Source organism: Nomascus leucogenys, chromosome 9, assembly GCF_006542625.1.
Source record: "Nomascus leucogenys isolate Asia chromosome 9, Asia_NLE_v1, whole genome shotgun sequence".
Lineage (NCBI taxonomy): Eukaryota > Metazoa > Chordata > Mammalia > Primates > Hylobatidae > Nomascus > Nomascus leucogenys.
This window is the reverse complement of record NC_044389.1, coordinates 12239394-12382355: the sequence shown is the minus strand read 5'-3', so window position 1 is coordinate 12382355 and position 142962 is coordinate 12239394. Positions and strand designations below refer to the sequence as shown.

General features: G+C 46.8%; 1 protein-coding gene, 1 non-coding gene and 1 pseudogene across 8 annotated transcripts; 2 read left to right on the top strand and 1 right to left on the bottom strand.

Annotated features, from left to right (window-relative positions):
- Positions 1-24991: 24991 nt before the first annotated feature.
- Positions 24992-140406, top strand: ATP2B4 (ATPase plasma membrane Ca2+ transporting 4). Of its 7 annotated transcripts, none has more exons than XM_030818615.1 (22): positions 24992-25417; positions 81121-81781; positions 96628-96825; positions 97923-98180; positions 98667-98792; positions 99259-99384; positions 100501-100536; positions 102095-102256; positions 105394-105608; positions 106248-106490; positions 107686-107927; positions 109265-109496; positions 110346-110525; positions 111546-111633; positions 112549-112655; positions 116868-117059; positions 117510-117723; positions 118714-118925; positions 120083-120190; positions 123403-123579; positions 129575-129682; positions 135868-140406. In XM_030818615.1, exons 2-22 carry the CDS (start codon positions 81589-81591, stop codon positions 136174-136176), a joined length of 3726 nt encoding a protein of 1241 aa, XP_030674475.1. In that variant the 5' UTR covers positions 24992-25417; positions 81121-81588; the 3' UTR covers positions 136177-140406. The 7 variants fall into 7 exon arrangements, with proteins under 7 accessions (XP_030674475.1, XP_030674472.1, XP_030674469.1 ...); XM_030818612.1 differs by having other exon boundaries at positions 129575-129752; XM_030818609.1 differs by lacking the exon at positions 129575-129682 and adding an exon at positions 78862-78986.
- LOC105738756 lies at positions 54704-55603 on the bottom strand (annotated as a pseudogene).
- Positions 125615-125739, top strand: LOC115836824. Its single transcript, XR_004031832.1, has one exon. It is a non-coding gene; the product is annotated as a small nucleolar RNA SNORA77 (small nucleolar RNA).
- Positions 140407-142962: the final 2556 nt, after the last annotated feature.

The window sequence follows — 142962 nt, the reverse complement described above, 5'->3', positions numbered from 1 at the left end:
AGTCAAGCCTAAGCTTGAATGCAGGTCTTGCACCTCTGACTGTTGTACTTTCTTCACCACACTGAATGAAACTGCCTGCCCTGGGTAGACCAAGAATTCACAGCTACAAGGCCAGGAGCCTCAGCAGCAGGTTCAGAGACCTGGCTGGAATCCTGGCTCTCCTACTTAAGTGTTATGTGGCCTTGGGCAGGTTACTTCACTACTGTGAGTCCCTCAGAGGATGATTATGAGGACATAATGACCTAAATGCTCAACATATAAGTGTTAATAAAGGGTAAATAATATCACTTTCATGTTAAGAGAGCCAGATCCCTGAAAGTGGGGGATGTGGGACAACCAAGTTCCATGGGATGGAATAGCAGGGATCTGGAGAGGTGTGGGCTGTGGCATGCGTGAGATGAGCAGCAGACCTGGCTAGCATGTGCAGGGGCATGGGGCACGGGGCAGCAAATGTCAACCACCACGTAGTCCCTAGAGTGGGCCCAGAACTTCATGGTACATAAACACCATTCACATCTATCTGTTCATTTACTCCCAAGGGCTGAGGATGGCTGTGAGTGGGAGACAGAGCCGGCATTATTATTCCCATTTTACAGACATGGAGACCAAGGTCCAGAAGAGGAAAGTAATCTGCCCAAGGTCACAGCTAATTATTTCATTCATTTGTTCACTCTCTCATTGAAGATATATATATATATAGTCTCCCTCTATATATATAGACTCCAGGCTGGAGTGCAGTGGCATGATCTTGGCTTACTGCAACCTCTGCCTCCCAGGTTCAAGTGATTCTCCTGCCTCAGCCTCCCAAGTAGCTGGGATTACAGGCGCCCACCACCATGCTTGGCTAATTTTTGTATTTTTAGTAGAGATGAGGTTTCACCATGTTGGCCAGGCTGGTCTCAAACTCCTGACCTCAGGTGATCCGCCATCCTCAGCCTCCCAAAGTGCTGGGATTACAGGCGTGAGCCAGTCACTGTGCCTTGCCTTCTCACTGAATATATAGTGAGCATCTACTACATGCAGATGCTGTGTTATACACTGGAAATACTCAGTGACAGAGTTAGAATCAGAACTCAGGCCCGGGACTCCTGTCCCATGAATTCTCCAGTATAAGGCTACCATGCAGCCTTAGGGCCAGAGTTACTGGTTCTACTGGTGACAAGTAGGAACTGACCATAGGTAGAAGACAAAGGTTCACCCTGTATGGATCATCTCTAACCCTTTGGCCTTACCCAATCCCCACCCCATACTAGGTTGGGAAAGCCACATTGCAATGTTTCCCTGAAAGGTGGGCAAAGAAGTTGCAGAGTAAAGAGACCTCGGGCCAGCATAGTTCTTGATCCCTTGGGTCCTTAGTCTTTCTAGAGCCCAACCACAAATGCCGTATCTACCACCCCATGACAAGATGGCTGTTCCCCTCCAGCAGGAGCAACTGGAGGGTCCCCCAGGTTCCGGAAATCCTGACTATTAGGTTAGAGCAGGGCTTCAGAGACTTCAAGTGAACTGGAGGACAGAGATACTCCATCCCATTCACCTTCTTGGGACAAAGGAAGTTACTTCCTGGCTTCTCTCTGAATGCTACACTAATTCTTCCTCCTGGGATAAGAACATCATTTATAGCATCAGATAATGTAGATGGGTTAAAGGGTGGAAGAAACAGGGGTAGAGTAACTTCAAGAGTTGTAAATAGGACCATGAGGTTGCCCAAGGAGATGTGCAATTTCCCTAAATCTCTCCCATCCATCCATGGCCCATCCACACACCCACTTGAATATCTTCCCACCCGCCCACCCATCCTCCATCCATCCACCCATCCATCCATCCATCCACCCACCCACCCACCCATCCATCCACCCACCCATCCATCCATCCACCCATCCATCCATCCATCCATCCATCCATCCATCCATCCATCCACCCATCCATCCATTCATCCATCTACCCAGCCATCCATTCATCCACCCATCCATCCATTCATCCACCCATCTATCCATTCATCCACCCATCCATCCATTCATCCATCCACCCAGCCATCAATTCATCCACCCATCCATCCATTCATCCACCCATCCATCCATTCATCCACCCATCCATCCATTCATCCATCCACCCAGCCATCCATTCATCCACCTACCCAGCCATCCATTCAACCATCCACTCAATATAGTTTGTTGGGCATCTGTAAGGCAAATGCTAACATTAGTGTTTTCCTCTCTCTCCTGCTTCTTTTTCTTCACAAGATCCAAGAGTAAGAAGGCAGGAAATATCCAAGGGTAAGAAGGCAGGAAATATTTTTTGTAGAGATTAACTCTTCAACCAATCAGCCTCTAAAAAAAACCAAGCTAATTCCCCAAACAGATCAACCAGCTTCCCCCAGCTGCTGGTACCTGTGATGAACAACCTCTCCTGCCCAGAAGCTTTTATTGTGTTTAACTTGAAGCCCTCCAGCACCATCTATGCTGCATTTGCTGCTCTCACCTGAACACTTCTTCTCCTCTTTGCTGTTCTATTTTTCATTTGCTCCCTTATTCTCATTCATGGCCTTCAGGAAAGAGCTTAGACCTGGAGTCAGAAAACTTCATGTTGAATTCTAGCTCTTTCACTCACAGTTGAATGACCATAGCCAGTTTCTCCATCTTCAAAATGAGTGTAATAATACCCAGTTGTTGTGAGGATCAAATGAGATAATGAATGGGAAGCAGTTTTGTAAACTGTAAATGGCCTTACTCATGTGAAGGTTTATCATTAATTCCCCCTTTTTCTCTGACACCAAAGAGAGACAAGCTGGGGAAGGCAACGGGACTCTAGGTCAGAGCTGGGAATGATGCATTTGAACCCTAACTCTGCCCTCTGGCTCTTCAGGAGACCGTGGGAAAGCCATGAAAGCTCTGAGCCTCGGTTTCCTCGCCAGGAAAGGAGTCATTAGATCCATGTGCTTCCACCAGCCAGGGAGAGGAGTTGCTCGTAAACAGTGATGGCTCATTCTCTATTTTAGAGATGCTTCTGAGCTCACCACCACCAATTACCACTTATTGAACACACAAGATGCCATATCCTGGGCTGGGTAACCGGAACTTCCAAAGGCCTGGGCCTTGACCAGGGATGGCAGACTACATACCCTAGCCCTGTCGAGGAGCTGAGCAAGGCACCCTCTCACCACACGTGTTTCCCTGCCTTCTCTGCTCCTGCATAACTCAAGTAGAAGTGACAGTTAGGCCTTATCCCTTGTATAGGCCACCAACATATGGCAGGACCCTAAATAATCAGAAAAAGGAGGGTTTCCTTGTCATGTCTGGGACTGCTCAGCTGCCAAGGGCTGCTAATCTCTGCTTCTCATTGTCTCTCACAGCTGCCCCTCCTTCCTGCTTCTGCCGTCCTCCTGGAGGAGTCTCAAGCTGACGTTGCTGTGTAACCTACTAGTGGGTCCACAGAGCTTCGGCATTGCTTCTCTCCCATTCCTTCCACCCACTGCTGTCATATTAATCTTCTCAAAACGCTGCTTTGGCCTCTCAGTTTCCTGTTGGACACCTTCAATGATGCTTAGTTATCTAGAAGACAAAACAACATTTTGAAATCAAGCTGACCTGGTCCCAATCCTGGCCCTGCCATTGATGGGCAGGTTACTTCAACCTCTCTGAGCATCCGTTTTCTCAACTGCAAAATGAGGCCAATAGTACTGCTATCATGTTACTGTGATTAAACCTTAAGATACAGTTGTATGTCACATAATGATGTTTTGGTCACCAACACACTGCATAAACGATGGTGGTCCCATAAAACTATAATACCAGTCAGGAGTTCAATACCGGCCTGGCCAACATGGCGAAACCCCACCTCTACTAAAAATACAAAAATTAGCTGGGCGTGCTGGCAGGCACCTGCAACCCCAGCTACTCGGGAGGCTGAGGCAGGAGAATCACTTGAACCTGGAAGGTGAAGGTTGCGGTGAGCCTAGATCATGCCACTGCACTCCAGCCTGGGTGACAACAGTGAGACTTCATCTCAAAAAATAAATAAATAAATAAATAAATAATTATAATACCATATTTTCATGGTACCTTGTCTATGTTTAGACATGTTTAGACACCAGTGTGTTATAATTGCCTATAGTACAATAACATGCTATACAGGTTTATAGCCTAGGAGCAATAGGCTATACCATCCAGCTTAGGTGTGTAGTAGGCTACACCATCTAGGTTTGTGTGGGTATACCTATGATGTTTGCAAAACAATGAAATCACCTAACAACGCATTTCTCAGACTACAGCTCTGTTTGTTAAGTGACTCAGGACTGTTTATGTAAGACACTGTACCTAGCTTGTAGAAATTACTCAGTATACATTAGCTCTTTCTCTTTCCCTCTCCTCTTTTCCTTGGTATTACTTCCCTCCATGGTCTGCACAAGCAAGGGGCACGGGGTGAGCCTAATTGTACATCTACCCTGGGAATTCTGGAATCCTGATGCTGACAACCAATACATCACATTTACAAGGGCCAGGAGGGCACTGAGAAAAAGGTAAAGGCCTTTGGGATTGAGCATCAGGCTGCTGAAATATCAGGCTTGAGGCTTCAAGCAAAAAGGGAAGATGAAGGCTGCCCCCTGTACTGTGAGTGCGGCGAGGCCCGGGAAGGCAGAAAACACACCCTGAGATAAGAACACTGGTTCTTGATCTATAAGAAAGACATTGTGGGCTGGGCGCGGTGGCTTATGCCTGTAATCCCAGCACTTTGGGAGGCAGAGGTGGGCGGATTATGAGGTCAGGAGATCAAGACCAGCCTGACCAACATGGAGAAACCCCGTCTCTACTGAAAATACAAAAATAAGCCTGGTGTGGTGGCATGTGCCTGTAATCCCAGCTACTCAGGAGGCTGAGGCAGGAGAATCGCTTGAACCAGGGAGTCGGAGGTTGCAGTGAGCCGAGATCGCACCACTGCACTCCAGCCTGGCGACAGAGTGAAACTCCATCTCAAAAAAAAGAAAGACATTGTTAGATAACTTAGCTGGGCATGGTGCCAGGCACCTGTAATCCCAGCTACTCGGGAGGCTGAAGCAGGAGAATCACTCGAACCTGGGAGGTGAAGGTTGCAGTGAGTTGAGATCGCACCATTGCACTCCAGCCTGGGCAACAAGAGCGAAACTCCATCTCAAAAAAAAAAATAAGAAAGACATTGTTAGATAGCATTGAGCATATCACTTAAATGGTCTTGGCTCACGCCCTGGGGAAATCATGTTCTTTCAAAGACACTATAAAACAAACAAACAAAAAAAGCAACAGTAGCTACAGAGTTCCTGCTCCAGCAATCAGGAGCCTTGAGGCAGCACAAGGACACCGGGGCGGGAGTGTGGCCCAAGAAGCAGAGACAGCAACAACAACAGGATGACTTCATTTACTGAGTTATCAAAAACCACAATGTCTGAAAACCACAATGTCTGCCAAGAAAGAGGATGAGTCACCAGGACTCACAGGAAAGAGGGGCTGGGGTGGGTTGGGGTGGGCAGCATGGCATGATGAGAAAAGCAAGTATTTTGACAGCACACAGATTCAAATCCTGACACATCTCTGAGGCCTTCAGCTCTCTTATCTTTAGTTTTTATTTATTTTTATCTCAAAAGAAATGAGATAGAGTCTTCTCTGTCTCCTAGGCTGGAGGGCAATGGTGCAATCTTGGCTCACTGCAACCTCTGTCTCCTGGGTTCAATTAATTCTCCTGGCTCAGCCTCCCAATTAGCTGAGATTACAGGCACATGCCACCACACCGGCTAATTTTTGTATTTTCAGTAGAGATGGATTTTACCATTTCGGCCGGGCTGGTCTCAAACTCCCGACCTCAAGTGATCCACCCATCTGGGTCTCCCAAAGTGCTGAGATTACAGGTGTGAGCGACCATGCCCGGCCCTCAACTTCCTTATCTTTAAAAATGGGGAAGAGCCGAGCAAAGTGGCTCACATCTGTAACCTCAGCACTTTGGGAGGCCAAGGCAGGTGGATCACATGAGGTCAGGAGTTCAAGACCAGCCTACATGGTGAAACCCCATCTCTACTAAAACTACAAAAATTAGATGGGCGTGGTGCCATGTGTCTGTAGTCCCAACTACTCGGGCAGCTGAGGCAGGAGAATCACTTGAACTTGGGAGGCGGAGGTTGCAGTGAGCCAAGATTGCCACACTGCATTCCAGCCTGGGTGACAGAGGGAGACTCCATCCAAAAAAAAAAAAAGCGGGGGATGGGGGAGGTAGTACTAATAGTGCTTATTTCATGGGGTTGTTTTGTTTGATTTGTTTTGTTTTGTTTTGTTTTGTTTTTTTGAGATGGAGTCTTGCTCTGTCACCCAGGCTGGAGTGCAGTGGCACAATCTCTGCTCACTGCAAGCTCCGCCTCCCAGGTTCATGCCATTCTCCTGCCTCAGCCTCCTGAGTAGCTGGGACTACAGGCGCCCGCCACCATGCCCGGCTAATTTTTTTGTATTTTTAGTAGAGACGGGGTTTCACTGTGTTAGCCAAGATGGTCTCAATCTCCTGACCTCGTGATCTGCCCACCTCGGCCTCCCAAAGTGCTGGGATTACAGGCGTGAGCCACCACGCCTGGCCAGGGATTGTTTTAAGGATTACTGAGTCCTTTATCTGTGTAAAGCACTTCAGCAACAAATGGTATTCACTATTTTGATAGCCAAGTTCTTGATTTTCCCCAAAGTTGTTAAGAGTCACACTGTCATCTTCCACTGACCCCCAGCAGAAACCCTTGGCTTCAATTTTGATATTCCTTGAGGGATGATTCCTCTAAAGCTCAGGCCTCCCTGCCTTGGTTCTAGCCGTTCCCTGGGAGGCCAGGCCTGGCTGGTCTAGATCCTGAAACCTTCAAGATCCACATCAACTCCTGATGGACTTTCTCTGACAATCCCAGTGTCTGCTCATCTCACCACTCTGAGCATACAGCATTTCTCTTCTGATCCACTCAACAACACATCACAGACGATTCTGGGACACTCCAGGCTAGAGTGCAATGGTGCGATCTCGGCTCACCACAACCTCCACCTCCAGGGTTCAAGCGATTCTTCTGCCTCAGCCTCTCAAGTAGCATGTGCCACCACACCCGGCTAATTTTGCATTTTTAGTAGGGACGGGGTTTCTCCATGTTGGTCAGGCCGGTCTCGAATTCCCGACCTCAGGTGATCCGCCCGCCTTGGCCTCCCAAAGTGCTGGGATTACAGGCCTGAGCCACTGCACCTGGCCCATGCCTTGCTTTAGTATGTCACTGGTTCATTCTTCATGGGTGTAAGTGTTTACATCCAACTATACCACAGCCTTTTCGTAACTCTTCCTGCAGCTGGTACAAAGCCAGTCACATACTTGAAAGTAAAGCTATTTGTGTTCTGATAAATGAATGGACTTAGCTTGGTTAGCACATTAGCCTAATGGGATTGGGGCTTAGGGTCCAGGATATAGATGGCTCTCAGAGTCCAAGCCACCCATACTGCTCCGTGCCACTGGCCAACCAGGCACGAGATGAGTGAGCGTGAGTGAGCCTCCCATCACCATAGCCAGAATTAAGGCACAAGCCCTGCAGAGGGACCCCGAGGGCTTTTCTTCCTCTACCTTCCTGCTTTCCATGATACTGAATTAGTTCAAGGTGGCTGGGGCCTTTAGGAAGGAAAATAACCAGGCAGACCCAAACTGAGACATCAATGCAGACATAGCTACAGAGGCTGAGGCTGGGGCAAACCTCAGGCAAGCTAGGAACAGCATCCAAGGGAACACAAGTGTCTCCACGCTAATGTGAAATTAGGTGGTGCTGCGTATCTCATCAGCCTAATAGGGCATAGTGCAGGCAGTCCATGGGGCAGCCAATTGTCTGGGTTCCACAAGGGGGTGGTGGTCACTGAAGGAACAGTTTGAATCCAGAAGGGCCCCAGCATCCAGCCTCGGGGAGGCATCTGTGGACGCCTTCCCAGATGCACACAGCCAAGTTAAGAACTGAAAGGCACTGGTCCCCTGTCTGATTGGTAAGGGCTCTCAGAGGAGACAAAGGAGCCTGTCAGGCAGGGCTGCTGCACTCTTCCTGGATTGGGATATTCTTTCCATCTTTCAGGTGTTTGCTGGATAGGATGCCCTTCTTATCAAGGTTCAGAATCTCCAGATGAAGACGCAGAGGCCAGAGGGAAAGAATGCCATGGAGATAATTCATACGAGTACTGTTTCTCTCAATGGTAATTCAAAAATGACCTGGCCAGGAGCCAAGATAGATGCAGAAACTAGGAAGACAGAGGAAGGGAACAAGCAGAAGGAGTGGCTGACAGATCGGTCTGCAGTGCACCATAAGAAGACAGCTCTGCCAGTCTAATGCATTCGAGCAATATCTTGTTGGTACAGAAATACCCTAATGATATGACCTATCTAAAGTGTGACATTTAGCTGGGCGTGATAGCCTGTAATCCCAGTGGTTTGGGCTTTGGGAGGTCAAGGCCAGAAGACCACTTGAGGTGAGGAGTTCAAGACCAGCCTGGGCAACGTAGCAAGACCCCATCTCTATAATAAAAAATAAATAAATAAAAACTATCGCAGCCATAAAAAATGATGAGTTCATGTCCTTTGTAGGGACATGGATGAAACTGGAAACTATCATTCTCAGCAAACTATCGCAAGGACAAAAAACCAGACACCGCATGTTCTCACTCATAGGTGGGAATTGTACGATGAGAACACATGGACACAGGAAGGGGAACATCACACTCCGGGGACTGTTGTGGGGTGGGGGAAGGGGGGAGGAATAGCATTAGGAGATATACCTAATGCTAAATGACGAGTTAATGGGTGCAGCACACCAACATGGCACATGTATACATATGTAATAAACCTGCACGTTGTGCACATGTACCCTAAAACTTAAAGTATAATAATAATAAAATTTAAAAAAAAAAAAAGAAAACCAGCTCAGAAAAGTTGCCTTCCTGTCCTTAAAAAAAAAAAAAAACTATCTAGGCATGGTAGTGTGCACCTGTAGTTCTAGCTACTAGAGAGACTGAAGTGAGAGGATTGCTTGAGCCCAGGAGCTCAAGGGTGCAGTGAGCTATGATCATGCCACTGCACTCCAGCCCTGGTGACCGAGTGAAACCTTGTAAAAATAAATTAATTACATTTAATTGAATTTAAAAGTGTGATCTTTATCTTATTTGTTTATTTATTTATTTTGAGACAGAGTCTGGCTTTGTCACCCTGGCTGGAGTGCAGTGGTGCAGTCATGGCTCACTGCAGCCTCAATCTCTGATCCTCCTGCTTCAGCCTCCTAGGTAGGTGGGACTACAGGCATGCGCCACCATGCCCGGCTAATTTTTATTTTTTGTAGAGATGAGGTCTCGCTATGTTGCCCAGGCTGGTCTTAAACTCCTGGCCTCAAGCAGTCCTCCCGCCTCAGCCTCCCAAAGTGCTGGACCTACAGGCATGAGCCAGCACACCTGGCAAAAGTGTGATCTTTGGATTTAATATCAATACCGACTGAATTCCAGACCCCTTTGCTTTTGTGGGTAAAATCACCCCCTGCTGCTTCTCTTAATGGTGGGGGTCCTTGGATAGAAAAAGATAGGAGCAAGGCCCCCAGGTATCTCAGAGTTTGGGGACAAAAAGGATACTTCAGGCTCAAGAATCAGAAAGTACAGAGTTGGACAAAGTATTAGGGTTCTCTAGAGGGACAGAACTGATAGGATAGATACAAGGCCGGGCACAGTGGCTCACGCCTGTAATCCCAGCACTTTGGGAGGCCGAGGCAGGTGGATCACGAGGTCAGGAGATCAAGACCATCCTGGCTAACACGGTGAAATCCCGTCTCTACTAAAAATACAAAAAAATTAGCCAGGCATGGTGGTGGGCACCTGTAGTCCCGGCTACTCGGGAGGCTGAGGCAGGATAATGGCGTGAACCCAGGAGGCGGAGCTTGCAGTGAGCCGAGATTGAGCCACTGCACTCCAGCCTGGGCGACAGAGCTAGACTCTGTCTCAAAAAAAAAAAAAAAATGATAGATACATACAAAGGGGAATTTATTAAGTACTAACTCACATGATCACAAGGTCCCACAATAGGCCGTCTGCAAGCTGAGGAGCAAGGAGAGCCAGTCCGAGTCCCAAAATTGAAGAACTTGGAGTCCGATGTTTGAAGGCAAGAAGCATCCAGCACAGGAGAAAGATGTAGACTGGGAGGCTAGGCCAGTCTCTTTTTCACATTTTTCTGCCCGCTTGTTATATTCTAGCCATGCTGACAGCTGATCAGATGGTGCCCACCCAGATTAAGTGTGGGTCTGCCTCTCCCAGTCCCCTGACCAAATGTTAATCTCCTTTGGCAACACCTTCACAGACGCACCTAGGATCAATACTTTATATCTTTCAATCCAATCAAGTTGACACTCAGTATTAACCATCACATACAACTTCGAAGAAGGATGTATAACAGGCTGGATGCGGTGGCTTACGCCTGTAATCCCAGCACTTTGGGAGGCTGAGGTAGGCGGATCACTTGAGGCCAGGAGTTCAAGACCAGCCTGACCAACATGGTGAAACCCCATCTCTACTAAAAATACAAAAACTAGCCAGGCTTGGTGGCAGGCACCTGTAATCCCAGCTGCTCGGTAGGCTGAGGCAGGATTATCTCTTGAACCGGGGAGGCAGAGGTTTCCGTGAGCCGAGATCACACCATTGCACTCCAACTTGGGCGACAAGAGTGAAATGCTGTCTTAAAAAAAAAGAAAAGATGTATAGTTGTCCTTGAGATCAAGCCATTGACCAACGGCTACTCCCTCACCCAATCTTAGTAACCCGACACCCTTAGGGCTGTTCCTGGGATGAACTGCAGGCTAGGCCACCTCACACTGAGGGCTCCTAAGGCTCCTTTCTTCTGGAGCCCTCCATGGCCTCAGCTGCCCTGCACTACCAGGACAGCAATGTCTGGAGGCCTACCCTTCCTCCACCATCTACACACTCTAGCATGCTTATCCTGATGAAATCAGGATATACCAAACCCCTGCAACAGCCTTGAAGAGGAAGGGAAGTAAAAAAAAAGGCCAATATATAACAGGAGATATGGGAAGAAAGAGAAATTCACTGCTGTTCCCTAGGGCTAGTGGGAAGAGCCAACTTTTTTTTTTTTAATTAATATGGGCCCTGAGTTTAATACTACTGAGGATTTTTTCCATTGCAATTTAAAAAAATCCAGTTGTGATCGTCTTGAGCAAAATTGGTGTATATATCAGGCCCAGCTGCACACAGAGCTTACGGGATGTGGTCAGGACTAATTTCCCTCCAACTCATAGCTGGGCTTTCCTCTACATTAGCCCCACTCTCAGACAGGCATTGGCAAGATGGCTCCCAGAAACTCCAGGTGTGTGCCCAACTATATTCTTTCTTTCTTCCCTTTTTTTTTTTTTTTTTTTTTTTTGAGACAGAATCTTGCTCTGTCACCCAGGCTGGAGTGCAGTGGAACAATCTCAGCTCAATGCAACCTCTGCCTCCCAGGTTCAAGTGATTCTCCTGCCTCAGCCTGCCAAGTAGCTGGAATTACAGGCACGCACCACCAAACCCAGCTAATTTTTGTATTTTTTTTAGTAGAGATGGGGTTTTACCATGTTGGCCAGGCTGTCTCAAACTCCTGACCTCAAGTAATCTGCCCACCTCAGCCTCCCAAAGTGCTGTGATTACAGGCATGAGCCACCGTTCCTGGCTTACCCAACTATTTTCAATTCTACCGGTAGCAGTTTCAAGCAAAGTCCCAGAAGTGAGTCTCATTGACTGATTCTGGTTATGTGCCCATTCCTGGAGCTAGGAGTGAGGTGCCCCCAAACTGTAAGTTCTTGAAAGTGCGGTGATTTTTCTGAAAAATCAGAGTGCTGTTACCAGAAGCAGCCAAGACTGCACAGGACCGCTAAGGATTCGGTCTTGAATCATGGCATCCAGGCAACCACTAAAATATGCGTCAGGAGTCGGCAAAGTATTTAAATCGATGGGTAATATGAGGAACTTCTGACAAACCCTTGGGACTCAGTCGTATCCACCTTTGTCTCAGTCTTAATACAGTGCCTGGCATAAATTCTGTGCATTTGATTTAACTACCCACAAGGTAGTTAGGAAAACTATGTAAAAAATAAAATAAAGAATGTTTAGCGAAAAAAAAAAAAAAAAACAAATCTTTCCCAGGTGTCTCAAAGAGGTAGAAACTACTTGGAAGATTCTAGTTTTATAATTCAAGAGATCTGATGACCTGGGATTGAGATTGTTGTGATGAAAGCCGAGATAACTTTTGTGCTGGACAGAGAGGGTTTTGCTTCTGCTGTGACAGTGGAAAGTGAGAGAAATGTCCCTGGCCATGAGGTGAGATGGAAGGAATGGAAACTTAGGAGAGGGAACAAGAAATGTGGCTCTGGAAGCTGGTGCGCCAGGGAGCCTGTGCTGACAGGACCGGATGCCAGAGTCTGTACACCTCTCAACTCACTGGGATTGAGCTCATCCACCAAGAGACCAGACTCCATAATAAACTACCTTGTGAACTTGAAACAGCTGACTAAATGTTAAACACAAGAAAGGACAAGTGGGACGGGTGTGGTGGCTCACGCCTGTAATCCCAGCAATGTGGGAGGCCGAGGCAGGTGGATCACCTGAGGCCAGGAGTTTGAGACCAGCCTGGCCAACATGGTGAAACACTGTCTCTACTAAAAATGCAAAAATTAGATGGATGTGGTGGCACGTGCCTGTAATCCCAGGTACTCGGGAGGCTGAGGTAGGAGAATCGCTTGTAAACGGGAGGCAGAAGTTGTAGTGAGCTGAGATTGTGCTGCTGCACTCCAGCCTGGGCAACACAGCAAGACTCCGTCTCAAACAAAAAACAAAAAAAACAGAAAAGACAAGCGGGAGCAATGGGTAGGGATGGAAGAAAGTCAGAGGTCCCGGAGCCATGGACCCCAGAAGCAGAGTCTTTGGAAGAGAACATACGGGCTTCAGAGTGAAGAACAAGATCTGAAACCAAGAAGTGCTACAGAAGCCCTGAAGGACACCTAACCTGGGTGTGGGAGAGGAGATGCGGGAGGCTTCTCAAAGGAGGTGGGATAGAGCTGAGTCTTAGGAAACTGCTGAGCAGATGGATCTGAGCCACAGTTATTTTGTGACTGCTGTTCCTCAGCCTTTATCATGCAAGAAGCATAACAGGTTGGTTATTGTCAGGCTGATTATCACAGGGAGATGATATCACATTGACTGCACTGGGGTAACTACCAAGCAGAAATCATAGTTCCATGCCTGTGATTACAGCTTGGGCACTATGACCTCTTGTGGTGAGTGGTATCCTACGGTCCCAAAACAGGTGGTCCGGTCAGGATGGACCATCAGGGTGCTGCAGCTTCCATGGTCAACGGGAAGTGTGGGAATGGAGGCCTGGACCCCACAGGAAGATCAGGAGTGGTAGCTGACTTGGAAAAAGTGTGTTCACATAAGGCTAGGCTATGAGGCTATCTTCTCCAGAAATCTCTCTTGATTCAGAATCACCTACTGTTTGGGTAGTGGCAAGGGCATGCCTGCCTAGAATGTAGAGGGGAAGAACCAGTTGACCTCTGAAGATCCCATTTGTCATTGGAGCCCATAATTCCAGAATCTGCCTCTGTGTTTCTAACTTATCCCAAGGATCTTGGTTCAAGGTGCTGCCCTGGGCCTTTCCCTCAAATTAATTAGCAACGTTTCAGGTTTCACCCTACATAGGAAAGACAGCCCATTGTGTCCCCCACCTGTACGCCAATGCCACAGATGTGGGAAACCCACAGGGGCCTAGAGAGGTTGAACACTTTGCAAAGGCCACTCAGCAAACCATAAATAAGGCCAGGCATGGTAGCTCATGGAAGGTGGGCAGATCACTTGAGCCCAGGAGTTCATGACCAGCCTGGGCAACATGGCGTGAATCAACATGGTGTGAAAAAATAAAAATAAATAGCTGGGCATGGTGGCATGCACCTGTAGTCCCAGCTACCTGGGAGGCTGAGGTGGGAGAATTGTTTGAGCTCAGGAAGTTGAGGCTGCAGAGAGCCAATATCGAGCCACTGCACTCCAGCCTGGGTGACAGGGTGAGATTTTGTCTCTAAATTAATTAATTAATTTAAAAAATAAAAAAAAAAATAAAATGTTGTCTGTGGTTCCTAACAGAGAACCCATACTCCTCCATGTAACACAACAGGATTAGCTCTTCATGCCCACAAACTTTCTCCCTACCCCGACACCAAGTCCCAGAAGAAGCTAAGAAGGCAGATGAAGCTAGACTGGAGCAATGCCTCCCCCACTCCTCCTTGCCTCTGGCGAGCACCTCTCTATGTCATCCTCACTTTCACTTCCAGTAGACGAAAGGGCCTCTAAGGTAGAACTCCAAATCAGTTGGGAGAGGGATGCTGGGGAAGACTCAGCAAAAGTCTTAAAATGCCTCATATCTCAGTTGCTGCTCTCTTTTTGTTTCTGGTGGGTGCCCCATGAGAGTGTGCACTAAGGACTAAGAATAGACCTCCTGAAGAACTTGCTTGCATCTTGTAGCTAAAAGCAGGGGTGTGTAACCCAGGGAGGCTGCAAAGTCTTCTTCTCTGAGCATTCACTATCTTTTGAGCCATCTGCAGTTCAGCTTGGAGGCAAGGGTATGGGTGGAGAGACTTCCCAAGAGTCCAGGATGCCTCCTTCTCTAGAGGTCTGGGAAGACCCAAAGGAGCTGGGAACAGAATGAGGCAGACAGTTGTTGGGTAGTGAGCAGTTTCTTTAAAAACATTCACCCAGTTGGCTGGGCCTGAGGCCTCATGCCTGTAATCCCAGCACTTTGGAAGGCCGAGGCAGGTGGATCGCCTGAGGTCAGGAGTTTGAGACCATCCTGACCAATATGGTGAAACCCCATCTCTACTAAAAATACAAAAATTAGCTGGGCATGATAGTGCACACCTGTAATCTCAGCTACTCAGGAGGCTGAGGCAGGAGAATTGCTTAAACCTGGGAGGCAGAGGTTGCAGTGAGACAAGATCGTGCCATTGCACTCCAGCCTGGGCGAAAAGAGTGAAACTCCATCTCAAAACAAAACAAAAATTCACCCAGTCCAGCTCTCTGCCCCCGGTAGCCTGGTTTCCACCTCTACTCTGCACACTTCCCAGGTTAAATACAGAGAGTAGTTATCCTTTTCCCGCCTTTCTCTCCCATGGACCAAGGGCCTCGGTAGTGAGCACAAAACATTTTTGCCATTCTCAGCTCTAGTTACAGTGAGACGGACACACAGCCTAGACAGACATTTAAAATTTCTCTCTTCCGTGCTGCCCCAGACACTCAGGGTTGGGCCTGGATGCTGCTTTCTCTCTCTCTCTCTCTCTCTCTTGTTTTTTTTTTTTTTTTGGAGGTGGAGTCTCACTCTGTTGCCCAGGCTGGAATATAGTGGCGCCATCCCAGCTCACTGCAAACTCCACTTCCCGGGTTCAAGTGATTCTCCTGCTTCAGCTTCCCGAGCAGCTGGGATTACAGGTATCTGCCACCACACTGCTAATTTTTGTACTTTTAGTAAAGACAAGAGTTTCACCATGTTGGCCAGGCTGGTCTTGAACTCCTGACCTCAGGTGATCCACCTGCCTTGGCCTCCCAAAGTGCTGGGATTATAGGCATGAGCCACCATGCCCGGACAACACCTACTTCTTGGGACTCCAAAAGTAAAAGGCAATAATGCAGGTAAAGTGGCTTGCTTCTTTGTTTGGCACATAGTAGGCTCAAGAAGTGTTAGTTGGATGAATGACTGAAAGGTAAGCGCATAACATGAGCATTTGCCGGGGCCAGGCTGGGAAGCCGTGGCTTCACCAGCTGTATGTCTGGAAGGGTCATGAAGATGGGTGTCAGGAGCTGCTTAAGTCATGGAGAGACTGAAGAGAGCTGAGCACCTCTGACAAAGTAAATTGTACACTAGGTTTCTGGGAGGGCCTGCCTCCTGTGGTCTCCCCAAGATGAGAAGGTGAGTTTCAGAAATCCAGGCTCCAGTGTCATCTGGAGAAGCAGAAGAGCTGGGATTCAGTTCCTGGCATGGAGATAGGTTCCACTGCCACCCCTCCTTTTCCAGCATCCCCTCCCGGCCAGGGCTTCTCTCCCAAATTCTCCCCAAATCTGTGGATCCTGAAGCCTGCAGAATTGGTCTGGAATGTAGAGGGCAAGAAAGCCTGTCACACCAAGGCAAGGGAAAGAGCCTTGGGCCAGCAGTTAAAGGATTTCTGTTATATTTCTACCATGAACTGTGTGATCCCAAACAATGTAGTCAGCCTTTCTGAGCCTCAGTTTCCCCAACTGTAAGATGGGAATAATAGCTCATACCCTATTCTTCCTACCATATAGGGTTATTGCAAGGATCAAATTAAATATTTTATGTAGTTCCTTAGCTGGAGCTCAGTGGGTTTGTAAACTGCAATGTACTGTGCAAACACAGAACTATTAAAGGCTCTGGAACGGGGGGGTCTGGGGTGGGACAGGTTGTAAACTCTATCTAGCATGGGGTCAGCAAGGATCCTTCCAGTTGGACTTCCTTTTTGATCTTCATTTGAAACTTAATGAGCACTGAGGGCATTGCTGATTCTCTAATTAGGATTCAAAATTCAATTTAAAAATCATCACTTGTTCCCTTCACTCCACACTCACTTCCTCAGCTCTGTTGAGCCCAACCATTAACCAAAAACTATTTTTAAATGGCACTAATTTGTTATACCCTGAAATAAATGAGAGACAAATATTTTGTTAGAAAAACAAATCATGAACCAAACTTGCATTAAAAAAAAAATAATAACAGCCTAGTTAATGAGTTCAAAGTGAAATTAAAATCAAACAACTGCAGCTTCCAAAGCAATTGAACCAGAATGAAATTAGAACAGCAAAATATGCACCCAAGTAAATCAAACAAATTCTGTATCTCATCGAAAGTCCTGAATCAGAAAGATGCTTCTGGCCCTCACCTCCCGTTTCGGGTTTTCTCATGTCAAATTCTGCACTCCTTCATTTAACAGTATGCACAGATGCCGTTGATGTTCTAGTCACTGGGGATGCAAAGATGGAGAAGAGACAATCCTCTGCCTCCAGGAGCACACAGCCCAACACACAGGTTTTTCCCATGAACACAGGCTGTCTCTGCCCAGCTTAACCCACCTCTAACACAGTGGCCGCCTGAGATCACAGAGTAACATGGAACGCTTGGCATCCCTAGTAATCCTCATTATTGCCAGAATCAGAGCATGAAACCAGCAATACACAGAGAACAAAAACCCAACAAACAAAAGTTGAGCCACAAAGATCTCTGTGGTGACACTAACTAGGTGGTCCTCTGAGACCAGCTCCTCAGGCCCTCAGAGAAAGTGTCTTTTGATTAAATTCTGCATCCCACCCTTGCAGATTCAGACACCCTTTCTAATGATCTCTGTAAAGGCTACTCCATCCAGTCCTCTCACAGGAATTCCAGGAAGTGGGAAAAATGAAATCGTTGCTTGTCAAGTGTAGAAGACCACTCACACTCAGCAAGGGGGTGAGCTGGAAGCCAGCCCTCCCATGGAGGACCCAGCAAGGTTCTTGCAGTGGAGAAATAGCCCAGCCTGCTGCTGCTATTGCTGCTGAAACAGCTGCTGATATTTGCTTATCTCTCATATAAATATATCAAGAAGTATCCATCTTTATCTTTCTTGGACCCTCTTAGCTGAAGTCACTATTGTCTTCCCTGAGCAGACCCTCCCTGATTCCTGAAGCAATGCTCAATCTGAACTTCAGAATTAGTTGTTGTTTTTCGTTTTTGGTCTTGTTTTTGAGACTGAGTCTCGGTCTGTCACCCATGCTGGAGTGCAGTGGCGTGATCTCCGCCCACTGCAACCTCCGCCTCCTAGGTTCAAGCGATTCCCACTTGAATGGGAGGCTTGAAATCAGCCTCCTGAGTAGCTGTGACTACAGGCGTATGCAACAATGCCTAGCTAATTTTTTTGTATTTTTTTGTATTTTTAGTAGAGACGGGGTTTTGCTATGTTGGCTAGGCTGGTCTCGAACTTCTGACCTCGAGTGATCTGCCCGCTTTCATCTTCCAAAGTGCTGGGATTACAGGCGTGAGCCACCACACCTGGCCAGAGAATTAGTTGTTTTGATTGTACATGAGAATGTCTTGGAGGGTAAACCCTGGCTATCTGTGTCTCCATCTAGCAGCCTTCTCTGATCTCCTGCCATCTTGACCTAAGCCAAGTCCAAGGACTTCTGCCTTGGTATCGCTGCCTACCATTCATGCCCCCAGCCCCTTAGCTGGAGCTCAGTGGGTCTTCCTGGATCCAGTTTCTTCCCCATTAGAACCCTTGCCCTGGGTTTTGTATAATAAGGATAGACAAAAGACATGGGGGCAGAAGTTACTCGGATAAATACATCTGTCTACCCTGCAGCCATCACCAGGCCTGCTCTGCAAGGAGGTAGATAGAAAAGCATTAGAAATCATCAGAAAGTCCAACTGGAGTCTCACCAACTCTAAGAAGCCTTCTGCAAGCTTCCAGCCCATCTTCAGCTTTCCTTTGCTAAACTTTCACTGGGTTTTTCATCTGGAACAAAGTTTTAGACTTCAGCATATACTTTATTCTGTTGTTATCTGCTTTATATCTCTCCACCACCAGATTAGAGGCTTCTGGAAGGTAGGGACTATGTTACATATCACTGTGTTCCCTAACATTGCCTAGTAATGCATTGTGCCTGGATTATCCCTCCCACCATCTTTAGGCTTGCAGTCTACCCTACACACTACTGCCACAGCCAGCTTGCTAAACATAGACCCAGTGAGGCCACTCAGGGCCCTCCATTGACTGAACTCAAACCACCTCCCCAGTCTTTCTTCTCTATTCTTTTTTTCTTTCTTTCTTTCTTTCTTTTTTTTTTTTTTTTTTTTTTGAGACAGAGTCTCACTCTGTCACTCAGACTGGAGTGCAGTGGCTCCATCTCGGCTCACCGCAACCTCCGCCTCCTGGGTTCAAACTATTCTCATGCCTCAGCTTCCTGAGTAGCTGGGATTACAGGTGTGTGCCACTACACCCAGCTAATTTTTTTACTAGAGATGGGGTTTTGCCATGTTGCCCAGGCCAGGCTTGAACTCCTGGCCTCAGGCAACCCACCCACCTCATTCTCTCTTCTTTCTACCTCCAGACCTTTGCTCATGTCCCACCCTAACCCCGCCTCCATCCAAAACAGTTTAAAGCTTGCTTTTCAAGATTTTTCAGGTACTTGCAAATATTATCTCCTTCCTAGAGCCTTCTAATATTCCCATCTGAGGCAATCATTCCCTAGCATTTCCTAGCATTTTATATTTCATCTTTTAATATGTACTACCTAGCACATAGTAAGCATTCAGTAAATACATTTAAAAGATTATAGCATCTTTGATTGTAGCTACTTATGCTACGAAAGCATCTTTTCCTTCTACTAAACTATAAGCTTATCACCTCTGTATACCTTATCTGGGCCCAGTAGATGTTGAAACAGTAGACATTCAATAAATGTATGCTAAATTGAATAGTAGGTATTCAGAGATACTTACTGAATGAATAAAATGCACAGAAATGACTGAATCTAAATGGTGGCTACTAGCTCAAAGACTTTCTATATTACTTTCTACACTACATTTCTACATTACTTAGTACAAGTGACCAAAAAACCTAGTTTCATCTAGCGTAGGCATGCACAATGAGTCATGTAACTCATTTGTAGGAAAGGCAGGGGTACAGTGGGATACGAGGTACAACGAACTCCAATGCTGCTGGCACTCACTCCTTAGCTTTCTCCTCTGCCTCTCTTGCATGTGAGCTGTATTCTTTTTCATTGCAGGCTTCTTCCAGGGGGCAGGGAAGTTGACCCCTGATACTTCCAGAGTATCAGATACTTGACCCCTGATACTTCCAGAGTATCTCTTCACAGTATTCACAGCAGGGTCCAAGCCTTGTTTTCTGTTTGATCATAAGTGCAAAACTCTCAGGAAAGGATGTAATTGGCTCAGCTTGGGTCAGGTGGGGTTAGGACTGCTAATAAAATGTCAGTTTCCATCGTTGTTTTTTGTTTTGTTTTGTTTTGTTTGAGATGGAGTCTCGCTCTGTCACCCAAGCTGGAGTATAGTGGCACAATCTCAGCTCACTGCAACCTCAGCCTCTGGGGTTCAAGTGATTCTCGGGCCTCAGCCTCCTGAGTACCTGGGATTACAGGCATGCCCAGTGATTTTTTTTTGCATTTTTATTGATTTATTTATTTATTGATACAGAGTCTCACTCTGTCACCCAGGCTGGAGTACAGTGGTGCCATCTCAGCTCACTGCAACCTCCATCACCTGGTTTCAAGCGATTCTCCTGCCTCAGCCTCCCGAGTAGCTGGGACTACAGGCGCGCACCACCATGCCAGCTAAGTTTTGTATTTTTAGTAGAAACGGGGTTTCACCATGTTGCCCAGGCTGGTCTTGAACTCCTGACCTCAAGCGATCCAACCTCCTCGGCCTCCCAAAGTGCTGGGATTACAGGCATGAGCCACCATGCCTGGCCCAGTTTCCATCTTAACAATGAGAAGAAAGGACGTCCCAAAGAACTGGGTTCGGGCATGGGGAAAATGGCTGCTGTTCTAGCCAAGGCAAAATGGTAGATATTCACAACAGGGGGTCATGCAGTCTGCATTCAGGGAAGGTGCAGGAAATGGTGAGGAAGACTTGGAAAACTCAAGGTGGAGCCGTCAAGAGGCAGAGGAACACATTCTGTTAAACACCTAAGTGAGACAGTGCTGACTGCATTTTCCTCAAGTGAGAGATGGGGTAGGGACAGGGTCCACAGTGATGTAAGCCCTGTAGAGACTGACCTGCTATGGGGAGATCAGGAGGCTGAGGAGAGCTAGGCTAGATCTAAAGAACAGGAACCTGTAAAGTCAAGAGTACAGCAGGGAGAAGAGGGAAACAGGACTGCTCAGAGCTGAGCAGAATATGCAGACTATGAACTTCTGATGCCAGAGGCAGTGTCCTCCTTCTTGCCCCAGGGGGACCAACTCCATTTTCCCACATCTAGTGGTTATTTTTATGGATAGATTTATTTTTACCCATTCTAGACCTCAAACCTGCCGCTGCAAGAAGCGAAGCACTGAGGCTTCTAGCTTTCCAGAAAACACAGGCCTCAGTGGTCAGCTCAGTGACAGAGATCAGGCTACAGTCCCCTCGGCTCCTCTGGGGTCACATTGACCCACCCCCTGACATCCCTCCCCCCTGTCTGCAGCAGAGCTGGGGCGGGAATGGAGTGGGAGGGGGATTCCTTTTTTCTCATCTCACAACCCCACAGCCGGTCAAGGGGAGGATCTACAGCCACCCTGGAAGTCATAATCCTGGCCTGCCCCTGAATCCTAGCCAGCCAGATGTGGGACAGCCATCAGAGCCTCTTTTGACAGCACCTCCCTGGCAGAGCCTGTCTCCCTGGAATCCAGGGAGCTTGAGTGGAAGACCTTATCTTTCCAATAATAACCAGCTATGAAAGGGTATCTGTTAGGTAACATGGGTACCTTAAAATGGCGCTGTACCTTAAGATGGGGCCGGTTCCGGGTTCTTCTCCCCTCCATGACCGGGCACTGTCTGAACCCGCCAAAGGAGGGCCAATCAGAAAGAAGCATCTCCCACCTTCCCTTGGGCCCGCCCCTAGCCCAATCCACGTAGGCCCAAGGGATATAAAACCCAGCACACCAGCAGCCCTCTCTCTCTTTTCTTCCTTCTCCTTGCGTGGTGCCGCTCGATACCTCCAATAAAGATCTCTTGACCGCGACCAATGTAGTTTGGTCTCTGCCCGGCCCCTTTCAGTATTATTTCCCAGTCCCCACAAAACAGGCAGCCAAAGCAGACTTCTTTAATGGGACCATACATCTGGCCTAAATTGTTATTCCCCCAAGACAAGTTTACTGAACAGTTAGGCAATGCCTCCACACACAGCCACTGCAGACGAGCTTAAAATATACTTTAATACATTTAAAGAGTCATTTCAGAGACTGGCTTTCTTATGATAAAGATGCAACTGACACTCCTTGGTGCTAAAATGTCATGTTGTTGCCATCCAGCAGGGAGCCTGACAAGCCGTTAAATCTGCAGCTCTGTTAAGCTGATTCATTTCTTTTCCTTTCTTTCTCATGTCTTCCCCAACAATTGATTTGGGCTCCTGAAGCTGATATTTTGCTAGGGTCTACCAAAATCTAACAAGGGTGCTGTGCATTGTAGGGTGTGCCCGTAGTCCCAGTTTCTAGAAAGGCTGAGGCGAGAGGATCACTTGAGGTCAGGAGTTTAAAACCAACTTGGGCAACACAGGGAGACCCATAATGAAAAAAAGAAGGAAGGATGAAGGAAGGAAGGAAGGAAGGAAGGAAGGAAGGAAGGAAGGAAGGAAGGAAAGGGAGGAGGGAAGGGAGGGAGAAAGGAAGAGAGGAAGGAAGGAAGGAAAAAAGGAAGAGAGAAAGAGAGAAAGCAAGCAAGCAAGCAAGCAAACAAGCAGGCAGGCAGGTGGCAGGAAGGAAGGAAGGAAGGTAGAGGGAGGGAAGGAAGGAAGGAAGGGAGATGGAAGGAAGGAAGGGGAAAGAAAGGGAGAAAGGAAGGGAAAGGAAGGGAAGAGAAGGGGAGGGAAGGGAGGGAAGGGAAGGGGAGGGAAGAGGGAGGGAAGGGAAGAGGGAGGGAACGGACGAGGGAGGGAAGAGGGAGGGAGGAAGGAAGGAATCTAACAAGGTACTAACTCTGTTCTTGAAATGCCCTAGGAAGGTGGGAGTGACCAGAGGAGTTGCAAGAGGCTGAAATGAGAACAAAGGTCACCTTTAGTGTCCTGTAAGTGCCTTGAGGGTGAGACAGTCAATCACTAGACAAAAAAGACCAAACAATCCATAGTTCCCATAGAGGGTGGCCCTAAAATCTCCCCCTACTCCTGCAACTTTCTTCAGCTGCTGGCAGGGAAAGGCACAAGCACAGGCAGGGACTTATTTTTTTTCTCTTGTTTTTAATTTTTTTGTAGAGATGAGGTGGGTCTTGCTATGTTGCCCAGGCTGGTCTTGAAATCTGGCCTCAAGTGATCTTCCCGCCTCAGCCTCCCAAAGTACTGGAATTACACGGGTGAGCCACTGTGCCTAGCCAGGGCTTATTTTGGATTTTGTTTTCAGATGACAGCAGGCAATCTCCAGCCTCACATTGAGGAACTCTGAGTTCTGAGCCCAGCCCAACCAGTCTAAAAACATTACTGGCCGGGTGCGGTGGCTCACGCCTGTAATCCCAGCACTTTGGGAGGCCTAGGCGGGCAGGTCAGGAGATCGAGACCATTCTGGCTAACACGGTGAAACCCCGTCTCTACTAAAAATACAAAAACAAAATTAGCCAGGCGTGGTGGCAGGCGCCTGTAGTCCCAGCTACTCGGGAGGCTGAGGCAGGAGAATGGCGTGAACCCAGAAGGCGGAGCTTGCAGTGAGCAAAGATCACGCCACTGCACTCCAGCCTGAGTGACAGAGCAAGACTCTGTCTCAAAAAAAAAAAAAAGAAAAAGAAAGAAAGAAAAAAGAAATAGCAGGGTAAGAAAATGAAGAGGAAAAAGAGGACCCAAATGAGAGGACATTGGGAAGGGTGCTAGTTGGACACAGGGAAAACTGGACCCCTGGGTCTAATTCACAACTCTGTTTCTCCATGTGCCTGTGGCTCTGCTTCTTGGGGGCAGGGATGACAGCAAAGTAGGACAGGGGGTGGTGTGAGGTGTTGGGTTAGAATGATAGGATCAAAGAGGTCTTTTCCGAACCCTCTGTTTAAAAGGTTGGGAAGTAGTGGCCAGTCACCTTCTTCACAGCATAGCTGATAGCTATAATCTGTGAGATATATGTCAATATGCCTTCCATAAGCATATAAACATGAGTGTGTTTGCTGAGGTAGGTGTGGGAATCTGTCAGTCAATGAAGATATGTTGTTGTGTGAACCAGCTGATGGTGCATGTTTGTGCTTGAAAGCCATAAAGTTCTATGCAAAATCTATGGGTGGCACTGTTGCACAATGCTAGTGGGTGTGTGGGTATGGGGGTGTGATTAACTGTTTACAGGCTGTGTATAAGTGTGCATGGATGTCTGAGTGTGTGCAAATTAAAACGGAAATGTGTGCCGGAGTATGATACAAGTACAGGAAAGTACTTGGGCTTTGGAGTCCGTCTGACTTGGCCTTGAATCGTTGGCTCTGTCATTAACCAGATGTATAACCTTGGGCCAGACACTCAATCTTCAATTCCCTCAACTAGGAAATGAGGCTAATAATAAGTACCTTTCAAGATTGCCACGAGGACTAGAAATGATACCGTATAGACAAATCTTTTGGTGTCATAGCCCACGCATAGCAGGACTCTAAGCAGCTATTTTCATGCACTGTCAGTATACCTCTGATGGGTACAGGGGCAAGAGGGAACAAAATGTGACCTGTATATAAGGTGTGGGGGAGGACGGGTGTGTGTGTGTGTGTGTGTGTGTGTGTGTGTGTGTGTGTGTGTGTTTACAAAACAATTTATTCTCCTTCTCCAAGGAACCCCCTATTCAGACAGGAGCAGGAAGGTGGGAGGGGACATACAAGTGTCCACAGACACCGCGGGTTTCTGGGTCCTGAATCTAAGTGAGTAAGGGGTTGAGAGGCCCGTAGGAGCTGCAGGAAGCCAACCGCCTGCCGAAGCTTCCTTTTTTTCCCCCTCCGCCCAGCAACCGTTGAATACCGCCACCCACATCCACTCCCCACCTCCACCCTCACCCCTCCTCCACCCCTACTCAGCTTTCTATTCAACAAGTGAGAGCAAGGGCGGGGAAGAAAGCCGACAGGGGAGAGGATTCCTCCCCTTTCTTTCCCCATTCCCCCTTAAGACGAACCAGGAAGCAACCGCAGGAATCGGGCCACCTTAACAGTAGAGTAATGGTTTGGCCTCGCGCCAAGTCCCACCTCTGTTCCAGCTCCTGCTCCTCCCCTCTCTCTTCCCGCACTGCTTGGGGAGAGCTGGTGAGCAAGAGTCTGGCCCGAGTTAGCTAGAGCTGTTGCCATGACAAGCATTTTCTTAAGAAAGCTCTGCTGTTGAGATCGTCCAAAGCTGGGGGCTGGGAGGGGGGCACGAACTTCCTGGGGCACCATCCCTCCGAAGAGAGCAAGATCAGAGACACCCGCCCAGCTCTCCTGCACCCTTTTTCTTTCAGGAACCTGAGAGGTCCTTCCCATTGGAAGGGCAGGGGGAGGAGACCCAGCCCACTCCCCGGCCTTAGCCGGAAAGGCAAGAGAGCAAAGCCAGCGTCTCTAGCTTGGTTACCACACTGGGGAAACTGGTGGGTGGTCACCCCACCCTACCCCCATCCATGGAATCCCGGAGGGAGAGTCCCGCTTGGAGAAACCTGGATCTTTGCTAGAAAGAGAGGTAGGCTTGCAGAGAATGAATTGACTTGTGATTTGCAAACTTTGTTTCTTTCTTTTCTCTCAATGGCTTCTAGAACTCCCAGATTTTCCTCTTCCTAGCATATTTCATGCGACTGGGTTTGGAAGATTTTTTAAAATATGTGTGTGTGCACATATTTGTCAAATACTGTTTTACCTATTATCATTTCTGAGATACCATATAGTCGAACAAGTGATTTAGCTCTCTTTTCCTAGTTCTTGTCATTCCTAGGCTATGGGGTAGGGGAATAGAGGGATTCTCTTTTTGACACCAAAATTGAGCTCTTGGAAAAAATATTTATCTACCCTCCCTCAACGCATTCTGTTCCTGCCCTCCCCTTCCCCCTTGGCTTGGGAATGAGACGCAGGATGGAAAACTGTTGCAAAAATATTTTCCGTGTCTGTTCCCTTTCTCGAAAGCCCAAAAGAGAGATGAAAAAAAAAAAAGGAACCAAAGAAATCTTCAGCAGGAAAGAGAGGCTGCAGCAGGAACTAGGAGAGGAGCACTTTGGGGCCATGGGGTGGAGGTGGGCTGGGAGAAGTTGGCAGGAGTGGGGAAGGAGAGTGCACGAATTAAATTTCTTTAGCTTTGCAGAGAAACCTCAGCAGTTTCTCTGTGCTGCTTGCAAAACATCCTCAGACTTTCACATCTATAATTAGCTGTGGAAAAAGCTGGGAGTTCCCTCGTACCGCTGTTGTTTGAGTGTGTGTGAGCGTCCAGAACCAACTGTATGAGTGTCTCCGAGGGCACCGCCCCACACATCTCTGGTCCCAAAGGGGAGGAAGGAGAAGGGTGAATTGAAAAGTTTCCGATGTCGAGGCTGGAGACTGTGGGGCTGGTGAGTGTTTGGCAGATGGGGTGGGCCACAGGCATCTGTGGAAGGGTCCCTGAGCGTCTTGGGTCACTGCCTTGGCTTGCTGAAGAGCTAGGAATTAAGACTGGGATTGTCCTTCCTGCTCGCCCTTCTCTCTTTCTTTTACATACTTGGCTCGCTCTTGGTAGAGGGGGCTGCTGGCATCCTTCCCCGAGTCGAGTCTGGCCTCTTACACTCCTCCACCTCCCTGAGGGTACCCGCCGCTCTTCTCCAACTGGGTGTGGAGGGTGCAGGAGTGGCCAGCCGCATCTTGGGAGGGAAGTGGGCACTCTGCTGCCAGAGGCACCTCCCTCCTGGGCATTCCTGCCGGACTTAACAATAACTTGCAGACATGATGCCGGCGCCTGCTGGCCGGGCAGGGGGAACGTCAGATGAAGAAGTAGGCCGGCACTCAACTGAGGCCCCTGTGGAGAGGGGAAAGGAGTGGGGGAGGGAAGGGAAACAAAATCCCATTCTGCAGCGCCCCCCTCCTCTGTGTGAGGAGTCTGACAGGGAGTCTAGAGACCCTGGCCCTGCTCCTTAAGCCCCTCCCCAAGCTGCCCCTTCTCCACGCGCTTCCCATTGGAGGCCCTACTACGCCCCCTCCACTCTGAGCCCTCTACCTGGAGGAAGGAGACCAGGCTCATTCCAGGCTGGGCCAGGCCCAGGAAAGGAGCCTGGGGGTGACGAGGGGCTGGGCCAGGAGCGTTTAGGAAGAAGGGGAGTGGAAGAGGCCTCCTAGCCCACGAGCTGAGTTACCCTCCTTGGCTAAGGGTGGTGGCTTGGGGAGCAGACTCTGGAAGGGGCAGGAAGGATGGTGGCAGCTTGGTAAGGCATGTTCTGGAAGGTGGGCCCTAAACCCTGGAGCAGACAGATCTGTGGGAATCAGGCTGGGGGAGAGGAAACACCTGCCTTCAGCCCCAGGGCTTGGAGGAGTGGTAAAGGCTACAGCTGAGAAACTGGGGGAGAAGGAAGCAAAACACTTAGAGAGCTCATCTCGGGGCTGGGGAAGCAAACAGGAACCGGTTTGATTTTCACTTTGAGGTGTTGATTGATCTGACCGCATCCCTCGGCTAGACAGCTCTTCCCTACCTGTGTTCTGCTCGAGAAGGGAATGAGGCCTTCCCCAGTGGGCAGGAGCCCCAAAACAGAATGCCCGTGTTCCGGAGGGAGGGGATCCATTTCTTTGCTCCTCCTCGGGTGTCCCGTCCTCCCTGCCACCATCTTGCTGAGGTGCAACCCCGAAAATCACGCCACGGCCTCCCATCGTGGAGGCTCAGAGTGCCACTATTCCTGCAGCCGGCCTTCCTATTTTCAGTAATCTGATTAGGGGTCGATGTTGATGGGCTCGGGGACGGCTTCTCCGTGAGGTCGTTATTTAGCGCGCACCGGGTCGCCTGCTCCCGCGGCTTTGAGCCCGGGGTCGCGGCCAAAGGGGTAATCGGCTCCCGCAGTCTCAGCCCTTCCCCCGGGGCTCGGGGCGGGATTGACTGCGCAACCCCGCGGCCCCTCTGCTCTCTCCGGCCTCTGCGATCCCGCCCCGCCAGCCTTTCCGCCGCTGGGCTCCACCCTCCCGGGCTCTGCTGTAGTCTGAGAACTCCGTGGAGAATGCGAACTGAGCTGCGAATGGAGGCTTCCTGCCTCCCAGGTTGTGCCGAGCCTCAGACCCTTCTCCCTTCCATTTACCACCAAGTCTCTAGATTCAAGGTCAAGTCAAAGGAGCACAGCCCGTCTTACCCCTGGGACTCCCAGCGCCCAGCACAGAGCCTGGGATGTTAGAGCGCTGGGTCAAGGCATGCTGAGAGAAGTACGGGCAGTTTGGGGGCCTTGGAATCAGCCTGATGCCAGAGTTCCTAACCCGCCGTCTGGCCTCCAGTTTCCCCTCCGCACAATGGAAAGAAAGCCTGCTCTCCACGGTAGAGGTGACAGGGCGTGGCTACGGAGATTTGTCACACTGCTGTGGTCTTTGTCAGAAGAAAATCAAAATGAGAGGGCCCAGTTAGGGGCAGAAGGAGAGCAGTTAGAATTTGCCGAAGGTGTGGGGGCTGGAAGAGGTAAGGTGGCGTGTAGGGGCTGGACGTCCTGGGCCAGGATAACGGGAGGCTTTACTCTTCCCCACTCCCACTAACTGGAGGTCCCGAGAGGAACGGGGTCTGGGCTGCTCCCTGCCACCTGTCAGCAGGTCAAGCCTTCCACCGGAAACTGCCCCTTATTCAAGAATTTAGCTTCTCTCAAAAACTCCGAAACCCCTTCTCTCTCTCTCTCTCTCTTTTTTTTTTTTTTCAGTGCTCCTGGCCTTGGACCCAGCATCCAAAGACATGGATCAGCCCTATCCACTAGGACAGAGCATTGCAGACCCTCTAAGCCTTGGAGAGAGAAAAGGATCTTGTTCATTCTTAGTCCCCCGAATGACCAAGACAAACCCCGTTAGCCAAGCCCCTAAAAAACTGTTTGGCTTAGGTTAGATTAGCTCCAAGTGTTTGACCTTGAAGGGGAACAGTCCACCCAGAGTCTTAACTATCCTTCTCTGGAAGGATTCTTCAGGCAATCTGAATTCTTCCCCCAAAGGGCTCCTCTCAGACAAGGCTCCCTACCCAGCCCAGTTCCCTGCTTCTTAAATAAGCATTGATTCCTGTCATCCCAGTTGGTATTTGGTGGGTAGGGGTGAGAAGGAAAGAGGGATGAGAAAAGCAAGGCCTCTGCCTTGTCAGACTGGGATGACAACCTTTCTCCACTCATGTCCCCTTTTCTGCAGGTCATAGGATTAGAGCAGGCCCTGGAGCTGGAGTCCAAAATGCTTGTGTGGAATGTTTTGCCCTTGGCTTCCTCTGCCAGTATCTCTCTTTGTGTCCTCTTTCCTCTTTCCCTTGTGTGAGCCATTCTTGTTCCACTGACTTATTTCCTCTGTACATGTTAAAACAGAAATGACAGGGACTTTCTATTTCTGCCTGTACCTTAAGCCAGTCCTCTGTGTTCAGCCTACATGAACTTGGGTTGAGGAGGGAAACCAGGCAGGATCTAGTGAGGACCAGACCCAAGGGCTCCGGGTCAGGGAAGAGGCTTGAGAGGCAGTCTATGTGTGAAGGGATAGTGGAGAGGCCAAAGGAAGGGAAAGGATTGAGAACATAGGTGCCAAGGGGCAGAGCCCCCATTTCTACCTTTCCTCACCCCAGTTCCTCTCTGCCGAAGATCCTCAGCCTCATTACTCACCTCTGCTCTAGTTTCCCAAGTTTCAGGCACAAATCCCTGGGACAACTCAGGGAAGATGAACTGGGATGGGATTAATAAGACCCCTTCCTCTTGCCTTTCTGCCACTTCACTTGGGGTGTGGCAAAGGGAGTTTGGAGCAGTGCGTTTATTGGTGGGAAGGTCAAGGACTCTCAGCTAGGTTCAAGGAAAGTCTTAGCTTAGAACACCTCATAGCAAGGTCCACCTAGGTTGCAAAATCAATGCCAGGAGTACAAACAAGTAGTACACCCTCAATGGGGAGGAAGTTAGCAATATCTAACAAAGCTACGTACACATTTACCCAGCAATCCTACTTCTAGGAATTTATCCAGAACGTGCTCATTCACAAATATGGAAAGCTACGTACAAGGTGATTTTTGTTTGTTTGTTTGTTTTTGAGATAGAGTCTCGCTCTGTCGCCCAGGCTGGAGTGCAGCGGCGCGATCTCGGCTCACTGCAAGCTCTGCCTTCCGGGTTCAAGCAATTCTCCTGTCTCAGCCTCGTGAGTAGCTGGGATTACAAGTGCAAGCCACCACACCGGCTAATTTTTTGTATTTTAGTAGAGATGGGGTTTCACCGTGTTGAACCCAGGCTGGTCTCAAACTCCTGAGCTCAGGCAATCTACCTGCCTGAGCTGGGATTATAGGTGTGAGCCACCAAGCCCGGCCACAAGGTGGTTTTTAAAGGCATATTTACAATAGGAAATCATTGGAAACTACCCAAATGCCCATTCTTAAAAAAAATGGTTAAACAAACAATGGTATGTCCATACAATAGAATACTAGGCAGCCAAAAAGAAAATAAAAAGAATGACTAGGAGCCCTGTGAACTTATCTGACATGATCGTTAGGATATATTATTAAGTGAAAAAAGCAAGGCATAGTACAGTATATAGTATGCCACCTTTGGGATAAGAAAGCAGAAGTAAGAAATTTTTTTTTTTTTTTTTGAGACAGAGTCTCACTCTGTTGCCCAGGCTGGAGTGCGGTGGTGGGATCTCGGCTCACTGCAAGCTCCGCCTCCCGGGTTCACACCATTCTCCTGCCTCAGCTTCCCGAGTAGCTGGGACTACAGGCACCCGCCACCATGCCTGGCTAATTTTTTGTATTTTTGTAGAGACAGGGTTTCACCGTGTTAGCCAGGATGGTTTCGATCTCCCGACCTCATGATCCGCCTGCCTCGGCCTCCCAAAGTGCTGGGATTACAGGCGTGAGCCACCACACCGAGCCTAATTCAAGTACTTTTTAACCTTCATACCCTGATTCTATATTCATATTTTAAGTAAAAAAAAAAAAAACCACCTACAAAGGAACCTTGACCTTTACTTTGTAAACATGTTATTGGTTGTGGTATTTGTATCATAAATTGGAAACTGTTTTGTGTATTGTATGATAGATGAAATGAGTAACTATGGTGATATTTCTGGAAATCAGGGTCTCACTATGGAAAAAGAGATATAAGTATGGAACAGGGGAAGAGGAAAAAGAATCTTTTGGGGTTTTTTGTATATCTTGTGGATCTGTCCACTGAAAGTACTGTGGACAGGAACACACCTAGTACCTGGATTTTTATTTCTAAGTACAACTTCCAACGGGGGAGATTGTAAGGAACAGTGCTCCTTGAAAAAATGACTAATTCCAAGTCTGAGACTGGAAAAGTGTAAGTGAACTATGTTATGCCAGAAACTAGAGCATGCTCATGTCGTGACATGTTGGCACAGGAGCTGGCTTAAAGGGTCTCCTGCCAACCAGGTGTGAAACGCATTGAGCATTCCAAAGGATAATGGTAATAGATTGTAACACATTGAATATTAAAAATTCCTTGAGTCTATTTTGACAGTTGACATAGACAGGGAGGAGCAGGGAGGGAAAACTCTGAGCAGAAATGCCAACGAGGCCAGACACAAGGCCTCACTCTGTAATCCTACCACACTGGGAGGCCAGGGCAGGAGGATCGCTGGAGCCCAGGAGTTTGAGGCTCCCATGAGCTCTGATCATGACACTGCACTCTAGAATGGGTGATAAAGCAAGACTCGGTCTCAAAAAATTAAAAAGTAAGTGCCATTTGGGCACGGTGGCTCATGCCTGTAAACCCAGCACTTTGGGAAGCCCAGGCAGATGGATTACTTGAGGTCAGGAGTTTGAGACCAGCCTGGCCAACATGGTGAAACCCTGTCTCTACTAAAAATATAAAAATTAGCTGGAAATCGATTGAACTCAGGAGGCAGAGGTTGCCGTAAGCCAAGATCATGCCACTGCACTTCCAGCCTGGGAGACAAAGCGAGACTCCGTATCAAAAAAAGAATAAATAAATAAGTAAATGCCAACTCATAAAATCTAGTAGCAATGACAAAATTTTTCTTTAAATTTAATTTAATTTTGTGTGAGGCTGAGGTGGGTAGATCACCTGAGGTCGAGAGTTTTAGAATAGCCTGACCAACATGGAGAAACCCCGTCTCTACTAAAAATACAGAATTAGCCGGGCATGGTAGTCCATGCCTGTAATACCAGCTACTCGGGAAACTGAGGCAGGAGAATCCCTTGAACCCGGGAGGCAGAGGTTGCAGTGAGCCAAGATCACGCTATTGCACTCCAGCCTGGGCAAGAAGAGTGAAACTCCGTCTCAAAAAAAAAATTTTTAATTTAATTTTTAATTGACAAATACTAGTTTCGTATATGTATGGGGTGCAATGTGATGTTTTGATATATGCATACATTATGGAATGATTAAGTCAAACTATCAACATATCCATCAGCTCACACATTTATCATTGTTTTTGTAGTGTAAACATTTAAAATCTCTCTTAGCAATTCTGAAACATGCATTACATTAACTATAGTCACCATGTAGTGCAGTAAATCTCAGAAACATTCCTTCTGTCTACTGAAACTTTGCATCTTTTAGCCAACATTATCTTTATTTGCCTACGTATTTTTAGAGATAGGGTCTCACTCCGTCAGCCATGTTGGAGTGCAGTGGCCCATAGCCTTGAACTCCTAGGCTCAAGCGATCCTCTTGCCTCAGCCTCCCAAAGCACGAGGATAATGGGTGAGCCACTGTGCCAGGTTGGAACTTTAAATTGACCAGTTTGCAGCCTCTACTATAATAGCTGATTTAGTCTAGTGTTTAATGGATACTAAAACCAATGGGTGAAAGATTGGTCTTAGCGTATCTTAGTTTGGGCTGCTAAAACAACATCATAGACTGGGTGGCTTAGGCAACATAAATGCATCTCTTTGTTTGTTTGTTTGTTTGTTTTTGAGACCGGGTCTTGCTTTGTCATCCAGCTGGAGTGCAGTGGCACGATCACAACTCACAGCAGCCTTGATCTCCTGGGCTCAAGCTATCCTCCCACCTCAGCCTCCCAAGTAGCTAGGACTACAGGCGCATGCTATCTTGCCTGGCTAATTTTCATATTTTTTGTAGAGATGGGGTTTCACCATGTTGTCCAGATTGGTCTCGAACTCCTGGGCTCAAGCAATCCACCTGCTTCAGCTTCCCAAAGTGCGGGGATTACAGGCATGAACCACCGCACCTGGCCCCATTTATTTATTTAATTTTATTATTATTATTATTTTTTGAGATGGAGTTTTGCTCTTGTTGCCCAGGCTGGAGTGCAATGGTGCGAACTCAGCTCATCACAACCTCCGCCTCCTGGGTTCAAACGATTCTCCTGCCTCAGCCTCCTGAGCAGCTGGGATTACAGGCATGTACCACTACGCCCAGCTAATTTTGTATTTTTAATAGAGACGGGGTTTCTCCATGTTGGTCAGGCTGGTCTCGAATTCCCGACCTCAGGTGATCCACCCTCCTCAGCCTCCCAAAGTGCTGGGATTGCAGGTGTGAGCTACCACACTCAGCCCCCATTTATTTTTGAAACAGGGCCTTTTTCTGTCACCCAGGCTGGGGTGCAGTGGTGCAGTCATAGCTCACTGCAGCCTCAAACTCCCAGGTTAAAGCAATCCTCCCACCTCAGCCTCCCAAGTAACTGGAGCAGGTGCATGCCACCATGGCTGGCTAAATTTTTTGTTGTTGTTGTTGTTTTGTTTTTTTGTAGAGATGGATGACATAGGAAGACTCCACCTCTACAAAATAAAAAATTAGCTGGGCATGGAGGCTGTGCACCTGTCTGTAGTCCTAGCTACTCAGCAGGCTGAGGCAGGAGGATAATTCGAGGCTGCAGTGAGCCGTGATCATGACACTGTACTCCAGCCTCATTGACAGAGTGAGATGCTGTCTCAAAAAAAAAAATGGTGAAACTAAGTAAAGGGTCTGCAGTTGTTTATTGTGCTATTTTTTTCAACCTTTCAGGTTTGAAATTTTTCCAAATACTTAGCCAGAGAGAGAGAAGTCCATGCCAGAGGCACTGCTAGATTCCTGGTTTCTTCTCACCTTATCTGCAAAACTCCTGACCAATAGGAGTGTCTTTTCTAAGCTCTTGGGTGCTGAGAGTCCCCATGGAGCACACAGAGGGATCTTCTGAGAAAGGAAGGTCCCTTAAGAAGCCTGCCTTCCCACCCTCACTGCTCCCTACCCACAGCCTCTTCTGTCCAGACAGGAGCACCTGGGCCCTGATGGGTGGGCCACAAAGGGAGGCAGGATGACAGGCATTCTCCCACCATGCCATGGGGCCAGCTGAGGGAACCTGAGGACTGAGGGCTTCGAGAGTCACCCACCTAACTTTTGAGGAGGGGGTTCCCAGGCTGTAAGAGAAGAAATTCACCAAACAGCCCAGAGATTGTTGCTGACCAAACCTTTAGGGTCCCTTAGAAGTCTCTAATTAGGTGATTCTGAAAGAAACCAGCAAGCAGTGCCTGCCCGGAGCCTTCATGCCTGAGCTAAGCAAGGCCTTCTAGGTACTCCCTTGGCAAGGGCAGCACACCTGGCTCTCCTGTCATTCACCCAAATCATTGTGATACCCACCCCCGCCTCCCCATCCTGATCATCGCTCTGGAGAGAGATTGAGTTTCCAGGATGGCTTCTCTCTCTTTTTTTCTCCCTCTCTTCTCCTGGAAACCCTGGGGCTAGGCCCTACATGACTCAGGGCTCTTTTTACGTAGGCTCATGTAGGTGAGGGCTATTAATCCTTTAGTCAATTCCCCTTCTGTGTTGGTGAGGGAGCCTGAAAGAGCGGGAGGCAGGAAGTTGGAAGGGGGCAGACAGGGAGGAGTTTGTTCTAGTGGGCTGCCAGGCTTGCCAGAAGAGCACGGGACTGAGAGTCAGAAAACTGGTAATCTGGACTCTTGTCTGCTGTGTAACCTTGATTGAAGCAGGGGATATCTCTGGGCCTTCATCAACTGTACTGTTACATGAAACCAAGTTTGGACACACAGACATTCCTGATTCAAGACCCTCCTCTTCTATAGAAGACAAAGGAGTAAAACTCTCAATGCCCAAATCAAACTCTTTTATCACAGATAGGGTCTGGCACAATGTAACAACTTGCAGCCAAGTCCCATCCTTCTGCCCAGGATGACCAGGGGAAAAGAGGCCAAAAAGCTATATGCCTTTGAACTGCCACCATTGATGTTTGGGAGTAGAACAGGTTCTAAGATTTCCCACCTCCATCTGCCGGGAACTTCAATTAGGAAGTACCTTCCAAGGCTGTCATTCTGCTATGTCCTAGGCCAGAAACTAAGGAATATTAGCCAGAGGTAGAGAAATTCAAACTTTCACGAAGTTTCCTAGGGCACATAATCCCCCCAAAAGTTATTATATTGAACCATATGAAAATGCCAATGTACAACCACTTTTGACCTACAAAGGCAATTTCATGTAGCTCACCCAACAATATTATTCGACACTGGAATAATGTCAGTGGCATTGCAGTCAGTGTTGTGAGCTGGAGAGATTAGGTTTTCATCCGAGCTGTGGGTTGGATTAGAAATTCAGGCAAAGTTGCCAGCTGCTAGGCCAGCTTACCCTCCTTGCCAATCCAGGCTTTCAGCCCTAGAGGTAGACATGTTGGCAGAGCCCTTGTTTGGACTCTGGTTGAGATTCTAGCATTAGCCTTCCTGGCAACTGGCCAGGGAAGCTGCCCAAGGTAGAGAGGAATGTATCATCCATCTATAGTCTGCTCTTCTTGTGTCCCAAATGCCCTGCTTCCTATCTTGGGAGCTGAAGATAGAGGAAAATTTAAGAAAGGAGGAAATAGGAAATACTGGCCTTATTCGTCCTCTGTCTAGTGGGATACAAGAGCGGGAACACACACTTGAAATCTCATCTGGTGCAGGGACACATGACCTAGTGATGGCTGGTAGCTGCTAATAGGATGGCTGGGGGCTGAAGGGGTGTTAGTGGGAATGGGGAGACTAGAATTTGGCAGGGCTCAACTGGAAATTATTCATGGAGGAGGTGATTGCCAAACAGGATTTTAAAGAGAAAGGATAGATTTGATGGAGGAGGGGAGGGGAGATTGGGAGGAAGGGGTGTGCTGCTACCTCCCGACTGAGGACACTCAGAGCATCCTGGAGAATCGGATACTCTGGCAGGTGAGAGAGGCTGTCTGATCCCACTCGCTGGAAGGCCTCCAGCCTTTGTCTGAGCCAGTACCGGTACTGTGGGCAGGACGGCATCTGGCCTCAGCAGCGGCCTGCCGCCTGTCTGCTTTCCTGGCACTTATAGACCATTAGGATGATTTTTTGATGTTTTCTCCCTGCTGTCCATATTGCAGCCTTCTTTGTGGGGAGCACTCGTATGACATCTGTTAGGATGCAAGGACAGGCACAGCAAGCAGCAAGCATCCATTCCAGGAGCTTTCTGACCTTGTGCAGGGGAGGACAGTCACCAGGCTTTGGGCTTGTCACCAGACTCATTTTATTGAGACAGAGCATTTGAGATGGACAGAGAACTGGAACCTCGAGACTTGTTCAAAGACACTGGGTTAGTTTGAGGCAGAGCTGGGGGTACAGCCTGGTGCTCCCCACTCCAAGACTGGGACCTCGAACCCATCACTGCAACACTGTGTGACCAGATCAACACCAAACTTCCCTGGCACCCAATGTCTCTACCCACATGGCAGAGAGAACTATCCCTGTCCCTCCAAGGATGATGTGAGGTCATGTGCTAGGAGCAGTTTGGAAGACAGATTCTAGAAACCATAAAGGTGCCGGTGGCGTGATTGTTATTGTTGCTGTTATTATTAACAATTAAGGTCGTTAGCACTACAGAAAATGCAAAGAAGTATTTGGCACTGCCCGTATCACCGTGCAGCTCCTAACAGTCCTCTCCATGGCTCCTCCTCGCACACTGGGCCTTGAGCTGAGAGAGGCAGGGTAATTGAGAGGGGAAGCAGAAGTCGCGGGAAGAGGTGGGCAGAGATCTCCTCCTGCCAGGGTATTCTTGGCCCTACCCTTTCCTCAGGGTGTGGCTCCTCCAAAAGGTCAGAGGAAGTGCAGAGGGGAAGCACTATTAAATACATCCTTCCGTAGCAGCTAAGTTAGGTTAGCCGCTCAGCTCTGATTTGGGATCTAAGAGTCAAGAGGGCGGGGCCACCGTAATGTGACAGCAGAGGCTGATTTGATTGCCAGAGCCAATCTGTCATTCATTTGCTTGTTCACTTATCCATTTATTTATCCAACAAACATGAAGCGAGCACAGACCATATGCCAAGCACTATGTTAAGGGTTTGGGAAGAAGTGGTATCCGGGAGGCAAAGGAAGGGCTCAGCATCACTGACGTTAAGCTCAGGGATGATTGTCCCAAGCCTGGGGACTCACAGCAAGCCCTGCTTGTTGGTAGTGCTCCAGGGAATTTGCATCTGTTTCCCTGGAGAGCACATTTAACCCTTGACTTCAGGGAGGTAAGACCTAGACCCGACACATAACTGAGCTGGGAGGGGCTTTAGATATTGCAGGGCAGCCCCTGGTGTTAGCAGTGAGACCATGGTCTGAATGGTAAAGGGCTTGCGCTTGTCCTTTGCTGACGAAAGCCTTCTCCTGGACCAGGCACAGTGCCTAAGCTGGGTATGGGTCCCGCCTGGTTTATTCAGCTGCTTGGTTGGCCTCCCAGTGTTACCTGACTTTACCATCCCCTGCTTACATCTGGAGCCTCTGCCTCTGATGGGGTGGAGATGTTCTGTTGCTGGGATGCCCAGAGGGAATCCAAATGGTACGGAGAAATATAACAATACCTCTCCAGAGAAGCCCTCCAGTTCCTCCTCTGGTCTTTACCTCTCATTTCAGAGGCAGTGTGATATAAAGGAGTAGATTTAGCTTCAGTTGGTACATGCTGTACACATCTGCACCTAGCCTGAGTTTTGCCCTCTTTAAAGTTTGTATAATATCGCCTTTTGTTATTTACCCCATAGAGTGTTATGACAGACAAATAAGGTATTGTAGGTAAAAGCATCCCATAAACATTAAAGTGCTAGATATACATAAAGCGTATTATTCCAGTGACCCCCTCTTCCTATTACCCACTCTTCATCTCAGTTCCTTCTCTTGATGGCCCAACCCCTTGACCCCACTCCCGAGAACATCCTCCTGTTCTCTGTGTGCTCCCACTCCTGCTCTCACTGCATCCTCCCTCCTTGCCTAGATCAAGACCTAAAACACTTGTTGCATCTTTTTTCGAGACAGGGTTTCACTCCCATTGCCCAGGCTGGAGTACAGTGGCACAATCATGGCTCACTGCAACCTCGACTTCCTGGGATCAGGTGATTCTCCCACCTCAGCCTCCCTTGTAACTGGGACTACAAGTGCATGCCACCATGCCCAGCTAATTTTTTTTGTTTTTTGTATTTTTAGTAGAGATGGGGTTTCACCATGTTGCCCAGGCTGGTCTCAAACACCTGGTCTCAAGCAATCTGCCCACCTTGGCCCCCCAGAGTACTGGGATTAGAGGTGTGATCCACTGCGCCCTGCTCTTGTCACATCTTAAATAACAATGACAATGGTAGAAGTAATAATCTGAGCTAACATTTATTATTTATGTGATAAGTATTAAACTTGAATCATCTCATTTAATATTCTCAGCGAACAGTGAGGTCGATATTAGCATTGTCTTCATTTTCCACATGATAAAGATGTTCATAAACCATAAGGCTAAGGTGCACCCTTAGTTTAGCCCATTTGTAGATTTCCTCTTTCCATGGCTGAGTGACTGACTGGTTGACAAGAACATGGGAAGTTTCAACAGCATTTATTGAATGTCGACTAAATGCCAGATGCTTCCAAATTATGTCACAACAACCACCTTCTGAGACAGGTACAGGCTTTGTCTTGAAGATCATCTGGTTGTGAGAACAGAAGCCTACTCAGAGAAGCAAAAGTAAAAGGGAGCTTTATTAGACCATTACGGGGAAATAGCACAGAACCTAGGTGTGGGAAGTGTAGCCCCTCTGTGAGCCACACCTACATCCTGGGGCTGTAGCACTCTCTTCTTCACAGGTGGGCTCCTGCTCTTTCATCCACAAGCACAGGACCCATTGTGGGTGAACCAGGCAGTAGTTCCATCTCTCAGCCCATGTGGCCTTCCCGCTTAGCTCTCCAAAGTAAATTAACTCAGTCTCTCAGTCCAAACGCCAACAGATGCTGATTCCAGCTTCGATCTGATGTCCACTGCACTCCAGTCATCTGTGGCTTGTGGCAGGGGAGGGAGGCTAATCAGGCCTATCTTTTCCATCAGGTCTAGGGGTGGGAGCAGACATTTCTAGAGGGAAAATTCATTGGCTTTAGGTTGTTTCAAACCCAACTACATTCTTCACCACACCAGACTCTCTCTAGGATATCTTAAAGATAATGCTCTGGTTGAAGCCCCTAAATAAGAGGGCATTGCAAGTTGTCCCAGAATCTGTGGATTCAGCTGGGACTGGAAAAATAGTACTAACCATTTTTGAACCCTGCTTTGTGCCAGGCGATTAATATAGATTATCTGTAATCCTTACTACACTCCTACAACATGCTATGGTTCCCATTTTACAGATAAGAAAGCTAACACTCAGTGAGTTAAATAGCTTGCCCAGAGATCATCTGGCTCATTAGGGTTGGGGCTGATATGTGACCCAGGCCTGACACCAAAGCTCATGGCCTTTCTAATACACAAAAAAAGGTTATTTACTCTCCTGGAAGATAAGCTCCATGACAGCAAGGGCCTTCGTCTTGCTCATTGATATATCCCAAGCACCCAGAACAGTATTTGGCACATAGTAAGTACTCAATAAAAAATTACTGAGTGGATTTTGCTTTGGTAACTTTTGTACTCCTAGGCTTACCAATGTCAGAGGGAAAAATGACTCAGACAGTGGGCCACTGAAACCAGTGGGGTAACCCTCTGGGTGTGCTTCTGGTCCCTAACCCCCACAGCCTACTGTGTTTTGTTTGTTTTTGTTTTGTTTTTTGTTTTTAGAGACAGGATCTCACTTTGTCACCCAGGCTGGAGTGTAGTGGTGTCATCATGGCTCACTGTAGCCTCCAACTCCTGGGCTCAAGGGATCCTCCCAGCTCAACCTCCTGAGTAGCTGGGACTACAGGTGTGCACCACCACACCCAGCAAATTAAAAAAAAATTTTTTTTAGAAATGGGTCTTGCTATGTTGCTCAGGCTGGTCTCAAACTTCTGGGCTCAAGCAATCCACCTGCCTCTGCCTCCCAAAGTGCTGGGATTACAGGCGTGAATCACCGCACCTGGCCTCACAGTCTACTTTGATGGGGGACATTAGGAGCAATATAGAAAAGTCTGAAAGAAAGTATGACCCTGGATTTATCTGTGTTTTCTGTTTGTATATCTGACCTAAGCCATTTAGCCCTGTAAGAGGAGCAGATGAAAAGAGATTTCCTTAACACTGGAAAATCCATTTACTGGGACTAGGAAACAGGATGCTGAGGTCTTATATTGATAGAGCAAAGAATGCTAATTTCCACTGGGTTTTCAGCCCCGGGGGTCAGAGCTTACCAAATCCTGAATCCATTCCTGTGCCTTTCTGTATAATAATGCCCTGTGTCCTAAATCACCCAGTTGGCCTTCCAATCCCAGTAGGTGGTGTTACATAAAAGCGCAGATTTGAGGGAGTCTGATGGAACTGGGTTCAAGTCTGGCTGGCCAGCTGTGTGACCATGGACAAATTATTTAGGCTCTCAGACTCAATTTCCTCTGGAAAATATGAACACACACAAATGAAGAGTGATATACGTCCTGAGTGCCTGGCTCACTACTATGAGCCAGGGTAGTCACTGAATTTTAATTTTTCCTCTTTTGTCCCTCCATTTCTCCCTTCCTTTTCCATGGAGCCTGGCACCAGCCTACCCGCCTGCTCCCTGCTAACCTTTGGGCTCAGTACGTTTATAAAAGGGTCATAGCCCATTGTCTCCCAGTAACGAAAGGCCCAGAGGCCCCAGCCTCCTGCAACTCTCCATCAAAGGGCATGCAGGGGCTCCATCATTTCCATGAGACAGGTTACCCTCTTGGTGCCAGCTCTAGGACTTTGCTTGATATTTGAGCAAGAAAGAGTCCTGGTGAAATAAGGCAGAGTGGAGGGTAGAGAGCTGCAACCACCTCACCTTGTTTACTCGTGCCCTGCATTCTTCCCCTGGGAGTAGAGGCTGTAGAAGTCAATGCTGGGAAATCTCTTGTTGATGGAGGGAGTCAGACTGGGTGACAACACTACTTGTTTTTGTAGAAGCTATAGCCCAAGGGTGCTATCACTATTTGGTCACCCAGATCAACTGTCAGCTGCACTGGAATTGAGCTGCCCCTGGATAAACAAGCAAGAGAGTCTCAGGCTGGAATCTCCCCTGCTTTTCCCAGCACACACCCACACAGAGACTTTAGCTGGCAAGAAGTGGCAGCTTAGCCAAGATAATGCGTGAACCAGAACTTGCCTTTCCTGGCTGGAAGGGGCTTGGCATTAAGTGCAGTTCTTGCTCCTGCTTCCTATAGATCACTTAAGTGCTCCAGGCTCTCTTGAAACAGGGGGAATTCTCTGGTCCCCTCCCAGTTTCTCGGGATGGCATCCAATGATGGGAGATGGTTTCAGAGGCAGTGACTTAAAGACAAGAGTGTGAATATTAGCTGAGAGTTCATGTGAACAGGCTTATGGCAGCATGGTTTCTGAGATGCAGTGACTTGTTGGTTTTGGCTGCAGTGTTTTCACTGAGCCCACTCATTGGCCTGCAAGCTACTTGAAAGGAGAGTGATGCTTTAGTCATTCTCATGTAGTCAGTGTTTAGCACAGTCGTTGGCTCATAGAATGAGGATCAGTAAAGAACGGATAGATGGGCTGGATGTGGTGGCCCATGCTTGTAATCTCAGCACTTTGGGAGGCCGGGGAGGGTGGATCACCTAACGTCAGGGGTTCGAGACCAGCTTGGCCAACATGATGAAAACCCATCTCTACTAAAAGTATAAAAAGTACTAAAAGTACAAAAATCAGCCAGATGTTGTGGCAAGTGCCTATAGCCTCAGCTACTCAGGAGGCTGAGACAGGAGAATTGCTTGAACCCTGGAGGCAGAGGTTGCAGTAAGCCGAGATCGTGCCATGGCACTCCAGCCTGGGCAGCAGAGCAAGACTCCGTCTCGAAAAAAAAAAAAAAAAAAAGAATGGTTGGATGGATGGATGGATATAAACAAATAGAAAATTTTCTCTAAACAAATAGACCACGGTGAACTTTACCTTATTCCTTCCCAGGGCCACCCTCCCTGCTCAAAACCTCATCATCTCATGCCTGAATAATTGCAAGGGTTCCTAATGACAGGCATGGTGGTCTAGAGAAGTGAGTTCCAGACTGGAAGTTGGGAGACCTGGAACTTGAGCCACTTAAGTTGTTCTATCACTTTTGGGAAATCACTGAACCTTTCTGGGCTTCAGTTTGTTCAGATGTAAAATAAATAGTTAGGGCTAAATGTACTTCTAGGATGTTTCAACTCTAACATTCTCTGCTTCCTCCTACCCAAACAATGCTGCAGATTAATTATAGTTGGGTACCAACATTTAAAAGTAAGATCTCACTGCTGTCTTGCTCAGCTGGGCTTCAGTGACAGAGACTGGGGACATCTTCCTAGGAAGCTGGTGACTGGAGTTGAAAAGAAACAATGGCCAGTTCCCCAGGAGACTTGGCTTAGGAATTGGTCTCCTAGAATTATTGAGCCCTTATCTAAGGAAGCTCCACCTTTCGCTCTCCCTCTTCAAACTCATGCTGGGAGCTTGTGAGGCTCCCTGCAGCCCCGCTGTGTATGACTCCATGTGGCCACTATGCCAATGTGGAGAGGAGGTCTAGACTGCATTTGGAATCCTGGTAATGATGGTGGTTCTCTTTTTACTTCTTTCTAGTGTCCAACGTCCTCTAGTGTCACTGGCACAAAACAGGTCAGGCTATTGGAAGGCCACACTGCTTAAGAACAATGTCAGCAGATCCAAGCTCTCAGCTATATTCAGATTAGTGAAGTGTACATTCTCCTAACTTGCTCAGCTTATTTCCTGCACCTAGTGCTATAAACAGTTGTGTTTCAGAGCTCCCCAGGCTGGCCGAATCCATAGTTCCAATCCCCAAAGTCCCTTGTCTAAACTTCTGCCCAAGTTTAACCCAGGGCTGTTTCTGACTCAGCCCCTGTCATCCTGCCTGGGCCCTAGGCAACACAGCCTCTCTAATGCCCTAGCCAGACAGAGCATTCCTGTTTACCCAACTCACAGACTCTCCCTGCTTTCTGGGTTATATGTTTTTCTTCTGCTTGTTGCTTATAGCTCGGTCCATTATTCTGTGAGGGTTTTGTGAGGGTTTTTTTGTCTTGTTTTTCATTTAAAAAGCATCTATATTTTCTTTCATCGACTTTGCATTCATCACAGTCATCACTCCTCATTCAACACCCTTCCCACCTTATATTCTCTTTTCTTTCTTTCTTTTTTTTTTTTTTTTCTGGAGATGGAATCTTACTCTGTCACCCAGGCTGGAGTGCAGTGGCACAATCTCGGCTCACTGCAACTCCGCCTCCTGGGTTCAAGCGATTCTCCTGCCTCAGCCTCCCAAGTAGCTGGAATTACAAGTGCCTGCCACTGTGCCCGGCTAATTTTTGTATTTTTAGTAGACAGAGTTCCACCATCTTTGTCAGGATGGTCTTGAACACCTGACCTCTTGATCCATCCACCTCAGCCTCCCAAATTGCTGGGATTACAGGCGTGAGCCACCGTGCCCGGCCGTATATTCCCTTTTCATAGGAACGCTGACATAGTTAAACCCTACCTTATTGTATGATCATTCTTGTTTCAGTCACTTTTAGAGACACCACATTTCCAGGAGGGCTTTTGTTGTTTTCTCTGTGTACTTTAATCCAACTGGCAAATTTTTAGCCAAGTGGTTATTTTTTAAGAATATGTACTTTTTTTCCAGAATATAAAAGTAATGTAAAAAGGATCTCACATATACTGAGCACTTACTATATTTCAGGCACCAAGACACATGCTAAAACTACATGACCTCATTCCCTCCTCATGACAATCCTAATAAGGAAGGAGTCATTCCTATCTTCCCTTTCAAAAAAAGAAACTAAGGCTCAAAGAGATAAAATACTTTTATCCAAGTTCCCACAGCTACCAAGTGGTGGATGTGGAATTCAAACCATGGCTCTCAAACTTCAGAGTCCAAGGGTGTGGTGGCACGTGCCTGTAGTCCAGCACTTTGAGAGGTTGAGGCAGAAGAATTGCTTGAGTCCAGGAATTTGAATCCATCTTGGGTGATATAATGAGATCCCATCTCTAAAAAATAAAAAATATAAAAATAAAAAAAGAGTCGACCAGGCGCAGTGGCTCACGCCTGTAATCCCAGCACCTTGGGAGGCCAAGGCGGGTGGATCACCTGAGGTCAGGTGTTCAAGACCAGCCTGGTTAACATGATGAAACTGCATCTCTACTAAAAATACAAAAATTAGCCAGGCGTGGTGGCACATACCTGTAATCCCAGCTACTTGGGAGGCTGAGGCAGGAGAATCACTTGAACCTGGGAGGTGGAGGTTGCAGTGAGCCGAGATTGTGCCACTGCCCTTCAGCCTGGCGACAGAGCAAGACTCCGTCTCAAAAAATAAAAATAAAAATAAAAAAAGATTCTGACCTATGTACTGCCTCTACACAAGATCATCCTAGAAAGTGTGGAATATTCAGAAAAGCATGAAGAGAAAACTAAAACTTTCACAAGTCCAGACATAACTGCTAACATTTTGGTGTAGTCTCTTTTAGTCTTTTATATATGTGGGTGAGTATATACATTTTTTAAACAAAATTGGAAACACGTTGCATAATAAGATTTTGATTTAATCTTTTTTTCCTACCCAATACTAGATCATGAGCATTTTCCCACATCATAAAGAATTGGTCACAAGTCAGCCCCAAACATAGTCCAGTGGAATCCAATGATAGCAGGCAACCAGAGGCAAAGTGTCTGTGGTTTTAGAAGGGAAATAAAGAAGCTGATGGGCTGGGCACAGTGGCTCATACCTGTAATCCTAGCACTTTGGGAGGCTGAGGCTTGAGGCCAGGGTTTTAAGACCAGCCTGGGCAACTTAGTGAGACTCCATCACTTAAAAAAATAAAAAGTAAAAAAATTAGCCAGGTGTGGTGATGCACACCTGTAGTCCCAGCTACTCAGGAGACTGAGGCGGGAGGATCCCTTGAGTCCAGGGCTTTGAGTCTGTAGTGAGCTCTGATTGCACCACTGTGCTCCAGCCTGGGCAACAGAGCAAGAGCTTCTCTCTAAAAAAACAGAAAACAACAACAAAACAAACGGCTGGACACAGTGGCTCGTGTCTATAATCCCAACACTTTGGGAGGCAAAGTGGGAGAATTGCTTGATCCCAAGAATTCGAGACCAGCCTGGGCACCATAGTCAGACCCCATCTCTACAAAAAGTATGAAAATTAGCTGAGCGTGGTAGTGCGTGTCTGTGGTCTCAGTTACTCAGGAGGCTGAAGTGGGAGGCTTGCTTGAGTCCAGGAGGTTGAGGCTGCAGAGAACCAAGATCGTGCCACTGCACTCCAGCCTGGGCAACAGAGGGAGACTCTGTCTCAAAAAATTTAAATATGTGAATAAATGATTAGGGAAAAAAAAAAAGTGCTGATGGCCAAAGCCTTTGCTTTGGAAGCTGACCACCTGGAGCCAGCCTAGGTGGTGCACAGGGTCTGATCCTGGGATGAGAAACCAGAGAGGGGAGAAGGCTTGGAACTCTTGGGTAACCTTTGGGAGGTACCTTCCTCTGTGTGTCTGGATTTCACATGAAAGTGTGGGAAGATGGGCAGGCCGACTTGTGTTTGAAGTGGGAGTCAAAATGTAAAGTGGCTTTTACACAGGCTCAGCTAAAGGCCAGGCTTCTGGAATAAGATGTGGAACACCCTAAATAAAGCCCCCTATAAATCTGTGAGTGGGATTACTCATTCATGGCGGAGAGGCTGGCTCCTCTTGGTGGTGTGGGTTCTCATGCTGGCCTGTGATTGGAGAGAACCATAAAGATTTCCTGCCTTCATTCTCTTAAATGTATATGTGTGAAAGAGAAGCTAAGTATATTTTATCTGCAGCTATATTTTTAAAGAAAAGCATTTTTTTTTTTTTTTTTAATCCAAGAATAGCGCAAGAAGGGGCAGAGAGAAAGGAAGATCTGGAGGCTGTCACCAGCCAAAAGATAATTAGCAACCATGGGGCTGGGGACAAAGACAATGTCTAGTGTCTATGACGGGACACTAAATGGGAAAGTCCCTGTGCTTGTGGTGGGCCACTTGACACCGCTTGGCAGTTAGGCAGCTTTGGAATGACAGCCCGAGTTGCCAGCCTCTTGGAGGTTGTACCAACTGACTGCTACAAATTCAAGAGTGATAAAGAGTCCTGGTGGCCTCCATGATAGATACAGGCTGGTCCAAGGCACCTGTTCCGTGCAGGATCCAGGGCCAGGACATGGAGTCTTGGGTTCACCCATGAGCTGGTACCACCTTTTGCCATGACTCTGGGGAAGGCTTGGGGTACTCTGTGCTCGTAGTTTGTCCCCTGGCCCATACCAAGGTTTCACCCCTCCACCTTCCTCCTTTCTGGGCATCTTGAGGACAGAAATGAGAAAAATGGAGGGAGATGCTTTGGGTTTCCATTATGAATATGGAGAGTTTTTCGTCATTACATTGGTTATCTCAGAACCTCAGGGGTAACCAATGTAATGCAACACATGGGAAGGAAATGGGATATTATTGTTGAACATGCCACTTAACTGCTGTAGCCTTTTCACTCTCCTTAAAATATCAGATAATATCCTCTTGAATACCTTACAGGGTAAGGTAAGTGACAGGAATCACTTGAGATAATGGACACGAAAGTGCTTTGTATACCACGGAGTGCCTACAAATATACAGATTCGTATTTATGGAGATTTTTGCATGGGAAAGTCCCTCCTTACTCCCCTGAGGTTGGGGAGACCATTCATTTCTCCAGCTCCTATAAAATTTGAGTCGTCTTTCTTGAGTAGGGTGGCTGCTCTCCACGCTGTAGAATGGGAGAGTGAGTTCCAGCAAGTGCAAATGATGTGTTCAAAGTGGGTGAAAAATCTTGGAATCTTGGGGCATTAAAAAGAATTCCTTAATTTATTTCCACTCTTGACCAAGCTAGTAGCTAACAGTGTGACCTTGAGCAAGTCACTTAACCTCTGAGCCTCACTTTTCTCATTCGTCATTTGTTTGTATCCACAAACGATAGTTATGATAATCTAAGGAGAGAGTATGGAATCTAAATGGAAGTGCTTTGAAAAGTTGAAAGTGCTGCATTTTAGGATGGGCGTGGTGGTATCCCAGTTCTTTGGGAGGCTGAGGATAGCCTGAGCCCAGGAGCTCGAGACCAGCCTGAGTAACATGGGGAAACCCCATCTCTACCAAAACCAAATCAAAACAAAACAAAACAAATTAGCCAGGCATGGTGATGCATACCTGTAGTCCCAGCTACTCGGGAGGCTGAGGTGGGAGGATCACTGAGCCCAGGAAGGTGGAGATTGCAGTGAGCCTTGATCATGCCACTGCACTCCAGCCTGGGCAACAGAGACCTTGTCTAAAAAACAAACAAAAAACAAAAAACCAAGTGCTGTACTTTACAGACCAGAAAAATTGAAGTCAGGGAAACTCCACAGTCCCCACTCGTACCCGGCCAGGCATGTCACACTCTCCACTCTGGGGCCCAGGGTCCCCATATGCTGTTACCTCCCCTTCTTCCAGAGCTGCTGAGGACTAATGAGAACACTCACTTGTAGACGCTGTAATAGCCTGTTTTGAAGCATCTCAGATGTACCGCAGCCTTCCCTTCCATGGTGATGTAAACAGAGTGGCTTTCACGCACACATCCCAGAACCAGCCCAGTTTTTGCCCTTGTCCTCTGACATAATGCATGCATTGATCAATAGACATTTATCAAGCATGCCTGCCCCCTAAAGCTTGGAGCGAGGCCCTTGTTCCCCTGGGATTTTGCAGCTCAAGGACGGGAGCTCCCAGGGAAGCTGTGCTGAGAAGTCGGCTGAGCCACTGAAGCCACAGGGTTTGGTTTCAGGGAGGCCAGGTGAGGGGCGGGGTGAGAACTGGGAGGGTTCCCCAGGTGTGTTCCCCGGGGTGTGGTGTGGTGTGGTGTGATGTGGTGGGGGACAGGACGAGGGTCCCGAGGGAGGGAGAGAGGTGCTTGGCTGGCTGGGTCGAGTGAGTCATCGGCCCTCTCTGAGCAATCGCTGCTGCCCGGGTGGAGTCGGCCCGCCTTATTTGGGGCTTCTGTGCTGAGCCAGGCCTCCAGGGCTAAGGCGTTTGTTTCCCCAGCTGCTTCCCGGGCCGCGCTGGTAGCCAGCTGAGCCCGGCGCCTGCGGCTGAGTCGCACCACCGCTCAGAGGCGGGGCGGGGAGCTGCAGGTCCGAACTCGGCCGGCCCGGGGCGAGGGCGGGCGGGGAGTGGGGCAGGCTAGGGCGAGCGAGGCTGCCACACCCCCGGGACTCTGCGAGGCTCCGCGTGCCGGCTGCGGAGGGCCCGCACAGGGCAGCTCCCAGGCCTCCTGTCCCTAGAGTAGTAAATGCAGATCAGCACTTCTGCCCCTCACTGTACTCCCACTCTCATCTCCCTCCTCCCTCTACCACCACCAAAAAGCCAGAATTTTTAAGTTAATTGATATTTTTTATTAGGCTAAAAAAGTCAAATGCAGTATATTGACTATGTTTTTTGTTTTGCGTTGTGTTTTTGTAGAGATGGGGTCTCACTGTGTTGCCCAGGCTGCTCTCTTAATTCCTGGGCTCCAGTGATCCTCCTGCCTCGGCCTCCCAAGGTGCTGGGATTACAGGTATGAGCCACCGTGCCTGGCCTTGACTGTGTTGTTAAATGGCTATTTTAGACCATGAAATGGTTAACAAAAGTTCTTATTTAAGAGTCTTGATATTTTTAGATAGTTCCATGGCTGTCTTTGATCATACAAGTTAAAAAAATGTTGCTGGTAGAAATAGGAACCATTTTTTTTCTTCTCTCTCTCTGTCTCTGCCTTTCATTTCTAGTTCTATCTCTTTTGTTTATTTCTCAGATGCACAAAATTGGATGAATCAAAATCTGCAGTTCATTTTCTTGACTGGTTTATGCATGCCTCTCTTTTACTGCTTATTTATATATGCTATTAATGTTTTTTATTAACCTAAGGAACACACTTGAACCCATCACGCAAAAATGAGATCACTACCATTTATTTGCATCCACCTATGACCCCTTCCTATCCCATCCCCCCACCTCATCACCCATCCGAACCACTGTCTTGCACTGTAATGTTGTATTCACCATTCTCTTGATAAACATATGTATGCCTAAAGAAACATATTATTTGTACTTGCTTTATATGCTTTATCTAAAAAATATACTAGCTGGGCACAGTAGTACGTACCTGCAGTCCCAGCTACTCAGGAGGCTGAGGCAAGAAAATCACTGAGTCCAGGAGTTCGAGGCTGCAGTGAGCTTTGATTGCACCACTGCACTCCAGCCTGGGTGACAGAGTGAGCCTGTATCTAAATATATGAACACATGGCTAGGCACGGTGGCTCATGCCTGTAATCCCAGCACTTTGGAATGCCGAGGCAGGGGGATCACCTGAGGTCAGGAGTTCGAGACCAGCTTGGCCAACATGGGGAAACCCCGTCTCTACTAAAAAAAAAAAAAAAAATTAGCCAGGCATGGTGGCGGGACACCTGTAGTCCTAGCTACTCAGGAGGCTGAGGAGAATCGCTTGAATCTGGGAGGCGGAGGTTGCAGTGAGCCAAGATTGTGCCACTGCACTCCAGCCTGAGTGACAGAGTGAGACTCTGTCTCAAAAAAAAAAAAAAAAAGCAAAACAAAACCCTTTACAAACAAAAACAGAGGTTTCTACCAACAGACTACTCCACTAAAGCAACTTTTTTTTTTTTTTTTTTTGACACAGAGTCTCACTCTGTCCCCTAAGCTGGAGTGCAGTGGCAAAATCTCAGCTCACTGCAGCCTCCGTTTCCCAGGTGCAAGTGATTCTCCTGCCTCAGCCTCCCAAGTAGTTGAAATTCAGGGACGCGCCTCCATGCCCGGCTAATTTTTTTGTATGTTTAGTAGAGACGGGGTTTCACCATGTTGGCCAGGCTAGTCTTGAACTCCTGACCTCAAGTGATCCTCCCACCTCGGCCTCCCAAAGTGCTGGGATTACAGGCATGAGCCACTGTGCGAGGCCTACTAAAGCAACTTCTAAAAGAAATAATTTAAAAGAAGAAAAATTATAAGCATACCTTATTTTATTGTACTTCAGACACTGCCTTTTTTTTTTTATTATTATTAAACAAATTGAAGGTTTGTGGCAACCCTGTGTTGAGCAAGTCTATTGATGCCATTTTTCTGTGAGCATGTGCTCATTTCATGTCTCTGTGTCACATCTTGGTAATTCTCATGATGTTTCAAAGTTTTTCATTATTATTATATGTGTTATGATGATTTGTGATCAGTGAGTTTTTGGTGTTACTAATAGAATTGTTTTGGGGTGCTACAAATGGTGCCCATATAAGGCAGCAAACTTAATCAACAAATGTATATGTTCTGACTGCCTCACTGACCAGCTAGCTGTTCATCTCTTTCTTTTTCCGGGGGACTCCCTATTCCCTAAGACACAACAATATTGAAAGCAGGCCAATTAATAGCCCTACAATGGCCTCTAAGTGTTCATGTGACAGAAAGAGTCACAGGTCTCTCACTAGAAATCAAAAGCTAGAAATGATTAGGCCTACTGAGGAAGTCGTGTTGAGAGCTGAGATGGGCCCAAAGCTAGGCCTCTTGTGCCAGTTAGCCAAGTTGTGAATAAAGGAAAATGTTCTTGAAGGAAATTAAAAGTCCTACTCCAGTTAACACACAAATGATAAGAAAGCAAAACAGCTTTATTTGCTGACAGGAAGAAAGTTCAAGCGGTCTGATTAGAAGATCAAACCAGCCACAACATTCCCTTAAGTTGAAGCCTAATCCAAGGCAAGATCCTAAATCTCTTCAATGCTGTGAAGGTTGACAGAGGGAAGGAAGCTGCAGAAGAAAAGTCAGAAGCTAGCAGAGCTTGGTTCTTGATGTTTAACGAGAGAAGCTGTCTCCACAACGTAAAGGTGAAGCAGCAAGTGCTGACATAGAAACCACAGCAAGTTAGTCGGAAGATCTAGCTAAGATAATTGGTGAGAGTGGCTGTGCTAAACAACGGATTTTAATGTAGATAAAACAGCCTTCTCTTGGAAAAAGATGCCATCTAGGACTTTCATAGCTAGAGAGGAGAAGTCAATGCCTGGCTTCAAAGTTTCAAAGAACAGGCTGACTTTCTCATTAGGGCCAGTGCAGCTGGTGACTTCAAGTTAAAGTCAATGTTTACCATTCTGAAAATCCTAGGGTCTTTATTTATTTTCCACCCATCCAGGTTCAAGTGATTCTTCTGCCTTAGCCTCCCGAGTGGCTGGGATTACAGGCGCCCGCCACCATGCCCTGCTAATTTTTATATTTTTAGTAGAGATGGGATTTCACCATATTGGCCAGGCTGGTCTCAAACTCCTGACCTCAAGTGATCCGCCCTCCTTGGCCTCAAAAAGTGTTGGGATTACAGGCGTGAGTCACTGCGCCAAGCTTCTAGGGCCTTTAATAATTATGCTAAATCTATTCTGCCTGTGGTCTATTAAAAAAACAACAAAGCTTGGATGACAGCTCATCTATTTACAGCATGGTTTACCATATATATACATATATATAATTTTTTTTTTTTTTTTGAGATGGAGTTTCGGTCTTGTTGCCCAGGTTGGAGTGCAATTGTGTGATCTCAGCTCACTGCTATGTTTGCCTCCGTGTTCAAGCAATTCTCCTGTCTCAGCCTCCCAAGTAGCTGGGATTACAGGTGCATGCCACCACATCTGGCTAATTTTTGTGTTTTTAGTAAAGACAGGGTTACATCATATTGGTCAGGCTGGTCTCGAACTCCTGACCTCAGGTGATCCGCCCACCTTGGCCTTCCAAAGTGTTGGGATTACAGGCATGAGCCACCATGCCTGGCCAGTTTACCAAATATTTTAAGCCCACTGTTGAAACCTACTCCTTTCAAAATACTACTGCTCATTGACAATGCACTTGGTCACCCAAGGGCTCTGATGGAGACACACAAGGAAATGAATGTTGTTTTCATGCTTGCTAACACAAAATCCATTCTGCAGCTCATGGAACAAGGAACAAATTTGACTTTCAAGTCTTATCATTTAAGAAATGTATTTTGTAAAGCTATAGCTGCCATAGACAATGATTCCTCTGATGGATCTGGGCAAAGTGAATTGAAAACCTCTGGAAAGAATCCACCATTCTAGAGGCCATTAAGAACATTCAAGGGCTGGGAATGGTGGCTCAGGCTTGTAATCACAGCATTTTGGGAGGCTGAGGCAGGAGGATCACTTGAGCCTAGGAGTTTGAGAGCAGCCTGGCAACACAGGGAGACCCTGTCTCTACAAAAAGTGAAACAATTAGTCAGGCATGGTGGTGTGCTCTTGTGCTCTCAGCTACTCAGGAGGCTGAAGTGAGAGGATCGTTTGGGCCTGAGAGGTTGAGGGTGCAGTGAGCCGTGATTGTGCCACTGCACTCCAGCCTGGGTGACAGAGTGAGATCTTGTCTGAAAAAAAAAAAAAAAAAAGGAAAGAAAAAGAGTATTCATGATTCATGGAGGAAGTCAAAATATCAACATTAACAGGAGTTTGGAAGAAGTTGATGCCAACTCTCGTGGCTGACTTTGAGGGGTTCAGGATTTCAGTGGACGAAGTAACTGTAGATGTGGTGGAAATAGCAAGAGAACTGGAATTAGAAGTAGAACCTGAGGATATGACTGAATTGCTGCCATCTCATGATAAAACTTGAAGAGATGAGGAGTTGCTTTTTAGGAATGAGCAACGAAAGTGGTTTGTTGATGAAATCTACTCCTGGTGAAGATGCTGTAAATACTGTTGAAGTGACAACAAAGGACTTAGAATATTACATAAACATAGTTGATAAAGCAGCTGCAGGGTTTGAGAGGATTGACTTCAATTTCGAAAGAAGTTCTACTCTGGGTAAAATGCTATCAAATATCAGTCCTTCATGGGGATGTAAAAAAAAAAAGAGGCCAGGCACGGTGGCTCACGCCTGTAATCCCAGCACTTTGGGAGGCCAAGGCAGGCGGATCACCTGAGGTCAAGAGTTCGAGACCAGCCTGGCCAACATGGAGAAACCCTGTCTCTGCTAAAAATATAAAAATTAACCAGGTATGGTGGTGCATTCCTGTAATCCCAGCTACTTGGAAGGCTGAGGCAGGAGAATTGCTTGAACCTGGGAGGTGGAGTTTGCAGTGAGCTCAGATCGTGTCACTGCACTCCAGCCTGGGCAACATAGCAAGACTCCATCTCAAATAATAATAATAATAATAATAAATTAATTAAGAAAAGAAAGAAAAGGAAAAAAATGCTGTCAAATGGCATCATTTGCTATAGAGAAGTCTCACTAAAGAGTCAATCAATGCAGCAAACTTTATTGTTGTCTTATTTGAAGAAATTTTCACAGCTACCCCACCCATCAGCAAGCAGCCATCCACATTGAGACAAGACCTCTCCACCAGCAAAAAGATTACCACTTCCTGAAGGCTCAGATAATCATTAGCATTGTTTTTTTGTTTTGTTTTGTTTTGTTTTGGAGACGGAGTCTTGCTCTGTTGCCCAGGCTGGAGTGCAATGGTGCGATCTCAGCTCGGCTCAGCTCACTGCAACCTTCGCCTCCTGGGTTCAAGTGATTCTCTCACCTCAGCCTCCCGAGTAGCTGGGATTACATGTGCCACCACGCCCGGCTATTTTTTTTGGGGGGTGATTATAGATTAATGTAATATACAGCTATCCTTAAAGCCACAACATATCACAGATCACAAAAGTGCTTTCACCAAGTTACAACCCTAACACCTTACTTTTTTACGTCATCTAAGTAACTGCAAATAAATTTCTCCTCAGAGAATCAGTGCAGTCTCCTTTCTCCTTTTAAAACTTAGCTGGAGTTGCTTAAACTAATTCTTAATACCATTCTGAAACTAGAAATATACTGTTTAGAATACAGAAATGCTAAGAAAGTACAAAGACTTTAGTATTTTTTTTCATTTTCATGATTCAAGTAGAAAACAGTGCCAAGTAGGTATTATTCTACATGGTAAATGGATGAAAAAAATGTTTAGAATGTAAATTCACTAGACCTTTGCTGTATTCAGAAGTTAAGGATTTCACAGGTGAAAAGATTTCTCTAAGAGTTCTGAACTTTATGTCTTCTCACATACTTTCAGTGTAAACACTGTAAACTTAACATCTGTATCAATGCTACCTTTTTAGGATTAATGATTAATGAGGTAGAAGATACTTCAGTTAAATTCTCAGACACATAATTGTGTATTAAGCTTTTCAAAAGGCATTTTCAACGGACACTGGTGTTTTTTCAGGAAATTGCTGAATACCCACTCATAAATGCAGATATTGATGAAGTATGATATTTGTATATTTGCTTTTTTCAATCATTCAATTTTACGAACATGGGGTCTAAGCAGATTTCAGAACAAAGACCATTTATAAAACTGGACCATTTTAATGTTTACAATGTAATAAATCTCTTGATTGCAGACATGTATGGCTGTTCGGTAGAAACATTACTAAATGGCAGTTTTTTCAGTTGGTGTGTAGTCATCAATAATTATATATGAAATTGCTGTCAGACCAGTAAGACTGCATTTATGCATCCATCATTTTCAGGACTGTTGGTAACCTGAGCATATTTTCCCCAAATAACTTTGCCTCCTTGTGTCACAAGGCCCAATTCGCTCACATTTACCTCAATGACAGTACCTTTGGTAACAACACCCAAAGTTGTATACAGTGGGGATGAGGGATTCTTCTTTACACCAAGTATTGGTGGGCAAAAGGTGGCTTTCAGTTCAAGATGTGTTACATGGGCTTTCTGGAAATGCATATTGGCCTGATGAGTCTTTCATATTTAGGTGGTTTTCTTGTAAAGCCATCTCCAACAAAGCAGACTTTAGTAAATATCCTCTTCCATGCCTTCTTCTGTCTCTTTCCTGTTCGAACAACTTTTAATACGTCTGTTTCTCCCTGGGCACGTACTTTAGGCAGAGGGACTTCCCATTTTCCCACCTTCTCTTTTCATCTCTGTTTAATCATATTGGAAAGTACTTTGGCTCGAGATTGTCCCTCTCTGTCCAGCAGATAGGCAGGTACTGCTCCCTGTGGAGTCTTTTCATCCTTCTTTGGTTTGGTGTTTCTCTTTTCATGCATCTTGGTAGTCTTTTTCATTTGTATTTTCTCAGCATGATGCTGTTTATGGTACAGCTTAGCCTTCAGACCAATTATTTTCTTTGCCTTCTTTGAACGTTCATGAGCCTCTCATTCATGAGCCTCTCGACTTTCCTTCTTTCTCTTTTTCTCATAGTAATCCAAACGGTATCCATAGTGTTTATGGTGTAATTCAGTATATTCGTTCTGTGGCATGGTGACAGCCACAGAACCACCAGGAGCAGCCCCTGGGGTGTGAAAACGCTCTCAATTTTAAGGTCTCAGACACCCATGCAGGCCAGGACAGGAAAGGGTCACCCTTTTTTAAAAATAATTTTAGTGGAGACAGGGTTTCACCATGTTGGCCAGGCTGGTCTTGAACTCCTGACCTCAAGTGATCCGCCCCCCTCAACCTCCCAAAGTGCTAGGATTACAGGCATGAGCCACGGCTGATCATTAGCATTTTTAACACAAAATATATTTTAATTAAGGTAGTCACATTGTGTTTTTTAACCATAAAACACTTAATAGACTATAGTATTGTGTACACATAACTTTTATATGCACTGAGAAACCAAAAAAATAATAAATAACCAGGAACTTGCCTTATTGCAGTGGTCTGGAATCGTACCTGCAATGTCTCCGAGGTGTGCCTGTACTAAAAGGAAAGTCTAAGATTCAAGAAGGGATGATGGACTGAGCACTGTGGCTCATGCCTTATAGTCCTAGCACTCTGGGAAACCAAGATGAAAGGATCTTTTGAGCTCAGAGGTTCAAGAGCAGCCTGGGCAAAATAGAGAGACCTCATCTCTAATAAAAATAAAAAAAGGAAAAATAAAAAAAAAGCCTGGCATGATGATGCAGGCCTGTAGTCCTAGCTACTTGGGAGACTGAGGTGGGAGGATCACTTGAGCCCAGGAGATTCAGTCTGCAGTGAGCTATGATGGCGCCACTGCCCTCCACCCCGGCCGACAGAGGGAGACCCTGTCTCAAAGAAAAAAAAAAGGAAGAAATAAAATGAAGAAGGGATGATGAGCAAATAAAATGGTAAACGTGGAGTGAAATCTAAATATTGATATCAAAGACAAGAAATATAACAATGTCTAATTGATAGGAATAAAATGAAGGTATAATTAAAATCCTCAGTAACTATAGCATATAAATTGGAAGGTGAGGCCGGGCGCAGTGGCTCAGGCTTGTAATCCCAGCACTTTGGGAGGCTGAGGTGGGTGGATAACAAGGTCAGGAGATCGAGACCAGCCTGGCCAACATGGTAAAACCCCGTCTCTACTAAAAATACAAAAATTAGCTGGGCGTGGTGGCGCGTGCCTGTAATCCCAGCTACTCAGGAGGCTGAGGCAGGAGAATTGCTTGAACCCAGGAGGTGGAGGTTGCAGTGAGCCCAGATTGCGCCACTGCACTCCAGCCTGGGTGACAGAGCGAGACTGTGTCTGAAAAAAAAAAAAATTGGAAGGTGAATACAGTAATTGGAGTTTAAGTGTTCTAAGGTCCTTATATTTTCTAGGGAAAAAATTAAAGATACTGATTATTAGAAGTCTTTATGTTAAGATTTCTGGGCTAATACTAAAAAACTTGGTATAATGTAACTTCCAAACTAGCAGAGGGGAAGAAAAATGAAAAGGAAACACAAATGAAAATGATAGGAAATGTGTCAGTTAAAAAAAAAAATTTATGATTGTGATATAGAAGAAAATAATAAATAATACCATTTCTTGAGTAGCTCTTGTATTAATCACTTTGAATCATTAATCTTTATAACTTCATGTAATATATGTCAGAATGACAAGCCCAAAGCAGGCATTTAAAATTATAGTTTCTGGCCAGGTGCAGTGGCTCACACCCATAATCCCAGCACTTTGGGAGGCAGAGGTGGGAGGATCACTTGAGCCCAGGAGTTTGAGACCAGCCGGGACCACACAGCAAAACGTTGTCTCTACAAAAGCATTTGAAAATTAGCCAGGCATGGTGGCACACCCCTGTAGTCCACAAAGGAGTCTGAGGTGGGAGGATCACTTGAGCCCAGAGGCTGAGGCTTCAGTGAGTTCTGATCATGCCACTGCATTCCAGCCTGAGTAACAGGGCAAGACCCTGTCTCAAAAAATAAAAATAAAAATTAGCTAGGCATGGTGGTGCATGCCTGTAGTTCTAGCTACTGGGGAGGCTGAAGCGGGAAGATCGCTCCATCCAGCCTGGGTGGCAGGGTGAGACCCTGTTGCTAAAAAAAATATATAAAATATATAAATAACCGGATGTAGTGGCTCACGCCTGAATCCCAGCACTTTGGGAGGCCAAGGCAGGTGGATCACGAGGTCAGGAGTTCAAGACCAGCCTGGCCAAAATGGTGAAACCCTGTCTCTACTAAAAACACAAAAATTAGCCAGGCATGGTGGCAGGTGCCTGTAATCTCAGCTACTCGGGAGGCTGAGGCAGGAGAATCGCTTGAACCCGGGAGCTGGAGGTTGCAGTGAGCCAAGATTGTGCCACTGCATTCCAGCCTGGGCAGCAGAGCAAGACTCCATCTCAAAAAAAAAAAAAAAAAAAAAAAAAAGAAACATGTCCAAGGTCACAGAGCTTGGATTCCAATCCAAGTATTTGAAATTCAACCCAAGCTACTTTCCCCTTTACCATGTGGTAGATTTTTTCTCTCTAATGCCAAAACACCATGTAACAGCCAAGACCATGAGTTTTTTGGACCTGGGTTTATGGTCCAGTTTCACCACATGTTAACTGTAGAGCTTTAGGCCTCAGTTCCTTCAATTGTTGAAGGGGGATAAAAATAGCTATCGCAAAAGGTAGTAGGTTGGAAGATTGTGAGAATGCATGCCATTGGGGTGAGAATGTATCACTTGGGGTGGTGGAGATAAAAAATGAGGTCCAGTTCAATGTAACAGCCGATGAATAGGCTCCTAGGGAGCAGTAAGAAGAGAACGGAGGTGGGGGTTGGGGGAGGGCTGGGTGCAGTGGCTCACGCCTGCAATCCCAGCACTTTGGGAGACCAAGGTGGGCAGATCGTGAGGTCAAGAGATAGAGACCAGCCTGGCCAACATGGTGAAACCCCGTCTCTACTGAAAATACAAAAATTAGCTGGGCATGGTAGTGAGCACCTGTAGTCCCAGCTACTTGGGAGGCTGAGGCAGGAGAATCTCTTGAACCTGGGAGACAGAGGTTGCAGTGAGCCAAGATCGCACCACTGCACTCCAACCTAGCAAGAGTGAGACTCTGTCTCAAAAAAATAAATAAATAAGTAAGAAGAAGAGCATGGGGACTGGGCACGGTGGCTCACGCCTGTAATCCCAGCACTTTGGGAGGCTGAGGTGGGCGGATCACTTGAGGTTAGGAGTTCAAGACCAGCCTGGCAACATGGTGAAACCCTGTCTCTACTAAAAATACAAAAATTAGCCGGGCATGGTGGGGTGGCCCTCTAGTTCCAGCTATTTGGGAGGCCAAGGCAGGAGAATTGCTTGAACCCAGGAGGCAGAGGTTGCAGTGAGCTGAGATCGCGCCACTGCACTCCAGCCAGAGCAACAAGAGAGAAACTTCGTCTAAAAAAAAAAAAAAACTTTCCCAAGGTCAAATGGGTAGTGATGGTGGTGGTGGATCTGGGATTTGGGCCGTCTGTCCACAGAGCTTATGCTGTTAATCTCTGCACCATACTTTAAGAGGTGAATGATCACTGAGAAGGAGAGCTCTTATGTCTGGAAAGCACCTCAAAGGCAATATTATGAAAAAAGTATGGCTTCTGCCAAAGTCAGGTTTGGATTCTGGCTTGGCTTCTTACTGTGCGAGCCTAGACAAAGTATTTAGCCAGTTTTCTCCTCTGTAAAACGGGAGTGATATGACCCATTTCTCAAGGTTGTTGAGAGGATCAAATGAGATACTAATATAGAGTGATCAAAAAGCCTGGAGACTTAGTTCCCCATCTTGGGTCAGGAAAGCCTTAGCTGTACCTGCTCTAACCAGGTGCCTATGTTCTCTATGCTGATGATGGGGTGACTTTGGGAGAGGAGAAGATGAACACAGATGCCTTTCTCCTGCTCTTTGAAAAGGTGATTTGTCTACCCTATGCCCACCACCCTCAATGCACTCCCACCATTGTCTCCTACCACACACAAGCACACTGCATGGTATTCAGAAAGCCCAGTCTGTTTCTCCAGCCCTTTGCCTTGTCACTCAGCTTTGCCAGTTCCCTTGAGTTCTTTGATGTTGTGCCAGGCTCTGTGTGGGCTCCCAGCCCTGGGCATGTCTGTGGTGACTGACCTGTGCCCCACTGGCCTCCACCTCCATTACCACAATGGGTCTGAGCTCCCAGTGACAGCAGCTGCTGGTCCACATCTGGAACTTAGCTCTGCTCTTCATTTTTCCACCCTTCTCACCTGTCTATACCAGGATGACTCTTCCATCTGCTCTTCTTCCTTCTCCTATTTATTTATTTATTTATTTATTTATTTTACTGTGATAAAATATACTGCAACCTCCGCCTCCCAGGTTCAAGTGATTCTCCTGCCTCAGCCTCACGAGCAACTAGGACTACAGTCACACACCACCATGCCCAGCTAATTTTTTTTTTTTTTTTTTTGAGTTGGAGTCTCGCTCTGTCGCCCAGGCTGGAGTGCAGTGGCACGATCTCGGCTCACTGCAAGCTCTGCCTCCCGGGTTCATGCCATTCTCCTGCCTCAGCTTCCCGAGTAGCTGGGACTGCAGGCACCTGCCACCACGCCTGACTAATTTCTTTTTGTATTTTTAGTAGAGACGGGGTTTCACCGTGTTAGCCAGGATGGTCTCGATCTCCTGACCTCATGATCCACCCGCCTCAGCCTCCCAAAGTGTTGGGATTATAGGCATGAGCCACTGCACCCAGCTTATCTTAACCATTTTTAAGTAGACCGTTCAGTGGTTCTAACTACTTTCCCAATGTAGGGTTCCCATTGCCATCACCCATGTCTAGAACTTCTCCTTCATCCCCAACTGAAACTCTGTACCCATTAAACAATAATGCCCATTCTCTACTCCATCCAGCCTGTGGTAACCTCCACTCTACTTCCTGTCTCTATGAATTTCCCTATTCTACATACTTCATACGAATAGAATTATACCGTATTTGTTTGTGTGTGTGTGACTGGCTTATTTCACTTCGCATAATATTTTCAAGGTTCATCCGTGTGGCAGCATGTGGCAGAACGTCCTTCCTTGAATAATAATTCCGTTGTATGGATATGCCACACTTGTTTGTCCATTCATCTGCCCATGGAGGCCCTCCTTTTTTAATCACATTTTTTGGGTATATCATAATTTGCAGTAATATGAAGAGAATAGCCTACTCTTTCCTTGTAGCAGGAAACTGAGGAGGGTCACTCTCCCGGATGGTGGAAGGCAGGTAGAATTGAGTGTGCTGTTTATAAACTCTGTCCTGAGGTTTTAGTCTTCCAAAGGTCTCTTTTCTCAACAAATACTTAATGTGCATGACATCATCTGAACCCAGAAGTGCTAGCTAGAGAGAAGTGATTATCTGGGGCCGCAACCTTGCATTTGCTTGCCTTCCTAGGGAAAGACCCTATTGTTAACCCTGGAGATTCCCTACTTTCAATAACGAAGGCCTTTAAAGGGTCTAGAGACTCTAGAGCAACATTTTGTTTCCTGTTTATATTTTTTGGGTTTGTGTTTGCTTTTGTTTTTTGCATTTCTTCCGTTTGTCAGTCTTTGTCCTTCCTGGTCCCGATGCACTTCAATATTTCTGGATGTGCTGTACTATAATCATAGGCCTCCTTAATATGGCTGTGTCCTGTCTTCTTTATTTAGAATTCTGCGGACTGGGAATTCCCTAAGGGAAAGAGCCCTCTTCCTTTCTTTCTCTAATCTTCCTCCACCCTTTTTTGTTCTTCTCCCTTTTGTACCTCCACGACACATTAGGAGGTGTACCGCCTCCATCTAGACCACAAACTGTACTCTCAAGGTGCCCATGGCCAAGAAGAATGACACACACAGACATCACACATACATTCAGCATGTCTCACTGTTACCTCTGAGAGGAAGTAGGAGAACCTATATTAATCCTCTGAGCTCATCAGGACAGGAATCCCCAGCTCCAATGTCCTGGGTTGGGCCTAGAATTATCCCACTATTTTATACAGGCTGCTCTCTATCTCTCTTTTTTTTTTTTAAAGCAAGATCTTGCTCTGTCACCATGCTAGAGTGCAGTGGTGTGATCATAGCTTACCGCAGCTTCAAACTCCTGGGCTCAAGCAATCTTCCCTCCTCAGCCTCCTAAGTAGTGGGGACTACAGGCACATGCTACCACACCCAGCTAATTTTTTTACTTTTTGTAGAGACAGTTCTCACTGTATTGCCCAGGCTGGTCTCAAACTCCTGGCCTCAAGTGATCTTCCTGCGTCAGCCTCCTGAGTCTCCGGGATTACAGGCATGAGCCACCATGCCCAGCCTCTTCTCTCCAATTTCTTTTAGGACCTCGTAGTATGGAGTATGCCTTAGCTTCTTCTAGGCTCTTCCTGTGGTTGCATGGCCTTAACTGAGTGAGTCACTTCACCTTTAAGACCATATGTTATAAAATCTGTCAGAGAATATATTGTCAGTCCTGTCTATCTTAAAAGATTGTCACAAAGATCAAATGTCAGAGTGCTTTGAAAACTGTGAAGCATTATCCACATGTGAGTTATTAACACAGAGTTCTTTTACTCTCATGAACTTTTTCTGTCTTTTTACCAAGTCTTGCTGACACCACTTACAAAGGAACCTCAGACAGATAGATTCCCCAGACATAGCTGCAAAAATTAGAGATTCTGGAAAAGTCTGTGAATGGGGAGTACCAATGTCCTCCTGGTACACACAGCCAAGGGTCCAGACCCAGGACTGGAAAGTATAGGAACACGGTGGCCAGAGGCACAGGGAGGCTCTGACAGAGGGGCAGAGGCAGTTTGCCTCCACTGTTCAGTGGCTTCTTAAGATACTTAATCTTCATCCAAGGGCAAGGGCCTTTGCACGTGAAAAAAGTAATAATCCTTTCAACTTTGGTATGGGGTAGATGACTTTTTGATCCCCGTTTTTTTAGATGAGGAAACGAAGGCTCAGGGAGAATGGATTTGGAGGAGGTTTGGCTGAGAGGCACTGGTGCTACTTGGGAAGGACTGTCATGAGAGAGCCTGTGAGCTGTGAGGGGCAGGAGCCTGGCCCAGGTGCAGGGGCCCCACGGGGCTGGCCACTTTGACATCTTCAGCCCTGCCTCTGGTGCATCCCCAGGTCAAACTGGATTCACTACTGGTTTTCTTCCTTAGATATTTTTCAGGATTTGGTGACCCAAGGGAATGCCAGGTTGACAGTTAACTGCACCTGCTAGTCCTTAAAGTACTTTTATTTTTTATTTATTTATTTTTTGAGACGGAGTCTCTCTCTGTCACCCAGGCTGGAGTGCAGTGGTGCGATCTCGGCTCACTGCAAGCTCCGCCTCCCGGGTTCATGCCATTCTCCTGCCTCAGCCTCCCGAGTAGCTGGGACTACAGGCACCCGCCACCACGCCCAGCTAATTTTTTGTTTTTAGTAGAGATGGAGTTTCACCATGGTCTCAATCTCCTGACCTCGTGATCCACCCGCCTCAGCCTCCCAAAGTGCTGGGATTACAGGCGTGAGCCACCGTGCCCGGCCCTTAAGTTACTTTTAAAGATTTTAGAAAGGTGAATATAGCCCACAGGTGCAAGGCCCATCTGGCAAAACTTAGGGTGGATTTCATCTCCCAAACCACCTCCTTACCTGGTGCCCATGAACAGGGCACATGCTACCTGACTGTATGTAGCAGCTCTGAAAACAGAAGGTTCCCCTCTGCTCAGGCTGAGCCCTTAGTGGGAGGCCCACGCTGTGATGAGCTCTCTCCTGCAGCAGCTTGATGGCCACAAGCTGGCGGCAGGGGAAACCCTAGAGGTTTTGGGTAGGCGCAGGCGAGCAGGCGTGGGAGATGTTTCCGCCCTTCCTTTGGCACCCAATACAGATTTCTTTGCCTCAGGTGTCTCTGCCCCTTCCTGCTTTCCCGTCAAGATTGTGTAGACTTGGCCGGGCTCGGTGGCTCACGTCTGTAATCCCAACACTTTGGGAGGCCGCGGCGGGCGGATCACGAGGTCAGGAGTTCAAGACCAGCCTGGCCAATATGGTGAAACCCTGTCGCTACTAAAAATACAAAAATTAGCCAGGCATAGTGGTGCATGCCTGTAGTCCCAGGTACTCAGGAGGCTGAAGCAGGATAATCACTTGAACCCGGGAGGTGGATGTTGCAGTGAGCCGAGATCACAGCACTGCACTCCAGCCTGGTGATAGAGCTAGACTCCATCTCAAAAAAAAAAAAAAAAAAAAAAAAAAAAGATTGTGTAGCCTTTTTATCCAGTGCTTAGCACAATATTTTGCTAATACATGCTTAAATATAAAATGAGGGGATTTGTTCAGACTTTTCCATCTACGTGGCTATGATTATGGGATTCTTGTTTGATGTAGTTGGTGGGAAAAGCAGGGGACATGCTCCCTGAAAAGACCAGGAACTTACTGGCTAGTATTGTTACTGGTGATAAAATTGCGACAGCCCTGTCCTCGCTTGCAGTCAGCCTGCCTGCTTTGAGAAGGTGGTGGAGCATACATGGTAATTAACCTACAATGGTGCCACAGTTGCTGCCTCTGGGTAGAGCAGAGCGGTGAGCAACTCTGTCTCCTTTCCAAGCTGGCACCAGCTCAGGGGGAAGCATCCAAGGGGATTCTCATAAGCCACAGAGAACTGCCCATGAGTCTGAAAGGGAATTCCTGGGCCAGGTGGCCATACTCAGCTGACAGCTCCTGCTGGGAGGAATGGTAGCATTTTGGTTTCTTACAATGTTCTCCTCCATCTGGCTCCTTTGAAATGAGAGTTGAAAGGGTCCTGACCAGGGCACCTGCAGGGGTGGACAGCAAGGCAGGCCTCAATTCTGGAAACAGCACCTCCACACATCACTTCTGGGGATAATTATCTCATCTGCCCTCTTGCAGGCAAAACTCAGAGTCTTTGGAGGGCCTTCGCTTTCCCAAAGCAGCTTAATTTTGGCCTCCGTTCTTCGTGCCTCCTAGGTTTGGTTGGGTGGACATTTAACATAGTAGAAAGCTGACTCCTCTTCCTATTAACCTCTAGGTTTATCTCACCATCCGAATAAGGCGTTATGATCCTACAAATGAGGCCTCTCTTTCTATGCTCACCAGGAAAAATTGAACTCTCAAGACTGTCCATTTCCTTTGCCCTGTTATGGAAACTTCTCTTCCTTTTGCCATATCCCCCTCTTATCTTGGCTCTTGAAACTGTTCCCTTAGGAAGAAAAAGGCAGTTCCCTTCCTGCCCTTCTTTTGAGCAAAACTTCTGTTTGTGGTCTTGGAAACCATGACAACCTGGCCTAAGAAGCCACTTTGACCATCTTGGAAGTTAATATTTCAGTGCTGTGTACTCCCAATTGTGAGCTCTCTAGCACCTTTTTGTTTTTGTTTTGTTTTGTTTTAAGATAGGTTCTCACTTTGTCATCCAGGCTGGAGTGCAGTGGTGCCATCTCCACTCACTGCAACCTCTGCCTCCCAGGTTCAGGAGATCCTCCCACCTCAGCCTCCAGAGTAGCTGGGACTATAGGTGCGCACCACCATGCCTGGCTAATTTTTGTATATTTTGTAGAGATGGGGTTTCACCATGTTGCTCCAGCTGGTCTCGAACTCCTGGATTCAAGCGATCTGCCCACCTCAGCCTCCCACAATGCAGGGATTACAGGCGTGAGTCATCGTGCCCTGCCTCTAGCACTTTTTTCCAAAGGGGGACAGAAGCTCATGATCTGCTGAGAGGAGAAAGTTTCAAACAAAGCAACCCTAGATAATCCTTCTACAAGTACATTAGCAAAAGAGCAATGTTCCCTGTAGGTTCTAGGGAGTGGATATGGGCAGCATACGCTGGCAATCTGGAGTAATGTTCTGGAGTGTGGTCTATACTTATTTTTCCTGTGCTCTTTTCTTCTTTCCTCTTCTCACAATTGCTCAGTTACTCAGTAGACTAGTGTTGGAGGTAGTTATCTTTTCGCTTACACCAACATTTTTTTCTTTCTTCTCCTCGATATGTTTGTCCTTCTTGCTCGGGTGCTACCTTTTAAAGCCCAAAGTTGGGAATCCAGGGAGCTGTGATGATTAACTGCAGGAGCCCAGTGGAAGAATTCCACAGCCTTAGACGGCAAAGTTTCCATAGCCTCACTGCCGTGGGACTTCCCCCGCATGAAGGCGAGCTCTCTTTCTTGGGCTGGCCATTGGAGGAGGGAGGGAAGACAGCAGGCTGGCATGTCCTCAGCTTCCCTGAGGACTTGGCTGCTTACAGAGAGAGGGCCCAGTGACAAGAACCCTAAAGGGAGGAAAGTGACCCCCTCCCCGCACACTGAAAAAGATCCCTCTGTGGTGATGAAGATCTTGCTAATTTGGAACAGCTGGCCAGGGTGTGTTAGACTGGAGGAACTGGGGGAAAGCTTGCTCTGGCAATCTTCTGCAGAAGCAAATAGCATGAGATGCCTACGAAAGTTTCACTCTGCCTGAATAGGATGTGTGATGCTACTCCTCCTCTGCGAATCCTTGTGTAGCGGTGGGGAAAGAGAGAAGAAAGCAGCCTGTCAGCAGGGGTTGGATTTTAGCGTCCATATGTCTATTCCCCACCATGCTCTGTAGGCTCAGAGTGGAACGGAGGTGCAACAGTGGAGCCATCTTGCAGCTTGTAGTTGGGTAGGACTAGCTTATTGTGTTCAGTTCTTGAGTTGTCAGCTTCCTTGGGAACCCTGAAAGGAGCCAGGGTCAGATTGTAGCCCCGGGTGCCTTTTCAATCTGTCTAGTCTTCTGCCTCCATCAAGCCAGTCTCCTATTTATGCTAGATTGGGAGCTTGGCTGAGCATACTACATCCCGACTTTGGTGGTTTGTTTTGTTTTTTCATTTTTTAGAAGGCTGTAGTTACTATAACTGACTTTTGTATTTAATCGGTGGGAATATTCTCCTATCCCTCCCCTTCCCCCACCCAGAGTCCTCAGTGTTAACTGTTTATCTCTACCTCCAGTGTAGTTAGTTCCTGCATAAATATTTGACTTAGACAAGCAAGCTCCAGATGGACTGGGGAGAATGCAGATTGGCTCATGGAATCTGGTCTCACGTGCCTTTGACCCATCATCCGTGACCCCAGTGACACAGATGGGCCCTGGGTTGGTGCTGGCTGTGGCAGCCCCACAAGTGCCTGACTTGCTTCTCAGCACATTCCTGCTCCTTCCACTATGTGAGCCACTGTGGACTAGGACAGGACTGATTGGTTTCAGAAATTATCCAGGCAAGGATCAATCCAATTAGGCTGTCCCTGGAGATGTGGGAAAAGAGAATGAGAGAGATTGAGAGATTGAAATAGACAGATAGATTGGGGAGGAGGAGGTAGGGGAAGGGATACACATAAGTATGGGATAATAAAGTTAGAAGTTTGGGAATGAGGTATAGAGAAAAATGGGGAGGTGGAAATAGTTTGGTGCTAGGTATTCTTCTTATGATCTTGGTAGCTTAGGGCTTTAGAAATAAAATAATCCAGAAAATATCTTATTTTTTCACTTCCTACAAACCTCCGACCACCATCCCACCATTCTTCCAGGTTTTGCGTTGGAGGTCGAAGTGGTGTTTAAAGTGGCATATATAGGAGTTTAGAATCAACTGGGTTGTGTTCACCTTTGCCTCTCCCTAGACAGTAGATGGATTCCTTCAGTGATAGCTCATTCCCCTTCTATCTGCACCAAAACCTCTCTGACTGTGGCCTGGAGATCAAGGAAGATGTGCCCTCAACCATTCATTCAGTCCACCAATTTTAAGGTGCAAAGAATGTGGGGAGATGGAGCAAGTACTGAAGGAGTGGTGCCTGGGTCTTACTGATTGTCTCTGGAGACTGGATCCCTTTCCAGGACTTGTTGTTGTTGTTGTTGTTGTTTGTTTGTTTGTCTGTTTTTTGAGATGGCGTCTCGCTCTTGTTGCCCAGGCTGGAGCGCGATGGCGCGATCTCGGCTCACCACAACCTCTGCCTCTCGGGTTCAAGCGATTCACCTACCTCAGCCTCCCGAGTACCTGGGATTACAGGCACGTGCCACCACGCCCTGCTAATTTTTGTATATTTAGTAGAGACGGAGTTTCTCCATATTGGTCAGGCTGGTCTCAAACTCCTGACCTCAGGTGATCTGCCTGCCTCAGCCTCCCAAAGCGCTGGGATTACAGGCGTGAGCCACTGTTCCTGGCCCCTTTCTGGGACTTTCATACTTTTCCTTCCCTTGGAAACAGAAGCACACTGGATGGAACAGAGAAAGGTGGCTCATTCATTAATTGCACAGGTTAGGCCAGGCTCTGGAGCTGAGGTTGGGATAGAGAGGTGATGACACAACCTTTCTGCTCACTTGGAAGAAAAATACACAATACTCTCCACTTTCTCTCCCCTGAGAGACTTCCATCAACAATGACCAGCTGGGGCTGAGTCACCTCTTTGCCTGCTCTTTATCTCTTTCAACAATGAGCCCTGTGTCCATCACTGTGGATGCGAGCCCTTTGGAATAGATGTTCTTTCTAGTCCGTGAGTTTTGGAAGCTCACTGTACCTTGGGACACTGAAACACGTCTGCATCTCTCTTTGTCTTTTTATGTATTCCCAAGTAATGGCCACTCTGCTTGAGTTCATACTCTTTTTTATTTTATTTTATTTTTTTGAAATTGAGTCTCACTCTGTCACACAGGCTGGAGTGCAGTGGCATGATCTCAGCTCACTGCAACCTCCATCTCCCCAGTTCAAGTGATTCTCCTGCCTCGGCCTCCCAAGTAGCTGAGATTACAGGCATGTGCCACCACACGTGGCTAATTTTTGTATTTTTGGTAGAAACGGGGTTTCACCATATTGGCCAGGCTGGTCTCTAACTTCTGACCTCAGGTGATCCACCCGCCTTGGCCTCCCACAGTGTTGGGATTACAGGCATGAGCCACTGTGCCCAGCCGAGTTCATACTCTTAACCTAGGAAGAGAAGCACAGCTTATGTGGAACCTTAATTCATAGTTAGGGCTTTAACATCAGCCTACACCCAACAGTCCAGGACTATACCTTTTTTTATCTCTGGACCCTTTCCTCACCTCTCCCTTCTGCCTTCCTACCCTGTAGGAACTAGGATGCTGATGATAGTTGGTTTGACAGGTTTAGAAATGATATCTGCTCTGCTCTTTTGACCTCAAGGTTCTGCCAAGACTGATTTTTATCCCAAGTTCTGATTTCTCCAACAAGAGCTTATGAGCTAACCAGGGCTGTCAGTTAGGAATTTGACCTCTCCTGAGGCAGCAGAAGGGTGCTTCCCTGATGGGAGCATCAGTGTCTTCCCCCTTCTCCTGCCCTCTCTCATCCCCATGGGGAGTGTTCTCATCTACATCCTTTCTGAGCCATGGTGGCATCTGGGAGACATTCAGTTATCATATGAGATGGGAGGAAATGGAACAGTCTATGCAATTTGCTGTTTTTAACATTGCCCTAACTTTATTTTTATCTGATTAATATGTCTGTTGGCAGTAAGAGGTTTTTAATCCCCTAATAAGTGTATACCAATCCAAAAGAAGCTGGAATAAGGTGGGGAAAAAGGGTTGATAAATTCCTGCAGCATCTTTATATTCCAACTAGCTGTTTCTGAAAGGTGACTCTTTCTCTTACTCACATGCTGTTTAGTGATTGATGACCTATAGCATATTTATTAGTCAGTTCACGCTTTCAGCTCAGTTGTGTGTGTGTGGGTGTGTGCATGCCTGTGATTAATTACCACATGGACTTGTGACTCCCACTTTCTTGACCTTCATTTTTTTTCTTTATTTTGTTTAGATAAAAAAAATAAGTCTCGCTTTGTTGCCAAGGCTGATCTCAAACTCCTGAGTTCAAGCAATCCTCCCTCCTCAGCCTCCCAAAGAGCTACGATTATAGGCATGAGCCACCGCACCTGCCTCTCCTGCCCATCTTGAACCACCTATGGCTCCTATTTCTTTTCTTCTTTGCTATTTTATTTTTGGTTGAGGGGGTCAAGGCAGAGGGCCATAGTGCTTCCATCCAATAGATGCAGACTGACCTTTGATCACTCCCTAACCCCTCGGCCAAAAACCTTTCCCATGTCTCTGGTGCCCGAGACATATGTGTCTAGGGAGGAATCAGCTGCACTATTACTCATCCATCAGCATCTGAACCTTGCATGCTGACTCTGTGATGCTGACTAAGGGTCCTCACCACCTTGACTAAAATCTAGGGTCTTGCTGTGCAGAAGTAGCCCTTCACCCCAAAGCTAAGGAGAAAGGATTGGATTAAAGTTTTCTGTAGAAGTGGAGGAAACACGTGTCTCCTCAGAGCTACCTCTAGAGGTTGTTCTCTGCAACCCCCCAGCTAGAGTGAGCAGGCTCCTTGCCTGGGTGGCGCTGCTACCCACAGAGGGGATGGGGGCTTCGAAGCTCTCCTCCCACGACCCCTGGTGAATCCTCCATGTCTTCCTCCCTTGATACTGGCAGCTGGTGGGGGCTGGGGAGATGAAGGAGTGCTGCTGTTAGAGCAAGAAGACAAAGTGGCTTTGTCTCTTCTCCATAATATAAGTGCAGGGAGGTGAGAAGACCCTGGGGTTTGGCATTTCTCCTTGAGGAGCTGAGCCAGAGGCGGGGCTTTGGTTCCTAAGTGATTAGAGGCCTGCATGGCCAGAGGCCGCACATTCCCTTTTGGAAAGGAGCTCACCCACACTCCTTGCTTCCATCTTCCCCTTCCTAGCTCAAGTCATAGGCTCTATTTTCTGGCTATCCTCTTTTTGTTCCTGAGAAAGTTGCGGTGGCTCTTTTTTTTTTTTTTTTTTTAAAGCTGATTTAGGGGGTTGGGAAAGGAAAACTTTAAAAGTAAAATAATAAAAAACAGACCACTGTGTCATTACAGGCACATAAATAGCTTTACCGTCGCTGGGCTGCACACTCGCTTTGCCATAGCAACCTAAAGCGACTGTTTATAACAGCCTGTCAACTGGCCTGGAAACCAGCAGCTGCTGCTGGCCGCCCTGGCCTCGGAGCAGCGGGCAGGCGCTCCCTGAGAGGTGTTGTGGAGGCAGTGAGCGTGGTGCTTCTTCTGGAACCGTGGGGGATGGCAGGGGAAAGGCAGCCTGGGTTCCAGAGGCAACCAGGGGCAGTAATGTTTTGGGAGCCAAAGTGAGCAGCGGATGTCTTTTGTTTTTGTTTTCCCTCATCTGTGTATGGGCCCCAGCATTGCTCATCACCTGTGGAGATAGAAGACAGGGCTGGGAGGGGATTCGCTCCACCGGAACCTGAAAGGGGCCTGGGTGTCCCTCTGAACCTCACGAGGTGGCTTGTTTTAACTTTTCGAATAGACCTTGGCTTCTGTTATAGCCTGTTGAGTGACATCCTCTCAAGTCTGTTTTCTCAAAGACTAAAAAAATGTGGGCTTTTTCGGGGCTCTGTCTGGGAAAGGGGGCTGCCCAGAGATAAATGGAAGCAGAAATCAGCAACCTGGAAGGACTAGCGGAGGGAGAGGGAAGAGCGAAGGAGACACATGGCAAGATCTTCCTGTGCCTTCCCATGTCAGCCTGGAGCTGAAGGGGTTCATGGGAATGCTTTGGAACCTCGCAGCATTTTCAAAGTGTGGTCCCCAGACCAGAAGCATCAGCTCACCCTGTTAAGGAACTTGTTAGGAGTGCACCTTCCCGGCCCCATCTCCGTTCTTGTGCACCAGAAACTCAGGAACTGGCAGGGAGGGGGCCAGTAGGTTTGCCCCAGTTCTCCAGAGGATCCTAGTGCTCACTCTGGGTTTGAGAACCATGGCTCTAAAGCATTACTCCAGTGCAAGAAAACATGATCGGTTCGCTTTCCAAAGGCCTAGGCTGACTGAATGGATCCTGTCTGTGCAATATGTGAACAAGGAAGAATAAAACAGGCCCAGAGAGGTGGCAGGTTATTAGGGATCATTCCTGGCCCCCTTTTTTAATAAGCACTGTCTTTTCAGCATGGAGCCCTCACTGATTTGCCTGTGACTTCCAGGAAATAGGCCCAGAGAAGGCTGGAATAGGTAAAGTGGGGATGGGAGGTTCTCTGTACTCTGTGTAGGTGAGACTGTCAGAGTGGAGAAAGGGAATGGGAGCAGCCAGGCCTGATGACCAGTATGGGACATGCTGGCTAGTATCTGGGCCACACAGGAATGTTGTTTTGCTTCCTCTCCTGCTGAGCGCCTGGGGACAGAGCAGCTGCCCCTGGTGCTCCCTTTTGGTGGATGAGATGTGGCCACCTCAGTCCGTGGCCAGGCAACTTCTTCCCCTTATCCTGAGGGCTCCACCAGAACCTGAGGCCTGGGAACAACCAGGTCCTGACTCGGTAGCCCAGGAAGATGACCCCTCTCCATTAGCATGACATGATTCTGCTGAAATTCGTTTCCAGAAATAACCTAGGATCCGATCCAGCTGCTAAAAAGCCCCTTTGTTCCTTTGAAACCAAAATATGGAAAGCCACAGCAGCCCCAAGAAAGACAGTCTGCGTAGTCTAAGAGAGTACATACACGAAATACCTGAATGCTGCTGCCGGAGGGCTGCGTCCTGTCTGTGGCCTAGAAGCTTCCTGCCGCAGCTCTGAGGAGGGAGTAGCAGTTATCCTTGCTAACCTTTACCCTGAATGAACGGGGTCAGGAGAGGCTGCCAGTACCCCTTTTGTTAAACAGACCTTCCAGATGGCGTTGTCACTTCCACCTGAAGGTAGCTCTTGGCCTCCTTAAACAACTGAAGGAAATGGTGAGTGCTGCTGTTTCATCCTCTACATTTTTTTGAGCTCTAGCTTGCTGTGAACACCCCTACCTCCACCCCATATACCCTCTGAGTCACTGGAGGACACAGAGGTGACCCAGGCCAGTGTGACTCACACAATTTGAAAGAGGTTGGCTTTCCCAAGGCTCTGAGCCTGAGGGACTGCTCTTTCTCATCTTGATAATTTTTTTTTGAGATGGAGTTTCACTCTTACCCAGGCTGGAGTGCAGTGGTGCGATCTCAGCTCACTGCAACCTCTGCTTCCCAGGTTCAAGCGATTCTCCTGCCTCAGCCTTCTGTGCAGCTGGGATCACAGGCGTGCAACACCACACCTGGCTTTTTTTTTTTTTTTTTTTTTTTTTTGAGATGGGGTCTCGCTGTCTCCCAGGCTGGAGTGCAATGGCTCAGTCTTGGCTCACTGCAACCTCCATCTCCTGGGTTCAAGCAACTCTTCTGCCTCAGCCTCCTGAGTAGCTGGGACTACAGGCACGTGCCACAACACCTGGCTAATTTTTTGTATTTTTAGTAGAGATGGGGTTTCACCATGTTAGCCAGGATGGAATTTTTATATTTTTAGTAGAGACGGGGTTTCGCCATGTTGGCCAGGCTGGTCTCGAACTCCTGAGCTCAGGTGATCTGCCCACCTTGGCCTCCCAAAATGCTGGGATTACAGGCATGAGCCACTGCGCCTGGCCTCATCTTGATAATACTGATGCCATTTCAAGATGGAGCCAGTGGACAGGGGTCAGGGGGACATCAGTGCCCTTCCAGGCACATTCCTGCTTCCTCCCACCACACTGTTTCCCTACCCATGCCCTAGAGCTTTCTGTCTTCATCTTGGTGGTTCTTAAAGCCTGTGACATGGGTTAGATCTTAGCAGACCAGGTGATCAGGATCAGGCTGTCAACCTTCGGTCAATTCTTGGTATTGCTATTTGGAGAAAGCTTTTGCCATCTATGGGTCCTACCTTCTCCCTGCCTTCTGAAGGCATCTGGCCAGAACTGATAAGTTTTGCCACCATTATCACTGTACAGCATATCCTAGACAACACAGCCACTCCAAGACTGAGAGGTATTTTATTTTTATTTTTTGGATATCAGATCACCACAGATAATGCCCCAGTGAACATCCTTGCACATGCCCCTTCCAGGCCCTGGATGAGGATTTCTCTGGAAGATGTAGCCAGGACTAGGTGACTGGGTCCACAGCATGCATAGATGTAGTTTGACCAAAAAGCACCAAGTGATTCTGGGGAGGAGGGATGAATTCTGGATTCCTGAGACCCAGGGGCTAGGAGTGACACTTTTTCTCCGGATAGATGCTTTGACTCTAGCACTACCTTTTTTCGGTGGAATTGAAGAAGGTGCTGTCAGAGTAGCAGACTTGGAGAGGGGGAAGTAAGTGAGGGAGGGCCGTGGATACCACCTCCTAACCAGGAAATGGCGTTCTATCTTCAGAAAGAGAGAACTGAGCCTGTGAGTGACATCCTCTCAAGTCCGTTTTCTCAAAGACTAAAAGGATGTGGGCTTTCCTTGGGTCTCTGGGAAAGGGGGCTGTCCTGAGATGACTGGAAGCAGAGATCAGCAACCTGGAAGGACTAGAGGGGGTAGAGGGAAGAGCAAAGGAGACGTGAACCAGAACCCAGAACTTTAGGAAGGGAGTATCCCACCCCAGGAGGCTAAGTTCTAGGGGCTAGCTGAAAATTAGCATCAGATTCCCTGACCAGGCCATGGTATACTATCCCATGGTGAGGCCAGAGGCCTGGCTTGGTGCGCTCGCCCTCACCTGGCTTCCTGGCTTGGGTGTGGCTGTTGGATGATGACGACAAGTGGTGCCACCCACCACCTGAACTTTAGCCAACACCTGCTGCCTCTGACCTTGTTCCCATGCCTCCAAAGGGCCTCAGTAGGCTGAAGGAGGGCATATGCTCTAGTCTGCTTCTGCAAACCAGTTGGCATTTAAGGAGCAATTAGGGCAGGGCAGACATGCAGAGGGGAGGAAGAACCCGGGATTGTGATGAGGATGGCTGCCAGACCTGAGGGATGGGAAGTGGCCAGGTTGAACTAGAATCTGGGTCATGGAAATAAGGAGCCTGTGATAAGGAGGCGGGCAGAACAGCCTCTGCCTGAGATTCACACCTCCGGAGAGAAGGGCTAGCCAGGGATGTTTTAGGCTAGGCAGCCTACCATGGTCAGGTTCTTGCCAGCTTTCTTGATAGGGCACTGTCCTTTGGAAGCGTTAAGAGTGCCAGAGAGAAGGAATAGATCTTAACCCCCACCCCAGGTGGTACACAGGAAACAGCCCTGCTGGAAAAAAGAGAGAGAATACAGAGCAGGGTCTCCCTCTGTGCTTCTCCCAGATCACCAGGGGGAGCAAGGCCAAGAGCATGAGATGACTGAGTGGAGGAAGCCCTCATCCCCACCACTGGGCTCTCCAGGCGGGAATTGGATATGCTTGGACTCACAGCAATCTAGAGCCCTGTGCTTTCTGGCTTGGGGTGGGGGTGGGGTGAGGGGAGGGTAGGACAAAGGGGAGGGGAGGGTGTCTGCTCCCAAAAAGCTTTGGGTCTATCCCTATGCCTTCCCAGAAAGTTCACAAGAGGTAGATATTTCCCTGACCTATTTCAGAGCCTTTCAGGAGTCAGGAACAAGGGACAGATGGGTTTATGTGAGCCTTCTCATCAAGGTTTAGGAAGTAAGCTCATAGCTGTGTTTACATTTTTTTATATCATTGTTCTTGTACTTGAGGCAAGGTGGCTTTGGATTTAGATTAGGGCACAAATCTGGCTCTCTGAATCTATATTTCCCTGCTATAAGATGGAGAAGTCCTTCTTATAGGGCTGTTGGTGAGAATTCAGTGAAACAGTATATGTAAGAATGATAATAGCTACAGTGTGTGGACCAGCCACTACGCCAGGCACTACATAATACATAGGGGTATATACATAATTTCTAATTTTCGTATAAAGTACCTAGTATGGCCCCTAGCACATGGCAGGTGCTCAACAAATATTTTTTTCCCTCCCTTCCCACCTCTCCCAATCCCACATCCCTGTTCCTGAGTATAGGGAGAAGTAGAGCCTCGCTTGGAATGAGGGAGACTGACTCTAGGTCAGAAAAAAGACTACGGGTTTTCTGAGGGACCCCTAAAGCAGGTTTTGTTTGTTTGTTTCTGAAGCAGAGTCTCGCTGTCACCCAGGCTGGAGTGCAGTGGCACGATCTCGGCTCACTGTAACCTCCACCTCCCAGGTTCAAGTGATTCTCCTGTCTCAGCCTCCCAAGTAGTTGGGATTACAGGCATTCACCACCATGCCCAGCTAATGTTTTCTATTTTAGTAGAGACAGGGTTTCACCTTGTTGGCCAGGCTAGTCTCAAACTCATGACCTCAGGTGATCCGCCCGCCTCGGCCTCCCAAAGTGCTGGGATTACAAGCATGAGCCACCGCACCCAGCCCTGAAGCAGGTTTTATATTGTAGTTAGGTGCATTCTAAAGTGGGCCCAGGCTGCTTCCCCTCTCCGGAGGTCGTCCCTTCCTCACACATCAAGTCCTGCCTGGCTGTGATGCTGGCACCCCTGCCAGAGTGTCTCCAAGTGCTACCAGCTTGCTCCTGAGCAGAGGCTCTCAGCCCATCGGGGAAGGACAGAGTAGGGCAGGGCAGGGAAGTGTCTGCTCCTCTGAGCAGCCCCTGCCTGTAGCCCAGAGGCCAGAGTTGACCAGAGCCTCTTGTTATTCCAGGCAGGTCTGTCTGCCGTGCTGCAGCAGCCTGAAGCCCTAGCCCCTGGCCCCTCCTGTTTCCTTTCTCCCATTTTTATGCATCACATCACATTCAATAGGAGCACTTAGTAGCGGGGAGAGTCAGGGGGTGAGTTCCTTTCATATTTTCAAATATACCCTACTCTATAACCTATACAAGGTGTCACTCTTTTTCCTCATAGTTTGGGGATGTATTTCTTCTTTAGCAGCCTGGGAAAGCTGAGTGAAAGATTCCTTGCACAAAATTGGAGGAAAGTTTGTCTGACTAGTGTTTACAGTTTGGTGACTTAGGGCATAAGGTTCTTGTCTCTGGCAGCTCCTCATTTCTACAGGCTTTTTTTTTTTCTTTTGAAGTCAGGGTCCCACTCGGTTTGCCCAGGCTGAAATTAAGTGATGTGAATACAGCTCACTGCACACTGCAGCTTCCACCTCCCAGGCTCAAATGACCCTCCCACCTCAGCCTCCCAACTTGCTAAGACCACAGGTGTGCACCATCATGCCCAGCTAATTTTGGTATTTTTTGTAGAGACAGGGTTTCACCATGTTACCTAGGCTGGTATCGAACTTCTGAGTTCAAGTGATTCTCCCGCCTCAGCCTTCCAAAGTGCTGGGATTACAGGCAGGAGCCATGGCACCTGGCAGATGCCTGCCTTTTAGAGGGCGTCTTAGAAGTTTGCCAGAAAATGAGGACGTTTAGGCTCAAGAGAAGGAGTAAAGTGTAACAAAAAGAGCACCAGGCAGTCAAGACCGCTGACTTGCTAAAACCAAACCACTTTTTTATCTCCCTGGACCTTTGTATCTTCATCGGTAAGGCGGGGATCACAGCTGTCCTAGCTAGAATGGATGCGACCAATGCTTTCACATGTCATCTACAAATTATAGAACAGATATTATAGGAATTTAGGAGGAAAAAAGTAAAATGTCTTAATGATCATGTAAAGCATTATGATTTCATGCCCTAGGAGGAAGAGATGAGAGAGTTCACTCTTCTATCATCTCTTAGGCTTGCAAAATACTAGAAAAGAGGAGGCAGCACATACCTTACCCAGAACGCCCCAAGCCGAATGACTAACCCTTACCTGACAAGAGGTGTCTGAGCAGCGCATTTGATGCTAAGGTGGTGTGAGCACCTTCAGATTATTCTTTGGCAGTTGCCTAATCAGATTAGGGGCCAGGCAAGCTCAGCAGTTGCAGAGAGCTCATACTCCAGAAAGCTCAAAACTCAGAAGTGTGGACGTCATGATATGCTTCCTAGTATTATAGAGATCTCACCTTAAACCTCGGGCCCCAACTCTGCACTGCCCTTTTGACTATGTGCCAGCAGCTTAGTGCTTGACTTACTGTGTGTTTCTCTAGATCAGCCTGAGGCAAACAAACCTTTTCATTCTTTCCCACATGTGTTCTTCAGCCCCACGTGTTCTAATCTTATGTGACCTTTTCCATCAGTTGCCTATGGAAGTGGAAGAATCTCTCCTGTTTGATACTCTGAAACGAGGTTCAAAGTAAGGAAGGAATTCTGCCAGGCACGGTAGTTCATGTCTGTAATTCTAGCACTTTGGGAGTCTGAGGCAGGAAGATCGCTTGAGGTCAGGAATTCCAGACCAGCCTGGCAACATGGTGAATCCCCATCTGTACTAAAAATACAAAAAATTGGCTGGGTGCAGTGGTTCACGCCTGTAATCCCAGCACTTCGGGAGGCCGAGGCGGGTGGATCACAAGGTCAAGAGATCGAGACCATCCTGGCCAACATGGTGAAACCCCATCTCTACTAAAATACAAAAATTAGCTGGGTGTGGTGGCATGCGACTGTAGTCCCAGCTACTTGGAAGGCTGAGGCAGGAGAATCACTTGAACCCAGGAGGTGGAGGTTGCAATGAGCTGAGATCGCACCACTGCACTCCAGCCTGGCAACGGAGCGAGACTCCATCTCAAAAACAAACAAACAAACAAAAAAACACAAAAAATTAGCTGGGCATGGTGGCAGGTACCTATAATCCCAGTTACTCAGGAAGCTGAGGTGGGAGAATCACTTGAACCTGGGAGGCAGAGGTTGCAATGAGCTGAGATCACGCCACTGCACTCCAGCCTGGCAACAGAGTGAGACTCCATCTCAAAAACAAACAAACAAAAAAAACCACAAAAAATTAGCTGGGCATGGTGGCGGGTGCCTATAATCACAGTTACTCAGGAAGCTGAGGTGGGAGAATCACTTGAACCTGGAAGGCGGAGGTTGCAGTGAGCCAAGATCACGCCACTGCATTCCGGCCTGGGTGACAGAGTGAGACTCTTTCTCAAAAAAAAAAAAAGGAAGGAATTCTGACTCAGACTGTCTTTTCTAATTCTCAAGAGACCCAAGACCCTATATGCTGGTGGTTATTGCTAATGGTTATAACCTAGCTAATGGTTATTGTTAACGAAGCTGCCTTAGAATTTTCCATTCTTTTTGTGGGGTGGGGGTTCCCTGGCAAGGAAAGATGGAAGGGCACATGGAGCTTATTGTTCTTCCTCTACTTAAAGGGCTTGATAACAAAAGTTCATTAAGATCAAATTAGGCGGCTGGGCGCGGTGGCTCATGCCTGTAATCCCAGCACTTTGGGAGGCCAAGGCGGGCGGATCACGAGGTTAGGAGATCAAGACCATCCTGGCTAACACAGTGAAACCCCACCTCTACTAAAAATACAAAAAATTAGCCAGGTGTGGTGGCAGGTGCCTGTGGTCCCAGCCACTCAGGAGGCTGAGGCAAGAGAATGGCGTGAATCTGGGAGCCGGAGCTTGCAGTGAGCCAAGATCGCGCCACTGCACTCCAGCATGGGCGACAGAGCGAGACTCCGTCTCAAAAAAAAAAAAAAAAAAAAGACCAAATTAGGCTTTCTCCCATCACTTAAGTGTTCTATTCTGGACACTGGACACCTTTCATCTAAGATTTCCAAGCACTATTTCTATAATTCCATTCCTTTATCACTTTCTTAGGGTGGTGCGAAAAGACAGGGCCCATTCTCTACCCAACTAAAGGTGGAAGGAGCTGAGTCCTGAGAAGGCTAAGTAACATCTCTGTCTTCATGGAGGACACATTGTAGTGGGTGAAGACAGAAAAGGTAAAATCCTCTGATTCCTGGTTCAACACTCTATCAGCATTGTTCCCAACATCCTCTTGAAAGGTTAAGGAGTTCTACTTAAGGGTCAAGTTGGGTTTCTTGCTGCTATAGCCCTTCCCACTTCTTCCAGGCTTGGAGGAGAAGCTGAACTGGGTGAAAACTCCGTGGTCCTGCCTGTTCCTATACCAGTCTGAATGAAGGGAGTTTGACACATTGCCTCAGGTTCTTTGTGGATCTTCTTGTTTCCCAGATATGAAGGGAGTATGATATTTTAAAACAAATAGAGCCCTGCTTTCTTAACTCTTTGTAAGTCAGACTAGTGCTAAAAATCTATGGGAGGAGGAGAAGGCAAAGGGCAAATTGGGAGAGGGAGGAGTATAAATCAACCTGCATCCCTGTGGAAGCTTCTGGGAAGGGGATTGTCAGGAATCGGCAAAGACTTTGGCTACATGTGACTTTGGAGTAGATCACTGATAAAAGAATCAAGTCCCTTATCTGATGGTTCTTGTGCTTCTTTGTTCACCTTCTAGAAGTAAGAGTGGCATCTATTTATTACAAAGAGGTTGGCCAGAGCTCCTTGCTACTCCCTGGTAACTGAAGTCGTCAGGGGGAACTATGTAACTGGGGTTGGGGTCCCATGTTCTGGTGCTGTGCTAAGAGCCCCTTCACATTTAAAAGGCTGATGTGTGGCAGTGACACCTGTCAGTGGCATGACACATGGCGGCCCCACTCTGAAACTGAGAAGGGGCCTCAGGATAAGTTCTCTTCCCACCTTCAGCCCTCCGTATCCTCACCTACACATAGCTCCCCCACACCCCCTAGTTAGCATGCATGAGAGGTAATGCATCTTTCTGAGGGGAGAAATGCTGGCCTCTCTCTGGTGCCTTTATTGAGCTGATGTGAGACTCTGGTGCTCACTCACAGGCTAGCTTGTCTCCCCTGCTAACCTTGCTGTGGCCTTATCCTCTATCTGAATTGAGAGGTGTCTTATCGCTCCCACTCCAGAGAAACTTTAATGCTCAGGCTTCAAACTCCCTATCTTTCCTCCTCAGAGGTCCTTCTGTCCCCCTTATTAAAAAAAAAAAAGTTCACCCTGTATCACCAACTGCCTTTACTCTCCTCTTCTCCCCAAAACCCTCTTGGAGGAGGGTGGAGCTTAGCCTCAAGACCAAAACTTGGTGCCGGCCAGGTTGACACCTGCAACAGGCTGCAGAATTTCCATACACCTGGAGGCTGAGTACTCTAAGGGGCTTTGGAGGATTTTGACATCTTCTATCAAGTTGTCTTCCTTGTGTGTAAATGTGTGTATTGGGAGTGGGAAGAGTGTGGGGTGTGGGAGAGGAAGGCAGACTGACAGGCCACCCTTCAGATCACTTAGATCTGAACTCCTTTTTCTTTTTTTCTTTTTTTCTTTTCTTTTTTTTTTGAGACAGAGTCTGGCTCTGTCCCCCAGGCTGGAGTGCAGTGGCACCATCTCGGCTCACTGCAAGCTCCGCCTCCCGGGTTCACGCCATTCTCCTGTCTCAGCCTCCCGAGTAGCTGGGACTACAGGCGCCTGCCACCACGCCCTGCTAATTTTTTTGTATTTTTAGTAGAGACAGAGTTTCACTATGTTGGCCAGGATGGTCTCGAACTCCTGACCTCGTGATCCGCCCACCTCGGCCTCCCAAAGTGCTAGGATTACAGGCCTGAGCCACTGCGCCCGGCCTGAACTCCTTTTTCTGACCTCTTCTCATCTTTTATAGATAAGGTCAGACTAAAGGATCCTGTCACAGGTCCCTCAAATAGACAGTGAAAACATTAGAGCCATCAGAGTTCATAACCATTTATTTCCAAGTTTCTGAAGCTGTGGGTTTTATGTTGCTTGGTTGGGAGAGGTGAGACATGAAGACTAGGGTGTATTGAAATTACTCCTCTACATTGGAGTTTACAGGCTGCAGGGGCCTCCCAGGGAGGAACGGGCCTCTCCTGAGTCAGCTCTCTAAGCTTGGGCCTCAGCTATCAGTTCAGCTCAGATCTCAACTGTCACTTAAACCCTTGTGCTTAGACTGGGTACCTCTTGCCCTTGCAGATGCTAGATACTCATGGCTGCTCTAATGGTTTCTTTTTGTCTATCTTTGAACCTTTATTCCAGAGATCCAGTTGTCATCGGTATCCAGGAAGCTCTCCTCTTCCTCCTCCTGATGTCTCTCTAGCACTACAGTTGCTGGTTGTTGCTAAGGTTGCTGCCATGGTAACACGCACATCCTGTTTACACCTTCATCTAAGCAAGTTGGTCTAAGCTAGGAACCTACCTACCCTGGACAACCACTATCATCACCACCTGGGGACACCAATCATCGTGACACGGAGTCCACCTTCCACTCAGTTCCCCCATCCTCTTCCTCCTCTTGCTGCCAGACTTCATACAGAAGAAAGGATCTAGACTTCGGACGGCTACTCAGGAGCTTATTGCACAAGATATATTCAATCTATTCCCTCTCTGGGCCCCCAGAGAAGCAGGAAGTAGGAAGAAGTTGAGACAGGGAGGCTGGAGACACTGGTCAGTTGAAGGGAAACGCTATATCTTCTCTGGTTGAGGGGCTTGGTAACAGTAGGCAAAATGACGAACCCATCAGACCGTGTCTTGCCTGCCAACTCGATGGCCGAGAGCCGTGAAGGGGACTTTGGCTGCACAGTAATGGAACTGAGGAAGCTCATGGAGCTGCGTTCGAGGGATGCACTGACCCAGATTAATGTCCACTATGGAGGTGTACAGAATCTCTGCAGTAGACTGAAAACCTCCCCTGTGGAAGGTAAAGGCCATATCAGGGGTGGGGAGTTGGAGGAAGGTGGCTAGTGTTTCAAAATATTGTTTTCCCAGCTTCTAGAGAGGGCACATTTCTGGAGGTCCAACTGGTATATTTTTGTCTGGTGGGAAAGGTATGGCATCTGAAGCACTGAAAGGAGGGGAGGCCATGAAGAGCCATATCTTTCCCAGAGATGATGTTTAGAAACTGTGCTATTCTCTGAAGATTATTCTTTTCTCCTTTTTCTTTTCTTTCTCTTTCTTTCTTCTTCTTTTGTTTCTTTCCTTTTCTTTTCCTTTTTTTTTTTTTTTGTGAGACAGGGTCCTGCTCTTTTACCCAGGCTGGGAGTGCAGTGGCGTGATCATGGCTCACTGCAGCCTCAACCTCCTGGGCTGAAGCCATCTTCCTACCTCAGCCTGCTGGGTGGTTGGGACCACAGGCGTGTGCCACCACACCCAGCTAGCTTTTCTGAGTTTTTTGTAGAGAAGAGGTCTCAGTATCTTGCCTAGAATCATCTCAAACTCCTGGACTTAAGTGATCCTCCCACCTTGGCCTCCCAAAGTGTTGGGATTGCAGGCGCAGTGAGCTACTGCTCCTGACCCCTCTTTTTGCCTTTTTCTGTATCAGTGTCCAGAAAGGAGGATATTTATTTTTAAAATGTTTATGATATAAATGTTGTTGTCAGTAAATAATCAAGTCCCTTCTTCTATATGTCTGATTATAAAAGAATTTAATTCTTCCCTACACTGACCTTACAGTTTAATGAATGGAGGAAGGAAGGGTACAAAAAAGTGAAATAAGTCCAGCTGCCCAATTGAGCACTTCTCTATTGTATACCGTTAGAAATGGGATGATAGGCCAAGCAGGGTAGGTGGCTCACATCTCTAATCCCAACATTTTGGCAGGCTGAAGTGAGAGGATCACTTGAGCCCAGGGGTTCCAGACCAGCTTGGGCAACATAGTGACACCCCATCTCTATTTTTTTTTTTTTTTTTTTTTTTTGAGACAGGTTCTTGCTGTATCACCCAGGCTGGAGTGCAGTGGCATGATCTCAGCCAGCTGCAACCTCTGCCTCCCAGGTTCAAGCAATTCTCATGCCTCAGCCTCCCAGGCAGCTGGAACTACAGGTGTGTGCACCACCACGCCCGGCTAATTTTTTGCATTTTAGTAGAGATGGGATTTCACCATGTTGGTCAGACTGGTCTCGAACTCCTGACCTCAGGTGATCTGCCTGCCTTGGCCTCCCAAAGTGTTGGGATGAGGAGGCTTACAGGCGTAAGCCACCACGCCCAGCCTCTATTTATTTTAAATAAAAAGAAAAAAAAAAAGGAAATGGGATGCTAAATCACAAGGTATATTATTGTACCCATCATATCTTTGGATCACTCACTGTTTTGTGTCAGGGAATTATAAGTGATTTTTTTCAACTCTGCCGGATATACTTTTAATGTAGTTCTTCTTACTCTTTTTTGTTTGTTTTGTTTTTTGTTTTTTGTTTTTTTGTTTTGTTTTGTTTTGAGATGGAGTCTCACTCTTGTTGCTCAGGCAGGCTGGAGTGCAATGGTGCAATCTCGGCTCACTGCAACCTCCGCCTCCCAGATTCAAGCAATTATCCTGCCTCAGCCTCCCGAGTAGCTGGGATTACAGGCACGTGGCTAATTTTGTATTTTTAGTAGAGATGGAGTTTCACCATTTTGGCCAGACTGGTCTCGAACTCCTGACCTCAGGTGATCTGCTTGCCTTGGCCTCCCAAAGTGCTGGGATTACACATATGAGCCACTGCGCCCGGCCTTAATCTCTCCTTAAAAGATAAAAAAATCTTAAAAGATAATGAAAAATTCAGCTTCAGGCTTTCCTGGCCCAGCCCAGTTGCCCAGTGTGCCATGGTATTATGAAAGTTTGCCTCATCAAAATGTAGAAAGAACAAAAGGAAACTTGCTTTTTCACTTTAGCCTGGTTTTAGCATCTCTGTAGCAGATTCTTATTTGGCCCTATACGTCTGGCAGTTCATGGTTGAGTAGCATGAGATGGAGCAAAGATCTTGTCCATTAGGGGCTTTCAGCCTCATGTGGTCTCATATTTCTGAATCTTCCTCAGAGGCCACAGCATATTTCTCACCAGTTCTAAGAAGTTGTTACCCTTTGCCAGTGCTGTATTATAAGTTAATGACTTGGAGCCTAGACTCTTTAGGATGAAAAAAGAGAAAGATTTTTACATAGATATCTATACCTAGTTTATGTCTTATTTTCTTTACAACCTAAGGGAGCTACCCTACCTGTTTTCTTTACTTCTAGAATTTGGTTTCCTATCTCATAGGCTTTGAGTTCAAATAATAGCTCCACCATTTACTAACCAAGTTGCCCTCCACAGTTTACTCAGCCTCCCTGAGTCTGTTTCTTCTTTGAAAATAATGTTGATAACACCTGGCCCATAGAGTTACTGAGATTAAATAATATATATACAGTGCTCGTACTTATAATTAGGCGTTCAATAGATTAGTTTTCTCAGATTAAAACAGAGTCCATGTGTCTGTAGGTACTTGCCAGAACATGGGTGCCTATGGAGTGCAATGTTTTGTCGTATCTGGAGAGGTTACTGTCTGTGTAACTGCAACTACTGTCCATTTCATTTGCTCACTTCTTAATCACAAAAAAAAAAACCCTGGGTAAGGTGGCAATATCTAATTGCTTTCATGTGGCTCTGTCTTTGCCTTCTAATGGTAGCCCTTAATCATTGAGCCCTTTGGGCTCTGTCTACTTCTTGCCAGCTAGATTTCTTTATTTGGTCACTTTTAATAGCCGTATTGACTGCTGAGGGTCTGTTCTTAATTATATCTTCACTGAGATTATGCAGTACTTTACAAACACCCATCAGAATTTAAACAGGATCTTTCTTTTTCCCTTGCTATGCTGTTCTTGATCCCTCTGGTCAGCTGTCTCTCTCACAAACAGGAACTCGGGAGTCCAAAGAAGCTGGAACCTAGAGAGCTCCTGACAGCAGGATTCAGGCTTTCCTCTAATTTTCCAGATCCCTTCCCAGAGCTGCCACTGTTTACTTTCTGATTCCCAGAGAGCTTCCATTCCCAAAGGCCAACATATATTCTACTTTCTGTCAACATTGGATATCAAATGTTATAGATATAGCTAATGCTCTTGGATCCTTTCCCAGTCCTGGTTTCAGCCCCTTCCAATGGCAAGTGCTTCCCTCGTTACAGCCCATGGCCATGCCTGTAGCCTAGGACTCCTACCACTGGCACAGTTTTCTACTGCCATGCACTGCTTCCTTAGATCACAAATATGTGTCCTGGTGTTTTTCTTTCTTTCTTTCTTTCTTTTTTTTTTTTTTTTTTTTTTAGAAGGAGTTTTGCTCTTTTTGCCCAAGCTGGAGTGCAATAGCGCAATCTTGGCTCACTGCAACCTCCACCTCCCGGGTTCAAGCGATTCTCCTGCTTCAGACTCCCAACTGGCTGGGATTACAGGTGCACGCCACCACTCCCAGCTAGTTTTTTGTATTTTTAATAGAGACGGGGTTTCACCATGTTGGCCAGGCTGGTCTTGAACTCCTGACCTCAGGCAATCCGTCCACCTCGGCCTCCCAAAGTGCTGGGATTACAGGCGTGAGCCACCGCATCCGGCCTTTTTTTTTTCTTTATAAGAGATGGGGGTCTTGCTATGTTGCCCAGGCTGGTCTCAAACTCCTGGACTCAAGCAGTTCTTCTGCCTCACCAGTTTGTATTAATGTAAGAGTTACCATAGGGCTTGTTCTGGAACTGGGGAGACAGGGTGTTGGAAAACAACCTTTCCATTAGTAATTTTTAGTCCCCAGTACCAACAGTGACCTCCTAGTGTGTGAGGAATAAAGAGATAAGAAAAGGAGAAAAGAAAGAAAGGAAGGAAGGAAGGAAGGAGGGAGGGAGGGAAGGAGGGAAGGAGGGCGGGAAAAGAAAAGAAAAAAAGAAAAGAAAAGAAGATATAGAACAGCTAAGACATAGGAGTATCTACCCAGGCAAGGGTAATGCTCACCTGTTTAGTTAGGGTAGGCAGACAAAAGATCCCCATTACACTGATGCTATAGAAAGCCAGCCTGTTCATGGAAGGCCACACAGCCTGACAGCCTAGCATAATTTTGTCATTGTAGGAGGTCCCAGTGGACCAATAATAAGAATAAAGAAATTTACCTGGTGCTTGAATTCTGCTAGTTAGAAACCAAGGAGAAAGTGAAGATCAGAGAGATTGGTTCCTAGAATATAACCCTTTTCCTTTATTTTCTATGGACTGATAGCATCTTTAGTATAGACTGACAGAATTTTTTTAAAACTATAGCTATTAAGGGGACTTACAGAACTTGGGGTTTACTACATTTCTGACACTAACATGGTTTTATTATCATAGATTTACACAATTCTAAAGGCAGGTAGGACTTAATTATCTCTTTCGGCTGGCCGCAGTAGCTCATGCCTGTAGTCCCAGCACTATCTGTGCTTTAGCTATAGTCCCAGCACTATCTGTGCTTTAGCTAAGATTCTCTGTGAGACTGCTCTAGCATAAGAAGCATTTAGAGCATTAATGGAGTATAAGTCAGAAGGCATGAAATATTCCATCCCATTCTACCTGGTGGTAAGAACTTAGACAGGTCATTTAAACCCTTTAGCCTGGAGAGAGGGAGAGAGAAAGAGATGATGATGATGATGATGATGATGATTATTATTATTATTATTATTATGGGATGGATTCTCACTCTGTCACCCAGGCTAGAGTGCAGTGGCACAATCTCGGCTCACTGCAATCTCCGCCTCCTGTGCTCATCTGATCCTCCTGCCTCAGCCTCCCAAGCAGCTGGGACCACAGATGTGTGCCACCATGCCAGGTTAATTTTTGTATTTTTTGGTAGAGATGGGGTTTTGCCACCTCTAGCTGAGCCTCCCAAAGTGCTGGGATTACAGGCATGAGCCGCCACTGACCCAATGTTTTTTTGTTGTTGTTTTCAATTTTATTTTTATTTTTTGAAACAGGGCCTTGCTCTGTTACCGAGGCTGGAGTGTAGTAGTGAAATCATGGCTCACTGCAACCTCCACCTACCAGTCTCAAGCAGTCCTCCCACCTTAGCCTCCTGGTTAGCTGGTACTACAGGTGTGTGCACCACCACGCCCAGCTAATTTTTGTATTTTTTTTTGTAGAGACAGGGTCTCTCCATGTTGCCCAGGATGGTCTTGAACTCCTGGGTTCAAGCGATTTGCCCACCTTGGCCTCCTAAAGTGCTAGCATTACAGGCATGAGCCCTCGTGCCCAGCCTCAGCCCAGTGTTTTGACACTGGCTTGTGTTCCTTGAGTATACATTAGCTAGTTAGAGTAAGAGGAGTTGCCCCAGTGGCCAGGAGTTGGTTAGACTTAAGAAGGCTTGGAGATGTTTAGCTACATGGCCTTCAGCAACAACCAGAAATAAGGCTGACAGCATGAGCCAAAAAGAGAAGAAAATTTAGGGCAACAAGAAAGGGTGGGGGACACATAAAGGAGAATACATGTTTACATTGAAGTAACTAAAGATTTCAGTCTTTATGTCTGTATATAAACAAAAGCAAAGATGCAGGGGTGAGGCTGGAGCTCCTGGGCAAGCTGTGTTGCCTTGGGTTTATCAGGAGGGACAATCTGAGCATTTTGCACAATGGAATCCTTTTCGTTTGCTTGCTTCGTTCCCCATTCCAGTTTTTCTCCCCCTCCTTTTATTCTCTTCTTTCCCTGTCCCATTCCCACCTCAACCAATCTTTTCAATCCCCAAAGAACAGAGCAGTTTGGTTGGTATAGGCTAGAAGATAGGCTTTTACCTTCTATGTGGTTTCCTGTGGAATCTCATGGCCTCGTGAGTGGAAGAAGCTTTTTGTGAATCTGGGATGAAAATTACCTGTGGCTTAAGAGGAAGAAGGAAGAGGTTTTTTCCTTAGTCTCAATACCCTTTTCTGTGTAGGAAAAAGGGATGGGTCTAGGTGGTCTAGGTAGAGGTTATACGTATTCTTTTTTCCCTATAGAATTTTGCACATTGGTCTTTAGCTATGCTATCCTTTTTAGGAGGAAGAATGGTGTTTTCTGAGGAAGAGTTAGGCCAGCCCTTGGAGGCAAGGTCTGGGCCCAGACCAGAATGGGAGAGAAGGGGAGCCTTGAATAAACAGTAAATTTTTAACTGTAGGCCTTCTTTCAAAAGGCTGAAGACTATTTTGGTTGAATTCGGATCTAAAAGATTGTTGGTGGAACTTTCTGTTTTATGTTCCTTCTGTACCCCTCTACTTCTTTTCTCCTCTGCAGAGTTGAAGGTGTGACAGTGAGATATTAAGGGCCTACAATTCTTTTTCGACAACATTCAACTAATACTTAATAACTGCTAGGTGCTAGGGACACAAGAGTGAACATGACAGGTGCAGTTCCTCCTCCCATAGAGCTTATAGGCTAAAAGAAGATGCATATAAATGAAGGCAATTTCAGAAATCTTGCCATAGGGCTTTGATGAGGAAGAGCAGGGTCTATGGGAACACAGTATGGGGACCTAAGCTGCAGGCATTACAGGGGAGGGAAGGGGGGCTTAGAAGCTGGAGACAGCACACCTGTATCATTTAGGGATTACCCAGGGAAGCTCTAGCATGGCCACGCTCTATGATCATTGCTACCACCTACTGAATATTCCTGGCATAAGATGTAAGCATTTTTGCCTTCCTTAATTACTGGGTAGTTACTAGGTTTAGGGAGCTGAGATTCCTTGGGGAGTAAGTGGCAGGAGGGGAAAAAAAATGTGTTTTAAGATGGCCAGCCCAAATTACAATTTTGTTTCATTAGCTTGAGGATTTAGATGAACATCTATCACCTTAAGATCTCTGGGGCTTAATTGTGTTCCTGTCACTGTGCCTTTTGAGGGCAGTGGCATGTTTTACCCAGAATTGTCCATTTTGCTACAAGCTAAGATGTCCTGGGATTGGGCTCTTCCTCGGTGTGGCAGATTGAAATTTCTAGTAGTATTGTCAATCTGGAAAAAATTGAGTACATATCCCAAGTAAATGTTCACCTACAAGACATACTGCCTTACTATTAATACATCTAACACTTTTGTTTACATAATAAGATAGGCAAACATAGAAATGGATGAGGTGATACAAAATGGTCTAATATTTTCCTCACTCTAACAGATAGATGCATGCCCCCAGCTTAGAGACCACTGCTCTAAAGCACGGTGGCATTAGGGGGATGTGGAGGACTAGGCGAGTGAAGATGGGATGGAACAGATGTGAGAGGAAGATGGGCAACTGGCTTCTTTGAGATTTTCTTCCCTATCTTTGGAGCTTATAGTCTGTTCCGGAATATCAATTTTTAGGAGTTCCTCCACTTGAGGTTAGAAGCATAACCTCTATTTTCCTCTTTCTTTGCACCCTCTGCCCTGTAGCCATCATCTCTTGCCCCAACTCTACTAAGGATGGCAAATAAGTGACCCTAATAACAGTGATCTGGGCATGGCCTCAGAGATTAACATTCTGTGGTCCACTCTGCCTGCCAAACTTTGGGCAGATGGATTAGCACTAACTAGTTCAAGATGTGAGAAAGACTCAAGCCAAAAGTGTCTTCCCTCTGCCCCTCCCCATCCCCCACCGCAGGGAACTCCACTTTGCATCCTAGGAGTTCCCTGTCTGGTTTGAGTTTCATGCCTAGGGCTGAATTTGGCCTCTTGAAAGCTGTGGGTTCTCTCTTCCTAGCCCAGCCCAGGCTCTGCCAGTTCTTTTCTACTTAGCCCTCCTTGCCTAGAGCTGGGCTTCTGGGTTCACTGGCATAATGCTGTCCAGCTGGGGTCAGAGGCATCTTCAGGAGGAGAGGGGCTAAGGCTTCCCCAACCTGGAAGCAGGAGGCTTCCCCTTCCTGCTTTCTCTCCTGGAGCCCTTTATGCTCCATTCCTTTGACAACTCAGCAGCAACTGTTGCAGGTTTTTTGGGGGTCTGATTTGGTTTTTAACCTTCTCATTCTTGCCTTACATTGGACCATTAGCTGTTGGTGGGAAGAAAAATAGCATTCCCTCCTTGGGTGAAGCAGATACTGCATCTACCGAAAGTGGGGCTTTCATTCTTATTATTTAGCTCCAGAGTGGGAATATGACACCAGATGGAAGCACATTCATGAAGTACAGAAGGTGGCAGAGTGGCAAAGCAGAAAGCTAACTAGAGAGCTCTAGGGAGCCTTTTTTCCCTGGGCCACAGTTGCTGTTTTCAAAAAAAGGCCAAGAGCAGGGGGCGGGATAAAGGGAAGCATGCCCTGAGGAAGCAGCCCACCTTGGGAAGGGTTTTGCTGACCAGAATGAGGAAAGCAGCATTGTTCTCCAAGTTCATCATCCTCTGGCTGTGACCTTGGATCGACTGTTTTATCTCTACGAGCTGGAAGTCTAGCAGATAGGGAGCAAATGTCCAAGTCGTGGGTGTATTAAACTGGAGGTCCTGAAGCAGGGAAACTGCTGTATACTCGGAAGAGTAGCATTTGGTTATTAGCCAGAGATGGCTAGATCTTGCATGGCCCTATTTTGATTTTAAGCTACTCCTCCCCCTCAGTCCCCAAATCCAGGGTTGTTGGGGTTTTTTTAAAATTAATTTTAACTTTTTCTTTTTTTTTTTTTTTTTTTGAGATGGAGTCTCATTCTGTTGCCCAGGCTGGAGTGCAGTGGCGCAATCTCAGCTCACTGCAAGCTCTGCCTCCCAGGTTCACGCCATTCTCCTGCCTCAGCCTCCCAAGTAGCTGGGACTACAGGCACCTGCCACCACATCTGGCTAATTTTTTGTATTTTTAGTGGAGACGGGGTTTCACTGTGTTAGCCAGGATGGTCTCGATCTCCTGACCTCGTGATCCGCCTGCCTCAGCCTCCCAAAGTGCTGGGATTGCAGGCGTGAGCCACCGCGCCTGGCCTTTTTTTTCTTTTTTTTTGAGACAGGATCTTGCTCTGTTGCCCAGGCTGGAATGTAGTGGCAAAATGATGGCTTACTGTAGCCTCAACCTCCTGGGCTGAGGCCATCCTCCTGCCTCAACCTCCCAAATAGCTGGGACCACAGGCACACGCTATCATGTCCAGCTAATTTTTTTTATTATTTGTAGAGACAGAATCTTTCTGTATTGCCCAGGCTGGTCTTGAATTCCTGAGCTCAAGCTATCCTCCCGCCTTGGCCACCCAAAATTCTGGGATTACAGGCATGAGCCACCAAACCAAGCCCAAATCCAGGGTTTTTAAGGAAGGACTTAAAAGGTCTTCTGCTGTCTGTTCTTCTCAAGTTCCAAAAGAGGACCGCCTTCAAATCAACCCAGAGAAAATTCTCCCTGGTACTATATGAGTGGGAGAAGATTCTGCTGCCTCCTTTGGCAAGGTATCGTAACTCACACAGCTGGGAAGTCCCTCCTGATGTCTACCCTAGCCCCACCCTTTCTGGGGCTGAGCTGGTTCTGATAAGTGGTGCCTCTGCCGATGTCGTTGGCCCTTCCCTGCTGGAGCTAAGCCACTGAGGGCTGGGCTGCATTTCTCCTCCCAGGCCTTAGGTCCTGCACACTCATGGCAGACACAAATATTCCACTGCTGTTTATTCCATGTTCCCACCCAGCCTGGGCAGGGGTCATGCACCTCCCCAGCATGGGGTGGGACTTCATAGCTGAACATTCTCTTTGCCTCTCCCGGCTCATGTGTTCAGTCTGGTTCACAGGGCCAGAAGTACTCCCGCTCTGGGTAGGGCTTTCTCCCTCATGTTCTTGAGGACAAGATTTCCCCTCAGTTTCCTGAGGAATTTCTAGGGGAAACCCTTTTCCTGTGTTTCCAGCATTCTCTCTCTGCCAAGTTTTCCTTCCCCTCTCCAGGAGGTTGTGTGAGTATCTGAGAAACCACTGCAGAGATCAGGGCCTTTTAGAGCCTTTTCCCGGGCTGGACAAGTATTTGTGTGAAATTACAGCTGCTGAGATCAGGGCCCGAAAGGCTCTCTAGGGCAGAAAGAATTGGAATGGAAAGCCCAAAACTGGGGATTGGCCGAGCTCCCGGTCCCACATGGCTTTCCCATGCCTCGCCACATGTCAGAGAGGATTCCCAAGGCTACTATAGCTAAGAGCCTTGACCTGCCCCGCCTTGCAACAGGGCATACTGGGGACTGAGACAGCCACTTGACTTCTTAAGGTTGCTATTGTACGAGTTCAGGGTGACTTAAGGTGGAACACATAGATGAGTAGAAAATGGCAAAAAAAGAAGCAAGCAAGTGACTTTGAGGGCATTTAGGTAAGAGCAAGGCCTGACTTTTTATGTTTTCCATAGTGTGTGTCACTTCATTTGCTTGGGTCCAAAAAAGGCCATAAGAAATGTTTTATTGAGTACAAAACTCATAGGTTTGGACTCTGATGAACCTGATGGCAGTGTTACCATCCCTGAGGCCAGGAAGGAAAAAGACAGAACTAATCCACCCCAATTGTAGACAGTGGGAACAGCACTGGCTTGCTTAGAGGTACAGAGGAAAGCAGCATGCAACCCTGTCCTGTGGTGAAGGAAGTAGGGTGGCCAACCATCCCTGTTTGCCTGGGACTGAGAGGGGTTCCCAGGAGGCAGAAACTTCAGTGCTAAAACCTGGCAAGTCCTAGGCAAACCGAAACAAGTTAGTCACACTAGATTGAAGCCTCAGCTGAGTGCAGCTGTCTCCATGCCCCAGTGTCCTCTGTATCTAGGCTGGCATCCAGTGTCCCCCTGTGGGGTGGCATAGACTCTGCCACTTAATAAGCTCAAGTAGTCATACCCCTGCCAGGCCTTAGTTTGCTTCTATGTCAAATCGGGTTAATAGTAGCTACCATGTAGGGGTTTGTGATGCTTGAACGAGAAGGCATGAATGTGCCTGGTGAGGCATCTGGCACATAGTAATCACTTAAGTGTTGGCAATCTTAGTTATCACTCATTCATTCAGTTCATTCTACAAATTTGCATGTGTACGATGTGCCGGGCAATGCTGTAGGCCTGAGGAACAAAGATAAAAATCCTGCCCTTGAGGAGGTGGACAAACAATAAATGAATGTGTCCTATTATAAGCCAGTGAGAAGACCTGTGGAGAGAAATGATTGCGCAGGATGGGGGGATCAAGAGTGCCAGCTAAATACACTGGTCAGGGTAGGCCTCACCAAAAAGAAGACCTTTATACAAAGACCTGAGGGAGGTGAGGAAGTGAGCCCTCTCCAGCAAAGAGGAATCTGGGCAGAGGGAACAGCTTGTGCAGAGGCCCTGATGTAGATGCCTGTCTAGTGCGTTTAGAGAACAGCAGGCAGGCTGGTTGGGCCAGATCTCAGTGAACACAGAGAAACTAGTAGGAGATAAGGACTGGGGGGCTGGGGGAGTCATAAGGGGCCTGGAAGCCCATCCTTAAGTCCTTGGTGCCTAGTTTTACTCTAAGTAAAAGCCAGAGGGTTTTGAGCAGATGAATCTCATGTACTGCCTTGGATCTTAAAAAAGATCATTCTGGCTAATACATTGAGAAGAGACTAAGAACAGGAGAGGAAGGGTGGAGGCAAGGAGACCAGTTAGAAGACCATTGCTATAATCCAGATGAGAGAGGATGGTTTAGACCAGGATGATAACAGTGAAAATGGAAAGTGATTGGACTTTAGATATATTTTGAAGCTGATAGGATTTCTCAACTACATGATATAGATGGGGGCTGGGCATCAAAGATGATTACCGGGTATTAGCATGAGAGCAGAAAGGGACAGGTAGCCCTGTTCTCTGCCCCTCATTTGTCCCTCTTTTTGGGAGGGAGGATTTCATTAGGCTATTGGGGTGCACCTTATGATCTTTAATATCTGATGTCTTGGTTTGCCCTCATAATCATCTACTAAACCTTGGTAAGGAGGAAAGGGCATCTCCTCCCTTTACATTGTGAATCCTGCTTTTTTGAGAAGCATCCCAGGTAGATTAATAAATTACCAGCACTCCGGCCAGCAAGCCTGGCTCTCCAGCACAGCAGACCCCACTTGGCACACCCTTGCCATCTCTGATCCCTGGGGAGAAAGGACCAGCAAGGCCCTGCCCCCTGGCAAGTCTGCCTCTGCCTGTCTGGGGCTAAAGATGCCCTGCCCAGAACACTCCTTTCCCAGGCCCTGGCTTTCCCGCCTACTGGGAACCTGACTTCTCAGGCTGGTGGGGGCAGGGAGCCTCTGGGGAGCAACCCAATTTGCTTCTAGAGGTTTGGCCAAACCTCACAGCTCTGCGGGGCTCAGCTGTGCCCCTAAGCTGGAGGCCAGGGTGATGTGCTTCGGCACTGGGAGTCAGGAGACCCTGGATAAGACATCAGGCACCACTTCTCTAACCAGCTCCTGTGTCTCTCTCCTAAGCACTAGCAAGTGAATGTGGTCTCAAAAGAGGACCCTCCCACCCCTAACTGCACAGGTGTGGATGCCAGTTCATCTCCTGCCCCCCACTTTCATCTCCCACCCCCCACATCTAGTATCTTATGTATGTCTCCTGATGCTTTTTGTTTTATAGGATAGGGAAATGGAGGCCATCCCAAACTCTGCGAATAATGCTCCCTTGGGTACCTATTTTCCCATTTTCAAAATCTTTATCTGTCCAGATGTCTTCCTCAGGCCCTAACCCAAATCTCTTCTTTTGACACTTAAGTAACACTCCTGGGTTCTTTTTTGAGACAGAGTCTCTCTCTCTCGCCCAGGCTGGAGTGCAGTTGCGTGATCTCAGCTCACTGCAACCTCTGCCTCCCAGATTGCAATTCTCCTGCCTCAGCCTCCCTAGTAGCTGGGATTACAGGCATGCGTCACCACACCCGGCTAATTTTTTTGTATTTTTAGTAGAGATGAGGTTTCACCATGTTGGCCAGGCTGGTTTCAAACTCCTGACCTCAGGTGATACACCCACCTTGGCCTCCCAAAGTGCTGGGATTACAGGCATGAGCCACTACGCCCAGGCCACTCTTGGGTTCTATTCAGTGAAGATTTTCAGTGAAGAGTAGACATTTGCCCATATACCACATCTGCTTTCCCTCCTCAGCAACAGAATAGCCCTTCACATTGACTAAAGTGTAAAGAAAGCCTCTGGCATCCAAGTCCTTTGCCTCCGTTTTGTCCCTGCAGCCCCCGTCATCCACTTCTTGTTCTCTCTGTGAAGCTCAGTTGAAGTTCCCTTCCTCTGATTCTGACCCTCCTCAGCTGCTAACCTTTTTTCAACACAAAAGTCGCCCTACACTGCCTGTGGGAAACCCTTCAAACCGGCAGCCAACAGCTTCCAGTGCCAAAACCAGGACTAATTTGCCTCAGTGTGTAAACAACTTGATGAATACCAACTGGCATTAATCGCCATGGTAGGATTTCCCCTCTTCCCTTCAAGAGTAGCCCCACCTGGGGGCCTGTGAAAGGACCCAAATATAAGGAAAGCACTGAGAATAATTCTACCTATCTCTTGTCCCTCTGGGAAAGTGCCTACAGAGTAGGTGTGGTACGTATGTGGTGCATGGTCTGTGTGTGTGTGTGTGTGTGTGTGTCATATATTTGTGTGGTATGTATTGTGTATGTGGCTTGTGTTTGGTGTGTATGTGTCTGTATATTGTGTATATGGTGTGTGATGTGAGTGGTGTATGTGGTTTGTGGTGTGTGTGTGTCTGTATAGTGTGTGTGGTATGTGGTGTGTGTACACACAGGTATGTAAGCAAACGTGTGTTGGTAGGGAGGATGCTGCTAATCAGGTACTTGTGTGGTATCTGAAAACTTCGTGGCCTCACCTTTCTTGTTCTCTTTTTATTCAATCTGAGTAGTAGTACTTCCCTTAGTACCTACTTAGTCCTTAGTAGAATGGTAGTATCTCTCAGTGGTGTGTGTTTGTGCCTCTGTGTGTGTACATGCACAGGCCTAGGCACACAGGTGTGTATATGTGTGTGACAGAAGAGGGGCACATGTGCTTAAAGGGAATGCCCACAAGTTATAGTCTCAAAGACTCTGCTCTGATGCTCCCCTAAAGCTCCTGGATCTTAGAATCAGGACACATGTGTGGGCTCTGCCTCCATCTTGCATGACCTTGAGCAAGGAGCTTGTTCTTCCTGGCCTTTGTGTGTGAGCCAGTGGATGGCAGCTCACTCTGCATTTAAATCACCACAGCATTTACCTGTTAATATGACATAAAAGTTCTATGTGAATCCCAAGAACCACTTTAACATTTATGTTCTCAGAGCTGGAGCCTGGGGCATACTCAATGAGTAGCAGATAAGATTTTATGTCTGGTTAAGTATTTATCCAGCTTATACTTGTTACTAAGATAAGTGAGTGGCCCCATGGCTGACTAGTTTCATTTTGCCCATTTTTAGACTGAAAGTTCATGGTTGTCTCTAACTAGATCTCATACTTGAGCAAATCAGGAAGCAAAGGGTCTTTTTTATTTATTTTATTTTAGAGACAAGGTCTCACTTTGTTGCCCAGGCTGGAGTGCAATGACGTGATCACTTCTGCTCACTGCAGCCGAAAACTCCTGAGGTCAAAACAATCTTCCCATCTCGGCTTCCTGAGTAGCTGTGACTACAGGTGCACCACACCATGCCTGGCTAATTTTTGTCTTTTTTGTGGAGACAAGGTTTCACCATGTTGCCCAGGCTGGTCTCGAACTCCTAAACATAAGCAATTCACCCATCTTGGCCTCCCAAAGTGCTAGGATTGCAGGCGTGAGCCACCATGCCTGGCCTCCTCATTTTATTTATTTTTGAGACAGTGTCTCTTTCTGTTGCCCAGGCTAGAGAGTAATGACATGATCGTGGCTCACTGCCACTTCAAAACTGCCTTTTATCATTTTCCTTTTTTTCTACGTTCATTCATCCACTCCTATCTCCTTTTCAGGTCTGTCTGGGAACCCTGCAGATCTGGAGAAACGTAGGCAGGTGTTTGGACACAACGTGATCCCCCCCAAAAAGCCCAAGACTTTCTTAGAATTAGTGTGGGAAGCTCTTCAAGATGTCACGCTCATCATCCTGGAGATTGCAGCCATCATCTCCCTGGTCCTGTCCTTTTATCGCCCTGCTGGTGAAGAAAATGAATGTGAGTGTCCTAAACAGCTCAGCGTGACTCTTATCTGGGTTCTTTCCACCACCACCACCAAGCACTTAGTATTGGTGGCTGACAGGTTATAGCTTAAAACATTCCCCCCATTATCCAGAGTGGGCTTTCCGAAGGAAACCAAGCAGTAGCTACTAAGCTATTCTTCCAACTCATCCTTATTCCCAGGGTTCCTCCCCACCCCATCCCCACCCTCTGTCTTCTATTAAATCCTTTTTCAGAATGTCAGGAATCCTCTACCCTTTTAAGACATTTATTGACTGATTATTATTATTATTATTTTAATGGAGTCTTGCTCTGTCACCCAGGCTGGGTGCGGCAGCTTGATCTGGGCTCACTGCAACCTCCTGGGTTCAAGCAATTCTCGTGCCTCAGCCTCATGAGTAGCTGGGATTACAGGTGTGTACCATCACACCTGGCTAATTTTTGTATTTTCAGTAGAGACAGGGCCTTACCATTTTGGCCAGACTGGTATCAAACTCCTGGCCTCAGGTGATCCACCCGCCTTGGCCTCCTAAGGTGCTGGGATTACAGGCGTGACCCACTTCCCTGGTCTATTTAATAATTTTTATAACATAGAGACAAGGTCTCACTATGTTGCCCAGGTTGGTCACAAACTTCTGGGGTCAAGCGATCTGCCTGCCTTGGCCTCCCAGAGTGCTGGGATTGCAGGTGTGAACCAACACCCCTAGCCAGGAATTCTCTGCCCTTATCCAACCAACAAAACCCTACATCTCAAAGTGCCCCCCACCACCAATTGTCTGGCATGATGGGAAACAGTAGTGAAAGCCTGACCATGTTGGGAACCATAAGTGTGACCTTACATGTGACTTGCCTAAATTTGATAGTTGGTACTATTTAGTCATTTGCCTCTTTTGGATTAACATAAATAGTTACACTGGTGATAAGACAATACTCAATCCTGCTATCCTCTGATATCCTCTTCCAGCCAACAGTTGTATTTGCTGTTATTCACTTTTCCTGACTTTCTATCTTGGGGGGATTGTGGAAGCACTACTCCCATTTCTTAATGTCAACAAAAGCCCTTCAGTGACTATTTCTCTCCCTTCCTGGGATAGTGTGTGGTCAAGTCGCAACTACCCCAGAAGATGAAAATGAGGCACAAGCTGGCTGGATTGAGGGGGCAGCCATCCTTTTCTCAGTGATCATCGTGGTGTTAGTGACTGCCTTTAATGATTGGAGCAAAGAGAAGCAATTCCGGGGGCTGCAGAGCCGCATTGAACAGGAGCAAAAGTTCTCCATCATACGAAATGGTCAACTCATCCAGCTCCCTGTGGCTGAGATTGTGGTTGGTGACATTGCCCAAGTCAAATACGGTGAGAGCTCCGTGTTTCTTTTGCTTACCCCACCGCCACCCCCATTTAAGGGATAGGTCCTTTGGCATGAGGGGGCTGGGAATTGCTGAAAACTCAAAAAGATAAGATCCAAAATTGTATTCACTTCTAGGTTAGAGTTTAAAGAGGTTGTGGGAAGGAATTTCAGAAAGGAGTAGCTGAAACTGTCGCAAGATTGTCAGACTTGTACCCTGTGTGTCTTAGGGTTAAAAGTGTATAACATTCAGGCCATGGAAAGGTATTGGGGATGAATAAGAGTTTGAATTTATAATGCCTGGAAAGCAATCTTCTCCCAGGTTGTAAAGAGCTGAAGACTTATAAAGAGTCTCCATGTACTCTCGGCCATTGCTCTCTAGATAGGGCCCGTGGGAACAGCCGTGAGATAGGGTTGAAGGAGTTGGAGGTCCCTACCCTCGGCCAGTCTGTTACTATCTCCTTCACTGTCCCTCCTTCCCCTTTGTGCTCTAGGTGATCTGCTGCCTGCAGATGGGATCCTGATCCAAGGGAACGATCTGAAGATTGATGAGAGCTCTCTGACAGGGGAATCCGACCATGTCAAGAAGTCCCTGGACAAAGACCCCATGTTGCTCTCAGGTATAGGCCCTGGCTACCCAAGTTCCCATTTACCTCCCTGCAAACACCTAGGCCACAGGATCCAGACCCTGTTCTCTCTTCTGACTCTGTCCCATCTCCTTCCCTGGGGTTCAACTGGGGCAACAGCATTTTGGTGGGTGGAATTCAAGGATATCAGGCAGCCTAAATGAAGTTTTCCATGAAACAAGTGTTATAAGGGCCTTGAAGGGGCTTTGCTGGTTGCAGGGGTGGCGGGGGCAGGAGGGAGGGCTTACCCTAAAGTGGTTAGACACATTTTCCTCCTTACTTCCAATTTGTCTGGTCTGTTTTAAATGCGCCCAGCTCTTGACCTTTTCCTACTGTGCTAAGCACATCATTATCCATGGGGTAGGAAGGACTATTTTTTCTTCTAAGTTTGTGTTTCATACCAAATCATGTCTAAGTATTAAAAAACCCATTACTTCCCATCTTCTCCTTTCCCGTGTAGGGACCCATGTCATGGAAGGTTCTGGCCGGATGGTGGTGACAGCTGTTGGTGTCAACTCTCAGACTGGAATCATCCTTACTCTCTTGGGGGTCAATGAGGATGACGAAGGGGAGAAGAAGAAGAAAGGTAAGGGGCATCTGGAATGAGATTCTCTTTCCTCTCATCCCCATGGACAAACAAGGAAGTGAGGGAGCAGATCTGGATAGAAAGCATGGTTGGAAGAATCTGCTGCGATAAAGAAAGCAGATATCCAAACTCCTTGCTGAGATAAAGATGTAAATCCTTGGCTCCAGGGAGCTGTGATAAAAACCAGATCCTGGCTCTAGGCTCCCAAATCAGGTTGAATTTGAGCCTTGATTTTTGTGTCTAATGGTAGCTTGTAAAGGGATGAGTTACAAAGCCTGCCCTAAATAAACTGGCTAGGTGCTGGTAGCCCCAAATGCCTTCCGTGTACTCCTCCTCCTTCCCCAACTTTCTTCCTCAAAGATGGGGGGTTAAACAAACCATCAAGAGAGAAAATTGGCCAGAAAAATAAAATAGATTTCTGCCGAAACTGTGGGCTCTCAGTGGAAGAGACACACAGCTAGAAGAGTAGGAACAGTTAGTTCAGTCTTTGCCACTCAGTCATTCCTGAAGGAAAGAATAAGAGGAAGAAAGAGGAAAAGATACTAAAACCAAGTCTACACGTTTCCCTAAGCATTCCTTCTTCCCTTAGGGAAGAGAAGGTTTCTACCACTTGGCTGGAGAATCATCTTGAGCTGTTTAGTGGAGGACAGTTTATGAAAAGGAAACAAAACACATTCTCTCAGGAAGTAAACAATTCATTTCTGCAGCTGCCTGCAGATGAATAAGGAGGAAGCTTGCCTGGTGCTGTTGAAGTAACACGGAGACACCTTTCAAAGTCTTTGCCATCAGGCAGAAACAGTTCAAACCTCTCACTTCCTAATCCCCACCCCATTTTTCCAAGCAATGTGACTCAGGCCAGGAGCAAGAGAAAGCACCTCAGGTGTGAGTATGCACTCACCTTCATGAGCGTTTTGGTGGATATCCCGAGGATTCATGAGAGCCTCTAGCAAGAATGAATGAAAACAGAGATGTGAGCTTCCTTTACATTTATGTCCCTTCCCTGCAACCCAAACACTTTGCTGTTGTCCTTCTGGGCTCTGAGCAGGACCAACAAATTGGATCTCTTAATAGTCACTTTGGGTTTCGACCCCACTTTTTTCTTTCTTGTTCAAACAGGTAAAAAACAAGGAGTCCCTGAAAATCGCAACAAAGGTAACCTCTCCAACTACTCATTTACCATCTCTACCTGCCCACACTCAAACCAGACCTTTCCAGGCCATCTTCCTTCTCCCTTTTCCTCTCCATAAATCTGTTATCTGCTGCTGTGACTCAGACGCCTCATCCTGAGGAAGGTGCAGAGATTTTTTGGGGTGGTCTCAAGGGCCTGATCCCAATCTAAGATGGGACAACAGCACCCTCTGCTGTTGGCTCACAGAACGTCATGTCAAGGTTTCTCTTGGGGAGTGTGTAGGGTTGATCTGCTCTTCCTAGGGAGCTGAACTCTGCTTCATTGCCCTCAGCCTGATTTAAACACCAACAGTCATCAGTTTCTGGGTTGGAAGACTTCAGGGTCCTCATGGTGGAGGGAGGTGGGGTGGGCAGTCCCTGCACCCTCCTCTTGCTAGCTTCCTCATAAGTGTCCTCTTCTGGTCTGGATCCCTTCTCTGCTGGTCTTCTCAGGGGTGCTTGGAGAGAGCTCTTTCTCTGTACTTCTCTCCCCACCTCCCTTCTTTGTTCTCGCCACAGTCTGTTTTCTTCCTCCTGATCTGATGTGTGTTTCTCTTTTGGTGACTGTATTCACATTCTGTCTCTGTCTTCCTGTTTGTGAGTCTGACAGCAGGGACTACTCAGGAAGGGTATCCTAAGCAAGGGGCTGAGGCCTGCAGGGGTGAAAGTGGAGTGGTGCTGGGAGCCAGCAAGAACTACTGTCTTGTGACGCTCCTAGAGATTTGTTTTTACTCTGTAACCCACATCACAGCAGTCTTTAGAAATAAAGTCATCACATTGGAAAACCAGGGCTAAACAGAAATAATTCTTTAATTTTAGGTCTTTAACTCTTCTTTTAAAAGCAAAATGGATTTATATGTCTCTCTTTATCCCTGCTTTCTCTTATTCCAGGAGGTCCCTCACACCAGCTTCTTCCCTCTTCCCCAAAAGACTTAACCCCGGTTCCCACTCTGTATCTCTCTACCTTTGTCAGACAGGGAAGAAAGGGAATTTTCTTTTCCTATCCTTCAACTGCTGGAAGGGGCTGGAAAATACCCTGGGTCTGGGGGTATGTGTTTCTTCCCTGACAATCGAGGGAGAGAGAGACAGAGATAAACCATTTAACAGAGCAATCTTGTGCTCTAGAAACATCTGCCAACCCTCTCCTTCAGCCCCTTTCTGCAGTAAAGATTCACTATTTTAAGCACTGAGTTCCAGGAAGGATGGTTGTTTTAATAGTGCTTAGTGACATGATTAATCCCCTTGCTGGAATAAACCTGGCTTGGGACTCTGAGGTAGTGCCAGGAAGCTGCCACTGAAGAAGAAATCCATACCCTAAAAGAACCCCAGTTTCATCTAAAGTCATTAGAATATTATTCCAAAGGCCCTAATAGAGTTGAAGGCAAGTTCCATGTCTAGCATGGGTTGGGAGTGGTCGGAACTGATGTCAGGGTCCAAGGTATATTCTGGGAAAGAGACAGGAAGGTTTTCTGGTTTCCACCTGCCCGCCACTCAGTGCTACCACCTTGCCTGCTCACCTGTCCTATTTGTGTGTACACTCCAGCAAAGACCCAAGACGGAGTGGCCCTGGAAATCCAGCCACTCAACAGCCAGGAGGGAATCGACAATGAGGAAAAGGACAAGAAGGCAGTCAAGGTGCCTAAAAAGGAGAAGTCAGTGCTGCAGGGCAAGCTGACTCGCCTGGCTGTTCAGATTGGGAAAGCCGGTGAGTAGGGGAGAGCCTCGTTGTGGTTTATCAATGTTGTCTTGGATCCTCATCACTTTTATCCCCTTCTTTCTGCACCGACCGAGACTGGCAGAAAGAAGCTGAAACTTCAGGATGGCTGGTTGGGGCTAGACAGCTGTGTCCCTATCTCCACCACTGTTTGGTCGCTCCCTAGGCTTTCTCAGAGAGAAATGTTTTCCTGTGTATAAGGGTTAATGGCCCTGAGATCTCTTAATCCAAATGAATGAGAAGTAAAGAGCATATATTACAGCGGGGGAGATTTACATTAGCAAGAAGGAAGACTTTAATAACTGCTTACCTGTTGCTTGTTTTGGGTTGTAAATTCCTTAAAGATAGAGAAGGCTGCAGCTTGCTAGAGGCAATTCCCTAGCATAGGAGTAGGATCTGGCCAAGCACAGAGCAATAAATACCAAGTAAGGACTGGAGGAAGAAGGAAGGCTGTGGTTAGAGAGGCTCTCTCCAGAAGAGAGGTAACTAAATGCACTCTGCATATGAGGAAGTGGCTTCTCCATCACTTGCCTCTACATTTTTCTGTCTCACCACCTTCTTTCAATGGAGGGGGAGAAAGGGGAGTGGGAAGAGGAAATAGAAGACTGCTACTTTAGTGGGCATATCCCTCAAGGAACAGTCTTTTTTTTTTTTGAGATGGAGTCTTCCTCTGTTGCTCAGGCTGGAGTACAGTGGCACCATCTCAGCTCACTGCAGACTCCACCTCCTGGTTCAAGCGATTTTCCTGCCTCAGCCACCCAAGTAGCGGGGACTACAGGTGCACACCACCACGCCCATCTAATTCTTATATTTTTAGTAGAGATGGGGTTTCGCCATGTTGGCCAGGCTGGTCTCGAACTCCTGGCCTCAAGTGATCTGCCCACCTCGGCCTCTCAAAGTGCTAGGATACAGGCATGAGCCACCGCACCCTGCCAGAGAATAGTCTTTTACCACTGTTTATTCTCTGATTCCACCTTTCTGTTTACCACAATCATAATCAGCACATCTCTGCACTTTATACAGCTGTATACAACTTACCTGGGGTTCTTGTTAAAGTGTAGATTCAGTTCAGGGGGTCTGGTGTGGAGCCTGAGATTCTGCATTCCTAATAAGCCCCCACAGGATGCCAGCACCGCTGATTCAGTTTGCACACATTGGATGGCAGGGATCTATGCTGCCCACCATAGCAGCCACTCACCACATGTGGCTGCTGCAATTTAAATTAATTAAAAGTAAATAAAGTTAAAAATCCGGTTGCTGGGGTAAATTTTAGTTGGTCACGAGCCACATGTGCTAGTAGTGGCTGTCATATTGGATAGCACAAATAGAGAACTTCTTAAGCATCACAGAAAGATCTATTGGACCGAGTTGGTCTAACCTCTTCATGTCCATTCTGGTACCCAGCTAATTTTAACTACTGTGAAATCTCTTGCATATGAACTATACATGGATGAGATGAATTGCAGGTGCAGAATCAAACACACAGGTTTGAAACATTAAATATACCCCACTTGACCCTTGTACTATTCTCCTAATCCTTGCCTTATGGTTGTTGTTGTTTGTTTGTTTTTGAGACAAAGTCTCACTGTCACCCAAGCTGGAGTGCAGTGATGCAATCTTGGCTCACTGCAGCCTCCACCTCCAGGGTTCAAGTGAGTCTCCCGAGTAGCTGGGATTACAGACGTGCATCACCATGCCTGGCTAATTTTTAGTAAAGACAGATTTTCGCCATGTTGGGCAGGCTAGTCTCAAACTCCTATCCTCAAGTAATCTGCCAGCCTCAGCCTCCCAATGTGCTGGGATTACAAGCGTGAGCCACTGTACCTGTCCCCTGCCTTGTTCTTCTTAGAGAGTACAAGCTACCTGATGGCTTGCCACTAGTCTCCTTTGTTGCTTTATTTTATATATTAGGCCAGTCCAGGAATACAATGAGGCAAGTCAGATGCCTTCCACCACCTGGAGAGTGAGTTCCTTCTTAAATTTTCACCCTCAGTGGCTTGCTTCTCCACCTGAGTCCTGGCCCTAATCAAGCAAAGTACAGAAGAATTTGCTTTCATTGATATCATCATCTCTAGCCTTGCTTGGAGGCCCCCGAATCATCAGGCCCGTGGGAAAAGCAAAAACCAAAACCAGACAATGATTTAAAGCAGAGCTTTTCCCAAATATTGTGCCACAGTTAGGGATAGTTGTCCCCAGATATTGATTCCATCAGCCCTCAAAGCATCCTGGCAGCACCCATGGCAATCAGAACCCCTAGGCCAGTCGGTTTTGACCTTGAGCAGATTCTTTCACATACTGTAATGTGTAGGGTAACCAACCATCCCAGTTTGCTTGGGATTTTCTCAATTTTGGCAAAGCCCCACATCCCTGGAAACTGTTCAGTAGTCTCAGGATGGTTTGGTTACTCCACCAATGGGCTATACCAAAGACCTCTCAGTACTTTCATTTCCTCATCTTTAAAAAGGGGGTAATAATAGTAATCTATTTCACAGGGTTGTTGTGAAGTGCTCGCCTGGCCCACAGCAGGTGCCCACATAAATATTTACTATTATTGGCATCTTCTATGTGTGCCGTGACAAGAGAAAGGTTGGGAAGCACTGTTCTAAGAGTCAGTTATGCAGGTGATACACTAGCACCATAGAGGCATTGCTGTAAACAAGGTGTGAATTGCCCAACATTCAGAGGTTAGTAGGGGAGAAGTCAAAATTGATAAACTACTAGGAAATGGACAAGTACAGTCATGACATTATGAATCGTAGGGAGAGGGTGGGTGTGGAATAGGATCGTAGAATGCTGTTTCAGGAAACAGATCAACCCCCTGATTTATAAATGAGGAATTTGATCTAGGAAACAGGCCCAAAGAGGGTCAATGACTTGTCCAAAGCCACAAGTCAAGTTAGTACAGTGCTGAGAATAGAACCTGTGTCTTTGAAATACGAAACCAGTGTCTATTCCCTATGCTATAATGTACAAGCAACAGAGAATGGGCGGGGATTTTAGTAAGTCTTCCTGGCAATGGTGGTTTTAATAATTGGCAACAAAGGCTACAACTGATGCCAATCTATCTCTAGCTAGGGCCCTAGGACTGCCCTCAGGCCTGGGTTCATGTGACTTGTTTCTCTGGACAGGTCTGATCATGTCTGCCCTCACGGTTTTCATCCTGATTCTATACTTTGTGATTGACAACTTTGTGATAAATCGCAGACCATGGCTCCCTGAGTGTACTCCCATCTACATCCAGTACTTTGTCAAGTTCTTCATCATCGGCGTCACTGTACTGGTGGTGGCTGTGCCAGAGGGGCTGCCTCTGGCTGTCACCATCTCACTGGCCTACTCTGTGAAGGTGAGACTAGAACAATCCTATCTCTTCCTTTAGGATAGGGATGGGAGGGAAGGGTACCATGTAACCTTTAGTGAAAAGATAAGCCATTCTATCATCTATAAACTTTGGCTGCTGCCTCACAAGAGCAGAAGTCCCTGGTATTATGGAAGGACCATCTCTGTCAGATGCATCAATGTTGAAATGACCCAGTAGAATCTTAAGAGAATGACAAAAATGGTATCTTGGATTTTTTTTTTTTTTAAGACAGAGTCTCATTCTGTCACCCAGGCTGGAGTGCAGTGATGCAACCTCTGCCTCCCGTGTTCAAGTGATTCTCGTGCCTCAGCCTCCCAAGTAGCTGGGATTACAGGTGTGCACCACCACGCCCAGCTACTTTTTGTATCTTTTGTAGAGACGGGGTTTCACCATGTTGGCCAGGCTGGTCTTGAACTTCTGACCTCAGGTGATCTGCCCGTCTCAGCCTCTGGAAGTACTGAAATTATACAGGCATGAATCACTGCACCCAGCCAGTATCTTAGATTTTTGTGTGGGACTGGAAGATGAAATGTGGAGAGATGTTGGCTAGGAAATGGCCTTTGACCTATATTTAGGAAAGTCCAGTTAGTCCCCCTCTCAAGTCTTTTCTCTTCTCCTTTGTAGAAAATGATGAAAGACAATAACCTGGTGCGGCACTTGGATGCTTGTGAGACCATGGGCAATGCCACCGCCATCTGCTCTGATAAGACAGGCACGTTGACCATGAACCGCATGACTGTGGTACAAGCTTATATTGGGGGCATCCATTACCGTCAAATCCCAAGCCCTGATGTCTTCCTGCCCAAAGTCCTGGACCTCATTGTCAACGGCATTTCTATCAACAGCGCTTATACCTCCAAGATTCTGGTAAGCATTTCCTTTGTGTAGACACTTAGAGTGGGTGGTTGGAAGGCAACATCCATTTTCTCTGAAATGAACCCCCTTATTGTTTACACTGCCTAAATTGCCATCTCACATCCAATTTCTCACTCTGGAGTTAACATGTTTGGGTGAGGCTACAGAAAAATACCTGTGAGTCAATGGAGGGTTGGAGGTAAGGGCCTGTAAGAATCTATGGCCAGGAAATACCCTCCCAATTAGCATGTAAAAGCAATGTCTCTAAGGAGGGAAAGTAGAAAGTAACCCAAAGTAGAATTGGGCTTATCAGAAGTAAATTACTTACTTTCCAGAAACAAGCACAGTGTATTAGAATAAGACCCACACAAGGCGAGACACCAGCACTACCACTAGAGCAAACTACAAAATCCCTAAGCCCTGGATGGCACAAGGATCACAGCTACCACTGACCCCTCTCTGCCTACCCTTGAAAAAAAACAGGCTGGGCATAGTGGCTCACGTTGGTAATCCCAGCACTTTGGGAAGCCAAAGTGGGAAGATCGCTTGAGCCCAGGAGTTTGAGACCAGCCTGAGCAACATTGTGAGACCTCATCTCTACAAAAATAAACAAAATTAGCCAGGCATGGTTGCGCACCTGTTGTCCCAGCTACTCTGGAAGCTGAGGTGGGAGGATCACTTGAGCCTAAGAGGTCAAGGCTGCAGTGAGCTGAGATCACACCACTGCAGTCAAGCCTGGGTAACAGAGCAAGGTGCTATGTCAAAAAGAAACAGAAAAAAGATGCCAGGTGCGGTGGCTCACGCCTGTAATCCCAACACTTTGGGCGGTTGAGGTGGGCAGATCACCTGAGGTCAGGAGTTCGAGACCAGCCTGGCCAACATGGTGAAACCCTGTCTCTACTAAAAATACAAAAATTAGCTGGGCATGGTGGCAGGTACCTGTAGTCTCAGCTACTCAGGAGGCTGAGGCAGGAGAATCACTTGAACCTGGGAGGTGGAGGTTGCAGTGAGCCAAGATCATGCCACTGCACTCCAGGCTGGACAACAGAGCGAGACTCCATCTCCAAAAAAGAAAAAGAAAAAGTTATTTCCCCCATGAGCTCCGGGTATATAATGTGAAGGCTTTGTAAATGAGTTCTTTCTCCCTAAGTTCTCTGCCTTGTCAAGGCATCTTACTCAATAGTGCTGTGTATATTTCTTCTCCCAGCCTCCAGAGAAGGAGGGAGGCCTGCCTCGGCAGGTGGGCAACAAGACCGAGTGTGCTCTGCTAGGCTTTGTCACAGATCTGAAGCAGGATTATCAGGCTGTGCGTAATGAAGTGCCTGAGGAGAAGCTCTACAAGGTGTACACCTTCAACTCAGTACGCAAGTCAATGAGCACCGTCATCAGGAATCCCAACGGTGGCTTCCGTATGTACAGCAAGGGCGCCTCTGAGATCATCTTGCGCAAGTGAGCACCCCTGACCACTCTGCTTCCCTTCAAGATCCTCTCCTCAGGAAGGCATGGGTGCTCACCCCACACTGAACCCATGTGAATGAGGGAGCCCTCCAGCCAGGTGGTGACATAATAACTAATATCCAAGTATCTACTCAGGCCACGCATGTTTTTTAAGTGCTTAAGGTGGCTTGTTGTATTTAATCCTCACAACTCAGTAAGGTGGGTACTATGATTATCCCTGTTTTACAGATGAGAAAACAGAGATATAAGGAAGTTAAGTATCTCACTCAAGGTGATACAGCTAATAGTGGCACAGCCAGGATTCAGACCTGGATGATCCTAAGTTTCCATTTCCCTAATCTGAAAACAGAGATAGCCGTACTCAGCTCCTAAAAGTACTACCCCCTCACTGTAACTAAATGATTCAATGTATGTAAAATGCCTTATACGTAACAAGTACTAGAAACGTTTGTTCTGTGTTCTCTTTTCCTTCTCTTTCCTTCCCATTCCCATTTCTGATTACAGGGAATTTACATAACTTTAAAAGTGACCATTCGGCCAGGCGCAGTGGCTCACGCCTGTAATCCCAGCACTTTGGGAGGCCGAGGCAGGCGGATCACGAGGTCAGGAGTTCAAAACCAGCCCGACCAACATGGTGAAACCCTGTCTCTACTAAAAAAAAATACAAAAATTAGCCAGGCATGGTGGTGCGTGCCTGTAATCCCAGCTACTCAGGAGGCTGAGGCAGGAGAATTGCTTGAACCCAGAAGGCAGAGGTTGCTGTGAGCTGAGATCACACCACTGCACTCCAGCCTGGGTGACAGAATGAGACTCCATTAAAAAAAAAAAAAAAAAAAAGTGACTATTAGTAAATTACCCATAGATCATCAAAAGTTGGCCCTATACATAAGTAGGGCTGAATTAACCAGTGCCCCAACATGGCTTTAGCCACCTTCTTTTAATCAGCACATTCTTATATAGGAAACCTCCCCCAAACCACCACCACACAGTAAGCACTATTCTAAATACTCGGATTGAAAAAGTCTCTCTGCCTTCAAGAAGTTCAGAAGAGCAGGTGATTCACAAATGACTTGCATTGCATTCACATATGGGTAAGAAGAGATGACATGGGAGAATCCCACTCTCTACATATCTAGACCTTACTCCATCCACAGCCCACCTACCTTGGAAAGAGGAACTCAGCTGGGTGATGAATGAAGGAAATGTTTGGCCACACTTGGAGCAATGTCTTTAGGAATAATACAGAGTTGCCAAAATGCCTGTCAATGATTGTAGAAATGTATTGAGTGGGAAGGGAGACACCACGTTCTTACTGTGCACCTCCCCAGGTGTAATCGAATCCTGGACCGGAAAGGGGAAGCAGTGCCATTCAAGAATAAAGACAGAGATGATATGGTACGCACTGTCATTGAGCCCATGGCCTGTGATGGACTCCGGACTATCTGCATAGCTTACCGGGATTTCGATGATGCAGAGCCCTCTTGGGACAATGAGAATGAGATCCTCACTGAACTGACCTGTATCGCAGTGGTGGGCATTGAGGACCCTGTGCGCCCAGAGGTGAGAGGGTGGGAAGCCACCCAGGAGTCTCAGGAAGTGGGGTACTAGTTCCCTTTCTAGTTGTGACCCCAGGTAGGTAAGCTAACTACCTCTCACTTAGAGGGATAGATGTTTCTGTGCTTCCTGCTTCACAGGGCTGCTGTGGAGTGCCAGTTTGACCGAATGTGGCATTCCTAGGACTAATGTTGTCTGAGTGTTGAGAAGCAAAGGGCTTATTGGGATCATTATTTGGTACTTAAGTGTTGTCAGGAGGTCGATTTAACCAGGACACCAACTTTGTCTTTAGCTCCCTCCTTTCAATCAACACATTCTTTTTGAGTACCTGCCGTGTGCTGATAACTATTCTAGACACTAGGGGATTGAAAAGTTTCTGCTTCTAAGAAGTTTAAACAGATGGACTATTAATTGTCAAGACCCAGAGGCATGAGAGGGTGTCATGCATGTGGGAAATTACAAAGAGCTGATATGGTTGGAGCATGGGCCAGGTGGGTGGAGAGTGGCAAAAGCTTCTGCTAGAAAAGAAAGCAGTGGCCAAATCGCAAAATGCCATCCATGCCCTGCTGAGGAGTCTCAGTTGTAAGTGAAAGAGCAAGTTTTTACACCTGGCTCCCAAAGCAAATTTCCCCTTCAACTCGTGGTACGATAGGGCAAATTCAAATGTGACTGCTGTGGGTAGGACAGAAGTGAGGTGGCGCCTAACAATATCAAAATGACCAGACCTGGCCCATGCTGCATGGCACCACTTCTAGGGTGCCTCTCCTGTCTGCCACAAAGGGACAGACAAACAGGGACCGCTTACCAGGGTCACCACCCTCATCTGTGCCTTTCCCCTTTCTTCACTCTCCGTAGGTGCCAGATGCTATTGCCAAATGCAAACAAGCTGGCATTACTGTCAGAATGGTGACAGGTGACAACATCAACACAGCCCGGGCCATTGCCACCAAATGTGGCATTCTAACACCTGGGGATGACTTCCTGTGCTTAGAAGGCAAAGAATTCAACCGGCTCATCCGCAACGAGAAAGGCGAGGTGGGTCCCGGGTAGGGGGAACCAGGACCTCACCTGACAAGGAAAAGGCGGGTTCTAGCATAAGGCATCTGGGTCATGTGCGGGAAAGTGGGTGGTTTCTAAAGTGAAAGCTATTCATAGTGAAACATCTCCTTGTACCAAAGCTGCTCATATGGTAACATTGGGAGTTGCCGGCCGGGCGCAGTGGCTTACGCCTGTAATCCCAGCACTTTGGGAGGCCAAGGCGGGCGGATCACGAGGTCAAGAGATCGAGACCATCCTGGCCAACAATGGTGAAACCCCGTCTCTACTAAAAATACAAAAATTAGCTGGGCATGGTGGCGTGCACCTGTAGTCCCAGCTACTGGGGAGGCTGAGGCAGAAGAATCGCTTGAACCCGGGAGGCAGAGCTTGCAGTGAGCCGAGATCATGCCACTGCACTCCAGCCTGGGCAACAGAGCGAGACTCTGTCTCAAAAAAAAAAAAAAAAAAGGCAGTTGCTTGTGAATGAAGCTAGTGAGCTTCATTCACAAGCTATCTTTTGAGATAGTGTCACTAACTTTTCATGTCTTTCTGCTTTTTCATTTTTTTATACTGACTTCCCCCTTGTCCACCCCTCCTGTGTCCCTGCCCTTTGGCTAACAGTGGCTAAAGGAGAATGTGGTCTGGTGGTGGCACAGATCCAAGCTTTCCTCAGCTACATAGAAATCAAACCTAAGACCTCAGAAGCACCACTTTACCCACCTGAGCCAACAGCCAACCCTGGCCCACCTCCTGTTAAAGGCTAGGAAATGGGGGATTGGCTCCCAGGTAGGGACTTGGGAGGAAAAAGAAAAAAAACAGGCCCTGAATGGTCATCATCCATGAATCTACCTTTGGAGACTGGTTGGCTGTTTCATCTCTGCTGAATCCAGAATAACACTTTCATGTGGGACTGTGGCGTACCCAATCTCCCAGTGACTCCAAGTGTATGGAGAAGTCAGATTTTCCTGGATAGCTTTCCTGAGTTTGACTGATCCAGGTGTGGTCTGGTGTTGGCAGGTAGAGCAAGAAAAGCTGGACAAGATCTGGCCTAAGCTTCGGGTCCTGGCGCGATCTTCTCCCACTGACAAGCACACCCTGGTGAAAGGTGAGGTTGGCTTCCAAACAGGTGCCTGCAACAGCTGAAGGCAGGCCAGGGCGAGGACAGATAAGAACCACCAGCCAAAGCCACTCTCCTGTCCAAATAGGGAGGTCCTAGGAGAGCTCCCAGGCTAGTGGGGAGAACATACAGTTAGCAAACATCTGAGCCCTTGGTGAGTACGACACACAATAAAGTTGTTGGGTTTTTATTTTTTTTTATTTTTTGTTTTTATTTTTGGAGACAGAGTCTTGCTCTGTCACCCAGGTAGGAGTGGAGTGGTGCAATCTCGGCTCACTGCAACCTCCGCCTCCTGAGTTCAAGTGATTCTCCTGCCTCAGCCTCCCGAGTAGCTGGGACTACAGGTGCATGCCACCATGCCTGGCTAATTTTTGTATTCTTAGTAGAGACAAGGTTTCACCATGTTGGCCAGGCTGGTCTCAAACTCCTGACCCTAGGTGATCCGCCCACCTCGGCCTCCCAAAGTGTTGGGATTACAGCCGTGAGCCACCGTGCCTGGCAATTTGATGGGTTCTTAAAAACATGATCATGTCTTATTTACCAATAGTACTGTGAACTAGGCAGGGCAGGTATTCCCATTTTACAAATGAGGAAGTTGGAGGCTGAGAAGACAAGTAACTTACCCAAATTCCCCAGCTGGTAGGTGGAAATGGTGCAGTTTGACCCCTAGGTCTCTGCCTTGAAATCCATCCGATGTGTTCTTCATAGCTGCCTTAGGGTACTGGATGAGGACAAACTTAGTTCAGTGCTACCCATGAAACAACTTACTGCCCTTAGGTGGTTCCTGTAGAACTTCTAGGAAAGGGAAAAGGGAAGGAAAGAAGAAAGTAGGAGTGGCGGGTGGTAGGAACTGAGGGGTGGGGAGACCAGGAAAGCTCACTGTGGTGTGTCTGTTTCTCCCAGGCATCATTGACAGCACTGTTGGGGAACACCGGCAGGTTGTGGCTGTCACTGGTGATGGCACAAATGACGGGCCTGCTCTGAAGAAAGCGGATGTTGGTTTTGCCATGGTAAGCTCAGCACAGTGTCTCTCTGATTGCCAGCTGCCTTCTCCATCAGGAAGCCAGGTCCGGCTTCTGGTTGCCTGCTGCTTGCTACACCTGCATAGCCCATGGGGTGCTTTTTTGTCCAACTCCATCTCTCCTATCTACCGGGCCAATCATGACATATGTAACTGGGGACCCATCAAGTATGAAGAATAGATAAGAGGGAGGGAAGTCATGAAGAATCATATGCAGGAGAGCCAGACCAACATAAACTTGCCTATAAACATGTGATGTTGTCAACTAGGCAAACTCTAGAAGATTTGTGTTCCCTATGGCAGGCACGCTGTGTGGCTGGCACCATTGGGTATTCTGCTTTTCACTTCTGAGGCCAAGAGCATCAGAATCACTTGGAAAGTTCATTTAAAATCACATGTTCCAAGGCTACACAGTTAGACATCTTAATTCAGTAGGTCTGAGATGAATACCAGAATTTTTTTTTTAAACAGGCACACCAGTTAATTCTGATGTTCACAAAGGTTTAGAAGCCCCCCAGATTCTATGCTCACACTCAAGTAGTTTATGATTATAAGCCTCCCATACAGATTGAACTGTTGGTGATTTTTAGCAGTGGAAGGACATTTAAGAAGTCATCTATCTTTAGAGAACTCTTTTTTTTAAGGGTTTTATTCTAGGAAATTTCAAGAATATGCAAAAATAGGGAGAATTGACAGGTACCTGTCCCTCAGCTTCAACTATGATCAACACATGGCCAATCTTGTTTCAATGATCCCCCCATTTACATCCCCAATCTTCAGCTGAATTGTTTTTGAAGCAAATGCAAGGCATCATGTAATTTCATCCCTGAAAATTTCATGGCCAGGTGCAGTGGCTCACACCTGTAATCCCAGCTATTTGGGAGGCTGAGGCAGGAGAATCACCTGAACCCGGGAGGCAGAGGTTGCAGTGAGCCAAGATCATGCCACTGCACTCCAGCCTGGGTGACAAAGCTAGACTCTGTCTCAAAAGACAAAAGAGATTCCCCCTCATTGACTATTTGATTACTTTGAGGCAGGCGGATCGCCTGAGGTTAGTTCGAGACCAGTCTGGCCAGCATGGTGCAACCCCGGCTCTACTAAAATTACAAAAATTAGCTGGGCGTGATGGTAGGCACCTGTAATCCTAGCTACTCTGGAAGCTGAGGCAGGAGAATCGCTTGAACCTGGGAGGCGGAGGTTACGATGAGCCGAGTTAGCACCACTACACTCCAGCCTGGGTGACAGAGCAAGACTCCGTCTCAAAAAAATTTTTTTTTCATTATATGGGGGGAGGGTGTGGGGCAAAAAAAAATTTTCATTATATGCCTCTAAATAATAAGTATGTGTCAATAATCTATATATCTAAAAGAATCTTAATACCATTATCTCAGGACAAAATTGATGTTTCCTTACTGTCATGAAATTTCTAGTTTGTTCACATTTTCCTAACTGACTCAAATGTTTTTATAGTTTATTTGCCCAAATCAGGATTCAGATAAGATCCATACCTTGCAATTATTTGATACATCTGTTAAGTCTCTTAACCTATCTCTTGGAGTGCACCTCCTTCCAGCTGTACCAGTACCTGTACCAGCTGTATAGTAGGTTTCTATACAAACCTATAGAATGCAGATTCACCCACTCAGGCCCCACCCCAGATTTACTGAATTGGAAAGCCTGGAATTGGGGCCCAGAAATCTTAATTAATTATGTTAAATCTGTTAACGGTGTTTTGACAGGCTCTCTCAGTGATTCTGATGTACCCTAAACTTTAAGAATCACTGATCTTATAGGATCTCTATGTTGGGAGTCCCCAAAACCACCCCTATATTCATGGGGTTGCTAGGAGGGACTTGGCATATAGTTGTACTCATGACTAAGATTCATAACAGTGATGTAGTAAGAATACACTTGGATCATAAGAGAAAAAGACAATGGCAGAATCTGGATAAATCTATTTGCAGTCTTTCTTATGCTCTCCCTCCCATAAGGAATCAAACAGAGTCCATTCTTTCCCCACTAATGAAAACACAGAAATATATGTATGATGTTCTACCTAGGGAAGCCCATCACGGACTTAGTACCCAAGGTTTTTCTTGAGGCTGATCACATAGGCACCTTCTGCCTAGCACATACCAAAATTCCAGACTCCCAAAGGAAAGCAAATGTTCAATGTAAACCACATTGTTTGGATACAGTCTAGACACAGTGAGCCACCCTTATCAGCTAGTTGTTGAGGGCAAGCATTCTGAGAGCCCATTTCCTAGATGCCAGCCAAGGGCCCACCCTGCAAGCATTCCTTCCTAAGGATAGTCGTCTCAGGCCTGCTGTGTTAACTCTCTTCTGCACAATCCGCCTCCATCTTTTTTGCTAGCAACTTAGTTTTGAAGGAAGTGGGTTGTTTGTCTGCAGAGACTATCCCTCAATATAGATTTTGTTGATTATTTCACTGTGATTTCCTTTAACGTATTATTTTCTTCCTTATATTTCCTATAAGCAAGTAGTTGGTTCTAGAAGTTATCAGATTCTAGACCCTTTCTTTCATTGAGGGCTGCAAAATGACAATATTGTAATTCTTTATTTATTAACTTAAATACTTATATAAAAAGAGATTCCCGGCCGGGCGTAGTGGCTCGTGCTTGTAATCCCAGCACTTTGGGAGGCTGAGGCAGGCAGATCACGAGGTCAGGAGTTCAAGACCAGCCTGGGCAATACAGTGAGACTCCCATCTCTAAAAAAAATAAAAAACTAGCCAAGTGTGCTAGCACACACCTATAGTCCCAGCTACTTGGGAGGCTGAGGTGGGAGGATTGCTTGAGCCCAAGAATTCAAGGCTGCAGTGAGCCAGGTTCACACCTCTGCACTCCAGCCTGGACGACAGAGCAAGACCCTGTCTCAAAAAAAAAAAAAAAAAAAAGCGCGAGAGATAAAATACATGGTTCTAAACTCAAATGTACAAAACAAGGTATATTCATAGAAATCTGGCTTCCACCCTCATTGCGTTTGCCTTGCTGCTTCCCTCTTAATTCAATAGGTAATTTTTTTCTATCGTTTTTGGTTTATTCTTCTGTTTGCTCCTTTAAAGTATAATCAAATGCATTCCAGGCACGGTGGCACATGACTATAATCCCAGCACTTTGGGAGGCCAAGGCAAGTGGATCACCTGAAGTCAGGAGTTCAAGACCAGCCTGGCCAACATGATGAAACCCCTATCTCTACTAAAAATACAAAATTAGCCTGTCATTGTGGTGCGTCCCTGTAATCCCAGCCACTCGGGAGGCTGAGGCAGGAGAGGAGACTCGCTTGAACCCAGGAGTCGGAGGTAGCAGTGAACTGAGATCACATCACTGCTGTCCAGCCTGGGCAACAGAGGGAGACTCTGTCTCAAAAAATATAAATAAATAAATGTAATATATTCATGGCCTGCCCCCTTAGATAAGTGATACCATACCATAAACTATTTTTTCTACCTTTCTTTCTTCACTTACCAACATAACTTAGAGATTCTTTCATAATAGTAATTATAAAGCTGGGCGATATAGAGAGACCCCCATGTCTACAAAAAATTTAAAAATTAACCAAGCAGGGTGAGCAAATGCCTGTAGTACCGTTACTCAGGAGGCCAAGGTGGGAGGATCATTGGAGCCCCAGGTGCGGAGCTTGCATTGAGCTGAGATCCTGCCACTGCACTCCAGCCTGGACAATAAAGCAAGACCCTGTCTCAATTTTTTTTAATTTAATTTAAAAAGAAAATTTTGAACAATGATGAAACTTCAGAACTGTGCTGCCATACTACTACTCCTGGAACAAATGCAGAGTTTCTCAAAGGTGTCGGAATGACATGGGCTTAAATGAGATACTAGCAGTGGCAACAGAACTGTAAGAATTTGGAGGTAGAATAGACAGGATTTGCTCTCTACCTTTTAATTAGTTTCCAAGGTTGAGGGAGTAGGAGGGGAGGGTGAAAGGGATATCAAAGATGACTGTAATTCCCAGTCTGGGCTCAACAGTAAGGTTGGTAGCATCAGGCCCCAGCCCTCCTTTCTCTAGAGTGACAGTGACACATTTGCTCTTTGTTTTCTTTTGTGTGACTAGTGTGCCCTGTAGTATTTACACTGACTTCTGAAGCTTCCTGGAGGTCAGGAAATGGAGCCTGGGCTTTATCCACTCCTTCACTGTTTTCCCTCCCATCTCACCTCAGGGCATCGCAGGCACAGATGTAGCAAAGGAGGCTTCAGACATCATCCTAACAGATGACAACTTCACCAGCATTGTGAAGGCAGTGATGTGGGGACGAAATGTCTATGACAGCATCTCCAAGTTCCTGCAGTTCCAGCTCACTGTCAATGTGGTGGCCGTGATTGTAGCCTTCACTGGAGCCTGTATCACTCAGGTGAAGGGGGTGTGGGTGGGCTGAGACGGGAGGGATGAGTCAGGGGCTAAGGAACATGGAGTGGAGAGTACGGTGTGTTTACTGAAGAGTAAAGACAGGGTTTCCCCGTGACGTTGGGAAAGGAGTTAGCTCTTCTAAGTCTGCTGTTTTCGTCTGCTTGTGTAGATGGTAACTTACAGGCATTTGCTTAGCACTTATGTGTCAGCCACTGTAATAAGCATTTATATGCACTATCTGTATTCTTCAGAAATGACCTTGCAAAGTAGGTATTATTATCCCCATTTTATGGGTGAGGAACTTGAGGCTCGAGGAAGTTAAGTAACTTTCTCACAGTCACTCAGCTAGGAAGTGGCCAGATTCCAAGTCTAGGTGGGTCGTGGGAGCTGGGCCATTGAAAGGGTGGGCTGGTTTCTGAGAAAAGCTAAAAGGGCTGGTTCTTCTTCCCACCAGGATTCCCCACTGAAAGCTGTGCAGATGTTGTGGGTTAATCTGATCATGGACACTTTTGCTTCATTGGCCCTGGCCACAGAGCCCCCTACGGAATCTCTGTTGAAGCGGCGCCCCTATGGCCGAAATAAGCCTCTGATCTCACGCACTATGATGAAGAACATCTTGGGCCACGCGTTCTATCAGCTCATTGTCATCTTTATCCTTGTCTTTGCGGGTGAGCCACTTTGGGGCTGGGGTAGCAGCTGGGGTCCTGGTTGCAGGTGGGGGCAGAGAAAGAAGGTAGCGTGAGAGCAAGCGCACAGGTCAGGAATAAGCACAGGTCAGGAATAAGTACTGTGTGTACTGTATGTACTCAAGAATTTCACAAGGGAGGCTTTATTATTTCTTTTTTTTTTTTTTGGAGATGGAGTCTCGCTCTGTCACCCAGGCTGGAGTGCAGTGGGTCACTGCGACCTCTGCCTCCACTGCGACCTCTGCCTCCCAGGTTCAAGCGATTTTCCTGCGTCAGCCTCCCAAATAGCTGAGATTACAGGCGTACGCCACCACACCTGGCTAATTTTTGTATTTTTAGTAGAGACAAGGTTTCATCATGCTGGCCAGGATGGTCTTGATCTCCTGACCTTGTGATCCGCCCACCTCAGCCCCCCAGAGTGCTGGAATTACAGGCGTGAGACACCACGCCCCGCTTATTTCTTTTTTTATAGGTGCAAAAAATTAAGCTTAGGTCCCACAATGAGTACACAGTTGCACTGAAATTCAAACCTATGATTGCCTCACTCTGGCGCACATAGTCTTACTACCATGCTGCAGTACATGAGAGCAAGTATCAATGCAGCAAACTGAGAGAGAAGGTAAAATAAGTCCAGACCAGAACTAACATTTAAAATGTTTCATAACTAGTACAACAAAAAATTAGCCAGGCATGGTGGTGCACGCCTGTAATCCCAGCTATTTGGGAGGCTGAGGTGGAAGGATCACTTGAGCAGGAAGGTCCAGGCTGCAGTGAGCCATGATCATGCCACTGCACTCCAGCCTGGGTGACAGAGTGAGACCCTGTGTCAAAAAAGTAAATAACTAGTACAGCTCAGATATTGATCAATTAGAGTGGACACCAGCCATAAGCAAGCAGTATATCCGTACCAACACATTCTGGCTCTTAGTTCAGACCACACTTAACTTCCAATGCTTCTCCTCTCCCCACTAGGTGAGAAATTCTTTGATATTGATAGTGGGAGGAAGGCGCCTCTACATTCACCACCCAGCCAGCACTATACCATTGTTTTTAACACCTTCGTGCTGATGCAGCTCTTCAATGAAATCAACTCCCGAAAGATCCATGGAGAGAAGAATGTCTTTTCGGGCATCTACCGCAACATTATCTTCTGCTCTGTAGTCTTGGGCACATTCATCTGCCAGGTGAGATTCCATCTGCAGTTGGGGCAGGAGATCTGGAATGATAAAGGGCAGAAGCTGGGAGCCAGGGTTCCCTACATACCTAGGAAAAGGAATGAGGGCATTACGGGGACTGGAGCTGTAAGTTAAACACTTTGGGATTCCCAATCTGCTTTCTTTTGCATATTGCTCTAGAATTGGAGCCCATTGTGTCAAGAACTCCAGTGCAGGGCAGCATGTTGACTGGAAATAAAATAATCCTCCTAAAATCCTTTCATGATCTTTCGAAATACACAGAAATTTCACAGAATGACCAAAAGAAGTATTCTCTTCTAGTCCCTTTCTGTGGCTCCTGTCAGCCTATATGAAATGTGCATGCACATCTAGTATAGACTCTCCCTGTCCCTGCCCTTTGTTCTGAAGGGCTTATGATAAAAAGTGTTGTGCAACTCAAAGAAAGAGGAGTAATGGTATTGTACACATATATTACATAGTCAGCCCAGCTTGGACTCCTCCAATATGAGACTATGAGCTGACCATGTCCCATCCCTCAGCAAGGTACCTCCCTTTATTTGTCCCCATCCTCAATTCCTTTTTTTTTTTAATTTAATTTTAAAAATAGAGATGGGGTCTCACTCTGTTGCCCAGGCTGGTCTCAAACTCCTGGCCTCAAACAATCCTCCTGCCTCCCAAAGTGTTACTACGCCTGGCCTTTTCTTCTTTTTCTTTTTCTTTTTTTTTTTTTTTCGTTTGAGACAGATCTCTCTCTCTCTCTCTCTCTCTCTCTCTCTCTGTCACCCAGACTGGAGTGCAGCCTCAGTCTCCCAGGTTCAGGCAATCCTCCCACCTCATCCTCAGTTCCTTACTCCATCACTGTACCTTCTCCTTGTCACTAACTGGCTTTAGTCACAAGAAGCCTCCAGCTCCCCTAACTACTCCAGATCGTCCGTTAATCATAGTCACAGTAACTATGTCTGTCTCCCCATCAGAGTGCTCTTAAAGGCTGTTTTTGTCTGTCTCCCGTTTGAGATTTCTTCTTTTCCCTTCCCCTGCAAGCAAATCAGGACTTGTACCCAAGGATCCTGAGGAGTGGGATGATGTGGCTTTGGGAGCCTTGGCTAGAGGGCCAGCTGCCTGTTAGTCATTTCCTTGATGGTGGGCTGCCCCTTTCTCTGTTCTAGATTTTCATCGTGGAATTTGGGGGTAAACCCTTCAGTTGTACAAGCCTCAGCCTGTCCCAGTGGCTGTGGTGTCTCTTCATTGGGATTGGAGAACTTCTGTGGGGCCAGGTGAGTACCAGCACACCCTCCTGGTGCATTCTCACAGCCTGCAGACCTCCCCTCCTCTACATGAGATGGAATAAGCAACTGTGGAGACCCCCCCAGCTCCTCATCTTCGTCTTCTCCTCTTTCCTCCCCACCCCCACTCAAGTTTTCAAGTCCTTGCCATCTCATAGGATCTCAAAGTGAAATGATCACTTCAGAGGTATCAGAATTCTTCTCTAACTATGCCTGGAGGTAGAAAAATCCCTTAGCTTCTCTGAGACAGAAACTAAACTTTTCAATGGAATTTTGCTACAAAAAAAAATAAATATAATAAGGGTCTTAGTTAATGGGTGCAGCAAAACAACATGGCACATGGATACATATGTAACAAACCTGCACATTGTTCACATGTACCCTAAAACCTAAAGTATAATAAAAAAAAAAAAAAAGAAGTAGAAGAGTTTACAAGACACATGTCTTTATTCTCATGAGGCAGCAACCTGGCTGTGGGCTGCTGGGCTGACATAATTCAGGGTTTCCAGCCTCTTCTGTTTCTTGCCATTGCTTTATCTGGGTGGAATGCTTAACTCTTACCTGAGATAAATTCAGATTTACAAGATCTCTAGAGTAGCAGTGTGGCCTGTGGTTCAGAGCATGGACTGTGGGAATGACTGTCTGGGTTTGAATCCAGCTCTCCTTTTTTTTTTTTTTTTCTTTTTTTTTTCTGAGACAGAGTCTTGCTCTGTCACCCAGGCTGGAGTGCAATAGTGTGATCTCGGCTCACTGCAAACTCTGCCTCCTGGGTTCAAGCAATTCTCCTGCCTCAGCCTCCCAAGTAGCTGGGATTACAAGCAACCACCACCGCACCTGCCTAATTTTTGTTTTTTTACTAGAGACAGAGTTTCACCTTGTTGGCCAGGCTGGTCTCGAACTCCTGACCTCATGATCTGCCTGCCTTGGCCTCCCAAAGTGCTGGGATTACAGGTGTGGGCCACCACACCTGGCCCAGCTCTTGTTGCCCAGGCTGGAGTGCAATGGCGCAATCTCGGCTCACTGCAACCTCCACCTCCCGGGTTCAAGCAATTCTCCTGCCTCAGCCTCCCAAGTAGCTGGGATTACAGGCACCCGCCACCACGCCCAGCTAATTTTTTGTATTTTTAGTAGAGACAGAGTTTCACCATGTTGGCTAGGCTGGTCTCAAGCTCCCGATCTCAGGTGATCCACCCGCCATGGCCTCCCAAAGTGCTGGGATTACAGGCCTGAGCCACCATGCCCGGCCTCAGCTCTCCTTTTTATGAGCTGAATCATCTTGGGCAAGTTACATAACCAATCTGTGTCTTAGTGTCTTCAACTTAGGAAAACAAGGTCATTGTTAATTAGTGAATCAGTTACTATACAGAAAAGACTTAGAATAATGTCTGATTTCTTATAAATAATCAAATTTTAAACTATTACAATTATAATAGTATCATTAAGTCTAATAATTTCACTTCTTCCTTAATACCACTTTACAAACCTCCCTCATCCTCAGCTCTGGCCTGGGCTATACCTCTCTTTACAGACCCCAGGTCTCTGCAGATAATCCCTTAGTGCCCAGCCACCCAGGTAATGGACACTTTGCCCTAACTGGCCTCAAAGAGCCATTTCTGGAGCTGCAGGCCTTCTCCCCTAAACCTGCTAGTTATTTATTTTACACCTAGATGCCTCGCTGATTAATTTCTTTTTCTTTTCTTTTTTTTTTTTTTTTTTAAGAGATGGGGGTCACAGGCCAGGCACAGTAGCTCACACCTATAATCCCAACACTTTGGGAGGCCGAGTCAAGCAGATCACCTGAGGTCAGGAGTTCGAGACCAGCCTGTCCAACATGGTGAAACCCTGTCTCTACTAAAAATACAAAAAAAAAAAAAAAAAAAAATAGCCAGGCATGGTGACACATGCCTGTAATCCCAGCTACTTGGGAGGCTAAGGCAGAATTGCTTGAACCCGGGAGGCAGAGTGCAATCAGCCGAGATCACGACACTGCACTCCAGCCTGGACGACAAGAGTGAGACTCTATCTCAAAAAACAAAAAATAAAGAGATTGGGATCTCACTATGTTGCCCAGGCTGATCTCAAACTCCTGGGTTCAAGCAATCCTCCTGCCTTGGCCTCCCAAAGTGCTGGGATTACAGGCATGAACCACCGCACCCAGCCCTCCCTAATTAATGTCTGACCCAATTCCCTCCATCCTGTTCTGTTTGGTGAAGATTTTTTTTTTTTTTTTTTTTTTTTTTAACCAGTGGGTTCCTAAGGCAGTTTTATGCTTTGGTAAAGCTTGGTTGTTAAACCTGTTGTTTGAAACTCTGTTCCGGCTCTTGCCTCACATGTGGCCATGTGGTCTTGATGCCAGACAGCAGCCTGCCTTCTGTATCACAACAGCTCTTTCCACATTCAGAAGCAGAGCTCTGGCATTCTTCCCATTTCAAAACCCTTAACTCCATATCAGATTGCCCATACAGTCCCTCTTCCCCACATGAGCCCTGGCTACTCCTTATCTTGTCTGGAAAGAACTGACTGACAGGTGCTGAGCTCACCGGGAAATTTATTTCGAATTTCAAGCCCTATGTACTGCTCATTGTCTTCTGATAATACTCATGTGTCCCCTCTTCTATGGACTGTCCCATCCGCTTCCTCACCTCAAGCCCAATAAAACTTTTGGTACCCTTTCACAAGAGTTTATAACATAGAAACTACTTTGCATGTGGCAACTAAGAAAGGGGTCCTTCATTTCCAATACCCTTCTCAACCCCTTGCCCATACATATGCAATATCACCACCTTCTCCCCAAACTCTTTTTCCCCAGGTCCTGGTCTCTGTTCCTTCCTACTGCGTACCATGCAGTATAGTTCTGTTAACCTCAAAAGACAGATTGCAAAATGGAACAGAAGAAATTAGACAGAAAGAGGCAAATGAAGTATATGACCAGGCGACCAGGCAGATGGCTGGTCGATTACTAGACTAGAAGCTCTCTTTTGTGTGTGTCCATAAATACAGAAAACCTTCCTAAAAGCCTGACCGCTGGTGGGCGCTTGGAGAATGCTTGCCTGGATGGATTGGTGCTTCTGTCCACTACTTTTCCAGTGGGAAGGGTGGTAGGGCAAAGAGTAACCTGCCCAAGGGCCTGGCTCATGTAAGTTGACTGACGGCTCTTCTCACGCTGATTCTGACGTCTTCCTCTTCACTGCACTTGTTTTCAGTTCATCTCCGCAATACCTACCCGATCCCTGAAGTTCCTGAAGGAGGCTGGGCATGGCACCACCAAAGAGGAGATCACCAAGGATGCCGAGGGGCTGGATGAGATTGACCATGCTGAGATGGAGCTGCGCCGAGGCCAGATCCTCTGGTTCCGGGGCCTGAACCGTATCCAGACTCAGGTACTCTGATAGTGGTCTGTCCTTCCCTTGGGAGAAGAAGCTTCCCATCTTGGAAGGTGTTGGGAGGGCAGCAGTTCTTGTTGGCCAGCATCTCTTCCCTTCCAAAGGCTCACTACTGATGGGCAGCCCTAGATCCTCAGCTTCAGGACAGACAGGCAAAGGGATCTGTGTGAAGTCCTCTGAGAGGAGAGGAGTCAAATGACCTGGACCGTGGGACACTATTAGCATAGTCCTTTAGCTCTGGGTTGACCGTAAAGCCCACCCTGCCACCCTCTGTCAAATGGGCAAGCTTCAGTATAAGGTCTCTTGCAAGCACTAGACCTGACCCCAGGGTGGGAAATGTTCAGTTTTTCCCTCCCCTTCAGAAGGAAGGAGTTAGACAATATCAATATGCCAACATACCCAGCATTCACTTAATATTAGCTTCCTCAGACTGCTGTTGTAGGAATAGATGCTATCTGGAAGGGTCTTTGTAAAAGAAACTCACCTTTTATATCTCCCCCATTCAAAGTGTAAGGCCATGGTGGGGAATCTGATGGTTTCATGTGTAAAAATGACAATAGTCTCTTGATGTCTGAGCATCTTTTGCAGGATTCAAACTTGCTTCCTGACAAGGAGGAAGCAATAATTTCTTCAAGCCTCTTCCCTTCTTGCAATTTCTGAAATGGGATAGAAGCCACCCCTGCTGCTCTTATGTCCCCTACCTATAGCCCCAGAATAACTTTTGTTTTCCACTTTCCATGCATCGATTGTAACTACTTTCTCCTGGGTGAATGGGCTGGTGTAAGCATTGATAATTCTGTCTTCTCCTGCTCTCACCACCCATAGCTTTATTGTTTTAATCCTGAAATTTTCCATCTCAAAAACACTGTAAATTCCAAGATCTCAAGGTGGTCTCCAGAGAACAGGCGTATTCTCTCTGCTGATTGGCTAGAGATCTTCAAAATAAGTTTCACTGCCTAAAACTGGCCTTGCAAATGTTTTAGAAAGTTCCCCAGTCAGCCGGGCGTGGTGGCTTACGCCTGTAATCCCAGCACTTTGGGAGGCCAAGGTGGGTGGATCACCTGAGGCCGGGAGTTCGAGACCAGCCTGACCAACATGGAGAAACCGCATCTCTACTAAAAATACAAAATTAGCCGGGCGTAGTGACACATGCCTGTAATCCCAGCTACTCGGGAGACTGAGGCAGGAGAATTGCTTGAACCCGGGAGGCAGAAGTTGTAGTGAGCCGAGATTGCGCCATTGCACTCCAGCATGGCCAACGAGAGCTAAACTCTGTCTCACAAAAAAAAAAAAAGACCGAGTGCGGTGGCTCACACACCTGTAATCCAGCACTTTGGGAGACCAAGGCAGGTGGATCACCTGAGGTCAGGAGTTCAATACCAGCTCGGCCAACATGGTGAAACCCCGTCTCTACTAAAAATACAAGCCAGGCATGGTGGCACATGCCTGTAGTCCCAGCTACTTGGGAGGCTGAGGCAGGAAAATCGCTTGAACCCGGGAGGCGGAGGTTGCGGTGAGCTGAGACCACACCATTGCACTCCAGCCTGGGTGACAGAGTGAGACTCATCTCAAAAAAAAAAAAAAAAAGGAAGGAAGTTCCCCAGTCAATCCCACCTCCTTAGTGTATAGGAGAGATCGATGAAGTGAATATTCTAAACTACATACCTGGTAGGAACTTATCTCCTATAGGCAAGACAACAAATAGAAAAGTGGAAAAGAGGCCGGGTGCAGTGGCTCACACCTGTAATCCCAGCACTTTGGGGGGCCGAGGCAGGCAGATCATGAGGTCAGTAGTTCGAGACCAGCCTGGCCAACATAGTGAAACCTTGGCTCTACTAAAAATACAAAAATTAGCTGGGCGTGGTGGTGAGCGCCTGTAATCCCAGCTACTCGGGAGGCTGAGGCAGGAGAATCACTTGAACCCAGAAGGCTGAGGTTGCAGTGAGCCGAGATCGTGCCATTACACACCAGCCTGGGCAACAAGGCAAGACTCTGTCTCAAAAAAAAAGAAAAAGGAAAAGAAAAATGGATTGCAGACTCGCTCTGCACCTGACTGTACTTCCAGGCGGGTGCTTTTTCTGTCTGCCAGATAAACATTCCAGGGTGCTGTGGCTGCCTCACCTATCCAGGGCGATGCAGCTCCCTGGGGACACAGCTGCTCCCTGGGGAGCCCTGAGCACTTCTCCGTGTTGCTGGCCTCACATCCAATTGGGCAGGCATTGGAGTCCGGGCACTGCCTGGAGCTCACCAGAAGGTGCTTTACAGTGGTCCTTGGTTTGTCTGTCAGAGGGCTTGGTCACCTCTGCCGTGAGGCTGGACTGCAGCTGTGGTGGCAAGTGACCAGATGTCACTGAGCAGCCTGACCATGGTCTAGGCGGTGCTTGAATGCATCCACTTGGCTTCCTTTGGTCGTTGAGTTTCAAGAAGACAGACTCCAGGAGACGGCTTGGCCAGGATCAGGCAAAAACAATCATGCCGAAAAAGTGGCGGAAAAGCTAGAAGCTCTCTCAGTGGAGGAAGAGACCAAGGAGGATGCTGAGGAGAAGCAATAAATCGTCTTATTTTATTTCCTTTTCCTCTCTTTCCTTTCCTCTTTTTTAAAAAAATAATTTACCCTGCCCCTCTTTTTTGGTTTGTTTTTATTCTTTTGTTTTTACAAGGGATGTTGTATAAAGAGCTGAATTTAAAAAAAAAAAAAAGAAGAAGAAAAAGAAAAAGAAAAGTGGAAAAGGGCTAGGTAGGGAAACACTAGGGTTCCTTTCCCTCTCTCAAGTTCCTCCTCTCAGAAAGAAAATTTCCAGCGGGACCTACACAAAGTGCCTCATGGCATCCAGAGTCCCACTCCCTACCCCACCCCACCCTCCAGGCTGCTGACTCCAAGCACCCATAGAACCTGGCGCCTTTGGCTCCCATCTCTAAAGTCCCCAGTGCTTTCCTTTGGGTCTGCTCTTTCCAAAATAACCTGTCTTTGCTTTGCTTTTCTTCAGGATCAACTGCTTCTCCTACTACGTGATTTCTTTTCTCCTAGCCAACAGTCCCTCAGTCCAGTGCCTCCTTGCTCCTTTCCAGTCTTCTGTCCTGGGAGGCTGAGATTTATGGGCCTTCCTTCCCCTCCACTACCAATTTCTATTTCCTTGACTATGCACCTCTCTATAAGGTCTTTTTGGTTTCACTGCCTACATAGCTTTAGGTATCCTACCTTTCCCCATTGTTGGAGCACGAGGCAGTTGGGCCAAAATGGCATTAAAGCCTAAAGTGAGACATGTTCAAGATGCCACAGTGACCAAATCCACGCCATCCAGGATGCACCTGACTCTGGAAGCTGATGAGGCTAATGATGCTAACATGTATCCTGGATCCCTGAGGTCCGCTCCCAACATCAGCCCTTCAGCCTCAGCTGGGTTCTGACGAAACCCCCTGCCACCTCCACGTTGATCTTTATTGTCATTCTCATCGCAGTGCATTAGTATAGGAGGCGTTAGAAAACTTAGAGACTAGGCCAGGTGCGGTGGCTCACGCTTGTAATCCCAGCACTTTGGGAGGCCGAGGCGGGCGGATCACGAGGTCAGGAGATCGAGACCACGGTGAAACCCCGTCTCTACTAAAAATACAAAAAATTAGCCGGGCGTGGTGGCGGGCGCCTGTAGTCCCAGCTACTCGGAGAGGCTGAGGCAGGAGAATGGCATGAACCCGGGAGGCGGAGCTTGCAGTGAGCCAAGATTGCGCCACTGCACTCCAGCCTGGGCGACAGGGCGAGACTCCGTCTCAAAAAAAAAAAAAAAAGAAAACTTAGAGACTAGAACTATGGAGGTTGGGACCTTGTAACTCCAATAAGCACTGAAGAAGGTGTCTCTACAGTCCCTTCTTCCATGGAGCTGGAACCCCCGCACCCACCCCAAGTGTAAACCCTCTCCTCCTGCAGGCTCAAGCTCCTCAGTCCCAGGGAACTAAAACTGAATAATGTGAGGAAGCAGTAGCGTTTCTGCTCAATCTGTGATCTGGATCCAGAAACTAGCCCTAAACAGCTCATGGCTTCTCAGAAAGCTTTATGAAAGAACTATCTCACTCACATTCTGCCTACTTTCCCATCTTCCCTCCTGGGAAAATGAAGTCCAGTTAATGGAATCAGCACCTTTCCTACATTCCTGGTAGATTAACCCTTGGCATTAAGCAGATAGATATTTCTAAGATTATTCTACCAGATTCATGAAGGCTAAAGGGAATTCCTTTTGATTTCGTCCTTGTTACTTAGGGGTCAGGGATAAGGATGGTAGAGTTGATTGAGGCCCTAAATCAGGACCATTGTCAGAAAATGAATGGCATGGCCAGGCGCGGTGGCTCACACCTGTAATCCCAGCACTTTGGGAGGCCGAGGAGGGCAAATCACAAGGTCAGGAGTTCAAGACCAGCCCAGCCAGCATGATGAAACTCCGTCTCTACTAAAAATTAAAAAATTAGCTGGGCGTGGTGGTGCACACCTGTAGTCCCAGCTACTCAGGAGGCTGAGGCAGGAGAATGGCTTGAATCCAGCAGGCAGAGGTTGCAGTGAGCCAAGATCGTGCCATTGCACTCCAGCCTGGGTGACAGAGTAAGACTCTGTCTCAAAAAAAAAAGAGAAGGAAGGAAGGAGGGAAGGAGGGAGGGGGGAAGGAAGGAAGGAAGCTGGGCGCAGTGGCTGACGCCTGTAATCCCAGCACTTTGGGAGGCCGAGATGGGCGGATCACAAGGTCAGGAGATCGAGACCATCCCAGCTAACATGGTGAAACCCCGTCACTACTTAAAATACAAAAAAATAGCTGGCCTGGTGGCGGGCGCCTGTAGTCCCAGCTACTCGGGAGGCTGAGGCAGGAGAATGGTGTGAACCCAGGAGGCGGAGCTTGCAGTGAGCTCAGATCGCACCATTGCACTTCAGCCTGGGTGTCAAAAAAAAAAAAAAAAAGGAAGGAAGAAAATGAATGGCATTAATTGCCTCTGTCGCTGAGGAACAAGGCACTGAAAACCAGAGGCTACTTGTGTAAGCCTCGACCTATAGCTGTTTCAACCACCACCAACCAAAACCTCTTCCTCCCCCTCCCTCAGTCTAATTGCCGAGTTACTGTCAGCATTTCTGCCAGACATTTCAGATCTCTAATGCATTAATGCACTTAGTAGCATTCTCTATAGTGTGCTTGGCCACTGGGTTCTTGAGCTCCATTCTCAGGGACCCTGCCTACTTCAGCCCAGGGAAGGGATAGCTCAGACAAGATACCCAGAGGAGGATGAGCCCAGCAACTCATGGCCCAGGGGCCTTTCCATCATGGCCACTTGTATATTGGCTACTAAACGGCCCCTGTTTTTTATTTAAACACATGAGTTATTTTCCTGGAAAATCTGCAAAAATAGGTAGTCGGTTTCATTGATTTAGAGGTTCCTGAGCCTTGAAATTCAGTAATACATAATTTGCCTTCAGAATCTTCAATTGTTTGCCTTATTTTTAAGAGTACAGGTAAAAACGGGCCTGTAGGTGGAGGTTGCAGTGAATCAAGAGCGTGCCACTGCACTCCAGCCTGGGAGACAGATCGAGATTCCATCTCAAAAAAAAAAAAAAAAAAAAAAAAAAAGAGTACAGGTAAAAACAACGAACAATCTCTGTCTAACTGTTAGGAGTGATGGAGTAGGGAAAAGTCCCTTTAAATTTTAAATACTCTTGGCCCCCTCTACACCTCAAATGCCCACTGTGGATTCAAAGGGAAGAAAAAACTAGATTCTGGCTGGGCGTTGGGACTCCATGGCAAATTGTTCCCTAAATGAAGTATGATATGCAATTAACGTTTTTCTCCTCCTCACCATTGCTTTGTGTGGGAGGGAAGCTCTCTCTTGCTCTCTCCTGTCCCCTTTTCCCATCTACTTCCATCCCCGCTTCCCCAACCTTCCATGACCCTGCCTTCCTCTTTCTTCACCTCTCTCCGACTGACTGTGGAGCAAAGCTGTCTCACTCTCTGATTCTTTGCAGATCGACGTAATTAACACATTCCAGACGGGAGCCTCTTTTAAGGGAGTCCTAAGGCGACAGAACATGGGTCAACAACTTGATGTAAAACTTGTTCCTAGTTCATCCTATGTAGCAGTTGCACCAGTCAAATCTTCCCCCACCACTTCTGTTCCTGCTGTTTCATCTCCTCCTATGGGCAGTGAGTGATAGTCTATTATGATGCATGATTTGCTAAAATGACCACAAGAGAGCACGTGGCATCCACTTTAACCAACCATGGTTATCTTTTCCTTTTGGTGTTTCCCTTTGATATTTTGACTTAAGGGAAGAAAAGACAAAAATCCCACTCTAAAACCTCTGTGCCCTTGTATTTTATTTTTGTAATGTAGAAAAGCTATTAAACCTTAACTGTTTTAAAGACAATAATTCTGTTTTCTGATTGTTCCTCTGCATTGCTCGTTTCTTCCTTTTCTTGAGTTTTGTTTTGCTTTGCTTTGCCTTTTTTGTTTGTCTGTTTGTTGCTTTGCCGGGGTATGTTGTTGTTCCTCTCTTCTCTTCCTGCTCCTTTGAGTCTGAACTCTACCTCCTAAGCTTAGATGTGAGGTTAGGCCAGAGGAAAACCCAGGAGATTTCTTTACATGGGGGCAAGGTTTGGGATCTTTTGAGGAAAGGTAGGAAGGGAGCTAATGTGCCCATGGGTGTGTTTTGATTAGTGGACCTGTCATAACTGAGCCAATACTAAACTTGGTCAATAATAATAGTCCATTTGGCTACCACTGTATTGCCGACTGGCAATTTTAGCATAAAAGTTGTAGCTGGCCGGGCACGATGGCTCACGCCTATAATCCCAGCACTTTGGGAGACCGAAGCAGATCACGAGATCAGGAGATCAAGACCATCCTGGCTAACACGGTGAAACCCTGTCTCTACTAAAAATACAAAAAATTAGCTGGGCATGGTGGCAGGCGCCTGTAGTCCTGTAGCTACTCGGGAGGCTAAGACAGGAGAATCACTTGAACTCGGGAGGCGGAAGTTACAGTGAGCCAAGATTGTGCCACTGCACTCCAACCTGGGCGATAGAGCAAGACTCTGTCTCAAAAAGAAAAAAAAGTTGTAGCTATAGGTGAAGAAAAGAAGGTAGTTCAGTTCAAATGTATATGGTTGAACATCGCCGTTATTTTACTTTTCTGGGACTCCGGTTTAAAAATCAGTTAATCTTGGTTGGGTGCGGTGGCTAACGCCTGTAACCCCAACTTTAGGAGGCCGAGGTGGGCGGATCACCTGAGGTCAGGAGTTCAAGACCAGCCTGGCCAACATGGCGAAACCCTGTCTCTACAAAAATACAAAAATTAGCTGGGCAACGTGGTGTGTGCCTGTAATCCCAGCTACTCGGGAGGCTGAGGCGGGAGAATCACTTGAACCCGGGAGTCGGAGGTTGCAGTGAGCTGAGATAGCACCATTGCACTCCAACCTGGGCAACAGAGTGAGACTCCGTCTCAAAAAAAAAAAAAGAGGCTGGGCACAGTGGTTCACGCCTGTAATCCCAGCACTCTGTGAGGCTGAGGCAGGTGGATCACAAGGTCAGGAGTTCAAGACCAGCCTGGCCAATATGGTGAAACCCTGTCTCTACTAAAAAATACAAAAATTAGCCAGGCATGGTGGCACGCACCTATAGTCCCAGCTCCTCAGGAGGCTGAGGCAGGAGAATCGCTGGAACCCAGGAGGCGGAGGTTGCAGTGAGCCAAGATGTTCTACTGCACTCCAGCCTGGGTGACAGAGAGAGACTCCATCTCAAAAAAAAAAAAACAAAAAACAAAGAAAAAAAATCAATTAGTTCACATGAAGGTAGGAGAAATATACAAAAGAGTCAAAATAACACTTTTTCTTCATTTACTAAACTTTTAGGAGTTTCTGAAGAGGAGTGCCTTTTATTTTGCTTCTCCTTTTCTCTAGTTTGATTGTTTCACCAATAGCCAGCACTTACTTTGCACATAAAGTTTCAGGAAGCCCTTTCTCAGCCAGACTTTCAATTGGAATGTTATCAACTCACAACCTAAGATCTGGTGTTCCCATTGGTAGATTCTTGGATTCTTGCTAATACTTATGTCCTCCTATTTGTGGTCATTTTCCCTTCCCCAAATAGGACTCAGAGGGGAGAGAGAAGGTAGCCAGCTCTTTGCTGATAATGTGGGAAAGAGTTTATCTGTATTAAATATAATGTGGGTTTCAAATATCTCAGTGTTCAGTCTGTTCCTTCCTCCCCCATTCCCAACCTCACCGCCCCCCACCCGGACCTCTGGGAAGGGGCTAAAGAAAGGTTGCCTTGTCTGTGGTTCACATGATCACGGACTGTGTGGGTTGACCAGACTTAGATTTGTTTTGTCTCTTTAGCCAAAGTGTTCTGATGTGAGGAGTGGGGGTGGGACTTGATAGAGATAAATACAATTTCTTTAGGTCAAAAAAACAGGCAAGAAAGAACTCACTAAGTCTTGCCCTGCAAGTATCCAGGAACCTCTCCCACTAGTTCTTTCATATTCCTCTCTTAATTCCTTTTTTCCTTCTAGTTCTGCCATCCCCTTCTAACTAGCTTCTGTTCTGTTTTAATCATCCCTTTCTGGTAGGAAGGGTTAGTGTCAGATATCCTGATAGTTTGATGGTAGAAAGAGACTAAGCGGAAGACTGGGATCTTGTAGAGCAGCTGGTAGAGGGTGTGCTCCAAACCCTGGAAGACTAGAAGATCAGAGAGACAGGCCACACCTGCTCTTTCTCCAGCTGTGCCTTTTTAGTTGGAGCTCCTAGAAGTTATAGCCCTTTTAAAACCCTCTTTCCCATTCCAGATCTCCAAATGAATTCAACTGTTTGTCCAACCTTCAATAGATAGATCTCTAAGATTTCTCTGCATAGGGAGGCCCTATTCCTTTTCTCCTGGTTTCTGAAAAGAGCAGAAAACTGCCCGGTGCAGTGGCTCATGCCTGTAATCCCAGCACTTTGGGAGGCCGAGGCAGGTGGATTACTTGAGGTCAGGAGTTCGAGACCAGCCTGGCCAACATGGTGAAACCTCATTTCTACTAAAAATAGAAAAAAAAATAGCTGAGTGTGGTGGTGCACGCCTGTAATCCCAGCTACTCTAGAGGCTGAGGCAGGAGAATTGCTTGAACTCGGGAGGCAGAGGTTGCAGTGAGCTGAGATCACGCCATTGCACTCCAGCTTGGGTAACGAGTGAAACTCCATCCCAAAAGAAAAAAAGAAAGGCAGAAAACTGCAGAATGAGAAAATGGAGTCTTCACCTGCCCACTCGTTGAGCTGCAGAGAGTAGCCCCCAGCACTCATACCCAGTCTCCTGAGTCATGAAAAGAGTTGCTCTTCAACCAGCCACTTCCACCTGTAGGCCAGGGCCCCAGAAGAGACATTTCCCCAAGGTTTTGAGAAATGATGACCAGGAAGGGAAGGGTAGACGGGCTGTGTGGAGACTGCTCAAAGCTTTCCCTGCACCTGCTTCACTAGCCCTGTCTTGTCCCCATACACTGCTCATGCACCAGGCATCATGCTCCAGGAAGGGGAGATGCCAGCCCTGGGTGGATTGGTGGTGATATAATGTGTGGTTGTTCATCAGCATGTGTTCTCTGAGGCCAGTGCTGGAGTTGGGGCATCCTGGCACAGCCCCATGCCCTCTCCTCCCTCACCCTTCTCTCCACCCACCAAACCAGCTGGTGCTCCCTAGCTGTCTGACCCCTCTTCATGTGAGCTTCCTTACAGGTGGCTGGTTTCCCTTTAGATTCCAGAAGTCCTGCAGTCTAGCTGGATGACTGTTTCTTGCTCCCCAAAAGACGTTTCCCATATTTTTTCCATCTACCCATCCCCAATTCACTTTTATCTTCCTCTTTGTTTGCCTGTAACAGTACTATTGGTCACCCCAACAGGTGAGAGGAAAAGCCAACAAACAGGGCTCCAGACCCTAACTCCAACCCCAGTTGTTACAAATTTATTTTCTATACTGGACTTCACATGTAATTTTTTCTATAAAGTATTCAATTGAATGGAAGCAGGAAGTTGAAAATCACTGATATTGAAGATGATGTACTGGCGGATAAAGGCACCTGCCCTCCTGTAATATTCAGTAGAAATTTTGAGATCTTGAAAGCATATGAAAAATGTGGGCTATGTTATCACTCCTGACAGTGATGGCTTTGATGGAGTGGGATGACTTTGGACCCATCTCTTGGTCAGTGTATCTGTGCCAGGGCCAAAGGAGAAGGCACTGGGTTTGGACTCACTTAATCCAAATTGCCTTGCTCTGAGATTTTATGTAGATCAATGAAAACTTGAGACTTCCTGAAGACCAGATGGAGCCTCCATTCCATCTGATCTCACCTAGATCTGGAGCAAAGGCAACATGACAGGTAAAATTCGCACATTAGATGGTCAAGTAGGAATCAGATAATAAAAATGTGGTCCTCACTTTCTGTTCAGCATGGTGAGTGTGTGCCTGCGCTCCCTGATTCTTCTTGGCTGAGGTGTTGAGCTGATACTATTGAGTGGCAAGGAGTCCTTTGCCTTCTGAGCTTTGAGCACCCTCAGTCCTGGGTGGGTCTGCAGGCTGTAGTAGAGTGGGACAAGATAAAGAAAGCCTTAGCCAGCAGAGACACATTCTCCTCCAGAGAAAACGGACCAACAGTATTGATAGTGAGCCTTCTTTGAGTGGTATTTATGAAGGTTCTGTATGGTGGTAGGAAGCACTGGAACAGGTGATCCAACCAGTTTATTTGGCTGACTCTTTGTATCCTCTGCTGTCTCCAAATTCTTGTGTCTTCTCCTGGAATATACTTTTTGCTTAAACAGCAGAGGAATGAAAGAGGTACCCTACCCCCACCTTCATCACTCCTACCCCTCCAACCTCAACAGTTTCCCCCACATTACTCCCATTTCTTTTCTGAGTGAAGATTTTTTGGACAAGACTAGGATCAGCCACCTTCCAACAACTAAAACTGTCCTACAACCATTTACCTTTCCCCTGGCCCCTCTCTCCAACTTCTCAGAGCTCCAACCCTCTCCCTCTACCCCAATTCTACCAACCCTGATTCTAAGCCATGCCTCAGAGAGACCTACAGTTCAGAAAAGCAGAGCTGCCAAAATTGCTGGTGCCTGTGGACAAGCAAAAGCTGTTCACAGGCATCAATTATTGTCAGTTTTTTCTTCGTGACTCTGAACTGACCGAATCCCTTCCTTTTTGTGCAGTAGGACAGAGACTATGACACTGGGCAATACATCTCCTTTTGTACAGTAAAACCGCACGTAGTTTCCTTTCCTTCATCCTCTTCATCCACCCCATCAGAAAGGCCACTTGTTTGTAGCACTGCCTCCTGGATTAGGTTTCTCTCCCTGGTCCCTTTCATTCCCTTCTCCACATAAGACTATGCTCCTCTTCACAATTTGGAAACAGCTGGAGAAAGCAGCATGATTGGGCACAGTTGCTGTGTATCAGAGACATGAACGCGCATTTGAATTTTGAGAGCCAGGTCTTTTCTCAATAGGCAGGAGGAAGGCATCTTTTGACACCTGTATTTTATCCACTTCTAGGGAAGGGGCTGAAGGAGTGAAGTTCTGTGTTATTTGCCGGGAGGAGACACAGTGGTGGTTGTGGGATGTAAAAATATGCATGTTTCCTGGCTGAAAGGGCAAATTATTATTAGAGAGTTTTAAGTTCCTGCATGCTGCTGACACAAATGAAGATTGGTTTGTCTGCCTGGCTGCACAGTATTCATGGTCACTCATCACCCAACGTGTATTATGTGCAGATTGGTGTATGCTGGCTCTTTGAGGTCTTTAAACAGATAACTAAAGCTCAATGCATAATTTTTCCATTCCACAGTCACAAAATGTTTGGCCTCAGCACAGAAATCCACATGTCTGGATCATCTTTTTAAGTTTGGCTATGAATTTGCATCTAGTTCCCATGTCCTTGCCCTCCATCTAAAAGAACTAATGAAACTTCTTGTTTTCTGTTTCATTTTAAAAGTAGATTGTTTGGGAATGCTAACGTTGCTTTGAGTTTTCTACTTTTTTTAATGCAGCTTTCAAAATATCCTAGTTGTCTGCCGTCACTCACCCCAGCCCACCCCACTGCTTGAAAGTTGAGCCATGTGATGTTTCTAGTGCCCCATGATCTCTTCTGATGTGTGTTTGGTTTTGGTTGCTGAGCAGTCATGTTTTATAGTCTGGGTTTTGTTCCTCTCCTAAAACCACCATCTCCTTGTTCTGCTGGCCAATTCTCACCTCCCTATTTTCTCATCCTCCTTTTCCTTCCCCCGGTATAGATCAAAGTGGTCAAAGCGTTCCATAGTTCTCTCCACGAAAGCATTCAGAAACCCTACAACCAAAAGTCCATCCACAGCTTCATGACCCACCCTGAATTCGCCATAGATGAGGAGTTGCCACGAACACCACTCCTGGATGAGGAAGAGGAGGAAAATCCTGACAAGGCTTCTAAGTTTGGGACTAGGGTGCTCCTGTTGGATGGTGAGGTCACTCCATACGCCAATACAAACAACAATGCGGTGGATTGCAACCAAGTGCAGCTCCCCCAGTCGGACAGCTCTCTACAGAGCCTAGAGACATCGGTTTGAATTTTCTTTCTCTGACTCTCATCCCTATGTTCCCTATTTCCATTTTCATCTGTCCCATCTATGAGGTGATGATGGGAATTTTCATCGTCATGTCAGCTGCTGTGTGAACAGCAGTGTGTGTGAAGTGAACCTCTACCTGACCATGAAGAGGCAAGAGCACAGACTTACAAGGATTTCAACTTAAGCTTGACTTGGGGTTTGTAGCGGGACCCAGTCAAACCCCAGGCAGGTCATGGTAGAATCTACTCCTTGGTAGTCACTTGTCATTTTGAAAGAAATGATGACAATCCTCTCGGCATCACCCCACCCCACATTCTCCCCTGATGTTCATCTCCTGAATTCTGGATTTTGTCCTACAAGTCTGTGCCATTTATAAACTAAGTTGAGGGTTCAGAGGGAGACAAATATCCCCAAGTGAAATATGTTGCGGTAGAGATGGAATGTATAAAATCCGCCAGTAGTGTGATTGTTTTTCAATTTTTCCCACTTTGAAAACTTACACCTAAAGGCCTGTAGGCCTCTAACTCTTTCTGCCCTTTCATTCAAATCTCTCCAAGTTTCTTTGTCTTTTGTCCTCCCTTCCTTTCCTTTTTTTTTTTTTTAAATGATGATTAAGAAAATGGAAAGGATATGGATGAATTGTGTAAACTTAGATCTTTCTCCCTTTTGGCCCAAAAGAACCCTCGATTTAGTTCTAGAATCCAACCAGTTTCTTTGTTAAAAGGGTCCTTTTGAAGCAGTTAAGTGCTGGTAAGAATATTTCTCCGTTGTTGCCAGGTTACCTTCTGCTTTTAAACTGCCATCTTGTCAAGTGCATGTGGTTCTTAAGTGCCAGGGAGATCAGCCTTGCCCATGAAGGTTGCATATGTGTGGTATAGAGTTTTTACCTGAAAGCCTGAGCTTTCTCTTATTCCTAAAGTGGTGGCAAAAGAATGAACTGGGTATGACCCTGCCCCCTTACTGGGCTTGGATATTGAGGACCAGATGCTGCCAAATCTAGGACAAGACAGAACATCAAAGCAGACTTTTGTGGTCTCCTCTTTGGGGTGACCACTGCTTTCAAAGCCATCTGCCAAGGCTCTCCAGGGCAGGACCTGACTGGTGGGGAATGAGTGTTCAGAAGCCTTGGGAGAGGCCAAAGAGCCATTCTAGTATGATCTGAGAAAACCTTCCTGCAGAGGCCAGAAACCTTGAGCTTAGGTGCCTGGGGACCAGCTTCGACATTCTCTCCAGTTTCTGATTCTACTTTTTGCCACGTGTCACAACTTTTCCAGTCTCTGAGAAGGTCCCAGCCTTTCTCAAATACTCTGATTTTGAAAATATGTATCCAAAGTGGGAGGCCCCTGTGACATTTTGCCAACTTAAAGGAGAAAAAGACCCCCCACACACGGCACACTCCCCCCTCCTCCAGCCCCTGCTTCAGCCACATGCTCCAGCTGCTGCCCAGTAAAGCCCTGTGCCTTTTTTTCCCTGAATATTGCCCAAAGCATCCCCTTCCCATCTGCCTCTCAGGAGTTGGGGACTTTGCTAGGAGATTTTTTAAGTGTTCCTTACTGGGACAAGGTGGAGCCAGGTTTGCAGGAGCTCTGTTTGTATCCCTGCTGGTGTTGACTTCTGTGCAGGGGCCAGTTCATGTCCCTGACTCTCACCTCCCATTAGATAGATGAAGCCCACCCCCCTTTCTAGAGTGATGAGAGTCAAGAAGAGGGGACGTATGAACTGCCAAATTCCCATGTGAGAGGAAGATGACCTGATCCACCTAGCCTTTTCTTCTGGATCTGTCCTCCCTCACCCCTTTCACCTGAGCTGTCCACAGTGGGAAACATAAAGAAACAATGCCCCCTACGTATCCCCATGACTACATAATCCATCATCGTAGGAAATAGGAAAGCAAATTTGATTTTGGTTTTGTAAAACGTACATGCTTCAATAATTCTTTTTTGTGTCTTAAATACTCATAGGGGAAAAAAACAGCTCACCCAAGGTGTTAGGTTTCACATATATATTCATCAACTACTTTAGAAGATTTAATTCTATCAAATCTTGTATTACCTCAGATCATTTTAAATAGCAAGCCAATAACGAGCTTTGAAGGCTATTTTACCATTCCTGTTCACAAAAGACTCTCATGGTGCCTGACAGGTTACCCTTGAGGGCTTGTGTCTACTTTTTAAAAGTCAATGGTTTTTTTCTTGTGTTCTAGTTTCCATAATAGGAGAGAAAATATAGAAATATATGCAAAAATTATAGTTTTCTTTAGATCAGAAACTGATATTTTTGGGTCAGCCATATGTATTTTGTTTAAAGGATTTAAAATAAAGTGCCGTCATGTAGCCCTGTGGAAGGGAGCACATAACCAGCTGTTTGGCATGACAGGTGACTTAGTATATTTGTAATTGGTTTTAAAACCAATACACCGTACTTTCTTTCTGCAAACAGCCATCTTTATACTTAGGGAAAAAAATTGTTGGGTTCTAGACTTTTTTAATATAAATTTTGTTGATATGGAATTAAGTAAGTTTAAGTGTCTATGTGCATATGTTTTTTATATAAGTTTTTTCTATTCAGTTTCACTGATCCAACTGGCAGTGGGTAAATACGGCATAAGTTAATAACACTTTTCCCCGAAATGGTGCTTTGGATTTGAAAAGGGTCTGATGGGGAGAAGGAGAACGTATCATCCTAGCTTCCTCTCTTAATAAACCTAGAAAAACGGGTAGTAAACTGTGGATAGTCAGGAAAACACCCAGCAAGGGACACAGCTGTCAGGAAATGAATCTTCCCATCAACCCCCACCATGCAGATGGATAGACAGACTCTTTCCTGACTAGTTATTAGGATCAGGGGCCTCTGTTGGATTTGTGTTTCTTGAAGAATAGCTGGCAGAGTAGTATCAAAGACACGAATATCTCCTGGTCTATAAGGATACTCTGATTTGAGGTTTGCATTTTTCATGGTTTTTATTTCGTGTTCCCCCTGGAGTTTTCCCTTAGTGAGTTTTTGTGCAAGGATCTTATTTGTGATGCCTTCCCTCCCCTAGAAAGATTTTGTGCAATATATTAAATGGGGACAGAATTCTAAATGGATAAAACAGTGGCTGGTTCTAGCCCTGAGTGACAGTCTTAAGGCTAGGTCCTTCCCATAGTATCGTCTGTCCTCTAGAATGACTCTCCTATCCCTAAAGGGGTTAAGAGAAAGATCACCTAGAAATCCCCCTGGACGCTTGTGGGTTCTTTAGGGTTTGAGTTTCTTCTTCCCCTTGAGCTTCAGAGAGGAGAGTTGGCACGGTTAAATCTGAATGGTTACCTCACTGCTGAAAACACAGAGGGGCATGGCACACTCGCTTGTGCGGAAAAGCCTCTAAATGCATCCCTTCCTTTCTTTCCTGCTTCCTTTGCCTTACAATTGAAGCAGCCCGTGGTACCATCACAGTATGCAGAGACTTCCTCACCTTTCATGTCTAGGGACCAACCCCAATGCATTGGTGAGGGTGGGCACTTATAAATGCCTGCTATTGTTAAGCCATTCCAGCCTCTTCCTCTGAATAGACCAGATGCCCTTTCACTTAGTTCAGTGCCAGTCCTTTTGCCTTCCCAACCCTGCTGTTAGGCCTGCTGTTCCCTTTGCTCTTGATTAGGAGAGATGGAAGGAGATGAGCTCCCATAACTGAATTGGCCTTTGGTTCATGTTTTCTCCCCATATGTATATATGCCATATGTGAATATGCCATATATATGTGCCAACAAATCTATCTACGTTGTTCTTTTCAAATTAGCACGCAGATAGGAATTTTGAGTTTCTTCTTCTTTTAGTAACCAGTATAACAAGCACTGGTATTTTTGTACAAAAAAGAAAAGCAAAACAAAAAATTGACTATTGTGGTCTGCATGACATAAACAAACAAATGGTGATATCAAAGCAACGTATACCCCAGTCCAGTGTGTGTTGCCATAATTTGCAATTCAGCTTAACAGCGCACCCAATCTATATTTGCATTTTGATATTATTTAAGCTCTATGTACAAGGTTTTGCATGTATTTATATGGTTCTTAGGGAAAAAAAATGCTATAAACTGGCAAATCTGAAATTCAAATGTGTTGTTCCACTGAGAACAGAAGAAGAAGAGGAGTTTTAAAAGGGATAATTTGTTGGAACCAATAAAGCTTTTTGCTGATGAACAGAAACCAATACTGCTGTGCACTGAGAATAAAAACTCATGCCCACTTGTAACTGTGCTGTCCTCAATGCGTCTCCACTTTTGGGTAATGCCACTGATTGTCTGTTGAAGTTGAGAAGGGAAATGCCGCAACCACAAGGACAACCCCATTTAAACAGGCACAGAATTCAGCTTACCACCAGACTCTGACAAACGCTTCCCATCCCTCTGGGCCCTTGCATTGGCTTCATTCCCTTGTAGTGTAAGCTTTGCTCCACCCACCTTGGTTAGAATCCACAATTCAGGAGCTGGAGCTTTTGGAAGAATAAGAAAGAGGCAGTCCTTGCTTTTTTCTTTCCTTTTTTTTTTTTTTTTTTTTTTTTTGGTTTTGGTTTTGGTTTGTTTTATATGAAATGTCTTTTAGGAGAAGTAGTTTCCCTTATATTAGCTGCCTTTCCCTTGGGTTCTCCACCCTCCCCCTCCCTTCCCTATAGTTTAAAAAATGTCTTTCATTAATCGAGTCTTGCTAGAGACTCATATTAGGCCCCAGTTTCAGGTCAAAACAGCTTCCTGGCAGGTCATTTACATTCTGAGCTTTCATATCTGAGACAACTCCTTCCTGCAGCTCTCATGCAGGTGCACGACGAAGTTCCCCAACCCTCTTTTAAAATATCACAGGGAGGAGCCAGGCACAGTGGTTCACACCTGTTGTCCCAGCTACTGGGGAGGTGAAGGGGCTGAGGTGGGAGGATCGCTTGAGCCCAGGAGTTTAAGTCCAGCCTGGGCAACATGGCAAGGCCCCATCTCTAAAATACACACACATACACACACACATTATAAGGAGGAAAGGACCTTGTCCACTCCCCAAATTCCTTTAAGAAAAGCGTGACATTGAAGAACGCCTCAAACTCTCCTGGCTATTTTAATAGGCTGGTTCTGAAAGAGGAGCTAGCTGTGGTTGAAAAAGACTTATGGGTGGGTGCAGTGGCTCACGCCTTTAATCCCAACAGTTTGGGAGGCCAAGATGGGCGGATCACCTGAGGTCGGGAGTTCGAGACCAGCCTGACCAACATGGAGAAACCCCATCTCTTCTAAAAATACAAAAATTAGCCAGGCATGGTGGTGAATGCCTGTAATCCCAGCTACTTGGAGGCTGAGGCAGGAGAATCACTTGAACCTGGGAGGCAGAGGTTGCAGTGAGCCAAGATCACGCCATTGCACTTCAGCCTGGGTAACAAGAGTGAAACTCAGTTTCAAAAAACAAAACAAAAAAAAGGTCCGAGCACGGTGGCTCATACCTAATAATCCCAGCACTTCGGGAGGCCGAGGCAGGCGGATCACCTGAGGTCAGGAGTTCGAGACGGGCCTGACCAACATGGAGAAACCCTGTCTCTACTAAAAAAAAATACAGCCAAGCGCAGTGGCTCACACCTGTAATCCCAGCACTTTGGGAGGCCAAGGTGGGCGGATCATGAGGTCAGGAGATTGAGACCATCCTAACACGGTGAAACCCCGTCTCTACTAAAAAATACAAAAAACTAGCCGGGCGCGGAGGCAGGCACCTGTAGTCCCAGCTACTCGGGAGGCTGAGGCAGGAGAATGGCATGAACGTGGGAGGTGGAGCTTGCTGTGAGCTGAGACTGCACCACTGCACTCCAGCCTGGACAAAAGAGCAAGACTCCATCTCAAAAAAACAAAACAAACAAACAAAAATACAAAAATTAGCTGGGCGTGGTGGTGCATGCCTGTTATCCCAACTACTCAGGAGGCTGAGGTAGGAGAATCACTTGAACCTAGGAGGTAGAGGTTATGGTGAACCGAAGTCACAGCATTGCACTCCAGCCTAGGCAACAAGAGTGAAACTCCATCTCAAAAAAGAAAAGAAAAAGACTTAAATAATCTGAGATCTTATCCCCACTTTTCTTTTCTGTCCTAGGTTGCTCTCCACAGGCATGAACACATTGTCCACTTAGTTTCTTTAAAATAGGGGATGGAGAATAAATAATGAACTTAACAAACAAAAATGAAAATAGGCTGGGCACGGTGGCTCATGCCTGTAATCCCAGCACTTTGGGAGGCCAAGGTGGGTGGATCACAAACTCAAGAGATCGAGACCATCCTGGCCAACATGGTGAAACCCCGTCTCTACTAAAAATACAAAAATTATCTGGGCATGGTGCCATGCGCCTGTAGTCCCAGCTACTCAGGAGGCTGAGGCAGGAGAATCGCTTGAACCCAGGAGGTGGAGGTTGCAGTGAGCCTAGATCGCACCACTGCACTCCAGCCTTGCAACAGAGCAAGACTCCGTCTCAAAAAAAAAAAAAAAAAAAAGAAGAGAAAAGAAAGTCTGCTTTTTCCATTGTAGTTTCCCTCCTAAATACTCTTGCTGAAAAGGATGTAACACATATGAACCCCTATACAGTCCTTTCTAAAGCTTGGCCCTCTATTTCTCCTCTCACCCCCACTTTGTGTTTGTTGGACCATAGATCTGTGTCTCTCTGCCATGCCAAACAGAGGATCTTAAGGATCCACGCCTCTTAACCCCAGGATACGGTAAGGAATGGTGAAGAACGAACCTCCTACGTATCATTCTGGCAGAGACCACTATATCCTAAGGCGTTGGCTCAAGA

Excerpts from the sequence above, each read along its gene's own strand:
- ATP2B4 (XM_030818615.1), top strand. The coding sequence starts at position 81,589 with ATGACGAACCCATCAGACCGTGTCTTGCCTGCCAACTCGATGGCCGAG. Across the intron at positions 110,526-111,545 it reads TCCGCAACGAGAAAGGCGAG|GTAGAGCAAGAAAAGCTGGA; the intron begins GTGGGTCCCGGG and ends TGGTGTTGGCAG. Across the intron at positions 129,683-135,867 it reads TTGTTCCTAGTTCATCCTAT|ATCAAAGTGGTCAAAGCGTT; the intron begins GTAGCAGTTGCA and ends CCCCCGGTATAG.